Source organism: Mustelus asterias, chromosome 22 (assembly GCF_964213995.1).
Source record: "Mustelus asterias chromosome 22, sMusAst1.hap1.1, whole genome shotgun sequence".
NCBI classification, from domain to species: Eukaryota; Metazoa; Chordata; class Chondrichthyes; order Carcharhiniformes; family Triakidae; genus Mustelus; species Mustelus asterias.
Window position 1 is genome coordinate 23,879,968 of NC_135822.1, and position 121,896 is coordinate 24,001,863.

A 121,896-nucleotide genomic window follows, 5' to 3' on the forward strand; every position below is an offset into this window, starting at 1 on the left:
AGCATAATTAAGGATTCCACACACCCCAGACACACTCTCTTCTGCCTTTTTCCGTTGGGATAAAGATACAAAAGTCTAGAAACAAAACCAACAGACTCAAGAGCAGCTTCTTCCCTGCTGTCATCAGACTCTTGAAATTTACTAACATATATTAAGCTGACCTTTCTCTTGACCCTATCTGTAACTGCAATAATATATCCTGCACTCTATCCTTTCCTTCTCCCCTATGTACTCTATGAACAGTATGTTTTGACTATATAGCGCACAAGAAACAATACTTTTCACTGTATCCCAATACATGTGACAATAATAAATCAAATTAAATCTCTGAATCATAGAAGGCTTGCAACATAGAAGAAGGCCATTCGGCCCATTAAGTCTGTGCAGGCTCTCTTGCAAGCACAATTTAGCTCGCCTCAATCTCCTGCCCTTTACCCAAAGCCCTGCAAATTTCTGCTATTCTGATGCTTGTCAAATTCCCTTTTGAAAACCATGGTTATGACCTTTTCTCCACCACATCCTGAATCGCTTAAATAAAGGCAAAATGCTGCAAGGTGCTAAAAATCTGAAATAAAAACAAAGTTCTGGAGAAACTCGGGAGGTCTGGTATCATCTGTAGAGTGAAAAACAGCTAAAAAGTGACTTTTCAGAACATGAGAATGATCCTGGAAAAGAATCACATTCAATTGAAAACCTTTACTCTGTTTCTCTCTCCACTAACAATGCCAGGCCTGCTGAGTTTTTCTAGCCCTTTCTGTTTTTATTCCCAATCACTTGCTGCATAAAAAAGCTCATGTTGCTTTTGATTCCAATCACCAGGCAAGACTGTTCTCTTCCTGTGGGGGAGCACTTCAGCAGTCATGGGCATTCAGCCTTGGATCTTCAGGTAAGCGTTCTCCAAGGCGGCCTTCACAACACACGACAGCGCAGAGTCGCTGAGCAGAAACTGATAGCCAAGTTCCGCACACATGAGGACGGCCTAAACCGGGATGTTGGATTTATGTCACATTATCAGTAACCCCCACAGCTTTCCCCCTGATCTTGCAGAATCTTACTAGCTGTTCTGTCTGGAGACAGTACACATCTCTTTAACCTGTGTTTAATGTTCCCTCCACCCACATTATCTGTACCTTTAAGACCTGGCTGGCTGTAGAGATTTGCATTCTAATTAGTATTCTGTAACTTGATTTCTGTGTCTCTGTGCACTGTTGGAGAACAGATTTTCACTCCATCTGACGAAGGGGCAGCGCTCCGAAAGCTTATGGTATTTGTTACCAAATAAACCTGTTGGACTTTAACCTGGTGTTGTGAGACTTCTTACTGTGCTTTACCCCAGTCCAACGCCGGCATCTCCACATTTTGATTCCAACACCAGGGATCTAGGTTCAATTCCAGCCTTGGGTGACTGTTGGAGTTTGCACGTTTTCCATGTGTCTGTGTGGGTTTCCTCCAGGTGCTCCGGTTTCCTCCCACAATCCAAAGATGTATAGGTTAGGTGGATTGGCCATGCTAAATTGCCCCTTAGTGTCGCAAGATATGCAAATTAAGGGGATTAGCGGATTATAAACGTGGGGTTATGGGAATAGGGCCTGGGTGGGATGCTCGGACAGAAAACCGGTGCCGACTCAATGGACCAATGGTCTCTTTCAGCACTGAGGAGATTCTATGATTCTATTCTATGTTCAGTGGGGCATGTGCTGAGAAACCATTTCCTCTGGTTGGAGGATTCAGAACGAAAAGGCACAGAGCTTGGCCATTGAGGAGTGAAATCCAGATCCACCTTTTCAACAATCGGGAGTGGAAATCGGGAATGCCATCCCAAAGAGCGGAGGATGCTAGATTAATTGAAACTTTTGTTGCATAACCAATACTACCAAAAATAGACTAACTGACCATAAACTCACTGCTGTTTGTGAAACTATGTTATGCACAAGTTAATTGCACTGTTTTAAAATTGGCAGGGTTCTTGTAGGACAAAGATGAGAATGCTTTTCTCTCAGACAGTTGTGCAACTTTGGAATTCTCTGCTTTAGAAGACAGTGGAAGCAGGGTCCCAGAATATTCTTAAGGTGGACATAGAGAGATTCATGTTAAGCAAGGAAGTCAAAGGTTATCAGGAGTAGATAGGAATGTGGAATTCAACACATAGGGTCGGATTTTCCAGCTCTTCCTGCTGACGGGATCTTCCAGCCTAGCGAAAGACGACCTGTGGCAGGTTCCTTGGCAGTGGGGCACACAAGCTATACAAAATGCCATAGACCTCAGTAGGACCAGGAGATCCCACTGGTGGTCAACGGTGAGGCCTCTGGAAAACATGCTGCAGGGGGGCAGTTTTGGTGTCCTTATCTGAGGAAGTTTTGGTGTCCTTATCTGTCCTTGCTGTAGAGGGAGTGCAGCAAAGGCTTACCAAGCTGATTCCTGGAATGGCAGGTCTGTCATATGAGGAGAGATTAAGTCAGTTAGGATTATATTCAATGGAGTTTAGAAGAGTGAGAGGGGATTTCATAGAAACTTTAAAAATTCTAACAGGGTTAGACAGGGTAGATTCAGAAAGAAAGTTCCCAATGGTGCAGGAGTCCAGAACTCGGGGTCATAGTTTGAGGATAAGGGGTAAATCTTTTAGAACTGATTTGAGGAGAAATTTCTTCACTCAGCGGGTGGTGAATGTATGGAATTCACTACCACATAATGTAGTTGAGGCCAAAACCTTGTCCAATTTGAAGAAGAAATTAGATATAGCTCTTGGGGCTAAAGGGATCAAGGGAAATGGGGCAAGGGAGGGAATCAGGATATTGAATTCGATGATCAGCCATGATCACAATGAATGGCAGAAAAGGCTCGAAGGGCCAAATGGCCTACTCCTGCTTCTAGTTTCTATGTTTCTATGGTGGCCACAGGAGATCATCAATAGATCTGCCTGTGGGTCTCGTAGTGTACAAGCTCCCTTATTAGGCGAGTGGAGGCTTGCCCAAAAGGCAAGGAGCAGCAGGGGGTTTAAAACCAGCTGGTACTCAGACTCAGACCAGCAGCTGACCCGGGCACCGTAGCTGCAGAAGGAGCACCTTATCTGCATTGTAAATAAAGGAGATTAATGACGGAAGATTGGCCTTGGTGAAACATCTGCAGTATTTTGTGTTTATGTAAAAATGTCTGAACCATCTGAAATATTAACAAAGGTGGATTGACAAACAGTGGAATAGGTGAACTTAATTTCTCTGTTTGCTGAACCATCAAAAAAGGAAGTATTTGGTGGGGGATGGTAATAAATAGTCCAGAACACCCCACTTTACTAAATACGTGAGCTGCTGTGCTTCCAGGTTTGCTTGTTAACTGAGAAGGAATAGCTATCAGAGGGAAGAATTCACACCACATAAATCAAAGTGCAAGCTGTTCCTAACTAGTTCTGACTAGATGTCTGAGCTTTGAGTGTGCTGCAATGGCGTACTACATACGTACAACATCACACCATGAAGTTACATACGAACATATAAATTACAACAAACAGAAGATCATTTCATTTAAAGCTCATGTGCCTTGTAACTACATTACAAGAAATAGACCCTAAAAACAATCAGTCAGAACACTCTATACTGGTGATACTTAGCAATCAGGCAGAGTCCTCCTTGAGAACAGAAAGAAAAACTAACACGGAAAATCAGTAGCCAAAGACAGAATGGTCAGAATATGAGTCAGGGTATGACGTCCAAACTTCAAGCATTTTCCCCAGCAGCAATACATCTGTCACATTAAAGTTAGTCAATGCAAGTTTCCCACTGCCTCGGGAGCTTCTGCATCAGTTACCAAAGCTTTCTGAATTACAAGAAACCTCCAACTGTCTCAAAATGTGGACAAGCCAAGAAACCCAGCAAGTTCCAACAGTGAGCCTACCTTGATCATCTTTGCTGTAGCAGGGTCTTTGCTGGAACTTGCCAGCTGAGTGGCCTGCTGGTCCGGGTGTGTGAAAGATTTGAACTTGCTAATTCAATTGTCTGCAAATAAGTTCACATCTTTCACACACCCGGTGCAAAAGAGCTAACAAATAATCGATTTAAAGGCAAAGGACCGCGGATGTTGGAAATCAGAAATAAAAGCAGAAAGTTTGGAAAAACCCAACAGGCCTGACAGCCTCTGTGGAGGGACAGAGTTAACGTTTTATATGATTCTTCTATAGATCTCAAATGATTGATTTAACTGTTAGAACAGAAAGATCATACATCCACAAGTTCCAGCATTGAATCCCCATCCTGACCAAAACTAAAGATGGGCGTACATCATACTAATATTATTGGGAAGTTGATTTTTATTCCCCCAATGCTTGTCAGAGAATAAATGATAGATGAAGTTGGATAGATAGATGGCGGCACGGTGGCACAGTGGTTAGCACTGCTGCCTCACAGCGCCAGGGACCCAGGTTTGATTCTTGGCTTGGGTCACTGTCAGTATGGAGTTTGTACATTCTCCCCATGTCTGTGTGGGTTTCCTCCGGTTTCCTCCCACATTATGAAAGACATGCTGGTTAGGTGCATTGACCCTAATAGGCGCCGGAGTGTGACGACCAGGTGAATTTCACAGTATCTTCATTGCAGTGTTAATGCAAGCCTTACTTGTGACTAATAAATAAACTTTAACTTTAGAAATTCCCCAAACAGAGGGGATTAAATGAGATGCGTCTTTGAAACAAGAGAGTTCTGTCATTCCCTAAAAACTAGTAAATGATGGCATATGTGGGGATGCATTCCTTACATGGTGAGCCTCTGGATTTGATGGGATCATGATGAATTTTGTCATCCATTGGAAATCTGCTCACCGTTCCCAGAAGTGAACTGATTCATGTTGGCATCATCTCCACAAAAAGGCTCAGTTGTAAGGCTGACTATCCATAAACTGATGAGTATCATGTCGCAGCGTTGAATGAAGTTGTTAACGACAGACAAACATTTTCCCCACCCTTGTTTAATTGTACCTTGAGTGGAGTTTTACTGGCATTCCCTTACACATGCCTATATTGGAGGTGGACAAGAGTAGAATGAAAAGGATAGGAGAGAGACAGGATAAGGTGGCACAAAAGAGGATACCAGCTAAGAAGTACCTTTTTCACCAGAGCTTACAAAACAAGTTGCTCTTTACAGATATATCAGAAGGGATCTTCATAAAGAAGTTGTAGTTTAGTAAGATGGCCTTCCATAACTCTGGGGTTGATTTTCAAATTGATGCCCAAGACATATATTACAGATTGGTTGCTTGATATTTTCATTTTCAAGTTTTAAAATAAAGAGGAAGAAAGATGACCCATATGCTGACGAGCACCTTTATAATTATTTGCCAGTTAAAGAATCTGAATTCTCCTTTTAGTTGTTTCCAAGTGCATTGAAATACAAAACCCAATCAAAGATCAACACACTTCCAAAAACTTGATGTCATCAAATGTTCTTACTGTGCACATTTATATTTACAACAAATGCTTCCAGTTTGCTCACGCCTCTGTGCTTTTAAATCTATCTGAAGACTCCTGATCGGGAGTGTGAGTGTGGAAATTTTGATTTGATTTGATTTATTATTGTCACATAGAGACATAGTCATAGAGTCATAGAGGTTTACAGCATGGAAACAGGCTCTTCGGCCCAACATGTCCACACTGCCCTTTTTTTTTAAACCCCTAAGCTAATCCCAATTGTCCGCATTTGACCCATATCCCTCTATACCCATCGTACCCATGTAACTATCTAAATGCTTTTTAAAAGATAAAATTGTACCCGCCTCTACTACTACCTCTGGTAGCTTGTTCCAGACACTCACCACCCTCTGTGTGAAGAAATTGCCCCTCTGGACATTTTTGTATCTCTCCCCTCTCAACTTAAACCTATGCCCTCTAGTTTTAGACTCCCCGACCTTTGGGAAAAGATATTGACATTTATTAGCATACAGTGAAAAGTATTGTTTCTTGTGTGCTATACAGACAGAGCATATTGTTCATAGAGAAGGAAAGGAGAGAGTGCAGAATGTAGTGTTACAGTCATAACTAGGGTGTCAAGAAAGATCAACTCAATGCAGGGTAGGTCCATTCAAAAGTCTGATGGCAGCAGGGAAGAAGCTGTTCTTGAGTCGGTTGATATGCGACTTCAGACTTTTGTATCTTTTTCCCGATGGAAGAAGGTGGAAGAGAGAATGTCCGGGGTACGTGGGGTCCTTAATTATGCTGGCTGCTTTGCTGAAGCAGCGGGAAGTGTAGACAGAGTCAATGGATGGGAGGCTGGTTTGCATGATGGATTGGGCTACATTCACAACCTTTTGTAGTTTCTTAAGGTCTTGGGCAGAGCAGGAGTATACCAAGGTGTGATACAACCAGAAAGAATGCTTTCTATGGTGCATCTGTAAAAGTTGTAAAAATAAATATTGAGTGAGGACTACATCAGGACAGGGTCCTTGTGATACCCTGTATCATCTCACTCATTTGGAATAGGATTCACCCATTTTGGTTTAAAAACATAATATCACCACAAAAAATGAACTATCCTTTGTGTATTCGAGTGGGTTTGCAATACTTCTTGCTCTTATTGATAATAAATTGAATCAACACTTCATTGGTACATGTCTGAATTTAACTCACTTGTAGAAAAGAAAGCACTCCTGTTTTGAAGCCTATCTACTAAATGCAGATTCTAGAATCATGCAGCGTCAACATGCAAAACATAAAACACATTTCATTCAGAGTGATGGCTTCACGTGATTGCCTCAGCCCCCTCGGATGTTATCGACAAATGAAACTGTTGCGTGGTAATACATAGTAACATAGAAGATAGGAGCAGGAGGAGGTCATTCATTACGATCATGGCTGATCATCCAACTCAATAGCCTAATCCCTGCTTTTTCCCCATAACCTTCGATCCCATTCGCCCCAAGTGTTATATCCAGCTGCCTCTTGAATATATTCAATGTTTTGACATCAACTACTTCTTGTGGTAATGAATTCTACAGGCTCACCGGGTGAAGAAATGTCTCCTCACCTCCGTCCTAAATGGTCTACCCTGAATCCTCAGACTGTGACCCCTGGACCTGGACTCCCCACCATTGGGATCATCCTCCTTGCATCTACCTTGTCTAGTCCCATTAGAATTTTATATGTCTCTATGAGATCCCCCCTATTCATCTGAACTCCAGCGAAAACAATCCTAACCTAGTCAATCTCTCCTCATACATCAGTCCCGCCATCCCTGGATTCAGCCTGGTAAACCTTTGCTGCACTCCCTCGAGAGCAAGAACATCCTTCCTCAGAAAAGGAGGCCAAAACTGCTCACAATACTCTAGGTGTGGCCTCACCAAGGCCCTGTATAATTGCAACAACACATCCCTGCTCCTGTACTCGAAACCTCTCGCAATGAAGGCCAACATGCCATTTGCCTTCTTTGCCGCCTGCTGTGCTTACCTTCAGTGACTGGCGCACAAGGACACCCAGGTCCCGCTGCGCACTCCCCTCTCCCAATTTACAGCCATTCAGGTAGTAATCTGCGTTCTTGTTTTTGCTTCCAAAGTGAATAACCTCACATTTATCCAAATTATACTGCATGTGCCATTGATTTGCCCACTCACAAACATACAAACCGAACGTTCCCAAATTTGATTCCTGGTCTGGGCTGAATTACCTCTCTCAATCATCAAAGTCTTCCCATTGGGTCCAGTGTCCCAGGGAAGAACGTTGCCCATTAAGAGCACACTTGGCAAGTTGGGAAAACATGAAGTACCGTGCTCTCGGTAACAGAGAATGCAGCTTGTGGCTGTTGGTCAGGTCTTTGATGGTTCTGGAGAAATTGTGGCAACCTGTAGGGAGAAACTCTATAAATAATTATTGGAGAGAAAGCATCAATTTGGGTGTGTCAACAGACTCAAGAACAGGAGAGAGGGAAAGACCGACATAAATGAAGTGTTTGTTCCAATGATGGAGGTGTATACAGTACAGCAGCGTATATGATGAAACGTGGAACTTGTTTACATTGTCAAAAGGAATGCATGTGCCATAAGACAAGATATAGAATGCAGTCAAAAGTATGAATATGGTGGAAGAGAGAGGATATTGACAGGGCTGCAGACAGCCTTGGGGAAAATAGGGAGGATATTTACAGAGTAGCGGATGTGTGAGTATAGGAAACATTGGAGGATATTTACAGTGCAGCAGGCAGTGTGTATGGGGGAATAGGGAAGATATTTACAGTGCAGCAGGGCAGGTATATGGGGGGAATAGGTATTTATAGTGCTGCTGGGTGGTTATATGGGGTTATAGGGTGTATATTTACAGTGCTGCTGGTTGGGTATATGGGGTGCATATTTACAGTGCTGCTGGGTGGGTATATGGGGTTTTAGGGTATATGGGCTTATAGGGTGTATATTTACTGTGTAGCAGGGTGGGTATATGGGATTATAGGGTGTATATTTACAGGACTGCAAGGTGGGTATATGGTGTTATAGTGTATATGGGGTGCATACTTAGTGCTGCTGGTAGGTATATGGGGCTTTAGGAACCCACACAGACAGTGACCTGAGGCCGGAATTGAACCCTGGTCCCTGGCGCTGTGAGGCAGCAATACATTTACAGTGCTGCTGGGTGGGTACATGGGAATAGATGGGGTGTATATTGATAACGCTGCTGGGTGGGTATATGGGGTTTTAGGTTATATGTGGTGTATATTTACAGTGCAACAGGGTCGGTATATGGGATTATAGTTTATATGGGGTATATATGTTGTATATTTACAGTGCGCTGGGTGGTATATGGGGTTATAGTGTATATGGGGGTATTTAAGGTGTATATTTAACATGCTGCTGGGTGGATATATGGGGTTTTAGGGTACACGGGGTGTATTGGTGGATATTTAAAGTGTTGCTGGGTGGGTATATATAGGGTTATAGCATATATGGGGGCATATTGTTGTATATTTACAGTGCTGCCGGATGGGTATATGGGGTTATAGGGTATATGGGGGTATATTGGTCTATATACTGGGTGGGTATATGGGGTTATAGTTTATATGGGGTATATTGGTTCATATTTATAGTGCTGCTGGGTTGGTATATGGGGCTTTAGGGTATATGGGGTGTATATTTACAGTGCTGCTGGGCAGGTATATGGGGTTTACAGTATATGTGGTTTATATTCACAGTGCTGCTGTGTGGGTATATGGCATTTATGGTATATCGGGTTTATGCTTACAGTGCTGCTGGGTGGGTAATGGCTTATAGTGTGTGTGGTGGTAGATTGGTGTATATTTGCAAGGCTGCTGGGTGGGTATATGGGGATTTAGGGTATATTGGTGCATATGCTGAGTGGGTAAATTGGGTTTTAAGGTATATGGGGGTATATTGTTGTATGTGTTGGGTGGATATATGGAGTTATCGAGTATATGGGTTATATTGGCGTATATATTGGGTGGGTATATGGGGTTTTAGGGCATATTGGTGTATATGCTGAGTGGGTGTATGGGGTTATAGTGTGTATGGGGGTATATTGGTGTATATGCTGGGTGGGTATATTTGTGTATATACTAGGTGGATACATGGGATTTTTAGGTATCTTGGTATATATGCTGGGTGGGTATATGGAGTTATAGGATGTTTGGGGTATATTGGTGTATAGGCTGGGTGAGTCTATGGGGTTTTAGGGTAATTTGGTGTATATGCTGGTGGGTATATGGGGTTTTAGGGTATATTGGTGATATGCTGGGCGCATATATGGGGTTTCAGGGTATATTGGTGCATATGCTGGGTGGGTATATGGTGTCTTAGGGTATATTGGTGAATATGCTGGGTGGGTATATGGGGTTTTACGGTATAGTGGTGTGTGTGCTGGGTGGGTATATGGGGTTTTAGGGTATATTGGTGTACATGTGCTGGGTGGGTATATTGGTGTATATGCTGGGTGGGTGTATGGGGTTTTAGGATATATTGGTGTATATGCTGGGTGGGTATATGGGGTTTTAGGATAATTTGGTGTATAAGCTGGGTGGGTATATGGGGCTTTAGGGTACATTGGTGTATATGCTGGGTGGGTATATGGGGTTTTAGGGTATATTGGTGTATATGCTGGATGGGTATATGGGGTTTTAGGGAATATTGGTGTATATGCTGGGTGCGTATATGGGGTTTAAGGGTATATTGGTGTATATGCTGGGTGGGTGTATGGGGTTTTAGGATATATTGGTGTATATGCTGGGTGGGTATATGGGGTTTTAGGATAATTTGGTGTATAAGCTGGGTGGGTATATGGGGCTTTAGGGTATATTGGTGTATATGTTGGGTGGGTATATGGGGTTTTAGGGTATATTGGAGTATGTGCTGGGTGGGTATATGGGGTTTTAGGATAATTTGGTGTATAAGCTGGGTGGGTATATGGGGCTTTAGGGTATATTGGTGTATATGTTGGGTGGGTATATGGGGTTTTAGGGTATATTGGAGTATGTGCTGGGTGGGTATATGGGGTTTTAGGGTATATTGGTGTATATGCTGGGTGGGTATATGGGGTTTTAGGGTATATTGGTGTATATGCTGGGAGGGTATATGGGGTTTTTGGGTATATTGGTGTATATGCTGGGTGGATATATGGAGTTTTAGGGTATATTGGTGTATATGCTGGATGGGTATACGGGGTTTTATGGTATATCGGTGTATATGCTGGGTGGGTATATGGGGTTTTAGGGTATATTGGTGTATATGCTGGGTGGGTATATGGGGTTTTAGGGTATATTGGTGTATATGCTGGATGGGTATATGGGGTTTTAGGGTATATTGGAGTATATGCTGGGTGGGTATATGGGGTTTTAGGGTACAGTGGTGTATGTGCTGGGTGGGTATATGGGGTTTTAGGGTATATTGGTGTATATGCTGGGTGCGTATATGGGGTTTAAGGGTATATTGGTGTATATGCTGGGTGGGTATATGGGATTTAGGGTATATTGGTGTATATGCTGGGTGGGTATATGGGGTTTCAGGGTATATTGGTGTAAATGCTGGATGGGTATATGGGGTTTTAGGGTATATTGGTGTATATGCTGGGTGGGTATATGGGGTTTTAGGGTATATTGGTGTATATGCTGGGAGGGTATATGGGGTTTTCGGGTATATTGGTATATATGCTGGGTGGATATATGGAGTTTTAGGGTATATTGGTGTATATGCTGGGTGGGTATATGGGGTTTTACGGTATAGTGGTGTGTGTGCTGGGTAGGTATATGGGGTTTTAGGGTATATTGGTGTACATGTGCTGGGTGGGTATATTGGTATATATGTGCTGGGTGGGTATATGGGGTTTTGGGGTATATTGGTGTGTATGTGCTGGGTGGGTATATGGGGTTTTAGGGTATATGGGCTTTTTGAGGTATATTGGTGTGTATGTGCTGGGTGGATTTCTGCTGAGCCGCCACTTCCGCATTGTGAGGCCCATACTTGGGCAAGCTGGAGGCTCGGCCGCTGATTGGCCGAGCGCGGGGTTGGCTGCGTGACCCGGATGATCACTCTGGGCCCCGAGGAAGGAACCGTCCGCGAGAGCGCCGCCGCCAACCGTCACCGCCGCCATGGTGAGTACCGGGGGCCGGGCCTGAGAGAGAGAGAGGCACCGGGGCCGGGGAGGGGGCAGCTTGTCCGGCTGTGTGCCCCACCCCGGGGGGGAATGTCTGTGTTAGAAACCGCCCCCTTTATTTGTGTGAGAGAGGAGCGGAAATCGGGGCGGAGAGGCGGCCCGACCTCCATTCCGCTGCCCTCCTCCCTCCCCGGTCTCTGCTTCCCTCCCCCCCCCCCCGAGCCCGGCCACCCTTTTCGAGTCTGTGGTCAACCCCCCCCCCCCCATCCCCCAGTCACACACCCCGATCTCCCCTCCCCCCACCCCACCTTGCGCCTCCCTGTACCAGTGGAGGTAAACTTCCTGCCCCAATGTTGTTCCTCATTCACACCATGTCTGACTCAGTGAGGGGACTTGTCTGCCGTCTTCTCTCTCTGGGAGTGTCAACAAGCCCGCTCTCTGTGCCAGCAGCTCACAGCCTTCAGGGGCCCCTTCAACTATTTTGTCGCACCCTTATGTTCTTTGGCGTTATGAACCTTCCAACCACTGAAAGGGAACTCGCCTCGCCAAAAGGGCAGTTGGGTTCCTGTCTGATGTCAGGTTATTGTGATCTCTCCAAGTTTCCCATTGTGCGTCTTCCAAGAAAATGTGGCTCAAAACACAGGACAAAGCTGCTCAGCCTCCTTCCAGGGGCTACTAGATGGGTTTCAGGCACCTTTCTCTTTAACTGCTCAGTCCTCACCAGTGTAATTAGATGATTATCTAACTCATTAATTTGCAACTTGTGGACAGTCAGGTTGCACTGCATCTTGCTCACTGTCAGGTACTATGTTTCTGGGGTTTATAAGCCAGGCTTAGACCAGTGGATTCTGATCTTTGTCCTTGTTCAATGAATGATACCAACACACTCAAACTATCCATGTTTTGGGGAGGTGATGGCCTAGTGGTATTATCACTAGACCATTAATCCAGAAAATCAGCTAATGTCCTGGGGACTTGGGTTTGAATCCCACCATGGCAGATGATGGAATTTGAAATCAATAAAAAAATATCTGGAATTAAGAATCTGCTGATGACCGTGAATCCATTGTCGATTATCGGAAAAACCCATCTGGTTCACTAATGTCCTTTAGGGAAGGAAATTGCTGCCCTTTCCTGGACTGGCCTACATGTGACTCCATAGCCACAGCAGTGTGATTGACTCTCAACTGCCCTCCAAGGGCAACTAGGGATGGGCAATAAATGCTGGCCAACCAGTGACGTCCATGTTCCACGAATGAATTAAAAAATGTCCTTGTATATAAGATGTTTCATCAGAGAGTTGGATGTGTACATCCTCTGGACATTTGAATGTTTGTAATTTACCTCCTTGTGTGTATTACTAAGTATTTTGGCCTCCATTCCCCCTCCTTCCCTCATTTCTATCATTGGCACATCAGAGATGCTTGACTGTAAAATGAGGAAGTTATCTGGATGACAGATTGGGTTCATGATTTGTTGGTGATTAACCAATACATATCTTGTAATGTTGAAGATTCTTTTTGCAGGATCTGTTTTCTGAAATTTTTGAATGGCTTGCATTGGGGAAATTCGCATTTTTGTTCACTTATTTTCACCAATTAAATTTTCCAAGATGTCATTTAGCGTCTGCAGTTCCTGGTCTGAAAAAGATCCCTTTGTTGATCAAATGCTTGCGGCAACAGGTTTGTAACTGCTGATGAGTCTTTTGGTTAGGAAGAGGATGGTGGGGGTAGTATCCAGGTTATAGCTCAATCTAAGCTATTGGCAGTGTTTTTGTCTTGACATGACTTGAATGCATGTAAGATTATTTACAATAGACTGCCATTCCACTTCTGCCTTGATATTTGTCATGCTGACGTTCTCATTTCTTGCTAGTTTGAATTGAAAGGAATGCTGAAAGCTTTGAATTCAAATATTCCCTTGTTTTTAACACCTTTTACACAGGCTGAAAGACTCTTCTTGTCATGCTCTTAATATTTTGTTATTAACAGGACTTCAGAAAAACATAATGGGTTTTTGAATTTTTTAAATGCCTTTTGCAGTTGAATTGCAAAAGTCAGTATAGTGAGAATATAGATTTTGTTTTCTTCAAATTTGGACTGTGTTGGAAGAGTTTTGTAGATTCTGATGCTTGGTTGAAGTATTGATGGTTGTAAGTCTCATTTCATGGCGGGAACAGTTTCACATGATGACTCACAGCATTGAAGCCTGTAGTGTTTCCTCTATTGTAAGTAAGCCTTGCGACAGCACCTCTTCAAATGGATCCTTTTAACTTATTAATCTTGAAGCATTTGAGAGATACTTCATGATGCTTTTTCATCACCTGATTGTTCTTAATGTTCCTCTATCAAATGCTATATATGGATGAGCAGCTTTCATTTTTGGTCTTTTAAAATACTACCCTGAATCCCTTCATCAGGTGTGTGTGTGGGGCCCAAGAATTACTCACAGTTGCCCAAGCCCTTACTGTGCAGAACCTGCCTCATCTCTCGTACACACAGATCAGTAACTTCTTGGAGGATGGGGGAAGAACAGACTGAATAAAGGAACTTGCATTTAAAAGTATCTTGCGTGACCATGGGATATCCCAAAGTGCTTTAGAGCCAATGAAGAACTTTTGAATAGCAGAAATTGTTACAGTGTAGTAAATATGGCAGCCAATATGCACACACAAAGGTCCCACAAATAGCAGTGTGGTAATGATCGGATTTTCTTTGTGATTTTTGGTCTTGACATCAAGTGAACTCCCTGCTTGTTGAAAATGTTGCATGGGATCTTATACATCTGCTTGAGAGAGCAAAAATGAGCTCTGTTTAACATATAGTTAAAAGTCTGTCTGACAGTACAGCACTGCTTCAGTATTGCGCTGGAGCCTAAATTATGTTGTCAAATCTGTGGGAAGAGACTTGGACCTACAGTCTTCTGACTCGGGCATAAGTAGTGTCACTGATCCTGGTTGTTTCTATAGCTTTTTGAAAAGTTTGGGATGCATACCCTTTTTAAGTGGATGTGGTCTGCCTGCCCTCGAATTTCTCCCTGGTGCTCTCATTTTTTGTGTAATATTTGCGACTTGGACGAGAGACTGTTCCACATTTTTTGTTGTGTGTGAGGTCGCAGCTGTTCTTCCACCGTGAACACGCTGCTCCACAACCTCTGGCTTCGCATCAGTCCCACACTTAAGATATTTGAGCACCAAGTGTGGAGGGTGATGGGCTTGTCAAAGAAACTTCTTGTGGATTTGCTCCTGGACCTAGCCATTAATGGCTATCCACATGAATAAACCTGTTGGACTTTAACCTGGTGTTGTGAGACTTCTTACTGTGCCCATCTCAGTCCAACGCCGGCATCTCCACATGTCCAGATTGGATGTTGTTTTTCGGGGGTGGGTGGTGGTGAAGGGGGAGGATTGGTGGTTTTCACTGCAGCTGCCTACCTTTCTGTGCCTGAATAGACCTGGAGAAGCAGTATTTGGTGTATGCTTGAGATTATCTCAAGTGGTGGGCATCTCTAGGATTGTAGAGTGTAGTAGAAAATGGATGTATTATTTAATTTTATATTCTTTTGTTTTGTCACTTGATTCACTATTAGTTCTACCCTCTAAAAGGAGGACATTATTCAGCTCTTTTTGTTTCATGGCACTGGAAAAACTCGGTGTCTTGTTTATGATTTTGTTAATTAAAGTGGTGTGGAGTGTAACTTGCAATTAATTGTTGCTGCCACTATATTTCTTTTGTGGGGGGGGGGCTGTGAAGGGGAGTGGCGGCACAGTGGTTAGCACTGCTGCCTCACAGCACCAGGGACTCGGGTTCGATTCCAGCTTTGGATGACTATCTGTGTGGAGTTTTCATGTTCTCCCCGTGTCTGCGTGGGTGTCTTCTGGGTGCTCTGGTTTCCTTCCACAGTCCAAAGGTGTATAGGTTAGGTGGATTAGCCATAGTAAATGCGAGGGGATAGGACGAAAGGGGGTGTGGGCCTGGTTAAGGTGATAAAATGCTCCTTTGGAGAGTCAGACAGATTTGATGGGTTAAATGGGCTCCTTTGGCACTAGGGATTCTATGATTCGATGGGCTGTCGGGAGAAGGAGTAGACTTACTAATTTTCTTTACTACCTGTTTAACTCTGTTCTGAAATGTATGTTACTTAAAGTTTGAAAGAGGGAAGATTAATATGGAGTTGGTGGCTGTTTCTGAGCCTCAAAGTTCCTGTTGCTTGACCTTTTCTCAATGATGGAAAGTAATTTCTGATGTGCCAGTAACTTTACTGAAAAGACATTGAACTTTTTGTGCAAGTTGACTCACTACTAGCTTGACAATGTAAACTATCTCACTTAACTATTCACATTATATATTAATGATTTGGAAGATGGAAGTGAATGCATTATCTCCAAATTTGCAGATAATACAAAGTTGGGTGGGAGGGTGAGCTGTGAGGAGGATGCAGAGATGCTTCAGCGTGATTTGGACAGGCTGGGTGTGTGGGCATGCGCATGGCAGATGCAGTATAATGTGGATGAACGTGCGGTTATCCACTTTGGTAGCAATAATAGGGAGACAGATTATTACTTGAATGGGTGTCAGTTGAGAAAGATGGATACTCAATGAGACCTTGGAGTCCTCGTCCATCAGTCGCTGAAAGTAAGTGCGCAGGTAGAGCAGGCAGTAAAGAAGGCAAATGGTATGTTGGCCGTCATAGCGAGAGGATTTGAGTAAAGAGATAAGGATGTTTTGCTGCAATTGTATAGGGCGTTGATGAGGCCAAACCTGGATTATTGTGTGCAGTTTTGGTGTCCTTATCTGAGGAAGGATGTCCTTGCTATAGAGGGAGTACAGCGAAGGTTTACCAGGCTGAATCCTGGGTTGGCAGGTCTATTGAGGAGAGACTAAGTCGTTTAAGATTATATTCACTGGCGTTTAGAACAGTGAGAGGGGATCACATAGAAACTTAAGAAATTCTAACAGGGCTAGATATGGTAGATTCAGAAAGAATGTTCCCAGTGGTGGGGGAGTTCAGAACTAGGGGTCATAGTTTGAGGATAAGGGGGTAAACCTTTTAGAACTGAGGTGGGGAAATTTATTCGCGCAGAGGGTGATGAATGTGTGGAATTCACTACCACAGAATACAGTTGAAGCCAAAACGTTGTCCGATTTCAAGAAGAAATTGGATATAGCTCTTGGGGCTAAAGGGATCAAGGGATATGGGGGGGGCGGTCAGGATATGGAATTTGATGATCAACCATGATCAAAATGAATGACAGAGCTGGCACGAAGGGCCAAATGGCCTATTCATGCTTCTAGTATCTATATAAACTCCCAGACCAAGAAAAATGATGTTTATTTTCTTTTATACTATATTGCTCTTTGATTTTATTATCCACCCAGTTAATGGCAGTTCTATTATGCTCAAAGCACTTTTATCTGGGTAATTGTGATAAAGCAGACATCTTTGATTAGATCCAAGAAATTCACCAACTCTTAATTTACATCGAGGTTGTGTCTTGATGTTATGAGAATGTCCCAGGATAGTTTGAGGGTGAGTCAGCCTAGTTAGTTGTTAACACCATGCTCCAAAAGTGTTTGGATAGTTGTTTAATATTTGTTCAAGACCTGACTAATGCATTCGGATTCTCACATCCCTTATCTCAGTTAAGGAATTTAGTTTTTTTTTACAGAACATAATTTTTCCATTGTACTTCACCTTTTAGCTTGATCAGTAAACAGCATGTTGCTTCAGACAGCAGGCCTGAATATTTGGTGTTAAAACAAGTGCATTTCTGAATTTATGTTTGGAGCAGCCAGATCTGGTCCAAAGAATGAATTATTTGGAGAACTGAGAGCACCATGAATAGTGCCACTTTTCTTACTGTGTTGTTCCACTGAGATTACTTTACTTTATGCATAAAAGGTTAATAGTCATGGAGTTCTAGCATGCTTAGAAGGAACAGATTTGGACCAATGGTTTCCAAAGCTTTACACTTTACTTTCACTTAACCGTTTACTCAAATTCAGGGTCATGGGCAGTTGGAGCCTATCCCAACAGACACTGGGCTTAGGCAGGGTATACCCAGGACAGGATGCCAGTCCGTCACAGGGCACACACACACAGACAAACTGAGGGCAATTTACCATGGCCAACCCCAAAAGCTTTACACCATTGAGTTTCCTCACCTCATATCAGGGTCTATTGAAGACCAATTGATAGAAAATGATTCCCATGATTAGTTAGTAACTCCATTACTGTTGTATAATTCGACCACCAGATTGGTTAAGGGCAAACTAGATGGACCTTGGTGTACTTCGCCTAGCAATTCTTCTGTTCCTAGCGTGTCCAGGGCTTGAGAACAAAAATCCAGGCTGACATTCTGGTGCAATACTGATGCAGTGCTGCATTGTCAGGGATGCCATCTTTTGGAAGGGACATTAAACCAAGGCCCCGTCTGCCTGCATGGGTGGGTGCTAAAGATCCCATGGCACTATTTTGAAGACTTGCTATCTTTTAGCCAATATTTATCCCTCAATAACATCGCAGAAGTAAATTATTTGGTCATCATCATATTGCTGTTTGTAAAAGTGTGCTGTGCATAAACTGGCTGCTGCATTTCCTAGTGTCTGTACTTGAGAAAGTACCTTGTTGGTTATAAAGCACTTTGAAATGTCCAGTGGTTGTGAAAAGTGCTACATAAATAAGTCTGACTTTTCATTTTTTTTGTAGGAGGAAATGGGTGCAAGAGTGTTAAGCTAACTTCTGTGCACATGCTGTTTGACTGCTATTTAATACCATAGCAGTATTACGGTTGAGTCCATGTATAAAGTTGTGTGTAACCAGCTGTTCAGATCTGTTGGCATGAGGCTGATATAATTGGCCTCCTCTTGGTGAATCTGCTTATGTGGATGTAATGCTAGGAGCAAGCACTTGCTCTGGCACTGTAAGCAGAACATATTCTTAAGTGATAACTGTTTGCATCTCGCTTTCTTTCCTTCTATCCAATGCTGTATATTCCAGCACCATCACCAAAACCATTCTGGTGTGTAGGTATTGTTTTAATTTTCCTTTGGACTTATTGCACATTAATTACTCTCTGAAAACCTAGGGGATTTAATGATTCAGACAGGATAGTGTATGTAGTAACTTAATTAAAAATACTGTGGAAACATAAACAACTGAGGCAGACAGAATGTATTGTATGCTGCCATGAAACCTCAGGAAAAGGCTCAAGATTTGGTTTATTTCCTTTTTATCTAATAGCGTGCAGTCTCCAGTTGTTAGTTGTCCTAGCATAACCACATTTAACATAGGGAAAATATTTTTCAAAGGCTTTTAACTTTCAGGAAACTACCTTGCATGAAGTGTAAACCCTCTTCACTGGCTACAAATTTGTGTTATGCCATGAATTGAATTAATCGGAGGTTCATCAGCAAAGATTTGGTATTGTGCGCTGAATATTGCAGGGAACTTTCTTTTTGCAATATTATAGATTCCTGTGTATGTTGTTCAGTATATATTTTAACCAGTTTTGACATCTCTTTGAGGTCCACATAGTTCAGCCTTCAGGCCATCTTTTGGAGCCTGTAGGCTGCAGACAATATGTGGTAAAAAGCTACCTTGTAGGAACTGGCAACGCTCTGTAATTGCATTAATCGATCAGCTAATGGTTGTATTGAAGGTTCCTGGCCTGTGTATTGTTCGCTGGAATACAAGATCTCAAACTGATGTTGAAAACAATTGGCAGTACCTCATGTTTCAATTTGCACTGTGACAATTCCAGTTTAAAAACTTCTGGAACATGTCTTGCAACTAAAATGGTATAACCAGAAATTTTGTAAGCATTGTACTGTTTTGAGGAAGTTGCTGTGCAAGATTTTTTTTACGAAGCTTGAGTGTACTCCTCTCCTGAAATGTCATGGCTGACATTCCAGACAGTAGTGAGGGAATGCTGCACTCTGAGGTGGCATCTTTCAGTTGAGATTAAAAACTGAGGTTCTTTCAAGTGGACATAAAGGACCATCACTGTGCTATTTGGCCCTGGTGTTCTGGCCAGTATTTATCCCTCAATCTGCATAATTAAAATAGATGAATTGATTTACTTAATTGCTGTTTTGTGGGACTTGACGTACAAATTGACTGGTGCATTTCCAGTTTATTACATCAGTGCTTTAATAGAATCATAGAATCCCTACAGTGCAATAGGAGACCATTCGGCTCATCGAGCCTGCACCGACAACAGTCCCACCCAGGCCCTATCCCCTTAACTTCACGTATTTACCCTGCTAGTCCCTCTGACAAGGGGCAATTTAGCATGGCCAATAGCCTGCACATCTTTAAAGGGAAAGACTCTTAGTACGGTAGAGGATCAGAAGGACCTTGGGGTCCGGGTCCACAGGACTCTAAAATTGGCCCCGCAGGTGGCGGAGGTAGTTAAGAAGGCGTATGGTGTGCTGGCCTTTATCAATCGAGGGATTGAGTTTAGGAGTCCGGGGATAATGATGCAGCTATATAAGACCCTCGTCAGACCCCACTTGGAGTACTGTGCTCAGTTCTGGTTGCCTCATTACAGGAAGGATGTGGAAAAGATTGAAAGGGTGCAGAGGAGATTTACAAGGATGTTGCCTGGATTGAGTGGCATGCCTTATGAGGATAGGCTGAGGGAGCTCGGTCTTTTCTCCTTGGAGAGACGTAGGATGAGAGGAGACCTAATAGAGATAGATATATAAGATGTTGAGAGGCATAGATTGGGTGGACTGTCAGAGGCTTTTTCCCAGGGTGGAAATGGCTGCTACGAGAGGACACAAGTTTAAGGTGCTTGGGGGTAGGTACAGGGGAAACGTGAGGGGGAAGTTTTTCACACAGAGGGTGGTGGGCGAGTGGAATCGGCTGCCGTCAGTGGTGGTGGAGGCGAACTCAATAGGGTCTTTTAAGAGACTCCTGGATGAGTACATGGGACTTAATAGGATGGAGGGTTATAGGTAGGGATATGTTCGGCACAACTTGTGGGGCCGAAGGGCCTGTTTTGTGCTGCAGTTTTCTATGTTCCTATGTTTCTATCTTTGGAGATGTTTAGTTTAAAATGAATTAATTTAATGTAAAGTCCTTTGGAACACTCTGAGGGAGTGAAAGATGCTATGTGGATACATTTCCTTATTTCTGTTGTGTATAGTTAAGTCTATGAAAAGCAATTGGTTTGAATTTAGTGCTCATCGATCAGGAGATTGCTTGTGAAATGAGTTTGAAAAAATCACTTTGCACGTGCTGTCAATTTCTTGTTCTCCATGTTAATCTTTTGCTTGTTTCACTTTCTTGGGGTGAACACAGTAAGAGTTTTAACAACACCAGGTTAAAGTCCAACAGGTTTATTTGGTAGCAAATACCATTAGCTTTCGGAGCGCTGCTCCTTCGTCAGATGGAGTGGAAATGATGGCGTGGAGGGAATGAATGCATAAATAACATTGAATAAATGCTGTACAAATTGCACAGTATATATATTCCTGAGTTGTTTTGGTCCACAATTATGTGGAGGTTGTAAAGGTATTTGTATAGTCAGAAACGTAATTATTCCTAATGAATGTACTCAACACGTGCAAAATGAAACTCTGCCACAAAATGGGGGGAAAAAAAGACTTGGCTTTTAATATTGGGTGCGCCATGATCATCTTTACATTTTCTGGAAAATTTTCTGTAAGCCTTGTATGGTTAATTTTGGACTTGCCCTTTAGTCCTAACAATTCATCATGTATCAAACAGAAAATGCTGGAAACATACAGCAAGCCAGTGAGTGAGACCAGGGGAGTTCACATTTTAGATATGTCAATTTTCAGGACACAAATGCAATCGAATTATAAACTTGTATGTTATTTGAATGGATGCTGACTGACCTGTGTGTTCCAGCATATTCTGTTTTTTTAATGGATATTTCTCTCATGTCAGCTGTGAAATTAAAGCCACATCAACTTGAGTTAATTCTCAGGAGCAACTAGCCAATTTACTGTATAAAGATCTTGTTATGAATTGCACTTCAGTTTATTTTTCTTTTTGATTCTTTGTCACTGCAGTACAAATGTTAAAGTCTTTCAGCCAGCATATTTTTGTGGGTTCCTGATGCCTAGTCTTTGGTGAAAATATTTCTCACTAATGTTCCACAGCTTTAACATTTGTCTTACTGACTTTTCAATTTGCAGTAAGTCTTGAACTTCCTCTTGGAGTTCATGCTTGGTAACACAGCTGATTTTTAAGTTGGTTGATAAAATCTTGTGAATATGCGATTTCTTCAATGATCTGCAAACTCCACAGGAAGTGCTTGAGCTTCTATGCTTTGGTTGTCAACTGCAGATATGCAATTTCCTCATAAGTTGAGGAGTGTTAACAAAATGGTTACCTTTAGTGGCAGCATTTCTTGGATCCATAACTGGGTTGTTGGCACCCCTTTTCAGATAACTGTCATGTTAGTTGGGGTTTGGTTTCTTGTGACTGGAGAAACTGAGGCAATTGAGGATCTGCCCGCATGTGTAGTTCTTTGAGAAAATGCTTTAGCTCCAGGTAAGAGGAAATATTCTGCCAGTGGTAATATGCTGATTTGGGATTGCACATCACCAAGACATGCGTGCTGATCCCATCCCAGAGATTTGGTTTAATCTGAGGCAACTAAAATGTTGTGGTTTCCAGAGTTGAGCCAGCAATGTACTATGTCATTTACCTGGCGACTGCTTCCTTTTGAATACTTATGAAATGTGCTGTGTGACTGTCATGTATTCATGAAACACTTGTAAAATTTGATGGATTTTAAGAAATGTATTAAAGAATGCTACATCTACATAATACCATATAATGTTGCAAATGATGTGTACAGCTCCAGCAATTCAAACTAGTAAGAGAGTAAAGAAGCAGATAAGCTGATTTTAAAATTTAGTTTTGAAAACCTCTTCAAAATAAATATTGAGTAAGAATATTTCCAGGGACTCGGGTTCAATTCTGGTCTTGGATGACTGTCTGTATGAGGTTTTCACATTCTCCCCACGTCTGTGTGGATTTCTTCCGGGTGCTCCAGTTTCCTCCCACAGTTCAAAGATGTGCAGGTTAGGTGGATTGGCCATACTAAATTGCCCCATAATGTCCAAGGATGTGTAGATTAGGTGGATTAGCCATGGTAAATGCGTGGGCTTCCAGTGATAGGGTGGAGGGAAGGAGCTGGTTGGGATGCTCTTTCAGAGGGTTGATGTAGACTCGATGGGCTGAATGGCCCTCCTGCACTGTAGGGATTCTATGGTTTTATTTGCTTTGGGTGCAATTGGTAGTCTGAGCACACATTTTGAGACTTTATTTTACCTTGAGTTTCTGCTCAAACTGGTTTCTTGGTAAAGTTTGCTGAATACATATAATAAGCCTATCTACCATCTACAAGGCACAAGTCAGGAGTGCGGTGGAATTTTAAAATCTTGCTTACCGTCGCCCCCATCCCCCACTCCACTAGGGCTACCTGTTACATGTCCTAGGTTGCCTTTTGACACTGCTTAACTTTGCTCTGCCATTTACACATTCTGATCTCTTAATGTGTCGCTATTAGCACCCTTTTTAGCCATGATCACCACCGTTTACATTCCCTTTGTCCTTTTGTCTATGACATCTTTATCAATTCCTACCCCCCTCACACTAACAGTATAAATATCACCCTATTTTCTACTGCCTTCAGTTCTGACGAAGGGTCATCCAGACTCGGATGCTGTCAGACTTGCTGTGATTTTTCCTGCATTTTCTGTTTCAGATTGCAGCATCTGTTTTTGTGTCAGTGTGATGGAATATCCTCCACTTGCCTGGTGAGTGCAGTTCTAACAACACTGAAGAAGTCTGACACCACCAGGACAAAGTTGTATGATTAGCAGCTCTTGCACAAACTGTCACTCCCTCCACCCTGGTGCACAGTGGCAGCAGTGTGTACCATCTACATGATGCACTGCAGGAAACTCACCAAGGCTCCTTAGACAGCAACTCCTAAAGCCACAACCATTTAGAAGGTCAATAGATACAATGGAATACCGCCATCTGGAAATTCCCCTCTAAGCCATTCACCATCAAGATTTGGGAAAATATCATTCCTTCACTGTTACTGGATCAAAATCCTGGAACTCCCTCCCTAACAGCACTGTGGATTTACCTACAGCACATGGAGTGTTTCAAGAAGACAGCTCACCACCACTTTCTCGAGAGCAGTTAGGATTGGGCAATAAATGCTGGCCTAGCCAGCGATGCTCACATTGTATGAATTACCAAAACAAAATCTGAAAATGGGTTTGGTAAGAAGTCTCGCAATACCAGGTTAAAGTGTAACAGGTTTACTTGGAATCACGAGCTTTTGGAGCGCTGCCCCTACATCAGGTGAGTGGAGAGGTAGGTTCACAAACAAGGCATATATGGGCAAAGACACAATTGCAAGATAATGGTTGAAATGCAAGCCTTTACAGGTAATCAAGTCTTTACAGATACAGACAATGCGAGTGGAGAGAGGGATAATCGTAGGTTAAAAAGGTGTGAATTGTCTCAAGCCAGGACAGTTAGTAGGATTTTGCAAGCCCAGGCCAAATGGTAGGGATTACATGTAGTGTGACAGGAATCCAAGGTTCCAGTTGAGACTGTCCTCATGCGTATGGAACTTGGCTGTCAGTTTCTGCTCGGCGATTCTGCGTTGTCGTGTGTCTTGAAGGCCGCCTTGGAGAACGCTCACCCGAAGATCGGAGAATGAATATCCTTGACTGCTGAAGTGTTCCCTGACTGGAAGGGAACACTCCTGCCTGGCGATTGTCGCACGGTGTCCATTCATCCGTTGTCGTGGCGTCTGCATGGTCTCGCCGATGTACCACGCCTCGGGACATCCTTTCCTGCAGCATATGAGGTAGACAATGTTGGCCGTGTACCAGTGGTGTTCTGAATTGAGATGATGGTATCCATGTCGATGATCCAGCACGTCTCCACTTGCACTTTCTATACCTGTAAAGACTTGATTACCTGTAAAGGCTCACATTCCAACCATTATCTCGCAATTGTGTCTTTGTCTATATATGCTGTGTTTGTGAACCTACTTCTCCACTCACCTGATGAAGGAGCAGCGCTCTGAAAATGCTTGATTCCAAATAAACTTACTGGACTTTAACCTGGTGTTGTGAGACTTCTTATTGTACCCACGCCATCCAACGCTGGCATCTCTACATCATGAAAATGGGTTGATTGCAAAAAATAACTTTGAAGTAATATACAGAACTATTTGCAGTTTATGCTGGGGAAAAGTCTTCAGTTTCCTAGTCAATTTGCATCATATTCAAAAGTTTTTAGATCATGTCTATACGTGTTCTTGTGCCTAAGATAACTAGTTTAAATTCTGAAACAAAGCAATCAGTGGAAGCTTCCAATGGTGATTGATCTGAGGGGAAGCCAGTTTTGTGGCTAGCTTCTATCATAACCCAGTGGATACTGCGCCATAATTTTTTAAACTTAAAGTTGTCTGCATTAAAGGTGGTATATAAATGCAAGTTGTTGTTCGTGGTGCACCCATTCCTTGGCAGTCGTGACTAAATCTTGTGAACGTGGATTAGACTGATTTTGTTCTTCATCTGGGATGTTATATTCGGGGAGTTATGCACAATCCATGAATTGGTTAAACTGCATATTTTAATATCTGATTGATTCTAAAACTTGTAAATAATATGAACATCCTTTTTGCCGTAAGTTGTGTTCATGATCTCATATGAGGAAGTGTTGCTGACTAATTGATACAGAAGAAACTTGAGCATCATGGATCATTGATTTTTATCAAGTTTATTTCCATTTTAATCATTATTATGCTTCATAGAAACACCAGTTTGATGCAAGTATGAAATTATCAGCAGTCCCTGCTCAAACATTTATCAAGGAAAAAAAAAAGACTCCTTTCCACATGGTATAATGATGCGAATAGCAGTCCCCTAGGCGCAGGACTCAATGAAACTCTTCTGCAAAATAGATGGCTGCATCCACGTTTTTAACCGTTCGGTATTTCAGTGGGCTCCATTCTTCATATTTAGTTGGTAGCAGTCTCTAATAATTTCAGGCAATGTATATGATAAATTTCAATTGAAATTAATTTGATCTTTGAGCAGTTAGAATTTTGGCTGATCTGTGTTCTGGTATTCTATCTGGAATCTCGCATTGTGGGATGTTTTCACTCAATTTAAAAAAAAATAACATCACCAAAATGTTAAGCTATTCAAAGAGCAAGGTTTAAAAATGTAAATAGGAGTTGTTCTCCCTCAGAGGATAGGTACATTGCATGATTTGGTGCCAAGCTTTATAGATAAGGATGGCATAAGTTCAAGTTTTTATTTGCACTGGAGGAATGGTGTTAGGCAGGATTAAAGGCCATTTCTGCATTACTGCACCCAATATGTCACAAAGCTATGTGCTTTCTTTCCACCTGTGGTGAAGTCAACCTGTTGATGTGATATCAGTCTTTCATAACAGGCTTAAAGATATTACCATACTGCATTTGTGGGAGATGTGCTCTGGAATCATACCAGATCCATGTACTTTCCAGGGATCTCTGCATGATGGCTTCTGATTCCTTAGAATTTGTGTTTGAGCAGGGGAGCTGTGACAATTTGATTTAATTTTTAAACATTTAGCCTGGCTAAGAAAACACATGAATCAGTTGCAGCATTTCATGCTTTTACTCCAAAATATTTGAACTGGTGAGAAGGTTAGTATGATTTAATTCCTCATTTAACTTAGATTTTTAATTTCTGCCAACTTCATAAATTCTGTATAGTTGCAATGTTTGCACAAAAGATACACTTGTGACCTCAATTTCGCAAGCTATCAATCTTTTACATAGATTTGGTTTCACTACTGGTAGGAAGAATAGCTGTAGCCTTTTCTGCTACCTGCCCCAAACCACCTTCAAGGAATGTTAGTCTCAATAAGAAGCAAGAAAAACACTTACTCAAGTTTCACATCTATTATAATTCCTGCACTCTGACAGTTTGTTATTAAATGCAGTATGCTGTGTGAAGCAAGAATGGATTTGGCCTCAAACCTGTAGGATATTTGCAGCCCCGTTCCAGGAGACCCAGCTATCCAAGGGGCTGCTAAAATATATCTCTAATCTTTCATCAGGTAATTAGACTGTCAGAATAGGGCAGGTCTTAACTTGCATTTACATAACGCCTTCTGTGTAGTAGAAATTCTTGAGGCCCTTAACAGGAGTATTCTATCTGACATTGGGCTGCATGAGGAGGCATCAGCAGGTGACCATATGCTTGATCAGAGAGAGGTTTTCAGGAGCATTTTAAAGGAGGAGATCGATTTGGAGAGGTGGTGGGGTTTATGGATGGAATTCCAGAGTTCAGGACTGAGACAGCTAAAAGTACGGCCATAAAGGTGGTGCCAAGGGAATGTTAGAGAGCCACACAAAGATGGAGGTGGAGGAACGCAGACTTCAGTGACGATTGTAATCATAGAATCCTATAGTGCAGAAGGAGGCCTTTCGGCCCATCGAGCCTGCACCAACCACAATCCCACCCAAGCCCTGTCCCCATTGCCCCATGCATTTACCTTAGCTAATCCCCCTGACATTAAGGGGCAATTTAGCATGGCCAATCCACCTAACCCGCACATCTTTGGACTGTGGGAGGAAAATGGAGCCCCCAGAGGAAACTCATGCAGACACAGGGAGAATATGCAAACTCCACACAGACAGTGACCCAAGGCGGGAATTGAACCCGGGTCCTAGCCGCTGTGAGGCAGCACTGTGCCACCGTGCCGCCCACGTAATGCTGGAGGAGGTTATACAGTTGAGAAGGGTGAAGGCATAGAGCCATTTGAGCATTAGGATGAGAATTTTAAATTTGAGGAATTAGAACATAGAACACTACAGCGCAGTACAGGCCCTTCGGCCCTCGATGTTGCGCCAACCGTGGAACCAATCTAAAGCCCATCTGACCTACACTATTCCAATATCATCCATATGTTTATCCAATAACCATTTGAATGCTCTTAATGTTGAATAGTCCACTACTGCTGCAGGCAGGGCATTCCACGCTCTTACTACTCTCTGAGTAAAGAACCTACCTCTAACATCTGTCTTATATCTCTCACCCCTCAATTTAAAGCTATGTCCCCTCGTACTAGCCATCACCATCCGAGGAAAAAGTCTCTCACTATCCACCCTATCTAATCCTCTGATCATCTTGTATGCCTCTATTAAGTCACCTCTTAACCACCTTCTTTCTAACGAAAACAACCTCAAGTCCCTCAGCCTTTCCTCATAAGACCTTCCCACCATACCAGGCAACATCCTGGTAAATCTCCTCTGCACCCTTTCCAACACTTCCACATCTTTCCTATAATACGGCGACCAGAACTGTACACAATACTCCAAATGCGGCCGCACCAGAGTTTTGTACAGTTGCAGCATGACCTCCTGGCTCCGAAACTCAATCCCTCTACCAATAAAAGCAAACACACCGTACGCCTTCTTAACAACCCTATCAACTTGGGTGCCAACTTTCAGGGATCTATGCACATGGACACCCAGATCCCTCTGTTCATTCACACTACCAAGTATCTTACCATTAGCCCAGTACTCTGTATTCCTGTTACTCCTTCCAAAGTGAATCACCTCGAACTTTTCCGCATTAAACTCCATTTGCCACTCTCAGCCCAACTCTGCAGCATATCTATGTCCCTCTGTAACCTGCCACTTCCCTCCGCACCGTCTACAACTCCACCGACTTTAGTGTCATCCGCAAATTTACTAATCCGTCCTTCCACGCCCTCATCCAGGTCATTAATAAAAATGACAAACAGCAGTGGCCCCAAAACAGATCCTTGCGGTACACCACTAGTAACTGAACTCCAGGATGAATATTTCCCATCAACCACCACCCTCTGTTTTCTTACAGCTAGCCAATTCCTGATCCAAACCACTAAATCACCCTCAATCCCATGTGCCCGTATATTCTGCAAAAGCTTACCATGGGGAACCTTATCAAACGCTTTGCTGAAATCCATATACACCACATCAACCGTTTTACCCTCATCCACCTCTTTGGTCACCTTCTCAAAGAACTCAATAAGGTTTGTGAGGCACGACCTACCCTTCACAAAACCGTGCTGACTATCCCTAATCAAATTATTCCTTTCTAGGTGATTATAAATCCTATCTCTTATCCTTTCCAATACTTTGCCCACAACAGAAGTAATGCTCACCGGTCTATAATTACCAGGGTTGTCCCTACTCCCCTTCTTGAACAAGGGGACAACATTTGCTATCCTCCATTTTTCTGGCACTGTTCCTGTAGACAATGACGACACAAAGATCAAAGCCAAAGGCTCTGCAATCTCCTCTCTAGCCTCCCAGAGAATCCTAGTATAAATCCCATCCGGCCCAGGGGACTTATCTATTTTTACCCTTTCCAGAATTGCTAACACCTCCTCCTTATGAACATCAATCCCATCCAGTCCAACATTGGTGGATTGGGAGCCAATCTTTGTTGCTAATCACATGATAGCTGAACAGGACCTTTACAGGTTGGGATGCGTCAGCAAAGCTTTGGATGAACTCAAGATTTATGTAGAGTAGAAGCTGGGCAGCCAGCAAGGAAAGCAATAGGGTGGTGTTGAGATAAAATCTTGTATGAGGGTTTCAACAACGGCTAGACTCAGGAAAGATTGGAAATGGATGTTATGATATTGTAAACTTGTTCAATAAGTGAATATCTTGGGTTGCTCCTTCTCAGTTTACTTCAATCCCCCTCCAGGTTGTGCTTCTTATATTGTGGTACAGTTTCATATCTGAAGTGACCCTTGCTCTTTTATCCAAGTGGCCTATCTTTGATCTTGGGTGTTGTGTTAGGTTCTGGAGATGTTGTGATATTGCAGCTGAAGTAGAAGAAAGGTTCATCATTTTGTGTGGACTTTGCAGCAGCAGTCAGTGGTGAACCAACTCTTAATCAAGATCCTTTCTGGTCAAGAATCCCAACAGGTGTAAACCTTTGCCTTTGAAGGGTGCAATGGTTTAGAGATAATGTTTCCACATCAGAGCTGTATGAACAAGGATGGTCCAGTTTCACTGTGCAATCTTGCTAAATTAGTAAATCTCAGTTTGGGTAGAAGCAGAAGTGATATAGTCGGCAGCAGCAATTATTCTTGTCTGCCTGTTTAGTGTATATATATTTATAAATGTGTGCAGACGTGATATCACTGGGATTGTGGCAGTTGATGTAATTTTAGATTTGTCTGGTCTCAAATAATGGGAATATCAGGTCCCAATCTATTTAATTGTCATATGTATCTGCATCCTTTGAAGGATTACAGGCGAGAGCGTTACCAGGTCAGTTTACTTCTGGACGAGGCGTTCTTCATTCCAGCATTGATAGCAGTCGCCTTCCAGTCCATGTCCTTTTCTAGACGTTCATGGCTCTAATTCTGGATTTAGTACTGCATTTTGCTAATTATCGATTCCAACAGCTTTATACATCTTTTTCTGCTGGTTGGATGCATCTGATTTGGCCTCTGGATTGTGGTTCTAATAACATAATTGCTATGCTACCATTTTCTTGTAAAGAAGGCAATAAGCGTACAAAAACACAAAATACTGGAAAATCTCAGCAGGCCTGACGGCATCTGTTGGGAGAGAATAGAGCTAATGTTTTGAGTCGAGATGACTGTTCGTCAGAGCTTGTAACGAGCATGCAGATAGGTTCAAATTCTTGGCTTGTGCTGGTCGTCTTGATCTCAGCCACGGCAGCAATTACAATATTAGAACTTGCTGCAGCATGTTTGGGTTAGGGTTTAGCTCCACTTGGATGGGGTACTGCACAGAAATATCAGCAGGAGCTGACCTTCAGAAAAAGAAATGGAGAGATGAGAAAACTTCATCGAAGGAAAAAAGCAAGTGACCAGCAATTTGTTGTTTTAGGGCAGGGCAGAAAATAATTGTGTAAGAGAGTGAGCTGCAATTGTTTAATCCAAATGTAAATAGGAACGCAGCTTTGCTGCTATCGTTTTTCACCAATGAGAATTCTGAGAATCCTGCTTACAGGGCAGTAGACATAAAACTATACTCAACAAGCATCAAGAAATTCAAAGTTCATTATTGATCATCTTGTTCTTAAAGTTCAGCTAATTACCATTTAAAAACTACACCTGGACTTTTGAAGTAATGCAGTAAAAGCAATGCAGGAGGGAGATGAAGATCTGGGCATGAAAAAGAGAGATTATGGTAATGGCAGTGAAACCGCATGTGAGATAATGAGCTTCACAATGTGAACAATAAACAGTTAAACTGAGAGCTGAAGCAATCTTCCCCCTCAGAAGGTGTAGCAACTGAGAAGTTTCCCCGTAGGCCATATAAAGATGGAGTCCTTTAAGTCACCACCATGTGCAGCTGTACAGAATAATTTAAAGGGGCTACACATTTAAACAAATTGCCCACATACCCTCTAATTTTTCCAGAGAGTAAGTTGGCCATTGGTGCTTGTGTATGATTTATTCAGCTGGCACAGGCATGATAGGTTGACTGGCCTCCTTGGCTGTACATTTTCTTTGTTTCTATGTTAACTGGACCAGCCACACACACAATATGGTAACAAGAGCAGCCCAGAAGCTGGATATTTTGCAGTGACTGACTTGCCTCCTGATTCCCCAGAGCTTTTCCACTGTTTACAAGACCGAAGTCAGCAGTATGGTGGAATGCTCTCCACTTGCCTGGGTGAATATGGCGCCGACAAGATACTCAGTGCCATCTGAGACAAAAGAACCCACGTGATAGGCACCCAACCGACTACTTTCAACATGTATTCCCTCCACCGACATCGCTGCATTGTGTGCCACCTATAAGATGCACTGCAGCAACTTGCAAGGCTTTTTTGACATCGAAACCCACACCTTTACAATCTAGAATGACAAGAGCAGCAGGGATGTGGTAACACCACCACTTGGAATTTGCCCCCTCTCACTATCCTGTCTTGAAAATATGTTGCTATTGGATCAAGTTCCTGGAAATCCCTCCCTAACAGCACTGAGAGTGCATTCGCCCTAGAAACTGCACTGGTTCATGAAGGTGGCTCACCACCACCTCCACAAGGGAGTTAGTGATGCACAATAGCAACACCCACATCCTGGGAATGAATAAAAGATTATATATACTCATTTGTATGCACTCCATTCTGTCTTGAAGCACCCAATTTTTCCATGGCTTCTCGCTTACTACTATAAATGGCTTCATTGTCCCTTTGTGACGCTTCTCCATAATTTCTACCTGCAGAAAGTCAATAGGTGAATTGCTTTGCTTTAGTGCTGCTACCTGAGGATTTGTACTTGTACGAATGCAGTCCTCCCAATTCCCATGTTGTTGTTAGTTTTGCTGAGTCTTATTAAAACTGCTCCACTAAAGTTAGAATTTTTTACATGATTTTTGTGGTTGTAATTTGCTACAGCCTGATTGTGCTGACTAAAATTCAATGGAGAAAATGCTTTTAATTCAACTGCAAAAGGTTGACTCAAATGCATTTGGTGTTAAATTCCTGAGTTAGTACTTTATCTGAAGTGCGTGTTCAGTTTCTGAGACGGTAATAAGAATTTAAAGGTGGAGGCTGAGATGTTGCTGATACAATTATAGATTTCATGGCTGTTTGACATTGTGCTGTGATCTTTTCAGAAGAGCAGATTTAATGAGTGCATTTTTTCCCCCTTGTTTGGTTAAGGATCATGCTTCAATTGGCCTGTTGATTTGTTTGAAATGCTCTTTATGCATTGTTCAATCTTGGCTAATATAGTTTTCTGCAGGCCTATTTAAACCATACTGGAGGTTTGCGCCGGTATTGTGATTGACTTTGAGAAACATTTGTGGTTAGAAATCAAAACTTGGTTGTTTTTACAATCCACAACATCGTTTGAATCTCTGGAAAAGTGGCAAATGTCTACATATTTAAAATCTAGGTGCAATTTCTAGACCAAATAATAGTATGAGTGATTACTCGAGTGTAATGGTGCCTTGTACTTAGACTTGTTCTGCAGAAAATGCCACCTGCGGCAAACTGTGGAGAGGATGTGACTGCTGCTTGTGACTCAGAACAGGACGTTCAGCAAGTCCAAGTCTTGAAATGGTTTTGCAAATTTGTCAGAATAGTTTTGAGCAAAATTCAATTGGTAATGCTGCGAAACAGCTGCTGAGTCCTGCATATGAAATAGGTTAAGGAAAATGCACAGAGTTAAACTTGAGAAACTGCACGTTGTTTTGCATGTGTAAGCAAGTCTTGACTATATTTCTTTCCCTCGGGCATGAATCTAGGTTTAAGATTTCCTTTCAGAGTCTTGTGGTTGATGCTGCTTTCTCGCTGCAACAATGGCAGCAGTTGTGTAAGCTAGTGCAGTTTTTGGAGTTGGATCTTAATTTGTTTAAATTGATTATTTCAAAGTTTATATATGGCTATTTAGTACACATAGACAAAGCAGTTTACCACAGGCTTCCTGATTTTGGTATTCATAGCAACTATGCCACAATTCAGTATAAGATTTTATTCTGTGACCTAGTCTACTGATTTGTATCAGTTCACAGCAAACATTATGAATTGCCAGCTGCAGTATATTTAATTGGGACATAGGCTTATAACTTTACTTTTCATTAACTACATTATCAGTTTACTAAGCAATGTTTTGTTATATATGTAGTAGCTAGGCTGATCTCCAGGTAACCAGCGGTGACTTCTTCTGCTCCCACCTGGCTTTCATGTAGTTGCTTGAAATGTTTGCTTCATACTTTTCCACATATATAAAATAAATAAGATTATTGGGAAACATATTGTGTGGATTTTGATTAATCCTCATAGTCCATGGGCATGGTTCAGTCTGCATTGGTACTTTTTCCTGATGAAAGATTCCGCTGAAGTTTGTTTGGAAAGGGAATATAATGGGATTTATGGATGAAATTACTTTGTGGGACAGGAAATGAATTAGATAACTACAGCTATGCCTCAGGACAGTTATTATCCATTACATTTTTCAATTTGGCTCAATCCAGGGCTCAACTTAAAGAGCACGGAATGTCCTAAATAATTATGTTTATCTAAATGATCCACTTTTTCTGTTGGGATCAAGATTCAGTCGCACACCTGGAACAGATCATGTGTGCGTCATTGCTGTAGTACAGGCCATAGCACGTTTAGCATTCCAGAGATTGTGTTCACTGCTCAATCAGTTTTTAAGTTGCTTTTGAAGCCTCAAATGCAAAGTTTTTTGACAGACAACGTATTGCCACTTATTGTAATCTGAACCATTAGATGCAGTACTCTGATATGCGAGTCTATCCTTGTGGCATCCTTATAGCTTATGTTTTTTGACAATGCTGGGAGCAGAAGTAGCAATTTTGTGGTGTGTGTACAAAATATGCTATATTTCTATAATATGCAGTGAAATAATGCCAATATTTCAGGCCGTGATTCTGTACAATAATTTTGTGGTATCATTGCCTATTTTTTGACTCCTATCATAACAAAAATAACTGAAAATTAAATAATTTTTTACAAAAGAATTGTTTATTTTCCTTCCAAAATGTATTACATAGTCATACTTTGTTTTAATTGGGATTTGCGATCTTTATCTCCTTCTGCTAACCTATCTTATCCTCCTAAAGTCTTTGCAGTCTTTAGTTGGCCTGAGATTTTCTATCTTTATCAGCACAGTTTGATATTGTGCTTCCTATGCCCAGTGCTGAATCATCTGTTTATACTTTAAGCAAAATGGACCCAGCACTTATTCCTAAGGTATACCATTTTTGACTCTTCAAATTAAGCAACAGCCAGTGATACTTTGCTTCCTGTCAGTTAACCAACTTTTTATCCACGCCGTTGCATTTTTTTATATGCTTCCTGTATGATGTCACCATTCCTGTAACAACCTTTAAAATAGATATGAATTTCCCAGTGACCGATTTGAAGGATCACATAAATTAAGTTTTAAGACTTCTACTGTAACAAACACACTAAAATCAATGTAGACTAAACACTATTTAGTTGGCCACTGATGTACAGAAAAAGTAACTTCCTAACACAACTGAAACATCCATGCCATGTTTATTCATTATACTGCACTCTCTGCAGAGATGCTGCATTGTGATTAAAGGCCAAAGCTGGTCTCACCTTTTAACAGGGTCTCTTCTCCCTGTTTCACCAGGGTGAATCTTCAAAAATCCTTTTAAACAAAGACCCCTTCATTCAACTCTTTGAGCATAATCAAATGGGGATTTCCTGTTGCAAGGTGCCCTCTGATGATTCTGTGGTCTTTAACTCCTTGTTCCCTCAAACAGAAGTTACGTCCTCATCAGTCTTCCACTAGGTGATTAACCGAAAGGCAGTCTTTTCCTTCTGCTGGTAAAGCAGCCACTGTTTATGGGTCGTCTTCTCAAAACCTTTGGTCTGACAGCCTCTTGAGAGCCAGGGCAGCAATAAGGCCAGTGCTATCTTTTTTATGTCCAGGTGTTAACTTGTCCAGGTGCTTTTCGTAGGCTTTGATCTGGGCCCTGTCCCCATGGCAACCAGCTCACATGGGCTTGTCTCTGGGCAGACTCAGTATGAGGTCACATAGACATGTTTCGGGCAAATCCTTTGGGAGGTCCCATTTTTTCCTCCTCCGCCCTCCAAACTACACCATTTCATCTTGAATTAAAACGTAACTGTCTTATAAAGGCCATTTGTAACAAGAATATCTTATTGAACTCCTTCTGAAATTATATTTATACTTTAAAAAATATATATTCTTGGGATATAGAAGTTGCTAGCAAGGCCAGCATTTATTGCCCATCTCGCGTTGCCTTTGTGTAGTTGGTGGTGGGGGCTGCATTCTGGAGTCCAGGCGATCAAGGTGCTCGCACAATGATATTGGGTATTGAGATCCAGGACTTTGACCTTGCAATTATATAGGAACAGTAATATATGTCCAGGTCTGGATGGTGTGTGATTTAAAGGGGAACTTGAAGGTGCTGATGTTCCCATGCACGTGTTGCCCTTGTCCTCCTGGGCAATTGAAGCCGCAGATATGGGAGGTGCTGTGGAAGAAGACTTGATAAATTGTTCCAGTATATGCTATACATGGTACACACTGCAGCCATGATGCGCCATTGATGGAGGGAATGGACTTGGATCTTTATGCTTTGTGTGGGCTATCGATTAAGTAGACTGCTTTGTTTTGGATGGTGTTAACATTCTCGCATGCAGTTGCTGCACCCATCGAGGCAAGTGGAAAATGTTCCACTGCACTTTGGATTTGTACCTTGAGTGTGCTGGAGTGGCTTTGTGGAGTCAGAAAGTGGATCATTCATCCACAGTATTTACTCCACCTATTGCATTTCCTTTATCTGTATCATTTACATCTTCTAAAAAATATCTGCCAAACATTTTGCCCAAGACAAATCCATGGGGACACTAAATGCTCTCTTGATGTCAGATTAGACATTTGAAGAGCTTGGCCACATCTGACATTCTTGTCTGTCGTCACCCAGTTTAATCTTATCTCCCTACTTTTGTGTTGCATTTCTCACTACATAATTATGGATTGTCTACATTTCTATGACCATGGCCACAGATATGGCAAGAGAGAAATTAAAATCATTCAAAGCATTTATGATCCTTTCTGCCCTTGAAGTATTGAATTAGTATTTTAATATTAGTCATACTGAAATAGTATCAATTCAGTCGTGTTTCTGTGATTTTTATTTTTATTATTCATTCATGGAATGTGAGCTGGCCAGCATTTGTTGCCCATCTATAATTGCCCTCGAAAAGATGGTGAGCTGTCTTCTTGAACTGCTGCAGTCCCTGCAGTGTGTTTGCACTGACGGTGCTGTCAAGGAGGAAGTTCCAGCTTTTCACCTTGTGATATTGAAGGAGCATTATATTGATTAGTTAAGAATAATTACGAATATTTGATTGTATTGAGAGCTATAAGGATAGGTACAGGTGATAGCAGAACAATCTACAAAAATGTTATGAAAATGGATGATCTATCTGTGGAATGGAATTGTTCAGAATTTACAATTAGGTTTGTAAGCCTTGAATAACCTGCAATTTTACCTTTTGATATCCATGGAGAAATTTTGGACCTCTGTCTTAAGAGTTTTGCTTATGGTTAGTTGCCCCACTGTAGCAGATTGTTTTATTGATTCGTGGGACATGGGCGTCACTGGCTGGCCAGTATTTATTGCCCATCCCTAGTTTCCGAGGGCAGTTGAGAGTCAACCACATTGCTGTGGCTCTGGAGTCGCATGTAGGCCAGACCAGGTAAGGACGGCAGATTTCCTTCCCTAAAAGACATTTGTGAACCAGATGGGTTTTTCCAACAATTGACAATGATTTCATGGTCATCAGTGGATTCTTAATTCCAGATATTTTTTATTGAATTCAAATTCCACCATCTGCTGTGCTAGGATTTGAATCTGGATCCCCAGAACCTTAGTTGAGTTTCTAAATGAAGAGTCCAGCGATAATACCACTAGGCCATTGAGCAGGCTTGGACAGTTTGAACTTGGTGGGCAAATAATTGTTTTTCTTTTGTTCCATATTTTGCAGCATAAATGCAGATTTCAATATCATTGACATTATCTCATCCTTTTCCCTAGACTGAACAACAACTGGATTGTGCCTTGGATTTGATGAGGCGCCTTCCTCCTCAGCAAATTGAGAAGAACCTCAGTGATCTGATTGATTTGGTAAGTACTGTTTGAAAATATCGACCACTTGATTTGGGCTTAGTAATGCCAGTTCCTACCATGTGCGCCTTGCACAGCCAGCAAATAGTCAATGTTAAATAAGAAAGAAGAACTTCAGATGCGGGTGAAATAAAAACAGATACACAACAGGTCTGTCAGCATCTCTGGTTGGGGGCGGGGAGGTGGGGGAAGGGGAAGAACGGCAAGTTATGACAGGTAACTTTGGATCTGGATTCTTCATTCTATTTTTAAAGGTATTGACTAACCTGTGTGTTTCTGTTTTGTATGCCAAAATAAACTTGCCAGATTTGGCAGCCATAATAAAATCTAATCTGCTGCATGTTTACTTGTGTTCCAACATTTTGTGCAGTATTTTTATTTATAAGCAGCTTTATTGCAACGCTTATTCAAACTTTTATTTTCTAGAAATTGGTATATTTAACCTGGTGTCATCACATTCACTGTAATTTGTTTAAACAGTAATCCAGTTTTCCAAACATCAGATTAGAACAATCTTGCTTTCTCCTGCCTAATTGCCACTATAATGTCCAACTGCTTGATTTCCAAACATGATACTGAGTCAAGAGTTCTGTTTTCACACTTGATATGATCAGAAACTAATTGTAGCACTGGAGCTAGATGCCATCATTAATTGGTCAGTGATGCAGAAATAACCTTTTCCTGTTTTGAGTCCTCCATTTTTAATTTCATTTTATTCTGCAGTGGTTTATGTTGGTATTAATATTCAACTCATTTTCATTTAGGGTGCCTTAAAATATTTTCTTTTGTTTGCTCGCCACTGGATTGAATTGTATCTGTTGTGAAATCCTTGTTTTTCTTAATCATTGTACATGTATCAACTTTTCAAAGGTTCCGTTTCATTTTAAAGGGCTTTACAAGAACAGTTATGAAAACCCATTCATCTGTGTTTCATCAAGTTGTAACTTCAGGATAAAATAACCCAAATACTTTTGATTTTTCATATCTAGGATAATCTGTCATCTTCATGCACATTATTTCAAAGGTAATTTCAACCCAGAAAAATGACCCTCCTCCACTTGGCTCTGTGCCAGATCTTTGCTTTTGTTGGAATCTTTATACTTTTTCTCCTGTTATCAGTAGCTGTGCGACTACTGTAGTCCTGCTACAGTCAATAGCCCTGTGTGACTATTGTAGTCCAGAGAGGCACAGTGGTTAGCATTGCTGCCTCACAGCGCCAGGGACCCGGGTTTGATTCTCGGCTTGGGTCACAGTCTGTGTGGAGTTTGCACGTCCTCCCCGTGTCTGTGTGGGTTTCCTCTGGGTGCTTCGGTTTCCTCCCACAGTCTGGTTAGGTGCATTGACCTAAATAGGTGCCGGAATGTGGCGACTAAGGGAATTTCACAGTAACTTCATTGCAGTGTTAATGTAAGCCTTACTTGTGACTAATAAATAAACTTTAAAAATATTACTACAGTTAATAATAAAAACAGCTAATGGAATGTTGCCCTTCATCACGAGGGGGTTAGAATTCAAGAGTGAGGAACTGATAGTAGAGACTCAGGCACCATCGAGTGTACTGTGTTCAGTTTGGGCAGAGAACTTCAGGAATGATGCATTGGTCTCAGAAGCAGTATAATGCAAATGCCACAACATGATGCATGTGCTTGAAGGGCAGTGTTTGAGGACAGGTTGCATAAAATTGTTTCATAGTCCCTTGAGTTTAAAAGGTTGAGTGGTGAACTAATGGACTTATGAAAATAATGAGCAAAAGAGAGGTACAGATACAAAGAAATTACTTCCCCTATTGGAGGAATCCAGAACCTGATGCATAATCTTAAAGTTACAGCTTGATGATTTGGGAGTAAATCAGAAACACATTTTCACACACATGATAGCAGAAGTCTAGATTGGCCTTGCCATTTTTGGCCTATCAAGATGTTTTTTAAAAGTTTTTTTTAATTCTTTAATGGGATGTGGGCAATGTTGACAATTGCCCTTGAGCTGAGTGGCTTGCTAAGATTTTTCAGAGGGCAGTTAAAATACTGTGGATCTGACTCGCATCAAGTAAGGATGACAGATTTCTATCACTAAAGAGCATTTGTAAACTGTGGGAGGAAACCGGAGCACCCAGAGGAAACCCACAACAATCAATAATATTTCATGGACACCATTACAAATTAGTTTTCAATTCCAGATTTCATTATGAATTTTAAATTCCACCAGCTGATATGGGGGGATTTGAACCCTTGTCCCCAGGACATTAGCCTGGCTTCTGGATTACTAGTCCAGTGACAATACCACGTCACCACCATCTCCCCTGAGATGATTGTGACGGTCTTTCCATGGTCCATGCCAATTTACAGTTAAGATCTGTACAAAGCCCGGATTTAATCTAGGTGATGGGTGACTTGTCAGTCAGTTGCTGAATCAAGGGAAACCCCCTCATCACTTCTGTGAGGGAGGCCCGGCAAAACTACTCAGCCTTTGCCCTGACCAGGGATCACCGCTGAATCCCTGGACACAGGTCAATGGGGTGGGTTGGGGGTTGTTGGACAGGATGAGGTGTTTGGGGAGGGAGGGGTTGACTTTCAGCACGTCCTCCGTCCCCTTTCCATTGTCCCTCAACTGGTCACTGTGCATCTCAATAAGGAGATGGCACTCCCCACCCTCACCTCCACCACCACCTGCACACACAGCTACACGCTGTTGGCCAGCCTTATGGAGGCATGCAAGTGTTGTACAAGTCCCATTTAATCCTTGAACCATCAGTGAATTCCAATGACCTCAGGGATATTGGTGTCAAGTGGCTTGTCAGTGGGCCTAATAGACATCCCAGGCCCAAGCGGGTGAGTTGCATGCATCCGCCCCTAACTGCCATCAACTTGATCGTGGGTGACTTTCCTAGCATTGGCAATTAATGTGCAGCCTCCTTTGTGATTTAGTGGGTATGGCTGCCATACTTTCCACTACAACAGGTGGATTAAATTCCACCCTAAATGTCAGGATCCTTTCTGGTGACATGTTCACAGCAAGGCTTTTAGCACGATTGAAGAATTTTGAAGTTTGTTCAGCCTTTTAGGTTTTGAATAATCAATTTTAGAACCTGGAAGGCTAAGCTTACTACAAAAGCATGGATTTGTCACAGCATCTTTAACATAAATCTTCCAAAGTACTTTACAACAGGGTTACATATTGCAATGGACATTGAGACACCAAGGGAGAGATTAAGTGGGGTGACTGAGCTTGGTATGAAAGGTAGTTTTACAAAGGTTTTTAAAACTGGATGAAGAAGTAGAAAGGTTTCATTAGGTTGTTACAGAGAACAAGTCTTGGCAGCTTAAAGCTTTGCCATCAATCAGGTAAATGGAGAAGAAGCAGATGTAAGACCAGAGTATGCACACCAGATGAGATGGGATGAGGTTGAGGGATTTTTAGACAAGAATGAGGGTATAAGTTTCATGAGTTTGACACAGGCTTTCTAACCTTGAGTTTAGAAAGAGATGAAGTTCCAGTCGCAAAAAGAAGCACTATTCTAACCCAGACCAAGGCGCAGATACTACTTAAAGACCAACTGCTCGCAGTTAGTGCATTGATTACAATAAAATCCTGGCTGCAGAAGTTGAAGTTGTGGCAGCTTGGTGGAGTTGGAGTACTTAGGAGGTATTTTGCAAAGTTCTTAAATGGGAAATGTATTCAAATGATTTCTATTCACCCATGAAACTGGCTGATTATACTGTTTGATATGTAAACCATTTGCATTCAGAGTACAAAGGAATCATATACCTATTGTAGGTAATATGTTGGTGCTTTGTGCAATACATACCAGCAAGATCAAAATAATTTGATTGTCACAAACACCAGATCAGGAAGATCTCTACCTTTTATTGTGAATTCCATATGGTGATTTGCATAACTAATCTAGTTACAAAACATAGCTCAGAACTAGTCCGTTGATAGTCCTAACATTCACTACTTTGGTTTATAGAAGATGACCTAAAGCTTTTGTTTAATCAAACATGTAATCAGAACAGTCACTTAATATTCATTTTCATGCCAGTAACAATTCAGTAAACAAAGTAACTAAACAATCCAGAGGTGTGCGGGTTAGGTTGATTGGCCGTGCTAAAATATTGCCCTTTAGTGTCGGGGGATTAGCAGGGTAAATATGTGGATTACGGGGATAGGGCCTGGGTAGGATTGTTGTTGGTGCAGGCTCAGTGGGCTGAATGGCCTCCTTATGTAATGTAGGGATTCTCTGATTCAAATCCATGAAATTTTACTTCTATTTGAATAAGGTTTGTGGTTTAGACACATGACAATTTGTGTGCATTGTCCATTGGATGATTTTGGTGCCATCTCTTTAATGTTATATTTGTTAATTTAATCCTTTTAAAGAAGGTGGCAAGATGGAGGGGATAATACACGGAGTTCCGAAGAGCAGTTGTGTCAAGGCTACACTCGTACTTTATCCAGGAAATTCATAGAGGAACTCAAAACTTTATTGAAAGAGAATGACCGGCGTAGGGCACCCAACAGCGCTGGATGTTTGTGTAATGTAGGATTTATCTGCACTGAGTTTGTTTTCTGGTAAAATTAGAGTATGCGGCAAAGACAGTGTTACTACTGTCATGTCTGTGACAAGTCCATGCTCCCTATTGGACAAGATGGGGTTAATAGAACCAATATTTGAAGGAGAGGAGGTAAGAAATGATTGAGAGATGGGGTGTAGTAGGAAAGAGGGTATTTGAGTTGGTGGGTGATAGTGGAGGAAGTTAATATTTGGTGCCATTCTCCAGATTGTAGATGTGGCTCCTTTTGCGGTTATGTTAGATCCAAGCTAGCTGAATGGGTCACAGTGATGGCAAAAGTTGGAGCAACTACCTTCGGCAGCATGCATCAGTTATACAGGCATGAATTAGTGAGAAGGCAAAAGAGAAATGACAATTCGGATTCTTAAAAATCAGCTATGGACTATCCTTGTTTCCTAGCACTTAACCATTATAATAACATGCTAGCAGTTAATGGTGGGTAATAATGGAATTTGACACCACAGCTATGATTTAATGAGGTGATAATTGCTTGCATGTAGCTGTGGATTTTTTTTTGTTTTTAGAAAATCAACCACAGAATTACAACAAATCGTACTGGCTTCATAGACACATATATGGGTATTCTGTCTTGGTTTACCAGTATATTTGTACACTACTGCAATAGACACTTGGCAGGCTGCAGTACCTCTGACCCACAGAAACTAGGACACCACATGCCTTGCACCAGAAGTCTGGCTAGGAAAGGAACAGCTGCTATGAACAGACTCAATCACCCATAAAGGCACAAGGAACTCAGCCATATTACATTATTAGAAATGTCAAGCAGTTGCTACTTGATCAAATGCTGCGAGTATCTTAGCAGCAGTGGCAATGACATTCTGTTGCAGAGTGGTACCTCTCAAGCTGATTAAAAGTTCTTGAATGTTTGCATCTGCAAACTTGCATCGCCAGCAGAGGAGCTGAATAGCCCTGGTGGTTAGCAAATTTAGGTAAATATCTTCCTCCTTGGGGTTCCTTGGAGTGAATGGGCAGTGCTCTCAGCTAATGCATGTTCAGCTCATTCTGTGCTGCTGAGGGCTATTCAGAATGAGTTAAATTGTGCCTCTTATTATTGAGTCTCAACAGTTTGTAAGATGATTTTGTTAAATTTCAACTATTGTAAATTGAATATGGCTCGATTTAGAGACTAGAACTAGGGGGCGCAGTTTAAGAGTAAGAGTTCTCTCTTTTGAGATAGAGATGAGGATTAATGTTTTCCCTCAGGTTGTTAGTAATTCTTTTCTCCCAGAAAGCAGTGGGGGCTGTGTCAGAGTTAGGTTTGTGATAGACACCTCACTATAAGAAGGATGTGGAAGCGCTGGAAAGAGTGCAGAGGAGATTTACCAGGATGCTGCCTGGTTTGGAGGGTAGGTCTTATGAGGAAAGGTTGAGGGAGCTAGGGCTGTTCTCTCTGGAGCGGAGGAGGCTGAGGGGAGACTTAATAGAGGTTTATAAAATGATGAAGGGGATAGATAGAGTGAACGTTCAAAGACTATTTCCTCGGGTGGATGGAGCTATTACAAGGGGGCATAACTATGGGGTTCGTGGTGGGAGATACAGGAAGGATATCAGAGGTAGGTTCTTTACGCAGAGAGTGGTTGGGGTGTGGAATGGACTGCCTGCAGTGATAGTGGAGTCAGACACTTTAGGAACATTTAAGCGGTTATTGGATAGGCACATGGAGCACACCAGGATGATCGGGAGTGGGATAGCTTGATCTTGGTTTCAGATAAAGCTCGGCACAACATCGTGGGCCGAAGGGCCTGTTCTGTGCTGTACTGTTCTATGTTCTATGAATCAGTGATTATGGGGGACAGAGAGGAAAGTGGAGTTAAGATCACAACCGGATCAGCCATGATCTTATTGAATGATGGAATAGGCTTGAAGGACTGAATGGCCTACTGCTCCCAAATCCTACATTCACAGGAATCATAGTATCCCTACAGTGCAGAAGGAGGCCATTTGGCCCATCGAGTCTGCACTGACCACAATTCTACCCAGGCCCTATTCCCGCAACCCCACATATTTACTCTGCTAATCCCCAGATACTAAGATCAATTTAGCATGACCAATCAACCTGACCACATCTTTGGACTGTGGGGGGGAAACCGGAGTACCCAGAGGAAACCCACACAGATACGGAGGGAACGTGCAGACTCCACACAGACAGTGACCCGAGGCTGGAATTGAACCTGGGTCCCTGGTATTGTCAGGCAGCAGTGCTAGCCACTGTGCCACTGTGCCGCTCCCCAGTAAAATACCCATTTTGCATTCGGAGGATAAGCAATCAAATTGAATTTTAGCAGCAACGTTTTCTAGAAACTATAATTTTTCTTTTACAAAGCTCATGGGTGCCCTTTATCTAATGCTGCTTTTAGAAATATCCCACTATGATGAAACATAGATCATAGAATCCTACAGTGCATAAGGAGGCAATTCGGTCCATCGAGTCTGCACCGACTACAATCCAACCCAGGCCCCATAATCCCATTGCATTTACCCTAGCTAGTCCCCCTGACATCATAAACATTTCGCAAGTTAGAGGTTTTCAATAGCTGTGTAAAAAATTGTTTTCTGCCTGAGGAACATTTCCAACTTGCTATTCCCCAAATCTGGTTAAAGCACACAGATGCTTGTGTTATCTAATTGAATCTCGCCTGTGTCTGGCTAGCTGTACACCCATGTGGTGTTTCAGGGAACTATGCTGGTGATTTTGAAAACTCAATCCTTGTACCATCACTTTAAATATCCTCCGTATTGCTAAATGATCCTTGGATGTTGATTGCATGCCTAAATCTAAATTCTCTTGACAGGAATAATATGCGTAAGTTGAATATCTTATTGGATATTGGAGCCTACAGTTGGCAACGTTCCAAAACCATGACTTGGTGGGATTGCCATCATTTTGTTCCTCTGATTTGTGCCCAGTGCACACTAAGTTGTGTAATAATGCCAAGAACTCTCTGCTTATGAACCATTTCTTGTAATCCAGTGTTTCTGCCGCTAAGTGAATTGCATCCATATGGATCTTGAAGTTGTGGATGGCTGGTCAGTCAAAAATGATGAGGATTTAACTCTTCTGATTTCTTGCAGTACTTTTGCTAGTACATCCTCCTAATCAAGAGCAGCTGCTGTTTGCACACAGTGAACCAGCTTCCTGTGGCTGTCCGATGCCCTTCAATTCTCCAGGTGGTTTTGGGAGCTTTGTTGATCTTCCTGGACTGTTCTGTGACGCTGTAGATTATTTCTATTCAAAGTCTGTGGAGAAATGAAAGGGCTTGATTAGTTTGTGTGTTTTCTACAACTTTTACTTGTGCTCTATAGGTGCTGATTCATTAAGTGATCATCATCCATTCATGCAACATCTGGCCACTCAGAAACATTTTCTTAAGTTAAAATTAGTGGCACTTTACAATACTGGTTGCATTGTTAGGCTCTGATTAGTCACTGGTGTGAATATGACTGTTGAAATATTTAATAGAGAATTAAAAAGTGGCAATTATTTTTCTCACTATGGTAAATAGTGTGTACATTTTTTGTCTATGTCATAGTCCCTCACAAACACTCACTGTTTTCATTAAGAAGTTGATTTACAATCCAGGATTTAGCACATCTGTTGCTGTTTTTCTATGACTGCAGTCCTAGCAATTATAGCTCATTAAAAATGTCAGTCCTGTTGAGGTAAAATGTTCTTGAGAATGCTTTCTAATTATTGAAGTATTAGCCTCCAAATATTGTGCATTGCAGTGCTACATAATTGCTTTGCTATTAATTCCAGTATGGATGTGGAAAGTAAAAACTGTCTCTTGCACAATATCTTTTAAAATTGCTCTGAAGTACTTTGACCTCTGGGACTAAATTGTGACTTGTCAACTTGAAATAAATGTTTGTGTGCAATACATAAAGAAATATTTGGTACCTGTTTATGATTGCATACGTATGGAGTCGTTAAGGTATTTTTGACAGCTCAGGATGAAGGCATGATAGCTCCTATATCATTTAAAGCGGTATACTCATTGGAGCACTGTTTCCAAACAGTGGTTTCTGGATCCCAAGACAACCATGAAAGACATATTTTTGTAATTTTCAATTTACATGCTGACTATTCTTTATGTTTAACCTAGTAAAAATCTTATCTGCATGGTTTCTTGCACTTTTTTTCTGTTTATAAATACCTATGTCCACGTTTGCAATGGAAACTGCCAATGCAGACTAGTCACATTGTATTTATACCATCAGCAATGGTACTGTGATTTGTAGAACATAGAACAGTACAGCACAGAATAGGCCCTTCGGCCCACGATGTTGTGCCGAGCATGCAGCACACCTAGTAGCTATAGTATCACTAAAATCGGTTTATTTCCCAACCCAAACTCCCACCATTTTACAGTTTCTCATTCTTGAGGATCCGTGAAGTTTTCCACCTAGAACAACATCAGTTCCTCAGATTCCAACTTCTTACACCAGCTTCCTTTTTCCGGCATATTCTTTCTTTCTTTCAGAATTGTTGTTGTCATCAATCCTCTTACCCTCAAAAATAAAAATTCTCTCCATCCCTCTTCTCTCCAGTTACATCCCTCTCTCTAGCCTCCCCTTCCTTTCAGTTTAAAGTCCAAGAAAGTCGTCATTACCATTATGATCACATGTTCAATGCCCTTAAGTGAAGATTATACCATGCTCACAATGCCAACACTTGTTAGTCACAAACATTGTGCTGTGTTACTACAATTGCAACTTGTCTCCTTTCCTCATCTTTCGTGACCTCTGTGGAGCCTAAATGCTGGCAACCATTCCATCCTCTTTGAAGATCCCACCTCCACAAGCACTATTTGCTCATGATTCATCCCCTACCTGTAGTTTAGTAGATACTTCATTATCATTAGTGATCTCTTTTTCCACTCCTGCATAGTTTGTAGCACAAGCTTTCCACCTTTAGGCCCTTTCTTTTCATTAGTCACGTGCTACAGTTAACATTTTTGCATCTGTTCCACCTTTAGTCTAGATTGTTTCATCTCTTGTATCTTGCATCACTCTCGGACAAGTTCTTCAAGAGTGCTATCTTATTCTTGAGATCTAGATGAGCAGTCAGCAACATTCCTCTCAATCTAGACACACAGTTTTAGTTTAAAGCCGGCTGTGTGATGGTGAGTTTTAAGGGACTGGGTGGGATGGTGGTCTGGAGGGAGCAAGCCCTATTCTAGATGAATTCAACAAAATTGGTTTGAAATATTGAAACATAGAAAATAGATGCAGGAGTAGGCCATTCAGCCCTTCGAACCTGCTCCACCATTCTTTATCATCATGGCTGTTCATTTAACTCAGCAGCGTGAAGCTGCCTCCCTCCTCCTCCTCCTCCTCCTCCTCCCCCCCCCCCCCCCTCATATCCTTTGATCTCCTTTGTCCCAAGGGCTATATCTAGGTCCTTCTTGAAAACATACAATGTTTTGGCCTCAACTGCTTTCTGTGGTAGCAAATTCCACAGGCTTACCATTCTCTAGGTGACGAAATTTCTCCTCATTTCAGTCTTAAAACATTTCCCTGTATCCTTTGACCATAACCCCTGGTTCTGGATACACCCACCATCGGGAACATCCCTTCTGCATCTACACTGTCTAGTCTTGGTTTCTGTGATATCCCCCTTCATTCTTCTGAACTCCAACAAATAAAAGCCTAACCAACTCAACCTTTCCTCATATGTCTGTCGCACCATCCCAGGAATCAGTCTGGTAAACCTTCCCTCTGGAGAAAGAACATCCCTCGTCAGATGGACACCAAAGCTACGCACAGTATTCCAGGTATGGCCTCACCAAGACCCTGTAAAATTGCAGCAAGACATCCCTGCTCCTGTACTTGAATCTTCTCTTTATAAAGGCCAACATATCATTTGCCTTCTTACCACCTGCTACTCCTGCATGCTTTCCTTCAGCCACTGATGTATGAGGACACCTAGGTCTCATTGCACATTCCCCTCTCTTAATTTATAGCCATTCAGGTAATAATCTGTCTTTGTTTTTGCTACTAAAGTGAACAACCTCACATTTATCCACATTATAATGCATCTGCCATGCATTTACCCACTTGCCGAGCTTGTCCAAATCACACTGAAGCATCTCTGCATCCTCGCAGTTCACCCTCCCACCTGGCTTTATGTAATCCACAATTTTGGAGATATTACATTTAGTTCCCTCATCTAAATCATTAATATATATTGTGCATAGCTGGGGCCCATCATCGATCTCTGCGATCACTGCCTGCCATTTGGAAAATGACTTGTATATTCCTACTCTTTGTTTCCTGTCTGCCAACCAGTTTCCAGTCTATCTCAATACACCACCCCAATCCCCAATCTCATGTGCTTTAAACATATATGCTAACCTCTTATGTGGGATTTTGGATTTTCAGAAGGCTTTTGATAAACAAGCCACATCCACTGGTTCCCCCTCATCGAGTCTACTAGTTACATCCTCAAAGAATAGATTTGTTAAGCATGATTTCCCTGTTGTAAATCCATGCTGACTCTGTCTGATTCTACCACTGTTTAACAAGTGTTTAGTTAAGAAATCTTTGATAATGGACTCTAGAATTTTCCTCACTACCGACATCAGGCTGACTGGTCTATACCTCCTCTCTACCTCCCTTTTTAAATAGTGGAGCTACATTAGCTACCTGCCAATCTAGAGGAACTGTTTGAGTCTATAAAATCTTGGAAGATGACTACTAATGCATCCACTATTTCTAGGGCCACTTCCTTAAGTACACTGGGGTTAGATTATCAAACCCTGAGGATTTATTAACCTTCAACCCCATCAATTTCCCCAACACCGTTTCTCTACTAATAATACTAATGATTTCCTTCAGTTTCTCCCTCTCTCTAAACCCAACATTTCTGATATGTTATTTGGTTTTCCAACTGTAGGCTTGAAGGAAAGGAATGGAGCTACTTTTGAACAAATAGAAATGGTGCAGAAAAGACTTATGTGAATGGTTCCAGAGATGTAGAACTTCAGTTACATTGAGAGATGGGGGACAGCTGAGTCCAGAGGTATTCAAAATCAGAGTGGTTTGGGAGAAACTGTTCCAGTTGGAAGAAGGACTGAGAATCTTACGGTGCTTGATTAGCAAAAGAAGCAATATGAGGAAAAACCTTTCTATGCAGTGAGTGATTCGGGTCTGGAATGCACTGCCTGAGACTTTGATGTTGGTAGATTCAATTGTGACTTTCCAAAGTGAATTTGATAACTACCTGAAGAGAGAGCATTTGCAGATTCTCGGGCTGTTGGGGATGAAGTGAATTGTTCTTGCAGAGGGTTGGCAAGAACAGTGAACAAGAAGGACCAAACAGCATCTTTCTCTGCCCTAATTGTCTGATTCCATTCTGTAACCTGTCCATGGGAATGTGAAGTTGCTGAAATAGGAAATAATCAAATCAATTGGAATCTTCACACTTGGCCGAGTGAGATAAGATACTAACATCTATAGTCCAAGAAATACAAGGAAGAAAAGATGTACAATTGTAAATTTTTAAAAAAAGAAGCTAGCATTAGATTTGGACTCTTATTGAATTTCCCGTCCAAGAAGTTTGATCATAGGTTTTCCATATTATGCATTATATCATTATTAAATTGCTTATTTGTTAATGTATTCACTTAAATATTTTTAAAATTAGATATGATTTGATGCCCTACACTTTATTGAAGACCAGTGTAAGTTTCTGTAGTGACATTGGATAAATAGTAAATTAAAAATAACTAAATTATAAGTTTGTTGTCATGAAGGCAGATTTCAAGTCTGGGGGAAAATCACTTGAAGGTAGAGAGAGTTGGATTTCACCCATGAGATCTAAATTGTGACTGCCAACATGATTTGGAATATGGGTAGAAAAGACCTAAAAGTGTAACGACTCTTTTTCTTTTTACTTTTCCATTTCTAACTTTGTGTTTTTAGTGTTAGTTTTTTCTTTTTAATGAGATTTGGATTTAGGAGTCAATTTACTGATTGGATTGAACCTTTGGAACATGTCAATCAGCGATGGGTACTGAATCAAACTGGCCACTTAGTCTGGAACTATTGCTAAATGCAATACAGGAAGGAACGTTAAGTAGCACCTGGTATGTGTGATATACATTCAAGACAACAGTCAATTTCTCGGACTCGAACTAAATGTAATCAAAAATGTTCTTTGTACACCAATGCTTTTGTGGGCAAGGGAGGATAAATATTGCCTGTATAGGGAAGGTGAAGAGGTGAATAACTCTGTTACGGTTTGACCATTCAAGCCATTCCCAATGTAATGTGAGTCTCAACTCCTGGGAGTGAAGTTCCCAATGCATCTCCTGCTTGCTGCTCAATTGTTGCTTTGAATGCTAGAGGAAACTGAGTGGCATGTATACCACACAGCTGTGATCTAATTTATTCTTGTCACTGCTCCCTACTTATCTTCATGTGGAAAAATACCCCCCACATATGCTTCACTGTCTCAACTAATGTTGTGTTTGTGTTCACTTGATTTCCCAGCCTGTATTATGCACTAAGTTTGGTTTTGAGTTATACAACATATTCCCCCATGCCTTGGCAAGGTGTTTGTGAATTTTGAAGCTGATTTCTTTGCTGTTAATGAAGATGTTGCGCAAGGTGAAAAGTACAACAAGCTCCAGCAATAAAAATATCTTCAGTTTAAATGCAATTTTATTAGCAGGTTCTTAAGTCACTGGTTTACTAAACTGGATAATTTAACATACTACTGTACTTCTAAGTGCTGAACAATTATTCTTCAAAGTCATTCATGTCGGACTGTAGCAGAAATGTTATCTTGGAAGGGAGTTGGGACCCCTGGGCTCAATAATATGTCTTAAAGACTCTGCTTAGTCTTGCTGGGATATGCCAAGGTCTACTTTCTGATTTATGATTTTCTTAAGGCCATCTAATTCCTCAAGTCCTCCAGAGTTATTGTATAAACACCTGCATCTTGTAGAATCTATTAGAAAGGGCAGTGATTTTGAATACACAGAGACTTTTCATGGTCTAATGGCTTTGGAAATCCAATCAACCTGCTGTTAATAAGAGCCTAACCAGTTTCTTCTCTTATTAGCAGAAGTTCTTAGGTGAGTTGCACATGACCTTGTGTAGCTCTGGAAATTAACCCAAACCTTTTGTGTTGGATTGACTGCTGTGAGGAGCCTGCAGAGCTGATGTGTCCAAAAAGCTTCTGAAGAATGAATTCAGACTAAAAGCGTAACAGCTGCATTCTTTTGAAATAAATAAAGATTTCAATGTGAAATATTTGTACCACTTATACTTTTATTTGGATAACATGTTGAGAGCTTCTTCCTCCAAAATGCTGAAGAAGTTCAAAACAAAATTTGGATGTTGGTAACTTCTTTAAACTTGGACTCAAAGGCTGCATATTCCATAAACTCACGGAAGTACAGCCTCCTTAATTATACTGACTGGTACGGAGGTACCGTAAGTAATGAGAACTGTACCATAATATATTACTTGCTCTTTCTCCCCCTTCTAAAGGGTTGCCTGTTTTAATAAAATGCACGTTGATTGTGTGCATTGGTTTCAAGTATTTCTAATAAAGGATCAATCTGAATAAAAGTAGTTTGTTTTCTGTTGCTGACATAGTTAGGCTAACAACAAACATAATCTAATAATGTGCTAATAAACATGCTAAATATAAGCAATTTGTAGTGAATATATAGGTAACTTTTATAACACAAGTTTTGTTCTAAAACATTGTCCAATAGAGGAATCATATCTAATATTGGACACTGTTTTGCATCTTGCAAGCACGGGCTGGTTGGCTACATCTGTTGATGGTTAGTCACCATCAACTGGTGCGTTTTCCATGACACCGCCTCTACTAATCAGAGTCCACTTGTAAACCAACCAGCACTCTCTTATGCAGTATGAAGTTGTTGCTTCCCCTGACATTGACATTCTTGTGATTGTCCTGATGAGTGCAAGGCAAAAAGCTTTGACAAAATGTCTTTTTTCAGCAATACTCAAGTTCTGTACTACCAAATGACGGAGGGCAGGAGAGGGTTATCCCAAGTGTCTTGGCCAATATTTACCCTTCAACTGACCAGATTATTTGGTCATTTTTATGTTGCTATTTGTGGGCGTTTGCTGTGTGTAAATTGGCTGCTGTTTGGCTTCAGATGTACTTTATTGGCTGTAAAGTGCTTTGACATATCTGGTGACCATGAAGGGCGCTATAAATGCAAGGTTTTTTTAAAACCACTTTTTCAGGTTTTTAAACATTCACTTATGAATTTATCAGCCCTGATCTCTTCCTGCTGTCTTCAGTGAGTAAGTGTCCCAATATCAAGCCATTATATTTGGCACTGAAATCAGTGCATTGTTGAAGATGGTTGCACCATAACCCCCGTGGAGGGAGGGGTTATCTCTGACAGCAACTTCTTAATTTTTGTGTGATTTCTGTGTTCAGCTATACATGTGTACTCTAGAAATCATTGTCCAATTTACTCTGTAATAATGGTGAAAACCATTGCAGTTTATCACTGCAAAATCTGGACCAATTGATTCTTGTTACCTTTTTAAAAATACAGCTCTCTATATGTCGACAGTAAAAAGTCTACTTTAAAATTCTGTGGCCAGGTTTTGCAAATTTTCTGTAAGGTGACTCAGGACAGGAAAATTTTCAATTGTTTAGTTCTATTCAACAGAAAAAAGGAATGAAGTGCAAAATTTTAACAGTCAGTAAACTTGTCTTGTTTTGCTGCTTAATTTACAAAACCTCTGAGTAAGTCTTTTGGTATATTGTGTTACTACTTTTGCATTCTTTAAAGAAAGAAACCCCGACAGGAACAGTTGATTGTAAGATGTTGAATCATTGCATCCTGTTGTAGTTCATTTTTGTTATTGGCTTTTGCCCTGAAAATGCCTCCTAATTATGTTTGATCAGTACAAATAGAAAGCATATTTACCATGGGCGGCACGGTAGCACAGTGGTTAACACTGCTGCTTCACAGCTCCAGGGTCCCGGGTTCGATTCCCAGCTCGGGTCACTGTCTGTGTGGAGTTTGCACATTCTCCTCGTGTCTGTGTGGGTTTCCTCCGGGTGCTCCGGTTTCCTCCCACAGTCCAAAGATGTGTGGGTTAGGTTGATTGGCCAGGTTAAAAAATTGCCCCTTAGAGTCCTGGGATGTGTAGATTAGAGGGATTAGCGGGTAAAATATGTGGGGGTAGGGCCTGGGTGGGATTGTGGTCGGTGCAGACTCGATGGGCCGAATGGCCTCCTTCTGCACTGTATGATTTCTATGATTTCTATTTCTATTTAGGCTGTTTGGATTTTGGGGCCATGAAAGTATTATGAATATTATTCCAGTTTAAATCTTCACAAAGTTGTAGCTTGTTGAGTGGCCAATATTGACATCAATTTTTTATGTATGAATGTATTCGGGTGCAATACTTTAAGGGTGTTGGGTTTTTTTTGTGCCTTTATGTTGAGAAGGAGCAAGGCAAAGGAGGAAGAATGCATCCTGCCAAGTAAAGGGTAATTAAGTGTAGCCAGCCTTTCAGGTCTGAGAGCCATAGGAATAAAAACACTCTTATCTGGCAAAGACTTGCAAATATTCCAACATTTTTATGCTGAAGCTTAAGTTCTGCCACTGCTATTACCTCTGCAGAAGTTGAGCCATTCAACTTTAGCAACAACACTTTCAGCATCTGATAACAACGATCTAAAATATTAGTGCAACCTTTAGTACACTTTTGACGAAGTTGTGGCAACAAAAGTTTCTACTATTATTAATTTGAAGCTTTTGATTCTGAGTGCTGCAAAAAATTAGAAATACCATAATTTATTAAATAATGAAAACATTATTTAGCAATACTAATAATAAATAACATGATTAATTGCAAAACAACCACACTGGCCTTGCACAAAACAGTTAGCGGGGCATCCGATGTGTTTTGGAATTTAAGTTGAGGCAAAAATTCCAGCCATCACATTTTTGAAACAGGTCTTCCGTTTCCAAAAATTATAACACTAAGAATTAACAATGAAGCAAAATCGAATCATTTCTAACAGCCAAGGTAATTGTTAAACACATTCATTGTATAAAAAAAAAAATGGCCACATATATCAGTTTGCAATGTGCCTTTGTTTTGGCCAAGTAATGTTGCAGCCCTAAAATGTCATGGTTAGTTCCCACCAGTTGTTTCCCTTGTGGTCACCTTTGCTTTTAGCAGAAAGCTGCATGTAGCACACACAGCCTTCCAAACTGAGTTTCTAATGAAGGGTCACACATGGAGAGTTGGCTTTTGTTTGTTTCAGATGATGACTGGATTTCTTTCCAGTGCCCAGCATTCATGTGTTCTTAATTCTAAGATGGGCAATCTGACTTTTTGATTTTTTTTAGTGACGCATGATTTGCCTTATCTGTGAACTGCCATTTTAAAGTTCTGAAATGAGCTGTGAACACTTCAAGCACATTTTAAGGTTTATGCCCAGTTGAACTTTTTACATTATATAACCTAGTGCAAGGAATTCTGCATTTGTGTTCCAACTGGAAACCATGTAATGCACAAAGAGGTCTGGGTATTTTTAATAGCTTTTGTTTCCACCAGGTACAAGGCAAATTTACACATCGTATAAACTGCATCGATGGAAGTTTGGTATCAATAGCTTCAGCAAAAAACAAATACTGCTAAGTTGAAACTTTTAAAGTTTTTGAGTCAGTGATGCAGATTGGATGAAAAGTGGAAAGGAAATTTGTCTAACTTACTTCCCTACAGAGGTGAAATAAATCTGAGTGGAATATCCTGAGGTAGACTGTGTATCCAGCTGGTAGACAAGTCTGAAAGAATGGAGCTATTGTTGGCTGACTCTTATTAACTGAACAAAGTTTTGTATTTCTGTTGCTGCTTCGTAATCACATTAACCATTAATACAATTTGCTTTTCCTTTGCGTGGCAGAGGAGCCTTAATAAGACATCCTTTTGGGGAAGCTGGAATCATCCCTGCTCTAAGGATCCTGGGGACCTGTGAAAGATAGATGAAGTGCTGAAATAGGCTATAGTAGCTAGCTCTAATGGAATTGGTTTAGGTTGTTAGATGGATTTTAAAGAACAAAGTAATGTCTTGTATGTCGCAGTAGTTGTCATGTTGGAGGATATAAAATTTGTCAGCCAAATTCTGGAAGAACGTAATCCAGCCCTGGGGAGAAGTATGTCAAAACCAGAGATGGCATCTTACTTTATCTTGAACCTGCTTCTAGGGGGGCCTTCATTGCAGACTACTAATGTGTCAGTGAGAATGGAAATCTGAAAACCATTGTCACCTTCAGTGTGATGCAGACTTCTCTCCAATGGCCAGGGATATAATTGGGTGCTTCTCTGTATACACTCGCTCAAGAAATTCACATGCTGATGCAAAGAGATAGCTCTATTACTTCAGCAAGATAGATTTTAAGCATGGTGGTTATGTCCAAGCTCCTAGCCTTTCCCAGGTAAAACCTCTTTGTATACACTGCCCACTCAACTTCCACTTTCGATCATACAACTCGAACTTATGACCTGCCACCCCATCTTCCTTCTGGACAGAATGGGCTTCTGAAATAAATAAACCATGAGGAGATCTCTGTGCTCCGTGAATGTGCACCTCCAACTCCCTACATAATCTAAATGTTGCCTTCCCAAACCCTAGCTAAACCAGTCTTAGACTTTGACGAGCCTATTACAGGAGTTATTCAGGCAGGAAGCCAGGCAAGAATACTGATGAGATGGCTCCAACTCCCGCAAATAGCTGGTGGCTTGAGTTTCCCAAACTTTAAGCAGTATTGGGCAGCCCAATTCCAAGGCATCAATGCTTGGATCAGGCTTCCAAAACCTTTGTCTTGGCGTAGAGGTATTTAACTTTACAAACTCTGAAGAACCCATCCACACAAACCCCTCCTCTTCTTTGTGTATTTTTTGTAATGACAAATTGAAGAAACCGAGATTGACTTTTTTTTAGTATGTGAAGACTGAATTTACAGTACTTGGAATAAATCCATCTTTCCTGTGGATGGGTTTGTTCCATAATTTTGTGAAGTTTATAAGAATACATGCTGACGGGTTTTGCCCTGTGAATAAATATTGTTGCCGTTCGCAACCTAGATGTTGATCCTGTTGGTTTAGTTATTTAGTAAAAGCCATCATCTTTTAAACCAAAGCTGCAGGGAGAGAATGTATTTGCATGTTTCACGGTAGTTGCCCAAGGGGGTTAGAAAAAAAACCTCACATTTATGTAGCATCTTTCATAGCTGTAGGATGTCACAAAACACTTTTAACACCCAATGAAGTTATTTTGAAGTGTAATCATTATAGTAATATAGGAAACATCGCAGCTGATTTATGCACAGCATGCTCCCACAAACAGCAATGTGATAATTGATAGGTGATCTGTTTTTGTAATTGAGGAATAAATGTTGGCCAGGATACCAGGGATATCTCCTCCCACCCTTTGCTTGGTAGTGCCAAGGGATCCTAAAGGGTTAACACATGCGACAGTACAGCACTCCCTCAGTACTGCACCGGAGTGTCGACCCTCTGCCCTAGTCTCGGAAAGGGACTTGAACTCCTTGTGACCCAGAGGTGAGAGTGCAACCAACTGAGCCACGGCTGACGATTTAAAGGCTGGCCTAGGTAATTTTGTGAATCAAGCTTGAATGCATTGTAGAGTCAACAATTATATTTATAGTTCTATTAATGTTAAATGCTGGATATTCCACAGCACAGTTTAATATCTGTAAAATAATTTAAGACTAGAAAATGCATTGCTAAACTTGCCTTTTAGATGAACCTTGTAATGAAGCATCCTTTGAATGTGTTAGAGTTTTAAAAGCTGCTGAGTGCAATTTCACAAGTATTGCACAAATATCAATCCTGTGATATTTCCAAATATAATTCAGCTAGTGGTGGTTATCTAATTTAAGCATTGCAGAAACTGAATCTTGCTGGGACAGATTGCTGGGTTACGAGCTGTTGTTAATAGTTACTCATGATCACTGATGGGGTCAGTTGAAGAATCGGGTTTAAATTGTTAAAGGGCTGTAACACACAGCGTGTAGAAATGTATAAGATCCATAGTCTCAATGAGGCGCAGTCAGTCAGCAGTCTTTACCATCTGTTGGTGTAATAAGTTAGGCTTTTAATTCTGATGTGCCATTTACAAATTTGTGCCCTTTAAAAACAAGATGCTATTTGTTTATCTTCTCATCTGAAATATTTAGGCAGAATGAAGAGCTGTTACCCATAGTGGCTTGTCAGTTGTTTAAAGTCTCAGTCTGCAAAGTACTCCAAAATTTAAAACTGCTCCTTTATTAATCTTCGGCCACTGGCTGACCTAATCTAGATTGTGAGTAACCAGAAAAAGCTAAAACGGTCTGATTTTTGTCACGCCGGTCACCAGAAAGGGTTGCTCTTTCCTGCATCTTCACACCTGTTGGTGATCTAATGGCGCCTTGTAAAAATACTGCTCCAGCAATGGGTAATTTAGGCTGGCCTTCTGACATCACCATTTATATGTCCTCTTCCATCTATGTTTTACATGTTGTGATGTTACAAGTTCATGACAACATGACAGTTAACTTGCTTTTATGTATTTGGACCAATTTGCTGCAGCCTCTTATGCAGTGGCTCCCCTTTGCCAACAGTTTCCAGAAACTGGCAGTGCAATTTTAAAGCAAATGCAGGAGATTGGCACTCTTTTCTCACCAGACGCAACCAAAAAGGCCAAAGTTTAAAGTTTATTTTATTAGTGGCACAAGTTGGCTTATGTTAACACTGCAACGAAGTTACTGTGGAAATCCCCTAGTCGCCACACTCAGGCGCCTGTTCGGGTACACTGAGGGAGAATTTAGCATGGCCAATGCACCTAACCAGCACGTCTTTTAGACTCTGGGAGGAAACTGGAGCACCCGGAGGAAATCCACGCAGACGTGGGGAGAATGTCTGTGCAGACTCTGCACAGACATTGAACCAAACTGGGAATCTAACCCGGGTCACTGCTGCTGTGAGGCAGCAGTGTTAACCACTGCACCACCGTGCCGCCCAGGTGAAATAGTGGCAATGTCATCTGAACTAGTAATCCAGTGATGCAGACTAATGCTCTGGGGACCTTGGTTCAAATCCTACCATGGCAACTGGTGGGATTTAAATGCCATGAATAAATCTGGAATATAAACCGCGTCTCAGTGAAATGATCATGAGAACTATCACCAATTGTTGTAAAAACCCATCTGGTTCACGAATGCCCTTTGGGGAAGGAAGTCTGCCATCCTTGCCTGACCTACATGTGACTCCAGATCCACAGTAATGTGATTGACTATTTACTGCTCTCTGAAGTGGCCAAGCAAGCCATCTGGGACGGGCAACAAGTGCAGGCCTTGCCAGCTATACTCACATTCCATAAAAGAATAAGTTTTTTAAAAAATGGCCCAGGAGAGATGTAGCAAAACCTGAGTGACATTTTTAAAAACAGCTTCAATCTTTCTCCAGTGTAGAAGAGTGTTTTTGTAAAAGTCCTCTTGGACTTGCCTTTCACTTGAAATGTGGTGTACTCTTGAGATTACACAGCAATCAGGTGGTTAATATTAATTAAAGTGGCATTATTAGGGTAACTAACTGCACTGAAGGGCTTTCTTACAAGGCGAATAATAGAAGCATTGTCCAGAAAGCTTTTTAAGAGGATGGCTGCTTTTTCTTTTTCTTATGGTTTTCTTTATGCTGCTTCTGTCATGTTGCTTTTTGCTCAATGAATACAGCATTACCTTTCCCAGCTGCACATGTCCCAGTGCTATTGGATTTATACCGCACAATTTGAACAGCTGAAACTCGCCCCGGATAACCCTGGTTTGTTTTTTGTTGCAGTGTGGTCCGGATATAAAACTGCAGAGCAGGTCACCCTGTATTTCTGCTGGCTTTCAGCAGCAGAGATGGTCAGGTGAACAGTTAAGGAAAATATCCAAAACTTTTACAAATGCAAATTAATTGTGCCAGATGTTTGCACATCTTCATTACCTTTGTTTATCTAGAATGGAATTTGATATTTGAGGCAAACTGCTCTTTTGTCAAGACAGTGCTGTTTTATCAAATTAAACCATCTTCTGTTCATTAAAATCTGCTGGATGGAAGATTTTTAATTTATTTCTTGTCATATATCACTACACCGGAGTCTTTGGAGCAGTTTCTAACTCCCTGTTCTCACGGCTCAATGAGCTTGTAGTATTCTTTATGCAGCATCTTCTGTGCTCTTTGGCAATCATTGGATTGGGGGGAAGGAACAGTGTGGTTAGTTGCATTGGATCAAGGGTGTGATTTGAAGTATGACGGGGGGGCATATGTGGGGGAGTGGGTAGTAACTAGTTACACTATGTTGCAGCAGAGATTAAACAGTATAACAATCCTAGGTTAAGTATCTGGGTAAGCGCACATCCAGCCAAAATCTTCCATAGAGATCCGCGTAAGAGACACTTGTGGAGTGTCCCAAGCAGTGCAAATTAGTCTGTTGGAAGTTTAAAGTTCCCACGCACTTGTGCGTGTTTTAAGACTTATGTTGGCTTTGGAAGTTCTGCCCCTTTAATTCTGTTTCTTGCTCCCCAGATGCTGCTAGTCCTGATGAATATTTCTAACGTTTTTTGTTTTTATGCTAATGTGATCTAATTTTTTTGTTTTTTGTTGCATTTGTCAATGTCTCCATTTAGAAGTGAATCAGAGTGCCATTATGCTGTGCAGGAAATAGCTATTCATAAACTACTTGAAAGACAGCAATATTGGTAATCCGTATTGAAGGTTCATGATCTTTATTTCCTTAATAGGGTAGAAGCATCACGAGAAACTTTGTCAGCATCAATGTATTAATGTATTTTTTTAACTGGAGCAGCTGATGCCTTTGAGTCCGAACCCTTATTTTTGACTAATTATTTGGGACCTATTTAGTGAACATATTTCACGAGGTTGATTAAGTAATTGAGAGGTTGCATTTGTAAATAGCAAAACTGTTTATAGCAGTCTTCCTTTGTTTAAAACTGTGTGCAGGCTCTGCTAATCTACTTCATGTTTTGTGCCCACGCCTGTTTATTTCGGAAGGGCTGCACTGAAAAATGCTGATGGTTCCTAGGGATAGCACTAAGATTAATGTCATTCTGGAGAATATTTTGAATTGAGCCATAAATGCTGGCCTTGCCAGTGATGCCCAGATCACATGAATGAATAAAGACATTTTCAAACCAATTTAAATGAAGTTGGAAATGTCGTTATGATTTTCTCAGCAGGGGGTCTTAGTGCCAAGAAATATTAAAGAAGGATTTCAGGCAGCAATACTGCAGAACCAATCCACATTTCAGAATAAATTGCATGTAAGAGGTATAGTCATTTAAGAGAATTGCATTCAGAATAAGCCCTATGATCCTAAATACATACTGATCACATACAGTACAGTCTGATCCTAAATCTGTACAGATTTTATACAATATGAGCCCTGTAATCTTAAATGAATTGCATCCAGTACAAACTCTGATCCTAAATACTTTACTTTGGTAACATTCCTTCTCAGCGTGACTCCAGCTTTATGACTCCATTCAGAAATCTGGAATACATACTCTAAATCCCCTAGGTGTATTTTAAATTGCTTTTCAAACAGCTCTGTACACTGTAGCAGCTCACGATGAGACCATTCAAGGGCACAATAAAAAATATAGTGGGATAAATTTATAAAACACTTGTCTGAATGTCCGGTTCTACTTGTATCAGATATTAAAACTCCACGCAGCTGTTGTAGGTCCACATTGAATTTGAAGTGTGCTGGTGTGTCACTCGATGTAGTTTTTCTCTTGCACCCTTTTATGTGTTATCTCATTGTCAGCCATAATGTTGTGCAAAGATGACCAAGGATTTGTGACAGGAGGTTGGTGGTTTTGCTGTTAGCAGGTCATTATCCCTCTCCCATGGAGATGATATGCGCTGTGGGAAGCGATGAGGCTGTGTGTGAAATATAATAGAGGATAATTGTGTGGAAGGAATTACTATAAAACTTTGTGCCAGAATGTATTTTTCCCTTTCTAGTTATATTTAATTGATTTTTATGTATTTGATAGAAAGCAAGGTGAGAATGTGAGCTGCGCGGAGGACTCAGAGGCTGCAAAGTGATGTAGACAAGTTAAGTGGGAACAAGGTGGCAGATTGAGTATCCTATGGAGAAATGTGAGGTTATTCATTTTGGTAGTAAGAACAGAAAAGCTGAATATTTTTAAGAGGCATGAAAATTCAAACGGTTGATGTTCAGCGAGACTTGGGTGTTTTTATGCAAGGAACACGAAGTTGGCATGCAGGTACAGCTAGCAATTATGCATGCAAATGGCATATTGTCCTTTATTGCAAGTGGGTTGGAGTGCAAGAATGAGAAAGTCTTGCTACGTTTGTACAAGACTATGGTGAGACCACACCTGGAGTACTGTGTGCAGTTTTGGACTCTGTATTTAAGGAAGGATTCTACTTGCATTGGAGGCAGTACATCGGAGGTTCGCTGGGATGAGTGGATTGTCCAATGATGAGAGGCTGATGATGGTTACCCTTTTGTTTTGTAGTTTAACCGTCTTATTTTCAGATACTATAATTGTTCATTCCATGTGCAAAATGTTTCTACATGTTAAACTGCCCCTTAGTGTCTAAAATGTGTAGGTTTGGTGGATTAGCCAGGTAAAATGTGCAGGGTAATAGGAATAGGGTGGGGGATGGATGCTCTTTCGAAGAGTTGATGCAGAGTTAATGGGCCAAATGGCCTCTTTCTGCACTGTAGGGATTTTATAGTTCTATATCTGCAGTAAATTTACATTTGGCTGAAAGGTAGGCACAATCAGATAATTGAGTAGGGAGCCATCTGCTGAAGAGTTGGTGCAACTACAATAATGAAATCCTTTGCACTAATGCTTTGATATTTCACAAGACTTATTTGGAATTTTTTTTAACTTGGGTGCAAAAAAAAAATAGAAACGTGACACAATCTAATTGAAATTTAAATATTTTTAATTAGAGCTTGCAGTATAAGGAATATTGGGGGTGTGATTATTGTGAAAAATGCCTTGGCATTGCTGAAGTTCTTCGCTGTTGCCTTTTGCAGTTGACTTTAATCTTCTATCTACTAATTACATAATGTGTACAGACACACAAAAAAAGTACTCTGCAACACGATTTTCGTCTCCCCCCCCCCCCCCCCCCCCTTTAACCTTCTTCCCAGAACAGCTGGAGCAGACTGCTTAATTTTTTTGTTAACCACCACTTCAAATATTTCCTGTTTAAATTAATATGTTGCATTTCACTTTTTTCCAAATTCCGTTCTACTTCATGTTGCTGCCTCTGTCATTCCACAGCTTCACCAGATTCTCGCCAGTAAATCGAGCCAAAAGTTGGCAAGTAATTATAAATTGAATCCTGAAATTGTGTGAGCACGGCACATGCCTGGGGCTGGTGATTTACAGAGCATAAATCATTTGCATTGTGTTTGCTGCGACTTGGCAGTATGGCGGATAGTCCTTCGGGTTGTTTTTCCACAGTGCCAGGCTGTTGCCCTACTGGGGGGGCGGGGGGGCGGGGAGGAGTTTGGGTATGTGGTACATAATTAATATGGTGGTATGTAAAGTAGTTGTTGTTCAGGCAAGTGCAAGATTCACACCAACCTCGAGTTTGGATCAAGTATAGCAAAATAAGTTAGAATTTCATATACGGAAACATTGTTGGCAAATCTGATTCAGAAAGAACAGTAGCACATGAAAATAATTATAATTTTAAAATGTCACACAGATGCGATGATTTTGGGGTATTGCATACATACTAGTTCTGACGCATCCTTGACCATGGAAACAGAGTGAACCCATAGCTGTTATAACAGAAGTACCACATTCTGATGAGTAGTGTAGAGACAATACATTACAGCAGAGACTGAAAACATGCACTTGAGTCACAGGTTGTTGTTCTCAGCAAGACACCAATCTAATTTCAAACTTGCATGTAATTTTTATTTCCACATATAAATGCAGCAAAAAGTAGGCCGATACAAAGTCCATGCAATGATGATTAAGATTTTGTGAAGCACTGCAGTTTCAAGTGTAATGAATTGAAAGGACAAATTAAAACCAACCTCAGGAAAGAAAAAGAACTTGGGTAGCAATTTATCATGTCCTGATGATGTTCCAAAGTACTTCACAACCACTTAGTTCCTCCTTCCTTGTTATGTATGCCAATATTCCAAGCAGGTAACGTACTGCAAAGTCAGATGAACAGAAACTAGTTTGAACAACCAGCTTTTAATGATATTGATTGAGGGACTTTGCTGCATTTCTTCTGTACTTCACTGAAATGACAGCCAAGATCGAGCTCCCCATTCCTGGTCCACTGGCTGTTCAGGTCAACAGACATTTCCACATCAGATGCACATCTTGCACACTGCACCTTGTCCAGATAAGGTGACTTCAGTAGCCATTAATATCTGCTGACTGCCCCTCTAAATACATTCCAGAGGATTGTCCATAAAACCAGTCATGTAGTTTGAAAGTTTATTTATAAGAACATAAGAAATAGGAGCAGGAGTAGGCCATCTAGCCCCTCGAGCCTGCCCCACCATTCAATAAGGTCATGGCTGATCTGATAGTGGTTTAGTTCCACTTACCCGCCCGCTCCCCATAACCCTTAATTCCCTTATTGATCAGAAATCTATCTGACTTAAACATATTTAACGAGGTAGCCTCCACTGCTTCAATGGGCAGAGAATTCCAGAGATTCACTACCCTCTGAGAGAAGAAGTTCCCCCTCAACTCTGTTCTAAACTGACTTCCCCCTTATTTTGAGGCTGTGTCCTCTAGTTCTTGTTTCCTTTCTAAGTGGAAAGAATCTCTCTGCCTCTACCCTGTCTAGCCCCTTCATTATCTTATATGTCTCTATAAGATCTCCCCTCAGTCTTCTAAACTCCAACAAGTACAGGCCCAATCTACTCAATCTCTCCTCATAAGCTAACCCCCTCCTCTCCGGTATCAACCTGGTGAACCTTCTCTGTACTCCCTCCAAAGCTAATATATCCTTTCGCAAATAAGGAAACCAAAATTACACACACTACTCTAGTTGCGGCCTCACCAGTACCTTGTAGAATTGCAACAAGACCTCCCTGCTTTTATACTCCATCCCCTTCGCGATAAAGGCCAACATTGCATTTGCCTTCTTGACCACCCGCTGCACCTGCAAACTGAGTTTTTGTGATTCATGCACAAGGACCCCCAGGTCCCTCTGCACAGTAGCATGTTGTAATTTTTCACTATTTAAATAATAGTCCATTTTACTATTATTCCTGCCAAAGTGGATAACCTCACACTTGTCAATGTTATACTCCATTAATTAGTCACAAGTAGGTTTACATTAACACTGCAATGAAGTTACTGTGAAAATCCCTTAGTCGCCACACTCCGGCGCCTGTATGGGTACACTGAGGGAGAATTTAGCATGGCCAATGCACCTAACCAGAATGTGGGAAGAAACTGGTGCACCCGCAGAAAAATCGCGCAGACACGGGGAGAATGTGTGGACTCTGCACAGACAGTGACCCAAGCCAGGAATCAAACCAAGATCCCTGGTGCTGTGAGGCAACAGCACTAACCGCTGTGCCACCGTACTGCCCTATTAAAACTTGTTTGCGATGAAAGACGACTTCATACGATATAATGTGTGCCAACAAGAAATTGCAGCAGGGAAAATATGTTTCCATTTCTCTGGAAAGTGAAAATGGAGCAGTTGATGCATTATTGTCATTTGTGTTTGGGAGAGAGGAATGGGAAAAAAATGTATCCTTCCAGCAGCACAGCTCTGATATACTGTTGGTGTCTATTAAGAGTGGTGAATGTAAAATTAAAGAAATAACTAATGAACATGCAGTTTTCTTCAAGTTTTGACATCTTTAATTATAAATGCATGTGATTTTGCGGATGTTGACTGCCAGGTGATAGTTAAGTGTTTAAACTTTTCAAAATATAATGCATTAAATAATTTGAAGAATGTTAAATGGAAAACGGTGTTTATATTGTGATTTTAAATAAAGTTTGGTGTCCAATGTTTTTATTGGTCTTAAAATAAAGCAGGAAAATGTCTTATGGCCAGGGTGCAATGATTCCACCTATACGCTATTTGGTGTTCTTTTTGTTCCTAGTAGGTACCACACACACAGCAGGGACATGATGTGTCTGCACAAACCTGAAAGCATGATATCTTAATATGTGGGGTTGCAGCAGTTCTTGCAGCAAGAACCTGAGATGCAGCTGTGATGTTCATCGAGCAAGATTTTTATTTTAAATTGTTAGGTGATTCGAGTGGGACCACTCTCAAAATATGAGCAAATGAATTTCTATTTTGTATTTCTATTTATTTGCTTTCCTGAGATATCTGTATTTCTCATTACTTGTGACGGTTAAAGGTGATGATCCTGTTAAGATTATGAAATGGAAAATTCCAAATTACAATTGTTTCTAATGTGTTCTGCTTGATCTTTTGGCAAACAGGTTCCAACTCTCTGTGAAGATCTATTATCATCAGTAGATCAGCCGCTGAAGATCGCCAGGGATAAAGTAGTAGGAAAGGATTACTTACTTTGTGACTATAATAGAGATGGTGACTCGTACAGGTGAGTAATCTGAAATGGAAAAAGTCTTGTCGACTTTTTTAAAATCCGAATACTTGATGCGGATGTAAAACTTGTATCTGTTGCTCCCCTAGCTGCAGCCCAGATAATCCAGTCCCTGAAGCCCTGACAACTCGGCTACTAATTGCACCTGCACTCCTCATTCAATCATTCATCCTGTCTGAATTTGATGAATCTTGGAATCATTTTAGTACGGTTGTGTAAGAGAAGTTTGGAAAGGAATGTTGCCTCATTGGTGGCTGAATTCTGAATCAAAATACCAGATACTTTGGCATCAGTAGCTTGAGACGTAAGCAAATTTATGGTTGCATTGATTTAAACTTCATTTGTGGGGGTCACGTTATGAGAGTGCAGGAATAGCTGTGTTTCTGTGAGCTCTGGCGCTACTCTTTTATTCTTTTCAATTATCGTGCTGCACAGCCCATAATTACCTAAATCCTGGAGTGAAAACTCCGTACTATGTCCCTGGAAGATTTCTGATTAAGTATTGGTAACAAAACGCCAAGAAGTATCAGGAAAATCCTCGATAAAAAGGAGCAGTCGGAGGCAACTGTGGTGGAGCCGAATTCTCAACATGGCAACCTGGTTAGTGAGCAGGCTCTTAATCCATCACCGTTGAAGGCATTGCAGATGATGACTGCCAATATTATTAAAGTTATCAACGACAAACTCGGCTGTTTGGCACAGAATATCAGCGCTCAAGCTGCAGAGTACCACTAAGAGGCTTAATGAAGTGGAAGAAGGAATCTTTACTGTCGAGAATGCAGCTTCCTTGGTTGAGGCCCGCTTACAATCCTTGGAAAATCAGCTACATGATATCAGATATCCTGATTGATCCCAAGAACCGGGGTCAGAGAAAGAATATCCATGTGATCGGTTTTCCAGAAGGAGCTGAGGATAGCTCACAGTTAAATCTTTTGAGAGTTGGCTGCCAGGTTTTCTTAATCTCGACATGAATGCTGAGCGTATTAAACTTGAAGGGGAACATTGCATCCTGTCTCGAGGCCTAGGGTCAGTCAACGACTCTGGCTTATTACCATGCATTTTCATAAATTCATAGATCGCCAGAGTATTGGAAGTGGCCAGACATTATGGGGCCTTGCTCTATGACGAAGCGACGGTCTCATTCTTCCAAGACTTCCCAGCAGTGCTACAACAAAGGTTTTGATGAAGTTAGAAAATGCCTTAAAGCTATTGGGATGCAGAATGCCCTGCTATATTCTACTACTCTGAGGGGTATATACAATGGATCCTCAAGAGTGTTGGACAATCCTACTGAGGCTTTGGCCTTTCTAAAGTTCGTGGAAAGCAATGATTTAGAATTACAATCTGCAGTTCATCGTTAGTCCTGCACTGTAGGTGTTGTTACATTGCCTTACTAATCCTGTGTTGTTACTTAGGTTGTGATGTGGAGATGCCGGCGTTGGACTGGGGTAAACAAAGTAAGAAGTTTAACAACACCAGGTTAAAGTCCAACAGGTTTATTTGGTAGCAAAAGCCACACAAGCTTTCGGAGCTCCAAGCCCCTTCTTCAGGTGAGTGGGAATCCACCTCACAAATTTCGCCTGTTATCCTCTCTCAATCAGGGACGTCCATTTATCTTTAATGGATTGCATCCCTCAGCGTACTCCCTTTGTTTGAGAAGTGCGCTGTATGTGTTGTATGGAATTCCCACTCACCTGAAGAAGGGGCTTGGAGCTCCGAAAGCTTGTGTGGCTTTTGCTACCAAATAAACCTGTTGGACTTTAACCTGGTGTTGTTAAACTTCTTACTGTGGTTACTTATGTTATGATGTGGAGATGCCGGCGTTGGACTGGGGTAAACACAGTAAGAAGTTTAACAACACCAGGTTAAAGTCCAACAGGTTTATTTGGTAGCAAAAGCCACACAAGCTTTCGAGGCTCTGAGCCCCTTCTTCAGGTGAGCCCCTTCTTCACTCTCACCTGAAGAAGGGGCTCAGAGCCTCGAAAGCTTGTGTGGCTTTTGCTACCAAATAAACCTGTTGGACTTTAACCTGGTGTTGTTAAACTTCTTACTGTTACTTATGTTGACAGGGATGATCGAGTAAATGAGCACTGAGGCACAAATTTCGCCTGTTATCCTCTCTCAATCAGGGACGTCCACTTATCTTTAATGGATTGCATCTCTCAGCGTACTCCCTTTGTTTGAGAAGTGCGCTGTGTTGGTTGTATGGCACTAGGGCTGTGCGTTACTTATCTATCTTCTGTTATAATTTTTGCATTTATGATGGTGGAAAATGTTATATGGTGTTCTTTACTCTAATCATGCTAATACGAGTGGCGCCACTACAGGGAGGTGGATTAGTATAGAGGGCATGGGTATACCCCTTGAGTCCTTACAGTTGATGAGGAAAACCCCCCTTAGAACTAATGGTGTCACATTTTTTGTATTTCAGTTATTTTGGGGACAAAAAATCTCTGACAGTCCTGTAAAGGTACAGACAGGGAAAAGACATGTTTTGCTTCAATGGCACTTCCAGTGTAGTTGGAGATGAAGAACTATGTTCTGGTGCATATCCAAGTGTGGTGCGAGAATCTCTGGCTGATCAGCCTTTCTTCTACCTGTGTCAATCTCCTGTGTTCTCTTTGGCTGAATAAGCAATGGCAGTAGCTACTTCAAAAATTTGCGCCCAGAATATGCGGGGAATACATCACCCTCTTAAAAGAAAGAAGATTTTGCTACCTCTTAAAAAAAGAGAAAGTTGATACAGCTTTATTATATGAAACTTGTCTGGATGACAGAGAGCACCTCACATTGAAGCAGGACTGGGTGGGACAGGCGTTCTTTGCTTCTTTCTCGAACAGTAGTTGAGGGATAGCAATGTTGGTTAATAAAAATGTGCCTTTTAGCTTAGAGAATTGTGTGAAGGACAAGGGGGGAACATTACTCTTATGTGAGGAATAAAAGAATGACCAGGGTGAGGTTAGGGCCGGTCAAGGACAGCAGTGGGAACTTGTGTATGGAGTCAGTAGAGATAGGCGAGGTGATGAATGAATACTTTTCTTCAGTGTTCACCAAGGAGAGGGGCCATGTTTTTGAGGAAGAGAAGGTGTTACAGGCTAATAGGCTGGAGGAAATAGATGTTCGGAGGGAGGATGTCCTGGTGGTTTTGAATAAACTGAAGGTTGATAAGTCCCCTGGGCCTGATGAAATATATCCTAGGATTCTTTGGGAGGCAAGGGATGAGATTGCAGAGTCTTTGGCTTTGATCTTTGGGTCCTCGCTGTCCACGGGGATGGTGCCAGAGGACTGGAGAATGGCGAATGTTGTTCCTCTGTTTAAGAAAGGGAATAGAAATGACCCTGGTAATTATAGACCGGGTTAGTCTTACTTCGGTGGTTGGTAAATTGATGGAAAAGGTCCTCGGGGATGGGATTTACGACCATTTAGGAAGATGCGGATTAACCCGGGATAGTCAGCACGGTTTCGTGAAGGGCAAGTCGTGCCTCACAAATTTGATTGAATTTTTTGAGGAGGTAACTAAGTGTGTTGATAAAGGTAGGGCAGTTGATGTCATATACATGGATTTTAGTAAGGCGTTTGATAAGGTCCCCCATGGTCGGCTTATGATGAAAGTGAGGAGGTGTGGGATAGAGGGAAAGTTGGCTGATTGGATAGGTAGCTGGCTGTCTGATCGAAGACAGAGGGTAGTAGTGGATGGAAAATTTTCAGATTGGAGGCAGGTTACTAGCGGAGTGCCACAGGGATCAGTGCTTGGTCCTCTGCTCTTTGTGATTTTTATTAATGACTTAGAGGAGGGGGCTGAAGGGTGGATCAGTAAATTTGCTGATGACACCAAGATTGGAGGAGTAGTGGATGAGGTGGAGGGCTGTTGTAGGCTGCAAAGAGACATAGATAGGATGCAAAGCTGGGCTGAAAAATGGCAAATGGAGTTTAACCCTGATAAATGTGAGGTGATTCATTTTGGTAGGACTAATTTAAATGTGGATTACAGGGTCAAAGGTAGGGTTCTGAAGACTGTGGAGGAACAGAGAGATCTTGGGGTCCATATCCACAGATCTCTAAAGGTTGCCACTCAAGTGGATAGAGCTGTGAAGAAGGCCTATAGTGTGTTAGCTTTTATTAACAGGGGGTTGGAGTTTAAGAGCCGTGAGGTTATGCTGCAACTGTACAGGACCTTGGTGAGACCACATTTGGAATATTGTGTGCAGTTCTGGTCACCTCACTATAAGAAGGATGTGGAAGTGCTGGAAAGAGTGCAGAGGAGATTTACCAGGATGCTGCCTGGTTTGGAGGGTAGGTCTTATGAGGAAAGGTTGAGGGAGCTAGGGCTGTTCTCTCTGGAGCGGAGGAGGCTGAGGGGAGACTTAATAGAGGTTTATAAAATGATGAAGGGGATAGATAGAGTGAACGTTCAAAGACTATTTCCTCGGGTGGATGGAGCTATTACAAGGGGGCAAAACTATAGGGTTCGTGGTGGGAGATATAGGAAGGATATCAGAGGTAGGTTCTTTACGCAGAGAGTGGTTGGGGTGTGGAATGGACTGCCTGCAGTGATAGTGGAGTCAGACACTTTAGGAACATTTAAGTGGTTATTGGATAGGCACATGGAGCACACCAGGATGATCGGGAGTGGGATAGCTTGATCTTGGTTTCAGATAAAGCTCGGCACAACATTGTGGGCCGAAGGGCCTGTTCTATGCTGTACTGTTCTATGTTCTATATGTGATAGTCATGGGGCTGGTGTATGGGGAAATGTCTTGTTAATAAATGTCTTGCAAATTATTTCCCTGATTTTTGTCACTAAATTCTACACTGACTTTGCTGAACTGGCTTCAATTAACTCCCTTCATTTCATTTCATTTGCCATCTTAACCTGTTGATGGACAAACTCCCTATAACAAGGAATGCCCCCACTCAACAAGCAAGGGCTTTGGCTTCAGTCTTTGAAGAGGTCAGGTACTTAGATGTGTGGAGAGCTACTAAGGATAAAGAGTTCACTTTTGTCTCTGCTCCTCATCGAGGTCATACCAGGATTGACTACCTTTAGGGGATTTTCACAGTAACTTCATTGCAGTGTTAAAGTAAGCCTTACTGTGACTAATAAATAAACTTTATGCCAGAAGCAACCCTGCACTCAGTGACCTCCTGTACTATAGGTAGTATTGTAATCATAGAATCCCTATGCTGCAGGGGGCCATTTGGACAAGGTGTAGTAGAGGCGGGTACAATTTTATCTTTTAAAAAGCATTTAGATAGTTACATGGGTACGATGGATATAGAGGGATATGGGCCAAATGCGGGCAATTGGTTTTTATTTTAAAAAGGGGCGGCATGGACAAGTTGGGCCGAAGGGCCTGTTTCCATGCTGTAAACCTCTATGACTGAGTCTGTACTGATAACAATTCCACCCAGGCCCTATCCCCATAGCCTCACGTATTTATCCTGCCCCTTGAGACTAAGGGGCAATTTAGCATGGCCAATTAACCTAACCCGCACAGCTTTGGAATCTTTGAACACAACACGCTCCTGCGTTCTTAGAATTTTTACTCAATGGGACCCACTCTCAGTCTAGGTCCTGGAGATTTGATTTATTATTGTCACATGTATTGGGATGCAGTGCAAAGTGTTGTTCTCGTGTGCTATATAGACAAAACACACTGCTCATAGAGTGCAGAGGATGCAGAATATAGTGTTGCAGTCACAGCTAGGGTGTAGAGAAAGATCAGCTTAATAAATGGTAGGTCCATTCAAAAGTCTGATGGCAGCAAGGAAGAAGCCGTTCTTGAGTTGTTTGGTACGTGATCTCTTTTGTATCATTTTCCAGATGGAAGAAGGTGGAAGAGAGTATGTCCGGGGTGGTTGAAGTCCTTGATTATGCTGGTTGCTTTTCTGACGCAGCAGAAAGTGTAGATGGAGTCAATGGATGGGAGGCTGGTTTGTGTGATGGACTGGGCAACATTCGCAACCCTTTGTAGTTTCTTGCGGTCTTAGTCAGAACAGGAGCCATACCAAGCCGTGATACAACCGGAAATGATGCTTTCTATGGTGCATCTGTAAAAATTGGGGTAGCTGAGTTTCCTTAGCTTCCTGAGAAAGTAGAAGCGTTGGTGGGCTTTCTTAACCATAGCATCAGTGTGGAGGGGCTAGGACAGGTTGTTGGTGATCTGGACACTTAGAAACTCAAAGCTGACCTTTCTGCTTAGGGACCACAATTTTATCTCCTTCTTTAAGATTGAATTTGATCCTTTTTACGTGGTTAGAAACATAGAAAAACTACAGCACAAAACAGGCCCTTCGGCCCCACAAGTTGTGCAGAACATATCCCTACCTTTTCGGCCTACCTATAACCCTCCATCCTATTAAGTCCCATGTACTCATCCAGGAGTCTCTTAAAAGACCCTATTGAGTTTGCCTCCACCACCACTGATGGCAGCCGATTCCACTTGCCCACCACCCTCTGTGTGAAAAACTTCCCCCTAACATTTCCCCTGTACCTACCCCCCAGCACCTTAAACCTGTGTCCTCTCGTAGCAGCCATTTCCACCCTGGGAAAAAGCCTCTGAGAGTCCACCCGATCTATGCCTCTCAACATCTTATATACCTCTATCAGGTCTCCTCTCATCCTACGTCTCTCCAAGGAGAAAAGACCGAGCTCCCTCAGCCTATCCTCATAAGGCATGCCACTCAATCCAGGCAACGTCCTTGTAAATCTCCTCTGCACCCTTTCAATCTTTTCCACATCCTTCCTGTAATGAGGCGACCAGAACTGAGCACAGTACTCCAAGTGGGGTGTGACGAGGGTCTTATAAAGCTGCATCATTATCCCCGGACTCCTAAACTCAATCCCTTGATTGATAAAGGCCAGCACACGATACGCCTTCTTAACCTCCTCCTCCACCTGCGGGGCCGATTTTGGACCCGGACCCCAAGGTCCTTCTGATCCTCTACAGTACTAAGAGTCTTTCCCTTAATGTTGTACTCCTTCATCCCATTTGACCTGGTTAATTCTCTCTTTCGGAAGGAAGTCCTCCGATCCTTTAGGAAACCTGAAAGGCTTCCACTAAAGGTTTGGCCCTTTCATACACGGCCAACAAGAAGCGTAAAACGTTAGAGCAGCAGTGCCAGTTGGAAATCCGGCTGATCGAGCTGGAGAGGGAGTATGGCATCAATCATCATCACGCGATGTTGAAGGAAATTAGTGTAATCCAGGCAGCGCTAGACTCCTTGTTAACTCAGCGTGCTGAGAGGAGTTTAAGGTTTATCAAACAGAAATTGTATGAATTTAGGAATAACCAGAGTAGATATCTGGCCTGCCTTATGAGGAAAAAAGCTGACTCCAGGGCAACTCCCTCAGCGCTCGACTCTAAGGGTAATAGGAGGACGAGGGTGGTGGATATCAATGGGGCTTTTAAGGGTTTTTATGCTGACCTATGTAAAACATATCAAGCTGATGATGCTCTAGCACTTGTGGAGCATTATTTCTCTTCCTTTAAGCTCCCCGCTCTGTCGGGGGACTTGAGTTCAACGCTGAGTGCGCCGATTTCGAAAGAGGAAGTGGCTTCCACCCCGTGGAAGCTTCAATCCCGTAAGGCTCAGCGGCCTGAGGGTTTTGAGTGTGAATTTTACAAGGAATTGAAAGACTTGCTAATGGATCCTTTAAAGCAGGTCTGCTGCTGCAGTCGCTTTGTGAAGCAAATATTCCCTTAGTCCTGAAATCAGGCAAGAATCCTGAGCAGTGTACTTCTTAAAGGCCCACCTCTCATTTGAATATTGATTTGAAGTTGTTGTCTAAGGTCCTGGCAATGCGCCTGGAGAGAATCCCACCCCCCGATGATTATCCAGGAGGACCAGATGGGGTTTATAAAGGGCCGAAAGTTGTCATAATGTTAGGAGAGTACTTAATACTGCGGGAACCCCTCCTCCGTATGGCTTGATATTGAAGCTAGCCAGTCTTTAGATTCCTTGCAGTCTCTCTTGTTTAGAGATCCCAAAGCTGTCTCGGTTAAGTGTGACCCTTTTATTATTAATATTATGAAAGCATGGAGGGCGGTCCACAGCTAGAGGGAACATATCTTCAGCTCTTTCTCCTATTCCGGGGAACACGGATTTCCTGACAGGCCTCATGGGCCATGGTTTCAATATCTGGAGAGATTAGAAGTCTCTATAGGTTGGGTGACATGTTTGATGGTGCCTTACCGTTACCTTTTGTGCAGCCATCCCAGCAGTTTAATATCCTGAAATAATACTCCTATAGATATTTGCAACTCGGGGACTTTATCCTTAATAAGTCAGCTCTTCTTCTTCATACTAAGATTTCCCCAGTGGAAAAAATACTGTTGTCTGTGGTGCCTGAGCAATTAATCGGCAGATTTTATGATGCTTTATGCTCGAGATTCTATGAGAATACATTGAATACTCTGCAGTCTTGGGGAAAAAGACCCAGCAGTGAATATTGATGAGACATGGGGTAATATTTGGGAATGTGCCAATAAAATCTTTGTTTGTAATAGAACAAAGGAGACTCGGCTTAAACTATTACACTGGCTGCATATTACTCCAAGCTTAAGACACAGATGGGCGGCACAGTGGCACAATAGTTAGCACTGCTGCCTCACAGCGCCAGGGAACCGGGTTCGATTCCTGGCTTGAGTTACTGTCTGTGTGGAGTTTGCACATTCTCCCCGTGTCTGCATGGGTTTCCTCCGGGTGCTCCGGTTTCCTCCCACATTCTGAAAGACGTGCTGGTTATGTGCATTGATCCGAACAGGCGCCGGTGTGTGACAACTAGGGGAATTTCACAGTAACTTTATTGCAGTGTTAATGTCAGCCTTACTTGTGACTAATAAGCTTTAACTTTAGATTTCCAGGAAGACAACTGAAACGCTTTAGGGATGTCCACAAACCCTGACATGGTCAAACATTCCCACCAAGGAATCATGAGCCCTTGACTTGTAGCCAACCCAAATGGAAAAGCTTCATCCAGCAAGGTACCAAACACAGTCAGGCACATACTGAGGTTGAATTGAGTCACCGGAGATGATTTACAAACTTCCCAACAACTCATCCAGCCAACCCTCCGATCACCACCTGTCCTGCATGCAGTAAAATATGCAGATCGTGCATTGGAATTAACAGCTATCCCACAACCCATGGAACCAGAGTGGGAGCAAGTCATCCTCGATTCTGAAGGACTGCCTAAGAAGGATGTTAGAGTTACTTGTTGCTGATTACACTGTGATGCTTTGCATGCAGGTTTAAGAGAATGAAGTAAGAGTGCTGCCACTCAGCTAAGACTGATACCGAGTTAAGACATGTTGCCCATCCAGGCAAAAAACATACAAATTCAGTGTCTGGGGAAGGGGTTATTTTCCACCAGGCTGACACATGATGAGATTTGCAACTTGTCATGTACTTGCATAAGTTTGGGTTCCACCAGACTATTCGGCTCCTGACCTCACTACACCCTTATTAGAAGCATGGACAAAAGAGCTGAACTCCAGAGGTGGGGTGAGAGTGACTGCCCGCTCTTGACATGAAGGCTGCATTTGACCGAGCAGGGCATCAAGGAGCCTGAGCAAAACTGGTGTCATTGGGAATCGGGGTGGGAAAACTCCCCGCTGATTGGAGTCATACCTAGCACACAGGAAGCCAGTTGTGGTTGTTGGAGGCTGCTTCTAAATACCCACCAGGGCTCTTTGGACAGCACCTTCTAAACATGCGACCGTTGCCACCTAGAAGGACAAGGGCAGCAGATCCACGGGGAAACCATCACCTGCAAGTTTCCTCCCCCAAACCACGCACCATCCTAACTTGGAATGAGATTGCCGTTCCTTCACTGTCACTGGCTCAAAATCCTGGAACTCGCTTCCTAACAGTACGATGAGTGTATCTACACCACATTGACTACAGCAGTTCAAGAAGGCAGTTCACCACCACAACCTTGATGGAAATTTGGCTCAATTGCTGACCTAGCCAGCAATGCCCATGTCCCATGAATTAATTTCAAATACAAATTCATCAGCAAGTTATTTCGGATGTTTCCCTTGCCTCTATGGACAGTCTCATGTCTCACCAAAAAACTTTGATCATCAATGGATTGCCCTGGATACAGGGATATCATTCAGTCCAAAGTATTGACATTACTTTAGTGAGTGAATGTAATAATTAACTAATCAAATAAATAAGGTTAGACAGACATGGCAGGGCTGGGAACTGTGGCCTTGCAGCCAGCGTTACAGTGAAGCAGTCTGGGAGTGGTGTCCTCGTTGTGAAGCAGTCTGGGAGTGGTGTCCTCGCTGTCAGCATTACAGTGAAGCAGTCTGGGAATGGTGTCCTCGTTGTGAAGCAGTCTGGGAGTGGTGTCCTCGCAGTCAGCGCCGCAGTGAATCAGTCTGGGAGTGGTGTCCTCGCTGTCAGCGTTTACAGTGAAGCAGTCTGGGAGTGGTGTCCTCGCTGTCAGCATTACAGTGAAGCAGTCTTGGAGTGGTGTCCTCGTTGTGAAGCAGTCTGGGAATGGTGTCCTCGTTGTGAAGCAGTCTGGGAGTGGTGTCCTCGCAGTCAGCGCCGCAGTGAATCAGTCTGGGAATGGTGTCCTCGCTGTCAGCGTTTACAGTGAAGCAGTCTGGGAGTGGTGTCCTCGCTGTGGGCGTTTACAGTGAAGCAGTCTGGGAATGGTGTCCTCGCTGTCAGTGTTTACAGTGAAGCAGTCTGGGAATGGTGTCCTCGCTGTCAGCGTTTACAGTGAAGCAGTCTGGGAGTGGTGTCCTCGCTGTCAGCGTTTACAGTGAAGCAGTCTGGGAATGGTGTCCTCGCTGTCAGCGTTTACAGTGAAGCAGTCTGGGAATGGTGTCCTCGCTGTCAGCGTTTACAGTGAAGCAGTCTGGGAGTGGTGTCCTCGCTGTCAGCGTTTACAGTGAAGCAGTCTGGGAGTGGTGTCCTCGCTGTCAGCGTTTACAGTGAAGCAGTCTGGGAGTGGTGTCCTCGCTGTCAGCGTTTACAGTGAAGCAGTCTGGGAATGGTGTCCTCGCTGTCAGCGTTTACAGTGAAGCAGTCTGGGAATGGTGTCCTCGCTGTCAGCGTTTACAGTGAAGCAGTCTGGGAGTGGTGTCCTCGCTGTCAGCGTTTACAGTGAAGCAGTCTGGGAGTGGTGTCCTCGCTGTCAGCGTTTACAGTGAAGCAGCCTGGGAGTGGTGTCCTCGCTGTCAGCGTTTACAGTGAAGCAGTCTGGGAATGGTGTCCTCGCTGTCAGCGTTTACAGTGAAGCAGTCTGGGAGTGGTGTCCTCGCTGTCAGCGTTTACAGTGAAGCAGTCTGGGAGTGGTGTCCTCGCTGTCAGCGTTTACAGTGAAGCAGTCTGGGAATGGTGTCCTCGCTGTCAGCGTTTACAGTGAAGCAGTCTGGGAGTGGTGTCCTCGCTGTCAGCATTACAGTGAAGCAGTCTGGGAATGGTGTCCTCGCAGTGAAGCAGTCTGGGAATGGTGTCCTCGTTGTGAAGCAGTCTGGGAGTGGTGTCCTCGTTGTGAAGCAGTCTGGGAGTGGTGTCCTTGCAGTCAGTTCTAGTTGAAAAAAGTTAACTGAGAAGTACCAGGGATAAGTAAAAATCAGGACCAGCGTAATAAAGTGAAAAGTAATTATAATAAGTGATGCAAGGATGAGTATTTCAAATTAGAATTCAACAAGGAGACTAAGTTAAGGTATGAGGAGAAACATATTAGACTAAATACCATTATGTTTAAGACTTGGCAGGTGAGCTCAGCGGGGTGGAATGAGTGGCCTGTCATATGTGGGAAGTAATGCACCATAACCAGCGTCCGAGATGACTACATGTGCACGAAGTGCTCCCAACTGCAGAAACGTGAGCTCTGTGTTTTGGAGCTCGGGCGTCAGCTGGAGACATTGTGGCACATCCGGGAGCCTGAAGGTTATATGGAGAGCACATTTAGAGAGGTGGTCATGTCACAGATCAAGTAACTGGAGGCAAGAAGGGTGGCCCACCAGTCAGGCCAAGAGAAGCGGGCAGCAGTATAACCACCATGCCACCCCTGTAGGTGTAGTACAAAAGGCATTCAATAAGATGCCACACAAATAGTTAATACACCAGGCAAAGACTCGTGGAGTTGAGGATAATACATTAGCATGGTAGAGGATTAGTTAACCGATAGGCAGCAAAGGTTATGGATTAATGGAACCCTTCACGTTGGCAAGCTAACTAGTGGAGTGCCACAAAGATCAGTGTAGGGGCCTCAGGTATTCGCAATCTACATAAATGATTCACACACAAGCTATGAGGCCAAAGGTGCAAAAAAAACCTAGATTGAGTGAAAAACAGAGTGGCAGATGGAGTATAATGTAGAGAAGTGTGAGGTTATTCAATTGAGTAGTAAGGATAGAAAAGTAGAATTTTCCTGAAAATGTGTGAAATTTGTAAATGTTGATGTTCAGAGGATCAAGGCAAAGACTCCCTGATTGGCCCATCAATTGGATTCTTAATCAGGGAGTTCATACTCCAATAAGTCAACCTATGGCTGAACTGACTGGAATATTACAGGCTGCAATAATGCTTGTCAAAGTAAGCCACAGCCAATAACTCGTATCAAATTATACTCTACACATAATCCATTTGAGGCTTGGCTATTAACTCTGGGGATAGTTTGTTTTTTCTCCACTCAGAATTAGTATCGCTCACATTGTTTATGCCGACGCCCACTACACTGCCTACATCAGTCACCCAGCCTCCAGCTATGGTTAAGCTGAACTAATACTATTCACAAGTGACTGACTTAAACCATACCCAAGCATCGGTTCAGGAAAGGCGGCACCCAAGATGCAGACTGCCCAACTCTTCATTTTAAAACTAAAATTCCATCCTCTATTTTAAACTGCAATGGCGTTGATCAGCTATATTCTATAATGACTGTGAATTAAAAGTCTATTGCTTAATTACTTATATTGGCTATTGCAAATGTTAATTTTAATTTTGGCTTTCATTTCTTTTTACCTTTAAATAATATTATCGATTGGCCTGATTGAAGTCATTATAGTTACCATGTAGGTATCGCAAGAAATTAGACAAATGGCATGTTTGGCCTTTATCGTGAAAGCATTGCAATTCAACAATAAGGAAGTCTTCTTGCAGTTGTACAGGATTTTGGTGAGATCTGGAGTGCTGTGTGCAGTTTTGGTCTCCATTTTAAGGAAGGATATGCCTGCATTGGTGGCTGTGCAGTGAAGTTCACTAGATTGGTTCTTGGGATGAGAGGATTGTCCTATGATGAGGGGCTGAGTTAAAACCTTTTGATCTGCAGGAACTATCCAGCATCTATAGAATTTTGGAAAAGGACCCCCAATGCATCCGTTATTTCTACCGCCACCTCTTTCAACACTCTGGGATGTAGATCATCAGGTCAAGGAAATTTATCAACTTTTTCAGTCCCATTAATTTCTCCAGCACTACATTTTTTTACTAATTTCTTTCAGTTCCTTTTTCCCACTAGCTCATTTGTTCTTATTTCTGGAGATTTTTTTGGCATCTTCCTCCATGAAGTCAGACACAAAATATTTGTTTAGCTTCTCTGCTATTTCCATATTCCTCATTATAAATTCTCCTGTCTCTGCCTGTTGTGGGCCCACATTTGGCTTTGCTAGTCTTTTCCTTTGTACATACCTATTGAGGCTTTTACAGTTTTTCTTTCTCGTTAGTTTATTTTATTCTATATATTTCTTTCAGTTTCTTGGTCCTCTTTTGCTGAATTCTAAAAAGCTTGCAATCCTCAGGCTTACTTTTTTTTTTGGACAACTTTATAAGCCTGTTCTTTGATCTAAGAAAATCTTTTAACTTCTCTTATTAGCCATGGTTGAGTCACTTTCCTGTTGGGTTTTTGTGCCTTCAAGGAATGTATATATTTGCTGTTGTAAACCATGTATTCTTTAAATGCTAGCCATTCCTAATCTATCACAGTCAAATTTCCCCTCACCTTCGTAGTTTCCTTTGATTATTTAAGACCCTAATTTCAGATTCAACTACATAACTCTCAAAACTTGATGAAACATTCCGTCGTATCGCATTCGCTCTTCTTAAAGGCTCCTTTACAAGATTCACAATTTGCCCCATTTCCATTTCACAGTGGGATTGTGAACTGTTGGAATTCTAAAGTTTAAAGTTTTGTTTATTAGTCACACGTAAGGCTTACATTAACACTGCAATGACGTTACTGTGAAATTCCCCTAGTCGCCACACTCCAGCACCTGTTCGGGTACACTGAGGGAGAATTTAGCATGGCCAATGCACCTAACCAGCACGTCTTTCAGACTGTGGGAGGAAACCGGAGCACCCGGAGGAAACCCACGCAGACACGGGGAGAGCGTGCAAACTCCACATAGACAGTGGCCCAAGCTGGGAATTGAACCCGGGTCCCTGGCACTGTGAGGCAGCAGTGCTAACCACTGGGCCACCGTGCCGCTGTTCTCTACCCCAAAGGTCTGTGGATGCTCCATCATTGAATATTAAGGTGGAAGTGGATGGATTTTTGGTCTTGCGGGGATATAGGAGAGAGTGGAAAAGTGACATTGAAGCTAAAGATCAACCATAATATTGAATGGTAGAGCAGACTTGATGGACCATTTTGTTGACTCCTAGAACATAGAATCCCGACAGTGCAGAAGGAGGCCATTTGACCCATCGAGTCTGCACTGACCACAATCCCACCTGGGCTCTATCCCCATAACCCCCCCTATTTATTTACCCTACTCACCCCCTGACACAAGGGGCAATTTATCATGGCCAATCAACCTAACCCGCACATCTTTGGACTGTGGGAGGAAGCTGGAGAACCTGGAGGAAACCCACGCAGGCACAGTGAAAACGTGCAAACTCCACACAGACAGTGACCCAAGCCAGGAATCGAACCTGGGTCCCTGGTACTGTGAGGCAGCAATGCTAACCACTGTGCTGCCCGATTTGTGTTCTTGTGTTTCTTACTCCCTCGGCACATTAGTTTTAAATTTCTGGTATTCCATGAAGTTTGTGGGTAACACACTCTTGAAGATCCACTTGACAGCGACATTTTTGTCTTTGATTATACATGATCAGGCTTGCAATTCCGTATCTTTGATCCAGCAGATGGCACGATTCTTTGTCACAGGAAGGAAGGCTTAACACTTGGGTTTAAAAAAAAATGCCTTCATTGTTTTTCTGATTGAAGGATCCTGGTCCCGTTGGCAATGGTAAAAATCAATCACGCACAAGATTCTTGCTGCTTCCACTTAAAACTCAAGTAACAGGTGGTTTAATTTACACATTTAATGGAACAGGCGTATACTGCTTTTAGTTTTCTGATAGCCTGGTGAGCTTTATGATGTGTGGATGAAACTGGGAATTTTAAGTATCTTGTATATTTCACTTCTTTAAAAGCTTGCGCTAGTTGTAATGGCTTTTGAAAATGTTAATTTTAATTTTGGCCTTCATTTCTTTTTACCTTTAATAAAATTATCGATTTTTGAATTGAAATGGATTGTCCCGTAATGTGCCACAAAATGATTAAATCAGGAACTCTGGAATTAATCCCATTTTTTTTTTAGGAAGCAATGGATATTTCACTCTTCACACACAATCACTGCATTCCCAAATATTCCTTGGTGAAAGGGACATCTTTGAATATTGAAGCAATCTTTCCTTAAATTCTATTAATTATTTTCAATACTGATGTACCATCTGACACAATATCTAAACTCTGAAAAAATATTACTTTGGGTTTTAGATTGCTTGTGTTTTATGAAGTTTTACACAGGCTTTCTTCCCTGAATCTCTCTCAAATGAAATCCTTATGGGGACACTGGTGCCAGTTACACAGTTTGAAATCGTTAGTTTCAACAAAAAACATTCTCTGAAAATAATACATTTTCCTTATAGTCACAGTGACTAGGGCCATGTGGCCTTCTGCTGCGCATATAAAATGCTCTTTAACTTGTTAACCTAGTTTTTAATCCCTTACCAGTTCTCTATATATAAAATGTTTGTGGAGGGTTTTTTTTTGAGGTTGAATGGCTCCAGATCAGCTCAGGCTGGACTGAAAGTTGTATTTCCTGTTAAAATGTATGGACACATTCCAGGAGGCAGGCATCTCTTCCCTGTTGGCAGCATCCCTGGAGTGATGGAGGCCTGAAATATTGGGGTCTCTGCATTGCCAATTAAATACCCTTTTTTAAATGTCTGTTTGCACAACGGAAAGCCGTATGGTCCAAGCCACAGTATTCTGGGGGAGGAAAGCAGAATTTGGTCAGTCAGAAATGTATTTTTCCTGCATAGAGAAACGTGGAAGGATACTGAATATAAAGAACTCCCCCTCAATTTTCCATATCCTTAGAGTTGAAACCTGCACACAATCTGATTTGCATTTGTAAGTTCTGTTTTGAATGGAGTTGTGTTGAGAAAGAGGCAAATAGGCATTATTTGTGACCTGACTCTAATGTAGCTCTTTCTCTAGAGCTGATCTAATTCTAATTATTAAATGCGGAATGCTTGGCATTTGTTGTTACCATGGCAATTACAGCTCTTGATATAGTTTGCAAATTAAGATGTGCACCATATGCCTACATAATATGCTGGCAGTTTGAAGATTGTATGCTCTTAATCTAAAAGAACATTTGCCAGAATTTAGTGTCTATAAATTTTAATGCTCGCTGCAATTTGTGGTATATGGAAGCACTAATGTTTACCAAATGGCTTCAGTCGGAATCACAATTTTCAAAGGAAAAGTGTGTATTTGTTTGGAAATTAGAAAAATGTAAAACTTGGATTTATTTGAAAGCAATTTTATTTCAGTTTTAAAATCTTTTATGTCAACTGTACCACAGAGCACTCTCCAGGGAGAGGGCAGCTGGTTTTATGTTCTACTCTTGTAGCAGTGTTGTTCCGTAATCACCTGCTCGGTGTGAATCTGAGCCTAGATTCTGTCGCCCCTGCTCCCCTCTGTCCGGCCAAATCTAGCTCTTAGAGCTTCACTTTCAGTAAAACTTAATGGAAATATCTTTAAGGTGCTTTTGAAAGTGTACTTCCCAAGAAATCAACACCCCACATTTGTCACCACATAGAATATTTACTTATTGAACGTGTCTTGATGGTTTAAAGAAAAAAGCGTGCCCCCACCCTCAAAAAAAAAATTTTCCTCTTGGCAGTTTAAATATTTGTACCAATATAATGTCAGCCATTTCTTTACAATATCTATGCAATGGATGTTGGGAAAGAAATCGTAGAATCCCTACAGTGCAGAAGGAGGCCATTCGGCCCATCGAGTCTGCACCAACTCACCAAAGGAGCATCCCACCTAGGCCCTTTCCCATAACTCCATATATTTACTCTTTTCTCCCTAAACTACACATCTTTGATTTGATTTATTATTGAGACATGTATTAGTATGCAGTCAAAAGTATTGCTCCTTGTGCGCTATACAAACAAAGCATACTGTTCATAGAGAAGGAAAGGAGAGAGTGAAGAATGTAGTGTTACAGTCATAGCTAGGGTGTAGGGAAAGATCAACCTAATGCGAGGCAGGTCCATTCAAAAGTCTGAATTAAAGCATTGTTAGAGAGTTTAAAAGAGTTAGAATGAAGTTTTAGGTATGCTGGGCACAGCTCGCAAGAAGTTGCCACATTCTGGCGCCATATTGGAATTGCTTTTATTAAATAGCATCTTGGGATACTAAGGGTAACTTACCATGGCCAATCCACTTAACCTGCACATCTTCGGACTGTGGGAGGAATCCGGAGCATCCAGACATGAGGAGGACGTGAAAACTCCACAGAGTCATCCAAGGCCGGATTTGAACCCGGGCCCTGGCGCTGCGAGGCTGCAGTGCTAACTAACCACTCTGCCACTGAAATGTAAGAATTCAAAATTAATAATGACCGTTTCAAAACTTTGTGGTCAGAGACCAGATTTGTTCTCTGAGTAACACTAACTAGCCATGCTCGACACTAGAGAAATCTAAAGCTTGCGGTTAGCGCCTTTCAAAAACTTCTCCAAGCATTTCATAAACCATGAATTATTTTGAAATGCATTGACTGTAGATAAATAGCAGCAGTCCACTAATAGTGATGAGATGAATGACCAGTTAATGTTTTGAGAGGAATGTTGCCCAGGATTTACTGAGAACTCTCACTGCTGCTCAAACAGTGACACAGGGCTTTAAGGTTCACCTTAAATAGGTAACTTGGATTCACCTGCCATCCTATGGACAGCAAATCTATTTCAAGGTTGTGCTCCCATGAGAAAAGAGCCTGAAGTTGAGCATCTTTAAACTTGTTGACATCTTATTTCTGATTGGTCAAATGGATCCTGACTTGCTTGAGAGTAAGTTTGCATTAGTTCAGTTTAAAACATTGGCAGCCAGCGGGAGAAAATTTCCAGCACATTCATGCATTTATGCAGTATGTTGCAAACCTGAACACGGATGGGACTGTTTGGAAACACAATTGAGGAACCTGGTGATGGATAAATCAAAAGCAAACTGATTTGGCAAGGAAATCTCCAGTTTCAGAGCATATGACAGGTGTCTACCTTACTGTCAGCCTACACCCTGTGTTCATGTCCAGTTTTGGTCTCCTGATTTGAGGAAGGATGTTGCGGCATTGGAGGCAGTTCCGAGGAGGTTCACCAGGTTGATTCCGGGGATGAAGGGGTTGACGTATGAGGAGAGATTAAACAGTTTGGGCTTATATTCGCTGGAGTTTAGAAGGATGAGAAGGGATCTGATTGAGGTATATAAAATCATAGTAAATGTAGACTAAATGTTTCCTCTTATGGGGCAAGTTAGAACAAGAGGTCACAGGTATAGCTTGCGAGGCGGTAGATTTAAAACTGAGATGAGGAGGAACTACTACTCGCAGAGGGTGGTGAATTTGTGGAACTCGCTGCCCCATAGCGCGGTCGAGTCTAAATCGTTGAATGGTTTCAAGAGGGAGATAGATATATTTCTAATAAAACAGGGGTATTGGGGAGCAGGTGGAGAGGTGGATTTGAGACCAGGGAGAGATCAGCAATGATCTGATTAAATGGCAAAGCAGGCTTGAAGGACTGAATTTGCCCAGTTCTGCTTTTCAAACAAATTTCAATATTTAAAATACCTTAAATGGTGATCTTTCAATGCAGTCTTGGTTCCTGAAACAGCTCTGGTTTCTTCACTTTATAGATAGCCAACAGTATTCCTGTTACCGTGGAATCTAATGTGTTAAGTTTACCAGAATTCCCAACTTATGTTTGTGTGCTTTTGCTTGCTGTGCAAACCTTTCAGTCACTGCAGTTGGTAACATCTGTGTTTAATATTTTGTGTTCTTTCTCTTCTTTATTGTATGACTATATAAATAAACAAGCTTTATGCCACGTAAATAGGGATGAAATCTGCCTGTTGTTTTAACAACACAACTTTTTAATCATTTGTGTTTTTAAATTGGTTGACAATAATTCTTAAGAAATAAAGTCTCATCGTAAATGTTTTAAATGAATAATTAAGTATTATCTGTAAATTGAAGATTTGCTGTCACAGAATTTTGGTGGGGGAAATATTAGTGTTGTAACTTTATATTTTGCTACGTTGTACAGTGATACATCTTCATCCTGTTAGTACTAATGCCTATATATACGTCTCTTTCTCAAAAATGAAACCACCTTCACATCTGAAGTTTCCAGGTTGAAAGACACGAGCCACTAAAGGTCAGATGTATCTTTAAGAAGTACGACAGTAGTTGGAAAGGCAAATAATAAAATGTTGGGACGTGCAACCAGGTCTGTGGAATATTTAAGTCCAAGAAAATGATGCCAGTATTTATTAAGTAGAACCACCCATGCATGGTGTGTTGTCAAGCCAGGCTTAAGGGAAGGCATTAGAACCATTTGGAGTACTGCAACAAAGCTGATTTTTTACTTGATTTTCAAGCTAGTTTGAGGACCAATGGTAATTAAATTCAAGAAAAAAGGCTAAGGGGCATGATTCAAATTGCTAAAATGAAGACTCTTAATAAACTAATTGTAGGTCGTGTACAGTGTAAAATTATAACAGAAGGTGCAAAAATAAGACCTTGAAACCATTTGCAAGGCTTATTGTAAGAAGTAATTTATAACTCCAATCATCGTAAAACAGTGTCTTCTGTCAGAAACCTGAAAATATTCACAATACCAGATTACTCGTATGGGCCAAATGAAGTTATAAACAGAAGTAAAACCATAGGTGGGATACTATATAATCAGAACATCACACGCATAAAACATTCATTTTCGGATGATTTTTGCTTGGCTGTATTTGCTTAAAATCCTCATTGTGATTTTGCCTCTGAATTGCTTATGTTTCAAAACATAAGGCATTAGACATTAAAAAATAATCAATTTGCCATGACCTTGTGGCAGATTCTTGGAAAGATTGTGCCAACTGCAAATTACTACTCTCTCAGCTCTATACATCTCCAAACAGCTTGAATAGCGACCAAGCATTGGTCAATTGTTGGGTATAAGGATATTTTCCCCTTGGAGGTTCAAACAATTTATTTAGGTAAGTCACTCTAACAGAATTCTTATACTATTATTACCCAATGGCATAATGGTTTGTATTAGTTGGTTGGACGGCTGATCTGTGATGGTGTGGCACCAAAAGCACAGGTTCAATTCCTGTACCGGCCATGGTTATTCATGAAGGCCTGCCATCTCAACCTTACTCCCTCACCTGAGGTGTGGTGATCCTCAGGTTAAAATTGCCACCATTCAACTCTCCCCCTCAAAGGGGAGAGCAGCCTATGGTCATCTGGAACTGAGAGACTTTACCTTACCTTTATCACTTAGAAGGACAAGGGCAGCAGATCCATGGAAATGCCATCACCTGCAAGTTCCTCGTCAAGCCACTAACCATCCTAACTTGGAATTATATTACTATTCCTTCACTGTCACTGGGTCAAAATCCTGGAACTCCCTCCCTAACAGCATTGTGGGTGTACTTACACCACATGGTGCAGCAGTTCAAGATAAACCTGTTGGACTTTAACCTGGTGTTGTGAGACTTCTTACTGTGCTCACCCCGGCACCTCCACATCGCAGTTCAAGAAGGCAGCTCACCACCACCCTCAAGGTCAACTAGGGAAAACAATAAAAATGCTGGCCCAGCTAGCGATGTCCATATCCCTTTGAAATAATTTTTTTTAAAAACTTGGCAATGGGGGGTTTGTAAATAATAAATCCATAGGTCGAATAATCCGTTTGTGCTGAATAAGGTGAGCTGTTTCTGTGCAATCATTTTAATTTTCAGGGAACCCCTTTGATCCATTCTGAATACCTGAGATAAACATAACCTAACAAGAAAGGGAATTGTATTTCTATCGCGTACGCATCCGAGAAAGCCAAATTAGAGGAACATTGCTCAATAAATGAGGAAGGAGTAAAATCCTTTCCTGTAAAGTGCATGTGTGAACTTTTTTATAAAACAAAAACAAACTCTCCTAAAGTGTGAAATTTCGATTTGTTTCAATCATCAAGCAGTCTGCTGGTAATCTGTCACTTCAGATTCCCAATCAGGAAGTGTTGGTTCGGGTGAATCATTGGGTCAATCTCAAGGTATTTCTATTAACGCGAGGAGGAAACTGGTCCTCGTTACAAATTATTGTGCAAAAGCACTTGTCGAGGTTTGATTCTGATCATGCCACTCCTGGGGTAGGCATTGGAGAGTTGTGCTTGCGCTTACAGGTGACACCGATCATCTTTCAGAGGTGTCCCAATGCAATTCTTAGTCAAACCTCCACCCGTCCCCATTTCTCCCAGCAGATAGCTATGAAACTAAACAGCCTGCTCTAAAACTTGTTTTATACAAGCAAACAACTGTGTATTGGTGGATTTGGTGGATAGTTCACAAGAGCCTTTGTAATGCCCCCTGTTTCTGATGGCTGTGCCTCTTTCTTTCTTAGGTCGCCCTGGAGTAATAAATATGATCCCCATCTGGAAGATGGTGCTATGCCATCAGCTCGCTTGCGGAAACTGGAAGTTGAAGCCAACAAAGCATTTGATCAGTATCGAGACCTGTAAGTCAGATACCTAGTTAGGTTATATAATGTTTTCTGCATTACTTTTAATCTGAATGTAACCAGTTACATTTTGTCCATTGCAATCTTCGTTTAAAATCTCATGGTGCTTTAATATCTCACCTTGGATGAGATTTGGCCTACCTATTTAATGTTGAATTTATCTTCAGATTAGTGCATAATAATCAGTGATGTTACCTTAAAATGATTACCTGGAATTAGGCTGACTTCAGATAGTCACTGCCTAATGATGGAATCTTTTTTAATGGTGTCTGGAACTCCCACTAAATTCTACAGTGAAATGCCAAGTTGCATGCACCTCTGACAAGTTGTGTCCCCATATGGTTCAAGTGAGTTCTTGATGCAAGTTGAACAGCGATCTTGCCTTCCTGTTTTTGCAAACCATATGTATAATGTTAGAAACTGTCCAAATGTTACTTCAGATGACTGACTAGGCTGGAATAGAAGGATGCCAATTATGATCTCAGCAGTGAAGCAAGGAACATGAAAATATGGTTTGTTTATTGTTTCACTCATCTGCTGGGAATTGGGTTAATCTCATCCTCCTTCATTTGTTTTGCAATGAAAGTTGAAATCGTGTTTTCTTTATTTGTTCCCAGACTATAGACCACTTTCGCCCCTTGAACCACTGCAATCCTTGTGGTGCTAGGACTCCCATAATATTGCTAGGTAGAGGATTGCAGAATTTTGATCCAGTGACAATGAAGAGCTAATGGTATACTTCCAACTAGAGATGGGATACAACTTAAGTCGGAGATGATAGCATTTCTGTAACATTGCTACTTTTTTTTCTTGGTGAGAGAAACTAAAGGACTCTGAAATGGCCTTGAAGGAAGACTGATGACTTTCTGCATTGTATCCATTGGGTAGTGTATTCTAAACCACAGTGCACTGGTGGTTAAGATATGCAGTTCATTGGGACAGGGGCTGTTGCCGTAGACTACTTTGTCTTGGGTAGTGTCAAGCTTCTTGGATGTTGTTGTGGGTGCATTCTTGCAGCTAACTGATGAATATCCCAATTACTCCTGACCTGAGATTTGTGAATGGTAGATGTCCTTTGAAGGATCAGCCATTCAATGAAAGTACCTAGCCTCTATCCTGCTCTTGTAACCAATATGTTGATGTGGCTGGTCCAGAGAAATTTCTGGTAAGTAATAACTCCCATGATGTTGATGGTGGGGGATTTTGTGATTATGCTGCCTTAGGGTTGCTGATGGGACCATTTCTCATTGAAGGCTGGTATTTATGGTAAAAATGTTAACCCATCACTGCAATCTGTCAAGATTCTGCTGTAGGCTTTCATGTACCACCACGTTATCAGAAGAGTTGTAACTGGAGCTGAGCACTGAATTATCAGCAAATAGCCCCACTTGTGAAAGACGGGGTCCTTTGATTTAAAATCTCATCCAAAAATCACCACCTCTGGACAATACAACGTTCTCTTAATGCTGGAGAGTAATGTGCTCATGTCCTGGCGTGGGGGCACGAATGTGCAACCTCCATATTCAGCTGTGTGCACTACGCAGTGAGTCAAGCTAACACACGCAATGTTTTCTGCAGTCACTCAATGTCCAGTTGCTAGCAAACTATCTTCAAACCAAACCAGCAATTGAAGTGTAGATTGCTACCCATGGGTATTTGATTCAAACCTAAACTGATTTGTCAGCAAAAGGGGTTGCAAAGTAAGTAAGAACAGACTTTGTGTCGTCTAAGATAAAGTTTGCATATTTTACAAGGAACATGACTTGTCTATAAAAACTGAAAATTGCTCTGCCTCGGGTAGATTTTTTTATATTTGAGCTAATTTTTTTTGGGAGAGGATTTCTGCAAAATCTGGCATTTGACAAAGCACCACCATTATATTATAGAATATTATACATTTAAGATGTGCTGTATCCTGCCAGTATTCTGCCTAGAGTTTAATGCATAACAGACTTTTTCATCTCTGTGATGCTGCATTAATTCCATGGCTTATTCACCAAGCAATGGCATAAAATGAAACATTATAAAAAAAACACTTAATTACTTAACAGCAGGCTAATTAGTTCATTAATTTTGGAATGGACTCATGCTGAAGTATCATCAACCAGACCACACCAGTCGTCACGTATGAAAATGCCAATATTTTCTAGCTGATATGCAGTAATGTTGGTGTGTATAAGAGAGACATATGTATGTATCTTTGTATTTTTAAGTCTCTTCTTGGGATGTGGGCATTGCTGGTGAGGCCAAAATTCATTGCCCACCTCTAGTTGCCCTTGAGAAGTTGGTTGTGAGCTGCCTCCTTGAAACACTGTAGTCTGTGTGGTGAGGGTGCTCCCACAGTGCTTTTGGTTGGGAGTTCCAGGATTTTGACCAAGCATCAATAAAGGGTACTAATGTGTAACCAAGTCATGATAGTGTGTGGCATGGAGGTGAACTTGGAGTTAGTTGTGTTCCCATGCATCTATGTGTATCTGTATGTGTGTATATAGTGCATTTTCACCCCAAACGCATGGTTCATTGCAAAGAACCCTTTGGCCAGATATGTTAAGGTGCATTCCATTGTCCCGAACAGATGACTTTCAGACAGGCTTTTTCAAAGTGGGGGTCGCGACCCAAAGATCACCCGACTTAGGTTCCAAGAACTGTAGACTACTCTAAATGCAGCCAAATCCCTCTGCCTCAATTTATATTCCCTTGGAACAGTAGTCTCCAACCATAAGAGGCAACAGTGACCAGGTCAGAGTGCCTGGCAAGTACGCTTGCACCAAGCTCCCTGTACAAATGTGCTTTTGGTGCAAATTCACTTTGGGGTGAGGTTCTTTTACTTGCAAGCAAGAGGACTGTGGACATGGATTGCTTTGTTACAAGCGATGGCCAGAGACATTAATAGGCAATGTCCCTACTGGTTGGGATCTCTCATCAGAATCTGCTAGAGAGAGCTGCTCTGGAGAGTATACAGCAGAACATAGCTGTGCTACTGTTAGCTCTGCACAGGGTACCGGGGCCTCCAGTGAACAACCTATGAAGAAGAAACTAAAATTGGGAACAAAGCAGTAAAAAGATGATTTCTTGACGTATGGTTTTGTCAACTGTGCCAGTGCAAATCAGGATGCAAAGCCCGTGTGTATTATCTGCAGGGAAATGCTGGTGAATGAGTGAACACGGCATGAGTCCTGAAGCTTGGCCAGTTGGCAAAAGTGGGTCCTGGGGGGAAACAGTTTGAAAAACACTACCTTAGAGTCAAAGCATTTGAAATGCATTGTGTTTATCAGTGGCCCATGGGTGATGCTAAGTTTTTTAACCTCTTTTATAGATTGAGCTGATCAGTTCCAGACTTTCACATTGCTCAGCAGAGCCCTGTTTTCCGTGGCTACTCAGCGCAGTCTTGTTCTGTATTATGAGATATAGAAGTACCAGTAACTTCTTTTCAAGAACTAGCTCGGTTTTTTCTGTGCAAAGGCAGAAGCCATGCATTTCTGTGTTCATGTTAAGAAATTCACAAATTAATTTTTTTTTAAATCACTCTTGCCATTTGTTTTGTTTAATTTAATTTAACTTTTGCAAGAGCCACATTGATCTGTTGCTATTGTTGGTCCCCATTGTTATTCAGAACCTGCTGTCCACTTCCACCATCATTTTGATGCACATTAGTTTAACATTCTGAAATTGCCATCGCTTCTCATTTAATGGTCTATTATATTGGATGCTTTGTAGTAATCTCATCTATCCAAAACGCATTACTTATCAGTAATTGTGCATAATTCAAGTTAGAACTGTGAATATTCCCAATAATGTGTTAATTTTTTGCATTTTACAATGGATGATCTCTTTTGGATTAGTGTACTCCCGCTGACAGAGTTTACATTTCCTATAAACTAGAACTAGTGTGTTTTTTGAACCATGAACCCCAGCCACTTACTGGAATATACCACATCTTTCCTACACGTGGTGCAGAATATGTGCTCAATCTGTCTGCAAATCTGTATACAAAGTAACATACATTTGTGTAACGTTAGGCAGGGAAATGCAATGTACTCAGTACAAATAGTATGCTCGGTGCTCATACTAATTACAAACTTTTCTGTTCTCTTCAAAATGTCAAACTAGCACAGATGTTTGTACTGCACTAACTCAACATTAAATTGACCCTTGAAAAGTAGTCAGTCCTCTGATTAGGTTCATACCCCCGGGTAGCCTCTGATTGGGTGGCACAGTGGTTAGCACTGCTGCCTCACAGCGCCAGGGACCCGGGTTCGATTCGGGCCTCGGGTCACTGTCTGTGTGGAGTTTGCACATTCTCACCGTGTCTGCGTGGGTTTCCTCCGGGTGATCCGGTTTCCTCCCACAGCCCAAAGATGTGTGGGTTAGGTTAATTGGCCATGCTAAATTGTCCCCGAGTGTCAGGGGATTAGCAGGGTTACGGGAATAGGGCCTGGGTGGGATTGTGCTCGGTGCAGACTCTATGGGCCAAATGGCCTCTTTCTGCACTGTAGTGATTCTATGACAGCCTTCTGGTTGCATGATCACCAAGATATATTTCTAAATGTCTTTAAAAATCTCCTAGAAAAATGGAAACTAAAAGCTAGTATGCCTCAACCTTTGGTGGTGGGATATTCATAGGACCCTCCTTAAAGCATCTACTTAAGTACAAATCTAATCAGCCCGATAGGATGCATATAATGGAATGGAATGGCTCGATCCATTGAGCACTTCTTCCAAATGTTTGGAATGATCTGTGAGACCGATCCCTATCCAAGAGCAAAGGCCATCTCATAATTACAGGCATGATCCAATTGATGCCTGTTGGACCACTGTGAACTTAGGCAAAGGCATCCATGTGCTAGTGCCTTTAGAATGGCCTTTTTTGTTATCTGTAACTCTAAAAAAAGATGGCAGTACCTGATTTTCTTCTTGACCATAACAGTAACCCAAAAAAGAGATTCACCAAATAATTCATAAGAGACAAAATTATTGTTGTCACTTTCCATATCATTTCAAAAAACAAATTTGAAAACTTGTTTCTATTTGGCATTTTCATTCAAACAAGTATTGGCAATTATCTGTGTTTCAAAGGTGATGTGTGCCACTTGAAACATAACAGAGCAGCTGATAAAGAAATACAATGTTATGTAAGACATATTAGCATTTACTTGTTTTATTTCAGAAATGTTATTGAATTTCTAAAATTGCCAGTGAAGACTATGAAAATTTAAAAAAGTTTTCCCCTGGGAGCGACGGTCATTGGATTGTGGGGAATGATATAACGTCGAAGCCTTCTGCTTACATTGGGTTTCTTTTGTGTATGAAGCTTGGGCTTAGAAAAATGTATCCAGAATTTAACAGTGTGTTCTTGAGGCAGCCCTATTCTATTAACTTGCATTTCCCTGTGACTGACAGATATTTTGAAGGAGGGGTTTCTTCTGTCTACCTCTGGGACTTAGACCACGGTTTTGCTGGTGTGATACTCATCAAGAAAGCTGGTGATGGATCAAAAAAGATCAAAGGCTGCTGGGACTCCATACACGTGGTGGAAGTTCAGGTAACGTCCTTGAGGAAAATTGGTAGATGCTGGGTAGGGGTAGCTAAATTTTCAAATAAAAATAATTCTTGGGATGAACATCCCTGGCAAGACCAGCATTCGTTATTCATTTGCAGTTGCCCTTGAGCAGGTGGTGGTGAATTGCTTGCAACTGCGTGGAACCACATATAGGCCAGACTGGATAATGGTGGCAGATTTCTTACCCTGAAGGAATGAACCAGGTGGATTTTTACAACAATCTGGTAGATTCGTGACCATTTCATTCCAGATTTTTTTTAGTAACTGAATTTAAATCCCTCCAGCTGCTGAGGTGGGATTTGATCTCGTGTCCTCAGATCATCAACTCAGGCCTCTGGTTTACTAGTCCAGTAGCAATACCACTATGCTACAGTCCCCCTTGAAGATAACTCATTGTATTCTGAGAACTCGAGAATTGCTATGCGCTTCAAAGATTTGATTTTAAAGTTGTGTTGACCGGTGCGTAGCTTGCTATTTAAATCTAACCTCTTGCCATGATGTAGTTTCACATCGCATAGCATGGTGCAATAGTCTTACCATTTACACATTGTCATGTAAAGTGGGTGAACCAACTCATCTCATGACCTGATAGCGATCTTTATTGCCCATCACTAATTGCCCTTGTGGGAGCATATAAGAGTTGAGCATATTGCTGCTGTTGTGGAATCACATGTAGGCCAGACCAGGTAAGAATGGCAGATTTCCTTCCCTAAAGGACATTAGTGAGCTGAATGAGTTTTTATGACAATCGCCAATGGTTTAAACTTTAACTCAATTCAAATTTCACCATCTGGGAATTCAAGCCATGATCCTGAGTTTCGGGAATTCTAGTCCAGTGACAATACTACAATACCACTGCCTCCCCAATATAATAGTTATTATTTTATAATATTAATATATGTTATATTATAAATGTGACCATGGCTCCCTATGACTAGGACACAGTTTTTCCTATTTACATATCAAGACCCTAGAGTTAAAGAATCATAGAACAGAATCATAGAATTGCTACAGTGCAGGAGGAGGCCATTTGGCCTATCAAGTCTATACCGATTCTCCAACGGAGCATCTTATCCAGGTCCACCCCCGCCCTATCCCAGTAACCCCATGCGTTTACCCTGCTAATTCCGCTAACCTACACATCTTGGGACACTATTTAACATGGCCAATCCACCTAATCTGTACATCTTTGGACAGTGGGAGGAAACCCATACAGACACTGGGAGAATGTGCAAACTCCACACAGACAGTTACCCAAGGCTAGAATCGAACCTGGGTCCCTGGCACTGAAGCAGCTGTGGTAGCCACTGTGCTGCCCCCAAAAAAACAATATTCTGTTCCTTTTCATCATTTTTGTACCTATCCACTAGCTTTTCTGATTTCTGATACACTGACTCCTACATCTTCTGCTTCTCCTCAGTTCCTAATATCTCACCAATTACTCTAACTCGTCTGTCTTCGATCCAAAATAGACGGATTAATGCTTCCCCATGTTGAACTCTATTTGCCCAATCACTTTGTAAAATCCTGCCCCCACCTACATAATGTCATCTTTATCTGGTCTGGCCTATATGTGATTCCACATCTGCAGCAATATGCATGACTCTTATATGCTCACTCAAGGGCAATTAGGGATGGGCAATAAAGATCTACTATCAGGCCATGAGATGAGTTGGTTCACCCACTTTACATGGCAATGTGTAAATGGTAAGAATATTGCACCATGCTATTAGTGGGACACGAGCAATGTGAAACTATATCATGGTACAGAGGTTAGATTTAGATAGGGCGGCACGGTAGCACAGTGGTTAGCACTGCTGCTTCACAGCTCCAGGGTCCCAGGTTCGATTCCCGGCTCGGGTCACTGTCTGTGTGGAGTTTGCACATTCTCCTCGTGTCTGCGTGGGTTTCTTCCGGGTGCTCCGGTTTCCTCCCACAGTCCAAAGATGTGCGGGTTAGGTTGATTGGCCAGGTTAAAAATTGCCCCATAGAGTCCTGAGATGCGTAGGTTAGAGGGATTAGCAGGTAAATATGTGGGGGTAGGGCCTGGGTGGGATTGTGGTCGGTGCAGACTCGATGGGCCGAATGACCTCCTTCTGCACTGTAGGGTTTCTATGATTTCTATGATAACTTATTGTCATTTGCAAACTTGAATGTCCAATGCCCCCTTCATCCAAGCCAATTAAGGTATACATTTTTTCATAATCCAAGTGCAAACACTTCTGTCAGTGAAGTACAGCATTTTTGTAGTCTTAGCATAATTATCAACTGCAATGCACTCCTGTTTTATCAGGCTTGTGATAATAGATCTATAGACGTTTGCAACTCAGAAGGAGGCCATTTGACCACTTCCATTGGAGCCAGCTCTTTGTTTGAAAAATCCAAAAATAATCCCACTGCCCTGCTCTCTGCCATTACCTGTATTTTCCTCTGTTTCAAATGCTTACCCATTCTTCTCTTATGCAGTTGTCTGCATCTCAATTACTCCCTGGAGCCAAACATTCTACATTCAAACAACCCTCCAGAAAAAAAGTGCTGTTTGTATATGAAAAAAGTTGTTGGATTTGTGATGGCTAATTCTCATCTACCTCTATCTTCAGGAGAAATCAAGTGGACGTACTGCTCACTACAAGCTGACCTCCACAGTTATGCTCTGGCTACAGACAAACAAGGCTGGCTCTGGCACAATGAACCTCGGTGGCAGTCTGACCAGACAGGTACGAAATTGTAGTATGTTTCTGCCTCAGAGGTTAATGCTTTTCAAGATCGAGATTTTCCCCTCCCTTCTCCACAGATAAAAGTTACTCTAACCTTTTATTAAGGGGGGTTGGTCAACTGAAATAAGATACAGGAGCCTCTAGCTGCCTTGTATATTCTGACAGAAAATTATCAATGCAGAACAATTCTGTATGTTAGTTGTTTTGGGGAAGAATTGCTCAGGCAGGTGAGAGTTAAAGTGGGGGTGGGGGGGGGGCAGATTTTTTTTAAAAATGCAAATTATATGTTGTTCTGTTCAGTTAGCTGTGACTTCAGGGACTGTTTAAGTGGTTGCTTTATGTCCCCTGTCTACCATTGACAGTATGCTTATTGGGAGAGATGTTTGGCACCTAATGTACCTCCAGAGACTGGCTGAAGGAATAACATCTGTTAGCTTTACGATTGCACACATTCTAATATGCCCATAAATGGAATGGAAACAGTTCAGCCAAAGTTGCATCTTTTGGGCTGAATACTGCATCATGTGGTGTTAACACATACTGATATCGGCAGACCGATGTAGATAAACATATACTTATACAGGCACACTATTTCACTGATCACTATGTTCAGCGATTGTAGTTGGACCCCACCTCACTGATTTGAAGTTACTTAACTATTTTTAGTGAGTTTTGAGTAGATTTGCTATTAAATTATGTTGGCTCATGCGTGAGCAATAATGTCTCTTGTGTAGATGCACATTAAATTGGTTTGAAAAGCATGCCTGTAGGTACTGTATAGTCTGAAATTTACTTTGACAATTTTCAAACACTTTTTTCAATTATAGAATCAATTTTTTTAACTATGCATGAGAAATGTAATCTCGAAACAATTGGTGTTTGCATTAGTATCCGCAATTACTAATGGCAGGGAATTGGAATTTGTACATACCACGCAGCATATAAGGGTTATAATCAGGGAATCCGAGCCAAATTTGTGACTCTGAGACTTCAAATAGAGTGAATAAACTTTGTAGAATTATGATTGTAGTTAATGGCAGCTTTATTATTGAAATTGAATGATTGATTGTCCATTACTGCAAATAGTCACTTGTGTTGACTTTTCATACCCATGCATTCAGCCATTTCCACCTTGTGCCTCCTTTCAAATCCACCTTGAGAATGGCGGTGGAGAATTGTGCAAGGAGGTAGGTAATGGAATGCAGCATATCCAAATACTACACTATAATGGGTTTACCATGCTGCCATAGAATGGTTCTGGTGAGTGCAGGCCTATGCACTTACAACAAGGTCCTAACTTTCTGTGCTATTGGGGAAAGTATTGAGGAGAAAGCAGTGCTTATTTGGAAGAAGTGGACCTGCAAGGCATCACTTCAGGCTGCTCTTGTGGACCTTCTAGTGGCTGGCTAAGTGGCAAAGACCAGAAATGCAAAGGCGGGATGAAAAGAAAAATGTTAATGCTGATATGTATATTGTGCTATGTTCTCGTACACCTTTCAGTTTACACTCGAGTCAGATCATAATAAACATATTTTATGGGATAAACCTAACAAACAGTTGGATACAGGAATTCATTCAGTGCAGAAACTGGAATCCTTTGCCATTTATCCCTGTACAGCAATTAAGCCTGTATGCTTATTCCAGTCTTTGAAAGAGCTAGTCAGTTAATTCGACTCCCCAATGATTTCCCCCATTGCCCTGCACTATTTTCCTATTCAGGGTATAATATCCCTGTTGAAAGTTTTACAGTGCATTCCAAATCATACTCACTGGGGAAAAGAAAACTATTTTTCTTCACCCCCCCACCCCTCCCCAGTTCTTATTCCAATCATAAATTTGTCTCCTTTTGTTACTGACCTTCTTGCCAGCAGAAGCATTTTCTCCTTATCTATTCTATCAAGGGCCTTCATAAATTTTTTGAACACCTCTATTAAATCTCCCCTTTGCCTTCTCTGCTCTGAGGAGAATGGTCCCAGCTAATATCATCTCCCACATAGCTGAAGTGTTTTAGCTCTGGGACTGTTCAGTAAATCTTTTTGACATCCTTGCAAAAGTATGCTGCCCAGGATTGGGCACAATACTCCCGACTGTGGTCAGACCAGTAATTTTATGAAGGTTTGACAAAACTTTCTTGTTTTTCTATTGTATTTACAAAGCTGAATGTTTTATTTTTAATAGCCTCATCAACTTCCACCTTCAAAGGTTTGTTCCTCTACCTCTTGAAAATATTTTTTGCTTTTTTGATGCAAACATTTTTTGCAGTTTATTGTGTTACATTTGAGGTGTTCATTCCAATTGCATATAACTGTTAGTAATCGCTGTAATTTGTAGGTGTCCCACAGTTTTTAAGCTTGTTATCTATGCCTTCATACTGGATTCATCCAGTATGAAAAATCTGGATGAAAGTGAATCTTCAGTAGAGCTACTCTATTGGAAGGTTTTTATTGTGGAGTCTGAAAAGTAAAACATGAATCTTTAAACATTTTCTCAAATTCTTCCCAAAAGGTTGAATGTGTACCATCCAGATTTTGGTAATCTCAGCAATTTCATGATGCAGAGTGGGTTAAATTGCAAAATGGCTGCCTCCAGCCACATAGTTTAAGTAACAAGGGACTGCTCGATTATTATGTTTCCAGTTTGTCAGTAATGGTAGACATTAAATGTTGAGTGTCGTCAAGTAGGATGCAATGGAATGTGATACTGCATGAAGGCAAGATCGAGCACCAAACATTTACGGACGTAATGCAGTTTAAAAAGGAGTTTTTTAAAATTAATTTGGGGGATATGGGCGTCACTGGCTGGCCAGCATTTATTGCCCATCCCTAGTTGCCCAAGAGCTGTTGAGAGTCAACCACATTACTGTGGCTCTGGAGTCGCATGTAGGCCAGACCGGGTACGGATGGCAGATTTCTTTCCCTAAAGGGCATTAGTGAACCAGTTTGGTTTTTCTGACAATTGACAATGGTTTCATTGGTCATCAGATTTTTAATTCCAGATTTCTTTCATTGAATTCAAATTCCACCATCTGCTGTGGCGGGATTCGAACCTGGTCCCCAGAACATTTGCTGAATTATTGGATTAATAGTCTAGTGATAATACCATCTAGGCTATCATCTCCCCTGTTAGTGCAATCTTATTGAGGGACATTTGGGAAGCAAAGTGCAGCCCTGGAAGTGCTTTGAAAGTTTAACTCATAAGATTTACAATAAAACTATGGTTTATTGAATGGTTGGCTGCATTTTGGAAGAAAATAGATGATGTATATCCAGTATAGTTAAATGGTTTACATGAACAGTTGAGTTTACTTTTGATAGTTTATAATGCATCTTGACTGGAATTAGAGAGAACAGAAAGGTAATTACTGTCCATTTTATTGGAAAATGGGTTTTTAATAGTCAAAAGTTCCATCTTAAAATATGTATAAGCATCCATACTTTCTGTTTAACACCTAGAAAATAACATCTCAAGTATAAACTACATGAAACGATTTTGAATCCTGAAGAGTTAAATTATAAAGTTTTTAAAATGTCAGTGAAACCCTGTGTGGTGTAAATATTTGATAGAAATGAAGCATAAACACTTACATTTCTCAAAGAATAAAGCCAAGAATCATAATTACTGCTGAGCTGTGGATCTTGCCAACAAAAACACTTCAGGGAAAATGGATGTTTTTGTGCTGCTTGCTGTCAACTGTGCAAAGATTAACTTTAACATATTGTTCATTTATCACCTTAACTTCTGCTTTCAATTCACTGTGATATGTAAAATGTGTGAAGATTGCCTTTCCGATTATCAATAGAAGCTATGAAAGGTACCCGTGTCATGATATGAGGGGATAGCACTGTGACTCCTGGGTCCTTTTAGTAGAGAAGTAGATGACATGAGGCATCAGTAAAATTATTGAGCCTTTTGGAGAATGACTCTCTGGCCCAATCTGATGGACATCAGCATCTGCTGAAGAGCGACCGTGAAAAACTTTATTTTGACCCAACATGTGCAAGGAGCATGGGTTTAGAAATGAATAGGTCATGTATCACAAATTTACTGGAGTTGAGTAAGGTGTATTTGAAGTGGTAGGTAATGGCTACCTGATTCAGTGGCTTTTATTTACCATTTTAAGAAATATTGATGAAGTTCCATAATTGGGGCTTGCGAACAAGCTTAAAAATCATGGAACCAATAGCAAATTGCAAGTTAAATTGAAAACTGGCTTGGTAATAGAGATCAGGTAATGAATGGAAAAAACAAGTGACCTGCACACTGGCTAGTAATCTGCTCTGTGTCCCTGGCGCGCGCTCAAATTATCTAGAGAGTTCTGTTTGTGGCATAAGGTTATACAACCAGGTAACAAATCTGAACTAGGAATTATTGTAACCACTGTTTTAACTGTATGTGAAAGTAGGTGCATGGATTTATAGCAGTTAGTCAGAGAAGTCCTTATTTTTCTTCGAATCTGAAAGACTTGCCTGAACTTGTCTAACCCAAAAACAGTAACATCTGCATCAGGCACATCAAAAATTACTGTCTATCCAATGAAGCAGCTGGAATGGAGTTAATGGGTGTGTTGCAAAAGTCTACAAATAAAATCTTTGTATGCTATGTTTAAACCATTCAGATTTATGTCATCGATGGATTAAGTATCTTCAGTTCTATAAACAAGCAAGCCAGATTTTCCAGCTTGAATAACTTTTGTTTTTTATCCTGCTTTGTAAAGAAATTAGTAGTATTTAATTTCTGTTTGACAGTGAACAGGCTAGATAGAGCAAAGGGAAATGATGAATAGTTTCAAAATGCATTTTAACAGCTAATTACTTGAGTTGCAATCCTATTATACAAATTAATATTTTATTAATTGTCTAGTTCTTTCAGGATTGTTTCATACTTAGCACAAATGAAGATGGTTGTGGCTTTTGGAGCCAGTTATCTCAGCTCACGGCAGATAAAGCATAGGAGAATCCAAAGAGCTTCTAGAAATACATAAAGGGCAAAAGAGTAACAAGGGAGAGAGTAGGGCCTCTTAAGGATCAACAAGGTCATCTATGTGCGGATCCACAAGAGATGGGTGAGATCCTAAATGAATATTTCTCATCAGTATTTACTGTTGAGAAAAGCATGGATGTTAGGGAACTTGGGGAAATAAATAGTGATGTCTTGAGGAGTGTACATATTACAGAGAAGGAGGTGCTGGAAGTCTTAAAGCGCATCAAGGTAGATAAATCCCCGGGACCTGATGAAGTGTATCCCAGGACATTGTGGGAGGCTAGGGAGGAAATTGTGGGTCCCCTAGCCGAGATATTTGAATCATCGATAGTCACTGGTGAGGTGCCTGAAGATTGGAGAGTGGAAAATGTTGTGCCTTTGTTTAAAAAGGGCTGCAGGGAAAAGCCTGGGAACTACAGGCCAGTGAGCCTCACATCTGTGGTGGGTAAATTTTTGGAAGGTATTTTGAGAAACAGGATCTACAGGCATTTAGAGATGCAAGGACTGATTAGGGACAGTCAGCGTGGCTTTGAGTGGAAAATCATGTCTCACAAATTTGATTGAGTTTTTTGAAGAGGTAACCAAGAAAGTAGATAAGGGCAGTGCAGTTGGTGTTGTCTACATGGACTTTAGCAAGGCCTTTGACAAGGTACCGCATGGTAGGTTGTTGCATAAGGTTAAATCTCACGGGATCCAGGGTGAGGTATCTTAATGGATACAAAATTGGCTTCTTGACAGAAGCCAGAGGGTGGTTGTAGAGGGTTGTTTTTCAAACTGGAGGCCTGTGACCAGCGGTGTGCCTCAGGGATCAGTGCTGGGCCCACTGTTATTTGTCATTTATATTAATGATTTGGATGAGAATATAGGAAGCATGGTTAGTAAGTTTGCAGATGACACTAAGATTGGTGGCATAGTGGACAGTGAAGAAAGTTATCTCTAATTGCAACGGGATCTTGATCAATTGGGCCAGTGGGCTGATCAATGGCAGATGGAGTTTAATTTGGACAAATGCGAGGTGATGCATTTTGGTAGATCGAACCAGGGCAGGACTTACTCAGTTAATGGTAGGGCATTGGGGAGAGTTACAGAACAAAGAGATCTAGGGGTACATGTTCATAACTCCTTGAAAGTGGAGTCACAGGTGGACAGAGTGGTGAAGAAGGCATTCGGCATGCTTGGTTTCATCTGTCAGAACATTGAATACAGGAGTTGGGACATCTTGTTGAAGTTGTACAAGACATTGGTAAGGCCACACTTGGAATACTGTGTGCAATTCTGGTCACCCTATTATAGAAAGGATATTATTAAACTAGAAAGAGTGCAGAAAAGATTTACTAGGATGCTACTGGGACTTGATGGATTGAGTTATAAGGAGAGAGAGGCTGAATAGACTAGGACTTTTTTCTCTGGAGCATAGGAGGCTGAGGGGTGATCTTATAGAGATCTATAAAATAATGAGGGGCCCAGATATCTGTTCCCAAAGGTAGGGGAGTCTAAAACTAGAGGGCATAGGTTTAAGGTGAGAGGGGAGAGATACACAAGTGTCCAGAGGGGCAATTTTTTCACACAGGGTGGTGAGTGTTTGGAACAAGCTGCCAGAGGCGGGGGAAGTGAATGTTTAGGATGATGGTTCACGTGTCAAAGAAGTATTCTCGATGCTATCAAGCTCTTTTATTGTGTGGACCTGCGCTCATCCAGGCAAATGGATCCATCTATCGCGGATGGTGGACAGGCTCTGGGAAATCAAGAGTTGAGTTACTCACCACTAGAGTCCCAGACTCTGACTTGCTCTTGTAGTCACAGTATTTACATGGCTGGTTCAGTTACTTTCTGGTCAATGGTAACCCCCAGGATGCTTAAGATGGGGGATTCAGTGAGGGTGACGCCATTGAATGTTTTGGGGAGAATCTCTCTTATTAGAGATAGTCACAACCTTTACCATCGGTGAGAACAGGGGCAGCAGGTGCCTGGGAGCACCACTAACTGCAAGTTTCCCTCCAGGTCATCTTGACTTGGGAGTTTATTACCAAACCTTCACTGCAACTGGGTCAAAATCTGAAAACTGCTTTTGTAACAGCACTGTGATGTAGCTATGCAACAAGGATTGCAGTGGTTCAAGGCCACCATCTTCTCCAGGGCGATTAAGGGTGGACTATAAATACTGGCCTTGCCAGCACTGCTCTCAGCCCATGAATGAATAAAAAAGATTCTTCCTCATGTCTCCAATTTCTGTGTCAGAAAGGAGAATCATTTGGGATATTTGTGCAGTTTGATAACATTTATGGTAGTTTTTTTAGAATAAGATTTTCATAGAATCATAAAATCCTTACAGTGCAAAAGGAGGTCATTCAGCCCATTGAGTCAGCACCGACTCTCTGAAAGAGCATCTTATCCAGGTCCAACACCTCCACCATCCCATCCCTGTAACTCCACGCATTCACCATGGCTAATCAATCTAGCATACGCATTTTGGGAAACTAACTCACAGTTTAGCATGGCCAATCCACCTAACCTGCACATCGTTGGACTGTGGGTGGAAACCGGAGCACCCGGAGGAAACCCACACAGACATGGGGAGAACATGCAACCTCCACACCCAAGGCCGGAATTGAACCTGGGTCCCTGGCGCTGGGAAGCAGCAGTGCTAACCACTGCCATTTTTTTCGCCTTTATTCTTTCAAGGGATGTAGGTGTTGCTTTGCCCATCCATAATTGCCCTTAAACTGAATGGCTTGTGAAGCCATTTTAGAGAGCAGTTAAGAATCAATCACAGTGAAGTCACTTGTATATTGGACTGGGTAAGGATGGCAGATTTTGTTCCCTAAACTGGGATTTGAACCAATGTCCCCAGAGCATTGGCCTGGACCTCTGGATTACTAGTACAGTGACATTACCACCGTGCCACCATCTCCCAATGTTATTACGGAGGTTACGCTACAGCAGTTTTTGTTGTGGGAAAGGAAATTTCTATCTGCAAAGTTATTTCATAAGATCCCTGTGAAAGAAAATTAATAATTTGGTGGCATAGTGCTCCGCTCTGAGACCTGTTTCTGACTATCACTTTGAATCTTTGGTATCCTGTGCTGAGGGATCAACTGACTGGTCAGTTTTGGCATGACAATTTATAGAGCTTCTGGTTGTTGCCTGAATTTTGATAGTGCTGTCTTAAATGCTTCTGTTTAAGCAGAGATCACTTGAGCATATAAAGAACACCTCTATTGAAGTTATCTGCAAGGTAGCTATCCGAATAGTTTCATAAACATAATGGTCATGATCTGATGGCTCTGGCTGATTATCTCTTTAATGCTGCAATACTGGGTAGTCCCAGTGGGCTGACTGGGACATCTAAAGAACTGTAGAATGGTTAGAGCATAGGATGTCATTCAGCCTATTGTGTCCATTTCTGCTCTCTGCAAGAGCAACTCACCCAGTCCCGGTCTCCCATCTTTTCTCTCTAACCCTGCTGATTTATTTTCTCTTCTGATAATTATCCAATTCCTTTTTGAAAGCCACATCACGATCTCGGGCAGTGTAGTCCAAAGAAGTGCAGGTTAGGTGGATTGACCAGACGGAATTACCTCTTGGTATCCGGGGATATGTAGGTTAGGTGGTTTAACCATGGTAAAATGTGCAGGGTTATGGGGATTGGTGTGAAGGAGGACCTGGGTAAGATGCTCTTTTTGAGAGTCAGTGCAAACTCGATAGGCCAAATGGCCTCCTGCACAGTAGGGATTCAATGATTCTAAATTCTAGCTACTCATTGCATAAAATGTTTTTGCTCCAGTCGCTGTTGCTTTCTCTGTCAATCGCCCTAAATGCCCTCTCTTCTCGACCCATCTACCAATGGAAACATTTCTATCTACTCTGTCCAGACCACCACACCAACCCCACCCCCCCCTGGATTTTGATCTCTAATCTATTCATGTAACTTAATTTCCTCATCCCTGGAACCATTCTTGTGAATCTTTTCTTGCACTCTTTGTAATTCCGTCTCATCCTTCCTACAGTGTGGTACCCTGAACTGAACATGTTACTCTTGTTGAGACCAGTAAAGTCCTTGTTTTTGGACTCTGTGCCTCTTTTCATAAAGTCCAATATCCCATATGCTTTACTAATCTTTCTCAACCTGTCCTGCCACCTTCAGTGATTTATCCATCTATACCTCTGCTCCTCTAACCCCTTCAGAATTGTACCCTTTATTTTTATACAGTCTTTCCTTGTTCTTCTTACCAAAATGAATCACTTCACATTTCTCTGCATTAAATTTCATCTGCACATTCTACCAGCTTGTCTATAACTTGAAGTTTAACACTTATCTTCCTCACGGTTCACAATACTTAGTTTTGTATCACCTGTAAATTTTGAAAACATTTATCAAGAAAAACAGCGGTCCTGACACCGATCCCTGGAGAACCCCATGTCTAAAAAAACAACCATTTACCACTCCGCTTCCGATGACTCGGCCAATTTTATATCCATGCTCCTGTGTCCCTTTCCTTCCAAGGGCTCTAACTTTGGTTCGATAGCCACTTCAAAAGTTACTTCATTGTCCAGGACTGCAAGGGACAATATAAAAATTGTCTTTTTATAGTTATCATTCAGGTTTGAATGCTGCCGCCTCTGATAAGTAAAAAGGATGTGACCATAGTGTAAAAGTAATGACGGCACAACCTGAAGCAGAAAAAACCTTTAGAAAAAGATCTGTAGATAGAATAGAAAGTCACCAAGGGGCAAAACAATGGCAGAAATAATTCATTCTGGGAAATGTGAAGTCCACTCTGATTTGGGGAAAAAAGAAATCAGTATATTTTCTTGATGGGAGATTAGACACTGAAGGAGCAAAGAGATTTTGGTGTTTTGAGCACTGAACCTCAGGAAGGATATATTGCTGTTTGAAGGGGTTCAGTTTCACCAGCATGGTGCCTTTAAATTATGACGGAATGTCACATAACGCTTGAATTCCTTCGTGTTTAAATGGTTGCATGGCACTCTAATGCTTTAAATGATGAATGATTCAAAAGGGTAGATACAGGGAGACAGACCTTCCTCTCGAGGAGGAATTTGGAACAAGAGGGAGGAAACTTAATTAGACCCAGGTCACTTGGGAGTGAAATCAGGACATGCTTATCATAATGGAAATCTAGAACTCTCAATTGAGTCTAGATTAATTAAGGAAAGACAGCAGACATTTGTTCAATGTACTTGGTTGTGGTTTTAATCATGCTAATGCAGTTGAGGCAGCCTAAATGGACATTTGAAAGGCATTTGAATAAAAGTGCCACACAACAGGCTTGCTAGCAAAGTTAAAGCCAGTGGAATAAAAAGAACACGATGGCATAGATATGAAATTGGGCGAATGGCAGAAAATGGAGTGGCGATGAATGGTTTTTCCTGAATAGTAGAGGGTATGCAGTGGGGTTCTCCAGGAGTTGATATTAGGATGACTGCTTTTCTAGGTCCCTATTAACGAATTAGACTTGGGTGTACAGGGCACAGTTTCCCAATTTGTAGCTGACACAAAATCTGGAAGTATTGTGAACTGTCAGGAGGATAGCGATAGATTTCAAAAGGGTGGAATGGGCAGATACATGGAAGATGAAATTTAATAGAGAAGTGATAGATTTTGGTAGGAAGAATGAAGAGAGGCAATTCAAAACAAAGGGTACAATTCTAGGGGGGATACAGGAACAGAGAGACTGAGGATATATGTGCTCAAATCGTTGAAGGTGGCATGACTGGCTGAGATAGTGCTTAAAAAGGCATACTGGATCCTGGGCTATACAAATAGAGGCATGCAGTACAAAAACAACAATGTTATGGTGAACCTTTATAAAACACTGGTTCAGCCTCAACTGGAGTATTGTGTCCAATTCTGGGCACTGCATTTTAGGAAGGATGCAAAAGACTTTAGGGAGAGTGCAGAAAGGATTTACAAAAATGGTTCCAGGAATGAGGGACTTCAGTTATGTGGCTAGATTGGAGAAACTGTAGTTCTCTTGGAGGCGAGACTGTTGAGGGGAGGTCTGGTAGAAGTGTTAAAAATGGTCGAGACAGTTAAGAGGAGAATTATTCCCATTGACAGGAGAGTCGAGAGCCACAGGACACACATTTAAGGTGATCCACAAGAAAGCCAAAAGTGACATGAATTGTTTTGATAGTAGTGAGTGATTTAGGCACTGTCTGAGAGGGGTGATGGAGACAGTCAATCACAGCTTTAAAAGGGGAATTGGATAAATACCTGAAGAGAGAAAATGTGTAGGGTTGCAGGGAACGAGCAGGGCAGTGGAACTAGTTCAGTTGCTCTTGCTAAGAGCTGACATGCACTCAGTGGGTCAAATGAGCTTTCTCTAATCTGTAACCATTCTTTGATTCTTTTTTTTCCTGCAGTATTGAATTTTCTGGTTCTTACGTGTCCAGCTAATAGGATGCTGGTAGCAGTTAGGAGCAGGAGCCTTAGCTGGTTGCGTCTCCATCCCGGGTACAATGAGGCAATTGCTGCCTCCCTTACTGCCACCATGGGTCAGATCAGCACAAAAAAGGGATTAAAGCCCACGACCTTGGATGAATTAAGCCTTAAAACATTTGGTCATATTATAGATGTAAATAACTCTATCTGTATTATTTAATTACAATTTGGGTTTTCATAAGATCATAGTTAATCATCATTACTGAACTAGCTATCAAGGTCTAAACTAGGCCATGAACTCAGATCCTACCGGGCAGCTGGGGGATTTGCATTAAATTAACTACAAAAATTTGGAAAAAAACAAAATCAGTATTGATGACCATAAAGCTACTAAAATGCCATAAAAACCTATCTGGTTCAGAATTGTTCTTCAGGGATGGAATCTGCTATCCTTACCCAGTCTGGCCCATATCTGACTCCAGACCCACAGCAAAGAGGTTGACTGTTAACTACCCTCTGATGGGCAGCTCACCAATGCCTTTTTGAGAGTAATTAGAGATGGACAATGAATGCTAGCCTTGCAGCAATTAAAACATCTGGAAATGAATGAGAACTGCTTTGTGAATTGCCCTATTGGGTCGTTCTCATTACTCAGGCTACCTTTCACGATATTGCTTCCTTTATTTGTTATGCGGTTCAGCCGTGGGGTGATTTCTAAGTGGTCCATTATTGGGATGCAGCATCAGTGGGGTGCTTTACTTGGTCGTGTCTGCTCATAAAAAAGATAGTTTATCTCGGAGAGATTTATGATGATAGATGTGTGTATTTGCATAGATAAATAGTTCATTACTTTGTTTTTAAAAAGTTTGGGATGGGAAGTATTTTGTACTCTAGTGCTGCCATTATGAAGAAATCCCCTGTTGTGAATTGTCCTGTTGTGCGTCGTTAGAATACGATAGCCTGAATGTGTAGACATTGTTCTCAGCAGACCACCCATCTAATGCAGCATAATGAGCCATGTTAATGCACTTGTATCTTTGTTTTTTTTGTGTAATTGTATGAATCATGGAAAATGTTTGGACACCAGCTATCGAGTTGCTTGCAGCTGCAGAATTGGGTCTTTTGAAAAATCCCATGACCTGATCAATACCCCCATTGTACATCAGCCTGCAGGGCCTGAAGGCGTCTAGTTTCATGAACCGTTGCAACTGTCCACCAAGTTACATCTATAATGTGCAAACAGATGGCCAAATAAATGATGCAGCAGTTGCTTTGGCAGTAGACTGTGGTACTTGAAAGCTTTTGTTTAGAGGGAGTGACTGATAAACTGCATATGGGCCTTGGCTGTAAAAAGAAACCTACAAGCAGAGATCATCTGCGACGCAGGAAGGTCGAGAGTAGGCTTTGTTTCTGAGTTTATTCACTGTTTTGAGTACGGTCGTGAGCTACAACCTCACTTGTGGAAGATTTTTTTTCCTTCAATCCAACTCACCCGTACCGAATTTTTGTTTTCACAGATGGAGAAAGATGAGAACGTGAGTGAGTCGTCACCTCACATTGCGAACATTGGGAAGCTGGTCGAGGTAGGTGGAGCAACTCTCAATATGTAAATGACACAACAACATTCTAAGACCCACCTGGAGTTTCACAATCATCAGCTGAGCAGGTTTGAGCCTGACTAACCATACAGATCAGTATACTGTGAGGGAATTTAATATAAATACTCTGCCACGTGTAATCATGGATCGTTTGATCATGCCAAATACTTTTCCACGTAGGTTTTAGAATGCCTCCACTTTGCCAAAGAATTAGGGGGTTTCTGCATGGGTTTTCCCTGAAATGCGATCCACACAATCGCAACCCTTTCTATTCCTGAGAATTATACTTCTATTTTAATACCTGTAGTATTTAAGATATTTTCAGAAGTTTAGGTTGGACAGTTAGTCTGATCATTTAAATGAGAATGCATGTCTATAAGGTGCATTTTTTATTGTATGTGCTCTTCGTTCTACCTCGTCATGAAAATATCTTTAATAATTAAACCTTCACCAGAACCTGTGCAGTTGTTAAGAGGATCGCCACTGAACGCGATGGGCATCAATTGCCTGAGAAAAAGAAATGGTACTGCATTTTTTGCAGAAAGCTCATCTGATTTCCTGGGATTGGGCAGCTCCACATAGACACTCTGGTTGTTCCAAAGTCGTCATTCCTGCATTTTCATTACGCTGAAAGGAAAGGCATGGAGCTCTTCGAGATTGAACATTTTATTGACACTGAAGTGTTTCTTTTTAAGGGGTGCATTAGCACATGTGCATTGCACCATGGAGAAGCAAGCATTAGTGGTTTTCCAAGCTGCGAATTTATCATCCTGAAAATGGACTGGCTCAAGCCAACATGTCTGAGTAGCAGATTAGTGTGCACCATTGGCAGAGCTTGAGGAGCTCTATGTTGAGTGGCTTTGGTAGGAAACTACATGGAAGGGAACAAATTGCAGCAATTTTAATTTTTTCTTAGCCCATTTTAAACATTGCTGGAACGATGCAATGTTCGCAGGTCCAGAAGGAAGCCATTTAGTCTGAGTCTCTGTAAAAAGCAGTTTAGCCTGTAACTCTAATTTTTTTTTCTCTTTAGATGCTTATCCAATACCTTTTGAAAAGCTATGAATGAATCTTCCTCCACCATCCACCACCCTTTCAGTGGCGCAGTGGTTAGCACTGCTGCCTCACAGCACCAGGGACCCGGGTTCGATTCCCGGCTTGAGTAACTGCACGTTCTCCCCGTGTCTGCGTGGGTTTCCTTTGGGTGCTCCGGTTTCTTCCCACAGTCCGAAAGACGTGCTGGTTAGGTGCATTGGCCATGCTAAATTCTCTCGAACAGGCGCCGGAGTGTGGCAACTAGGGGATTTTCACAGTAACTTCATTGCAGTGTTAATGTAAACCTACTTGTGACACTAATAAAATAAACTTTAAAAAGGGGTGCATTTCAGATTGTAACCACGCGTTATGTAAAAAAAAAACTATTTTCTTATATCCATTTTAGTTCCTTTCCCAATAACTTAAAATCTGTGTCCTCTGATATTGGTCCCTTTCTCCTTATCTCCAGCAGTTATTTTTAAATTGTCGTTTTTTGGTTAATCTATAACTTGAACACAGTTTTGAAACTATAGATACATTTGATTTGTTGATTTACATGGTTTGGTGGCTGTTGTCCTGAAGTCGTGTATAAAGGCTTCTACCTAAATGTGGTATCAAAATTTCAGTTGCAACGAAAATCGACATCCCACCCATCCATCCATCTACCAGCACTTGTTAAAAACTATTGTTTCAATTTCAGTGTTGACAGAAGCATGGGTTAATATATTGACAGAGTAAAACTTACTCTGATGCAAAATTTGTTGGATAAATATTTCAGAGGCCCTATATCAAGAGTACAATTAATAAAATGCATTTTTCCCCCACTGGTTCTGTCGAAGGGAGGGAAATTTCCAGGCAATACAGAGGCTAGGGGTCCTATTTCATCAAAATAGCAAGGTCACTAAAGCTTTGTGCTGCATGAGACTTGAATCCGTTTCTAAGCATGTTAACTCAATCAAACCTTCTGAACCTGTAGATTTAATGTGAGAATGTTTTGTAAGGCAATGTTTCAATTCCACAACTATAGCAGTTGTTTTAGCCTGATGTGTATTGAAATACATGCGTTAGTGGTGGGTCCACCTCTTATTTTGCAGGTGACTAAAACTTTTCTCACAACCCACCTGTCACTTTGGCTAAAGATTTAATGCTCACCTCAATTTGGCAGGCAGTGATCGTTTTTGTGAAGGTCGAGCTGTACTCAAAACAAGATTGCCTAATGTTTTTGTGTCATTTGGTGAGATGTGTATTACAATCTTAGCAACACAGAATCCGCGCATAAAATTCTGGTTTATGTACCATAGTTGTGGCAGTGTAATAAACCAAACGAGCTTCTTCATCGTGCCAAGAAGCAAGGTATTCTGGTATCTTGGTTTTAATCCAGCTCGGGCAGATGGCTCTGAAACTTTTCATCTGTTGGATCTGTTAAAGAAAACCCACCATTTCCAAGAATTGCATGTTTCAGAGCAGCTCATTGTTTCTGGTACCCTGCAACACAACAGTAAGCTGCAGGTTTATGCTGACGATTTTCAACACAAGCTTCTGATCTGGGCTGGACTGTTCGCAAGACAAGTGGTAGCTCATGGTCAGAAAGGGAGGATGCCAAGGCAATCTCAGTCTATTTGCAAGAGGCTGGGAGGTTGGTTAGCTGCTTAGTCAATGATGCAGAATGTTTGGACAGGAAACATAAGGAGGGATGCAAGTTGATTATTAGAGGAAGCATGATTAACAGTTGGCCAATTCACCTTAAAAATTATAAATTGCTCCCCCTGGGCTGAGTCACGTTTCTCTGCAATGTGAAAGAATCCAGCTTGTCGCAATACAATTTTTTTTTTGCTCCACCAGGAGAATAATTTTGTTTGCCTTCATGGAGTGCAGTCTGGATTGGAAGACGTCACTGTGGCTTGCCTGTGTTCTGTAGCTCTACTATAAAATTTTCCACAGAATTCTGGCTCGTACACAAAACAGATATTTATTATTTTAAGAGCCAAAATTCTTTGGAAAGTTCAATAGCAAAGAAGGCAAGCTGCCTATAATTAAATTGACCCAACAAGAATGCATTGCATATAAAGAGGACCAACTGTGGCTCCTGGTGGTAAAAGGAAGCCACAACATGCCTGAAGAAATTGGTACACATCGAGTGGAAAGCTGTTCCATTATCTTGGTTCCATTGAGAAGGTTCAAAATAAAAGTAGGTTATGGAACTCTTGGTAATATGTAGGCTTTGCAGTTTCAGGAAGCCATTAATAAGGCCTCGCATGAAGTCTAATAAAACTAAAATCCAAGGGAATAACGCTTAGAACATGGATTACATTTTTAAAAAATAGAACTAAGGGATGGATAAAAGTTAAAGTTTTATTTATTAGTCACAAATAAGGCTTATATTAACACTGCAATAAAGTTACTGTGAAATTCCCCTGGTCGCCACAGTCTGGCGCCTGTTCGGGTCAATGCACCTAACCAGCACGTCTATCAGAATGTGGGAGGAAACCCACGCAGACACGGGGAGAACGTGCAAACTCCACACACAGCGACCTAAGCCGGGAATCGAACCCGCACCCCTGACGCTGTGAAGCAGCAGTGCTAACCACTGTGCCACCATGCCGCCTAAGTGATAAGCAAGTGAGCTGAGGCAGGGGCAGAATTGGGTAATAGGCAGTTTTAGTGGTGGCACAGGTGTGGTCAGAAGCTCATCTTAAGGTCACGTGTGACACCGAGGTTGCAAAGAGTATGGTTAAGCCTCAGACAATTGCCGGCAGGAAGGATGGAATCAGCTAGGAAGCAAAGTTTGTAGCAGGGTCTGAAAACTGGCTTTAGCCATCCCGATGTTTGTTTAGAGCTCATTTTTATTCATCTAATACCAGATGTTGGATAAGCAGTGTGACAATATAGAGACGGTGGAGTGGTCGAGGGTGGTGAGGTAGAGCTAGGTGTTATCAGCATACGCTGTGTTTTCAGCTGTTGCCGCTGAGAGGCAGCCTGTAGATGAGAAGTGGGAAGGAGCCAGGCCTTAGATCCTTGCAGGAACACAGCGATAACAGTGTGGGAGTGGGAAGAGAAGCCATTGCAAATGATTTTATGGCTTTAGTTAGATAAGAATAGATGCAGTTGTGTAAAGTCCCATCCATCATGAAGATGATAGAGAGGCGTTGGTGGAGTATGGTATGGTCAACAATGTGAAAGACTGCAGACAGGATAAGGAAGGATAGCCCAAAGTAGCAGAACCAAAGCGATGGATCCCTAATCATTGCAGGACAACTGGTGTGTACTGCTGAAGGCCATTCACTGAATATCAGCCAGACCCCCGACATACAGAAAATGCCAGGGTGATGATTCCAGACATGGTGTGTGCCTGACTCCAGTTGTGCTAAAAATCTAACGAGGATTTTGCTGCTTTTGATTTGAATTGATGTATTTTAACATTTCTCTTTCATAGGATATGGAAAACAAGATCAGAAGTACATTGAATGATATCTACTTTGGGAAAACAAAGGATATTGTGAACGGACTAAGGTAATGCATGGAATTTTATTTGTGTTTTAACCATGGTAGAAGCAAGACCAGTTTTATAAACAGTGACGTTATATAGCAGTTTTAATACGTCCCTATATGCTTCAGAGGTGTAAACATAAAATGGATGTTGAGCCAAAGGAGATATTAGGAGAGCTGGCCAAAAGCTTGGCCAAGAGGTAGATTTTAAGGAAGGTCTTAAAGGAAGAATGAGAGGTTTAAGGAGGACACTTCAGAACATAGACTGAGGTGGCTCAAAGAACAGACAGCAATGGTGGAGCAAAGGGAGGGTTCACGAGCACAGAGTTTGCATATGTGGGTTATGAAGGGGTTTGAGGAAATTAGTGTTAGAACAGGGGAACGCCATCATTGGATTTCAAGATGGAGAATACATTTGAAACATTGGGAGACCAGGACGCAATCTAGATCAGTGAGGACCGGATGACCAACAACTGGTATTTGATGTGGGACAGAATCATTGTCAAAGGTACAAAGTAATGTGGTTGGATCCAAAGGCAGTGGCTTTTATTTTCCCAAACTGGAAGAAATTGTGGTTAATCTGAGACTGCTGTTGGACAAAGAATCTGGTTACACAAGAATGGAGAGTTAAGGGATGTCGAGCAGAAAGACTAGCCTTGCAGGAAAATGTAGGGGCGAATGGAACTGGGTGAGGGCAGTCCCACAGGGCTGGACAATGAAGAAGTGGTATTGGAGGAAGCCAAGGGTTACAGAGATGTCAAGGAGTAATACACCACAGACCCCGTCATGTATGTTCCAACTTCGAAACATAAAAGTTAGCTTTCTGCTACTGCCAGAGTGGAACCTTGCCCACCAAGCACACCAGTTAGGAACTTAAGCAAACAGTGCCACCATTTTTCAAGCATTTAAAAGAATCAACAATTCTTGGGCCAATTCAATTCAGTGACCTCAACCAGCAAGGCACAAAAAAAAAAATCCCAGGATCATCTGTATGTGGCTTTAATTATGACAAACCTTTAATGTCAATATTGCTCAGTTTGAATCTCCATAAATCTTTAATAGTGCTTGCAGTGTACACTTTCATTTCAATTTAGAAGCTTCAGGTTTAATGAACTGATTTACTTTGGGATTATACATAATATGTACTTAAAGCACATATCTGGATGTTTGATACGATGCAGGTTTCATGCAAAGGGCACTTCACTCATGATTGTCTCCTTCATGAGTTATTTGGGGAAGCACTATGGAGGGGTGTAAGCACTAGACCAGTTTGAGTGCACAGAAAGTTAGGAGAGAGTTATTGCGTTTTATATTGGGTGGAGTGAGGGGAATAGAGGGCAAAATCTATTACCAAATGTGATTGTCACTTTTCCAAATGAACCCCAGTGTTTAGATGTCGGCTGCTGTTGTACATGCAAAGACATGTGGCTGGAAATGGGAGATCATGTTTCAACAAATGTGATTCATTGGAAACATCAAAATAGATAGAGGTTTCACTAATTTCTTGTGAATTTTAAAAAAAGCTTCTCTTGCCCTCCCTTTTCTTGGGCCCGCTATCCAACCCCTTCTTTCAATTCCTGACCAGATGCTGTTTGGACCACTTGATTTATTTGCTGTATTTTGTCAGTGGAAAAAGCTGAATTTGTAGCCTAAACCAAGGCCCTTATGGCTGTGGCCTTGTGTGGATCAAAGGGAACATTCCCCTGTTTATGATGCTGTCCATGGCATGAGAGATTCTTAAAGTTGCAGTCCCCTGAGTGATTGTCATCCTCTGTAGTTCTGAGGTTCCTATCTGCGTGAGACTTGTTTATGAAATTTTTTCGGGGATGATGGGGAAGATACCTACTATGAATATATGTTTTTGGAACTCCTCTCTATGTCATGGTGGCAGCCTTGTGATTCCAGTATATGTGGAAACAGTCCTATGAAAACAAATCAGTGCTTGAAAAGTGCTTTTCAAAATAATCAGACAAATGTAGACAAAATTCAGTTCCTGAGTTTTAGCTTCTCATTTTTGAGAATGAGTTATTCCAAAATAAAATATGATTTTGTTTATTTGGTGTATTGACAGCGTTCTGGAGGTTTGTATGTAGCTATCTCCACTTCTTGGTCTTAATTTTGTTGTTTAATTTCTGGATTTCATCTCTCCTTTTCTCCTTGTTGTTCACATAAAACTAAACACTTTTTATAGATCAGTTGATGATTTACCAGACACCCAAAAGCTTAAGCAGTTACAGAGGGAACTGTCTCAAGTACTGACCCAACGCCAGATCTTCATCCAGCCTGATAATTAAATGCCCAGGTATCTGCCTGTGAGGCTTACGATGTGATTAACCACAACTTAACTAGGCCGACATGATCAGCCTTTCTCCTTGCATGAATTTTTACTGGTAAATCTAACCCTTAACCCACCTCACACAAAGCATCTGCTGCTTTCTACTGCAGATTGAACACAACACTTGCAAGATATGGTCTGTGAAAATGCTTCAAAAGCTTTAGATCTTGATGTACATTAGTTGAGTTGAATGATTGTATGTGATATTTTACGGTACTATTACAAACATGTAGATGGGCCTTTATTTGAAATGTGTTTGGATTCTTAAACTAATGAATTGTATCAGGGAACATTAATGGACTGTTTTACTAATCTGTGTAACTTTTTTTTAATTTGGGCTTTTTGAAATGTGGATATTCTCCATCTGACATTCCCAACAGAATTGCATTTCCTCTATTGCCCCGAGTGGTAAATCCATTGTCCTGGTTTCGGTAGAAATTTAGGTTAATATAGCAAAGTGTCCTGCTATCCTTTGTAGTTCAAAGTCAAATCCAAGCAGAACTAGAAGAGAATACTATTACTCAATCATATGGAACAGAGGACTACAACACAGGACTACTTGCATGCCAAACAGTGGAAGCAGCAAACGATAGACAGAGCTAAGTGATTCCATATTCAACAGATTAGATCAGAATACTGTAATTCTGCCACAATTAAACAACTAACAGGAATTGTTGTTGTTTTCACAAATATCCCCAATGTCAATGATGGGGGAGGCCAGCATGTAATGTGAAAGACATGGCTGAAGCATTTGCAACCATCTTCAGAAAAGTGGATGATCATCATCACCACCTCCTGAAGTCCCCATCATCACGGGTGTCAATATTCAGCCAGTTTGATTCGTTCCGTGTGGTATCAAGAAACGGCTGAAGGCACTGGATATGGCAAAGACTATGAGCCCTGACAACATCCTGACAATAGTACCGTAGACAGGGCTCCAGAACTAACTCTGCCCTTTTCCAGTACAATTATGACACCAGCATCTTCCCAGCATTGTGAAAAATTGCCCAGGTATATTGTGTCTACAAAAAGCCAAGGCAAATCCAATCTGGCCAGTTACAGCCTCCTCTTGAACATCAGCAAAGTGATGGAAGGTGTCGTCGACAATGCTATCAGGAGGTTCACTGATGCTCAGTTGGGTTCCACCAGGCCACTTGGCTCCTTGCAGCATTTGTCCAAAAATGAATAAAAGAGCTGAATTCAAGGGGACTGTTCTTTCTATCAAGGGAGCAATCGACTGTCTGACATCAAGGAGCCTCAGCAAATTGAAGTCAGTGAAAATCGGTGGAGTCATCCATAAAGGAAGAAGTGGTTGTTAGAGTCCAATAGCTGAACCCCAGGGCAACATTGCAGGAGTTTCTCAGTAGTGTCCTATCTTCAGCATATTTAACAACGGCCGTCCCTCCATCATAAGGTCAGAAGTGGGGATGTTCTCTGTTGATTGCACGGTGTTGTGACTTCTCAGATACTGAAGCAGTCTGTGTCCATGTTCAGCAAGACTTGGACAACATTCAGACTTGGGCTGATAAGTGGAAAGTTACATTCCTACCATTCATGCCGGGCAATGACCATCTCCAACAAGAGAGAATCTAACCATCTTCTCCTGACATTCAGTGAAATTATTACCATTGCTGAATCCCCTGCTATTAATGCACTGGGTGTTATCATCAACCGGAAGCTGAACTGGACCAGCCGTATAAATACTGTGGCTACTAGGGCAGGTCAGAAGCTGCAAATTCTGAGGCGAGTAACTCGCCTCCTAACTCGCCTCCTAACTCCCCAGAACCTGTTCCACCATTTACAGGACACAAGTCAGGAGTGTGACAGAATACTCTCCACTTGCCTGAACGAGTGCAGCTCCCAACAACACTCGAGCTTGACACCATTCAGGGCAAAACAAACCATTTGATAGGTGTCCTTAGTAATGCTTTTAAGAGAAAAATGGAGGGGAAAAAATAATTTACTTCCTCCCAGCTGTGCCTGCCCTTCTAAAAGGGTGCAGCTTATATATTTTTAAAATGTTATAATTGAGTGCCACTCCTTGTGGGTAAAAGGTTTTCAGTGTCATGCCCCTCACTGCTATTCATTCTTTGTGGCAAAACCCCTCCCTGTTTGTGCACTTCTGTGTACAAGCTGCATTAGAACTGGCATTGTCATTTGAGGCAGCAGGTAGCACGTATTATAGCAGGATGGCGGAGTATGGGTATCCACCTTTATCATTGATTTGTATTTGGTGCAGAGAAGTGACATTAACGGCTGCTAGGGGTATTAAGTGAAATGAGCTTAGACAATTTGATTCATGGTTGAATTGTCGAGTCTCTAACACACTGCATTCATTCGGACACTGCTGAATGAATCCCTCAGAAGGAATGCAGGAAATGTTGTTCTTAAAAGGCAAAAAAAAATGTTACTTTGAGATATAACTAAGGTTCCAATGCAAGGTGGAAGTCCTTTCTATCTTTAACAGAAGAATGACCTTGAATAGCTGCTTGCTGTTGCATGGCAAAATTCAAAAGACTCTTTGGTGGAGTCGATGTTACCAACTAGATGAGTCTGATTGAGAGAGAGAAAATCTTCACACACGAGCTTGTCAGTTTGGGTGTTCCCAGCATGGTTTGTTCTGCATGTAGTGAAGACTAATTTGTGCGCACAATGTTTGGATTTGAAGAATGCAACACAATCTTTATTTTATTATCCTTCGTGATTGACAACTTTTGAAACAAATTTTCTTTGTAACCCAAAGCAAATGATATTTGTGTAGCTGAGTCTCTTCCTACACTAATCGTGTTCCAATGGCCCATAAATGGCCAATGGCCAACCGCATCAATGAAAATATTTGCCATTGGCTTTCAACTTTTGAATGTTTGTGCACACAAACCCCATACCACTGAAACAGTTATACTGATACATGTTACTGCTACAGATACATGCAGCACAAGCTCCTATACCAGTATATGTCATTGCTGCATATATACCAATTTGGTTCAGTTATTCTCGTGTTGGAATTCATATATTTGATTAATATGCATCATAATCTCTAAACTCCCATTCTGTTTATAGGCCTTGTGTCAACTTTTACACCAGCCTTCCATTGCTTTGGTTTCCTTGACTTAAGTTGTTGTAATATTTGGTCTAAATGTGTCTCTAAGATGTTCAAGAACTGTCATAGTTAATATCATGCCATTCTTGTCAGCTGCCGATGTGCACGGCTGGTGTGTTTAGTTCTCAGGACGCAAAGTTTTTTTTTCAATCGCTTCGCTTCTGTTTCTTCTCTTGGAAAGGGGAATTCCAGCCACCGTGTTTGCTCAGTATCAATCTTTGAATGCCAAAGAAATTCTCTAGCATGGGTCAAGCTGCTGTTCGAACAGACATTTTAAAGGGATGATGATTGGAAAAGTACAAGGGGAATCCTTCCCCTCTTTTTGAAAGAAGTATTGTTCTTCAAACTGTTAAAACTGTACTGCATGACCAGCGCTAACGAGAGTTCCAGTCTGTGTTCCTGTACTATGTTTTGCCAAAGATCCTGTGTTTACCAGGAACATCCGGTGAATGTGTAAGATCACTGATATTAGTTTGGAGCAGAGTTCCTTTAGTTGCCTGCTACAATTTCTCGACATCATTCACATCTCGTTAAAATTGCCAGTATGATGCTTAGTATTTGAGTAGCAAGTATTCAGGAGGTAACATACATGAGAAAGTTGATCGCCTATCAACTCCCTCCTTTTCAATGATAAAAGGGTCTAGCTGTGGGTTAGTGGGAGGCAAATCAAACGAGGCCAGATTTTTGATATCTCCATTTGAAATATCCTGAATTTACTGCCTATTAAATTTGAGCTTCTTCAAGCAATTCCGTTTAATTTAATTTAGGTCAATGGTATGAATTAAATTTACTCTGGAATCTTTTAGTAGCTGGAATTTGGTGGAATAAATATTTCAACTTAAAACAAACTTCAGAAGATGCAAATAATTCATTTGTCCATGTAAGACCCATTTTTAAAATTAAAGCTGAGTTTAGTGAAAAAGTTCAAATCTGTTAAATTCCAACGTGGGTAGCACAATGGTTGACACTACTGCCTCTCAGCGCCAGGGATCCAGGTTCGATTCTATGCTTGGGTCACTGTCTGTGCAGAGTCTGCACGTTCTCCCCGTGTCTGCGTGGGTTTCCTCCGGGTGCTATAGTTTCTTCCAACAGTCCAAAAATGTGTAGGTTAGGTAGATTAGTCATGGTGAATGTGCGGAGTTGTGAGAGGAGGGTGGGCCTGAGTAAGATGCTCTTTCAGAGAGTTGATGCAGACTCGATGGACCAAATGACCTCCTTCTGCACTGTAGGGATTCTGAGGTTCCCTGATTCTACTGGGCAAATAGCTGGAATAAGAAATTTGACCAAACTCTCTGTAAAGAGAGCAAGATAACATTCTTACATCATGATGAAATCAATTAATGTTCCTATCAAATTCCTGTAAAGCCTCATGTTGCTCATTAATGATACCTACATCTTCCTGTCGATGTAGTGGACATGACATCTAAAGGTAGCATTGTTTTGCATGTTGTGTGAGCTGACAGATGATCCATAGAATCTAATTTCTACACCAGATCTAATAATTCTAATTAATCAATTTTCATCCATCTTAACCTTTTCTTTACAGAGAGTTCAGTCAAATCTCTTATTCAGGCTATTTGCCCAGTTTTTGCAGAATCAGTCTAAACAGTTGGATTTGCTGATCTGAAACTAGACAGTAATCATGCACCCTGCTTTCCGGTTCCCTCTTCAGTCGACATGCTGGCATTTCCAAGATCTAAATGTTTTCACTAAACTTACAGCTTTAACTTAACAAAGGGCCTTAAGTGGACATGTGATTGATTTGCATCTTCTAAAGTAACCTTTTCAAAAAAAAACACTAGCTCAGTTTCATGTGATTCTTTACTGTATTCTGCGATAATGGACACTGTACAATGGGCCCATCCTACAATGTAAAGATGGGATTTTTTTCCGAAAGTGGAAGGAATGCATGTCTTGGGAATCTTCAATTTGCAGCAATGACAGTAAAATGAGGTTGGAATTCAGGAGGACCGAAGAAGCTAAGCTGGTGGCTACAATCCATCTGTAATCACACCATGCATCTCGTATGGCACCACCTTTAATCATACATATTGCTTTATCTTTAAAATGACCGAGTTATGCTGCAGATTTGATTTTCACAGCAGGCTATTGTGCAATCCTTTGCCAAGCTAACTGTTCCTTTGTTTCACAGGTCTGTGGCGTCACTTGCAGACAGATCAAGCCAGGAAGCTCTGCTAACTAATCTGGCTGAAGCTTTGAAGAAAAGACAGCAACCTCATTGATTCTTCAAGCTAACTGACAAAAGCAAAGCACTGTCAGTTTTGGTTACATTATTTTCTTATATTTCTTTGGTTCAGTTTAATTTGTCCCATTAAAATTTGCCTAAACTATTCTACACGTTTAAAAGCCATTCTAACCCTGTCAAAATTGTATAAAATGCTGTTTTAGCTTGTAAACCTAGCTCCTTCTACACAAAGGCTTATTTCACAATCAAACACGAGGAACATTTACTAAAAGGCATCTTTATACTTTCATTTTTATTGGTCACAATGGTTAAACACAACCCCAACCTGGCAATTACTTTGTTCAGACACTGGTTACAATTTCTGTAAAGCAAGGACCTGAAATTGACCTGCAGACAACTATGGCAAAATGACTCACCTAGAGCAAAAAGTTATACCAGTTGATAACTTTCCAAGGAACAAGGGTTGTATGTTCAGTATTGTACTATAGAAAAGATGTGATATAAACTGTCCTGAAATTCTACAAGTTCTAACATATTTGCCTTTAAGGTTCTCCCGTGTCAATATTTTGAGGAATGCAAGGGTTTTTTTGTAAAGCTTAAAATTGAAATGTACATCTTGTACTTGAGCCTCCAAGCTAAAAAAATAAATAGAACTAGTAACTCATAACAAGCAGCAGTTGTGTGTGAATTCTGTTTCTTTTCAGAAATACATTTCACTAATTTTTTTTAAAAATGGAACGCATGAACCGGGAGGGGTGGGGGAGACTGAGAGGAGGAGCGATTTCTTCACTCAAGAGGATGGTGATCCTTTGGAATTCTCTATCCCAGAGGGCTGTGGCGTCTCAGTCATTGACTGTGTTCAAGACAGAGATCATTAGATTTCTACATATTAAACATATCAA

At 41.5% G+C, this 121,896-nt stretch overlaps 1 protein-coding gene across 2 annotated transcripts; it reads left to right on the plus strand.

Annotated features, from left to right (window-relative positions):
• The first annotated feature begins 11,406 nt into the window (after nucleotides 1-11,406).
• Nucleotides 11,407-121,667, plus strand: capzb (capping actin protein of muscle Z-line subunit beta). Of its 2 annotated transcripts, XM_078238935.1 has the most exons (10): nucleotides 11,407-11,561; nucleotides 37,188-37,277; nucleotides 65,395-65,516; nucleotides 87,455-87,568; nucleotides 92,972-93,113; nucleotides 95,732-95,848; nucleotides 108,752-108,817; nucleotides 113,301-113,377; nucleotides 115,545-115,655; nucleotides 120,941-121,667. In XM_078238935.1, exons 1-9 carry the CDS (start codon nucleotides 11,559-11,561, stop codon nucleotides 115,645-115,647), a joined length of 834 nt encoding a protein of 277 aa, XP_078095061.1. In that variant the 5' UTR covers nucleotides 11,407-11,558; the 3' UTR covers nucleotides 115,648-115,655; nucleotides 120,941-121,667. The 2 variants fall into 2 exon arrangements, with proteins under 2 accessions (XP_078095061.1, XP_078095062.1); XM_078238936.1 differs by lacking the exon at nucleotides 115,545-115,655 and having other exon boundaries at nucleotides 11,465-11,561.
• The last annotated feature ends 229 nt before the right edge of the window (nucleotides 121,668-121,896 follow it).

Bases quoted from the DNA above. Each gene is read 5' to 3' on its own strand.
- capzb (XM_078238935.1), top strand. The intron at 93,114-95,731 runs GTAACGTCCTTG...CTCTATCTTCAG, and splicing joins TACACGTGGTGGAAGTTCAG to GAGAAATCAAGTGGACGTAC. The intron at 113,378-115,544 runs GTAATGCATGGA...CACTTTTTATAG, and splicing joins GATATTGTGAACGGACTAAG to ATCAGTTGATGATTTACCAG.